Source organism: Schistocerca nitens, chromosome 4, assembly GCF_023898315.1.
Source record: "Schistocerca nitens isolate TAMUIC-IGC-003100 chromosome 4, iqSchNite1.1, whole genome shotgun sequence".
Lineage (NCBI taxonomy): Eukaryota > Metazoa > Arthropoda > Insecta > Orthoptera > Acrididae > Schistocerca > Schistocerca nitens.
In genome coordinates this window covers 658,665,408-658,809,586 of record NC_064617.1, presented here as the reverse complement: position 1 = coordinate 658,809,586, position 144,179 = coordinate 658,665,408, and the positions used below count along the sequence as shown (strand labels likewise).

Here is a 144,179-nt window from a genome sequence, read left to right as displayed (position 1 = left end):
GAAGAAACTGGGGCAGAACTCAAGAATAATAACTAGACTAATACCGCATGAAAACTGGGAGGGTTTTATTCAATAACGCTACCGTGTATATCTCAGGAAATATGCATGAAAAAAATCATCCCTTCCAACGCCATGGTCACCGTTACATAAACCTTTTCACCGCGTCAAAAATCTGGATAGTAAAATCTTTTGTAGTTTATTAATCTTGGCCCATGTTTGAATTTATCTGAAGGACATGTTATCAATGTTAATACCAGCAATGTCTACCAGGTGTTGTGCTTTCGATAAAACCGACAAACTGCAGGGACGTATTCCTGACCTGATATTGAGGGGCAAAAGGAACACACGACACGTGGTCAAAGGAACTTTCATTCGTTTCCACCATCTACCTTGGCGACGATGCATTTCTGGACACTTGGAAACATGTTCATAGGACCTTTTCTCCTCCATTTCCAGCAACACCAATTTTATTCCGTGAACGGTTACACATAACGAAACGCGGTTTTCGGCAAATGTTACAGCGTCGAGGAGTACGTATGTTTCTGTTTGGTTGATGGTTTTAGCGTTGGTATCAAGTGAGATATTAAAGTGAGTATGTTTTTTAAATGGAACCGTATACTTTTTATAACTGCTTTCGATAGCTCTTGAGAAGACAATTACAGTGATATAGCTTCTGTTAATGTTGACGTTGGAACCTATCGTACAAAAATTCGAGAAATGTCCTAGAGTGGAGAGCACTGTAGCAGGAAACGGTATTTGCAGTGCAAAGATTGCCACGCAGAAGTCCCGAACCATGCTGCTTAGTTGCATACTGTAAGGTAGGCTTGCGCTACGAGAATAGAGTTTTATTACCCCTTGAACCAATTTGCGACTCAGATGCAGATTCACCTACGATGTTGTCTAGGGAAATACGACACAGGCTAGAATGTAGCGTATAACAAAGGGCTTAGGAAAACTGTTTTACGTTTGTGTATCCTCCCAGATTTACGTGAACTAAAACAGAGAAATCATCTGTTCATAGTCCAAAAATAATGAAGTCTTACACGTTGCAAAATGCAATTGTTGTATTAAATATCTTAACGTTAGAAGGAAGATTTGGCCTATCTTCTCCAGTACACGAATATGTGCTTCTTAGAAGTAAAATACATCCTGTCGGACAACTGTTTCTACCTACTGGTACATTCGTTGAAATAAACATTTGATTAAAAACACTTTGGAGACCACCTGTACACCGAAAAATAAATATCCTGAACGCAAGCGCATAATGACAGTGTTATCAGCTACGCGTAATACATGACATCGACTTATCTGACTCTGAAATGCAATTTCGTACACACGTAAATGAAGTAAACGATTTACTAACAATGATTTGGTAGCCAACCAAATCACATAAAATATTTTTTGTATTTGAAATAAACAATTTTATCCTTTATTGAAGCATGTATTCAAACTGTTGAGCAAGGACTGAAAGGCACATTTGAAATCCCCGTTCGAAAGAACAATGAACAGATCTGATTACAGTGGATGACATGATAGATCATGGTCTGGCGATTCGCCAGCCCTTATCGTCTGGCGTAGTTGGGGTTTATTTATAGACTGCATCTTTGAGTGCCCACCAAAGAAGTAAATCGAGAGGAATCAAATCGGATGACCTCGCAGGGCGTTTGGCAACAGAATTTAATCCTACCTAACGTGCAGGAAAGATCTCTTCAGTATTTGCGTTGCAACATGTGGCGAGTGTGCTGAACAACCGTCGTGTTGCACCCACACACATCGTCGAATATCCAGAGAAATCACTTCTAGATGAACCGGCAGATGTCCATTTAGAACGTCTGAGATGAAGTTAAGGTCCCGCAATGTAGTTTCCTGCGATGCCGTACCATACGCTTACGCTCCATGACCATTAATGTTGCACCTGACGAAGCTATTGCGGATTTTCGGCTACCCAGTGATACATGTTATGCAAATTTAGATTACTGGGGTTAGTAAATGTTGTTTCATCGTCAGAGAGCACACGATGGAAAAAACCGTGGGGTCGTCTCTAAGTTGCTGAAGGGCAAACTGACATAATTCTGTAAGACGTTCGAAAACATGATCATCCGGTGCCTGGTGTAGTAACATACTCGTATGATGGGAATGGAAACTCTGTGGATGCAGGATGCGAACGACACTCATGTGGCTGATTTCACATTCCTTGGCAATATTTCTCGTACCACTCTGCGGATTCATTAGCGCTGTAGCCAGAACAGCTTCTTCGTGTTCTCTGTCAGTTGTAGTTTTCTTTCTTGTCGTCTTTTCACGTTCAAGCAGTCCCTCGGCACTAACGTTTTAATAATTCTTGCAATTGCCTATCGCGCTGGACACTGGCGATCCAGACAGATAGCCCTATACCGCTGTCCTGTTCTTACAGCATTTCTTTTACATTCACCGTATCAAAGTAGTATTACCAACTTCTCCTCAGTGGTGTTCATGTCTGAACACAACGAATGTTGAAGCAGAAATGAGCGACTTGCAGTGCAGACAAGTAAACAGGCTAATGTGTTTCCGACCATCGTGCTCTCACGTTCTAGGGCATTTCTCGATTTTTTAAGACAATTTTCAACGTCAAACTTAACAAACACTATATCACTATAACTGTCTTCTCAAGGACTATCTAGTGCCATTACAAGAAGTGTAGGGTTCCATTAAAAAATTACTTGCTTCAATATCTCCGTTGATACCAGTGGTAAATATATTAACCAAACAAAACTATAAGCGCTTCTCGACATTTTAACATTTGCCGAAAACCGCGTTTCGGTATGTGTAACTGTGTGTAGGGTGTTCAATATGGTGTTTATTGCAGCTGAAGACGTTGAAGTCTCTCGAAAGCTACATTTCGGATAAAAGAAGTTATTTGTCTGTATCGGAGGGGGCATTCAACGATACTACACTCGACCCGTAACCCCACCCCATCGTGGGTGGCGGAGGGCAAGTTTGAAATCTTTATTGCAGATTACAATTCTACGGTGAAATCTATATCCGTTTCATTTGAAGCATTTTCTTCGTTTCGCCATAGGTGGCGCTGTAATCTGAGGATAAGAATGGGTACAGAATCGTAATTTACGATATGCTACTCAATGGCCCCTGAATATTCAGTGGCACATGGGAACCATCGAACTGGGGACTACTCTACGCATTACCGTGTCCGTGTAGCGAACAACGACGTATCATAACAGGCAGGACTCTGTGACAGGAACTCACGTACCGTGCTGACTCAGAAAAGATAGCGGCTCTAAACATTACAATACTTGCGCAGTGTTTATTAACTGAATGCTTACCAATCATTTGGAGAACAGGCGTGCCAGTGACTGATGAATGTTGCAGCCACAGGAGACAACGTTGAAATGATCCTTATTGATGGAGAATGTAGGAGAAATGTTGAGGCTGCTGTTGCCTTTCGTGCCTAGCGTTTTCCAGAGAAAGTTCGCTCTCGTTCGTTCTTTTACAAGGTTGAGAACGCCTTCATATCAGATGGCAGAGTACAGACCGGCAAAAGGAAACGAAGCACACGTGTTACAGAAGAAGCTCATGAAGTGGCCGTACTAGCAGCAGTGTACCACAGCCCACGGATAAGCGCCCGGCAATTACACCGCGATTCCGGTATATCCGTATGTAGTATTGTCACAATATTGCATCGTCATAAGTATCATCTATACCACGTGTCGCTGCATCAAGAACTTCATGGCTCCGAATTTCATAACCGGGTAGTGTTTAGTGAATGGGCACGTCAACAAATGCAAACAACTCCCACGTTCTTTGCCGAGGTACTATTTTCCGATGACTCTACATTCACAAACCATGTTAGAGTTAACCGGTGTAACACGCATTACTGGAGTGCAGACAATATCCACTGCTTACCACAAGTCCATAAACGTCGTTGGTCGGTTAACGTAAAAATGTAGCATTATGGGGAACAAACTGAACTACAGAACGTTGAATGGACGCAAATATCGAACGTTTTTGGAACAGAAACTACCCGCACTACTGCAGGACGTGGCCCTGGACGTTCGACAACGTATTCGGTTTCACGGTTGCCCAGCGCAGAACGCAGCTAAAGCAAGGGAGGTGTTTAAGATTTGACGTCGCCGTATTTCTTTGTGTGGGGATATTTAAACGATAGGGTTTACCATCAAGTGCCAACAAGCGTGAAGACATGGTCGACCGCATCAGAAACGCCTGTGCTGACATTACCGCAGATACGATTCTGTCTTGTGTACGGTCATTTGAAAAGATGATTACTAAGTGTGTGGAATTTAGCGGTTCTGCTTTTGAACGCTTCCTCTAATTGTGAAATTAGTGTAGCATTCTCTCGAGTCACGGCCACAGTGTCGCATCGAGTAGCCTCCTGTTCGATATGTAGCAGGAATACAAAGTTGCGAATTGGGTATCCAATCAGAAGTTATATCGAATGTTGCAGTATGTGAAGTGAGTAAGTTTTAAATTCTTCCGTACACATTTAGCGGACTCATTAAGCGATGAGCTAATATTACTGCAGACGAAGAATAATGACCCTGTGACATGCCTCAGACCCTGACGGGGATCGCGAGGTCAGGGATACTGTAGGTGAGAAGCTTCCATCTATGTTGTTACAGCTTCGCAAGGAAATCAAAAAGACGTTAAAATCGATTAATATGCTGAGCTCTGCAGTATACCAGGCTATAGGCATTAGTTGGCGAAATATGGAATAACACACACTAAATGACGGACACATATTCAGAAGAATACAAAAACATTTATCCGATTTCACAAGACTTGAATGAAGACATTGAGCTGGGGTCAATGTGTCTTACGCAAATGACTGCAAAGATTTTACTTTTAAAAGATCCATCGGATTTCACTAAAGATATTATTCGTCATGAACAGTAAAAAACTATGCACCGCGAAGCATTTATCCGAATTGGACGAAAATCGACAGATGGGGTGTACAAGCACAGACAAAGAAATGAGTACAGCTTTAGAAAAATTGGATGATATATTCAAGAGAAAGAGTTTCACAAAATGATCAAGTCAATAACGCATTCATCCACCTCGAGGCCATTATTTGAGAAGTTATTCGGCTTGGTATTGATTGATGGAGTTGATAGGCGTCTCCTGACAGATTTGTCACGTTAGATCTCTTCCCGAGCCACTTGGACAGCCCTGCTAATAACGCTGTAACCGATCTCTGTTAGGGAGAGATCCGGCGGCCTAGCTTGCCAAGGTAGGTAGGGCTTATCAAACACGAAGACGCGCTGTAGCAACTCTCGCAGAGTCCGTCCCCGATAGCTGAGTGGTCAGCGCGGCAGAATGTCAATCTTAAGGGTCCGTGTTCGATTCCCGGCTGGGTCGGAGATTTTCTCCGCTCAGGGACTGGGTGCTGTGTTGTCCTAATCATCATCATATCATCCCCATCGACGTGGAAGTCGCCGAAGTGGCGTCAGATCGAAAGACTTGCGCCGGACGAACGGTCTACCCGACGGAAGACCCTAGCCATATGACATTTATAATTCTCGCCGTGTGCGGCCTGACATTATCTTCATCGGGCAGCAATGAGATAATATGAAAATGATAAAGTTGTCTGAATCTGCTCAATAGTATACAGTGTGAAACGCGTATGTATTCAGTACCAGCGATGGCGAGGCATGCCAGAATCTCTGACCAGAGAGTTGATGATTTTTATCTTAATGATGAACAAACGAACTCAATTGTCTCCTCTGTTAATTTGACGACAATTGATGACGCGGGGCGCTCTATTGTAATGAGCGCTGCCCAGCTTAATACACCCGGTTTGGAAAATTCCAGTAACGTACAGACAAATTTTGCTAATGAAAATGGACAGTGTACTGAAAGTACGACGGATTCATTTAATTCCGAAATAGTGACTGACAGTGTACATTTGACTGGCAAACCTTTTTGTAAATCTCAGAATAACGAAATGGTTACAGAAAGCGAGACAATTCCAGATCCACCATTAAACAGCACAGAGAATAGAAATGCTAATTTTGGCTTGGATCAAACGACGGCATTATTGTTACAAATTCTTGAATCAAACAAACACCTTAATGAAAAACAAGACAATCTTAATAAAAAACAAGACAACCTTAATGAAGATAACAAACTATTTAAAGAAAATTTCAAACAACTTAATGAAAAATTAGACAACAGTTCCAGACAGCTTAGCGAGCAGATTACAGCCGTTGCCGCGCAGTGTCATGTCACTAAGGAACAATTACGCGAGGAAATTGAGGCTTTTGCTAGGAAAAGCAGCGAAGAAATTAGATCTGTTGCTCAAGAATTAAGGGATATGCAAACAGCTACAACAGAAGCACTTAGAGAGGAAATTAGTGCAGTCGGTAAACAATGCTCTGAAAAAGCAACACAATTACGCGACGAGTTTAAATTGATGACAGCAGAACTTTCGCGCACAATGGATGCAAAGATAGACGCGAAATTCGACCAACAGAACACTCAAATTGACGAACTTTTTAGTCACCACATACAAAACAGTGATACGCGTTTCCGCAAATTTATACAGGATCAAAATAAAGTAAAACGTCAAGTCATGGAAACAATCACTGCACAGAGACAAGAAGATAAGCGTAAAATGTTTGCGAAGGCAAAAACATACGTAGACAACAATATTGCTACAGTATCGGACAAAATTAATACCATCGAACAGTTGAACACCGAATTACGTGATGAAATTTCTGATCTTAAATCAAAAACAGATACACACACAGTAGATTTTCAAACAGTGACCGACAGACTCGAACAATTAGAACTAACACATGATTCTGATGTCATTAAAGCAAACGTTAAAAAATTGAACGAAACCACACGTAAAATACAAAAACAAATTAATGCTTGTGACACTAAAACCGATGATCAGGTAAAAATACTGACTGAAAAATATGATGAATTGGCCAGTCGTATTGACGTTATCGAAAGTAATAAGGACAGCAAATCAGACGATACTTCACCGATTTTGTTTAACCAAACTCCTGAATTCCAAAATTTACAGCAGACAATCAATGAGATCGATTCGTCTAATAACACATTGCGTAGAAAATTGTCAAGTTTACAGCAAGAAGTAACAGAGATGAAAAATATTTCAGTTAATAACACAGCACAGCATACGCGCCATTCAGAACATTTCTCACGCTCGTACAGCCAGTGTAACTTAAGCAATTTACAGAGACTACGCGACTTAAAATCCGAAAAGCTACGCGACTTAAAATCTGAAAAGCTACGCAACTTGAAATCCGAAATGACAGATTCTCACACAAACCTGAACGTGTTCTCAAATTCAGTGATAAGAACGTTGATTATAAGCAATTTGTATGTGTAAAAAAATCTAAGGAACTTAATAATGACAGAGCACAGGTACACGCTTTGAACTGGATACGTCAATTTATTTTAGTATTTTTAAAAGCATTGCCTGTAATACAGAAACTACAATTAGCATGGATACAGCAATTTATTTTTGAATTTGTACCGCCATTGCATGTAACGCAAAAGCTAAAATTTATTTGCAGCGCGCAATTGACCTCAAGGGATTCATTACGCTTTAATGAATATGTGCCGTAGCCAGCATAGGGCCCCGAGCTGTAGTAGTGCTGTTTCATCTTTAGTTTTCTGCATTGCTGCCTTCTCATCTACTATCCTTTATATCTATCAAAACAGCTCTTTAACTATTGCTCTACCTAGTTTTAAGAAAAATGACTAAAGAAAACCAGATAAGACAAGTTTTACCGAAAAGTGACAATTTTTCATTAGACGCTCAAGAAATAACAACTACCACCGTAATTTTGATATCAGACAAAATTTTAATCATCAGTATGTGTAAAGTTAACAGCAAACGCATTTTTTGTTAACAATAGACGTTTTTCACCACAACAGCATGAAAGTCAGCCGGTTAGCATACTTAACCAACAATGCGGTCTACAAGGTCAACCAAACTTTAATGTTTCGCCGCGTGCACGTATAGTCCCTGGTACAACAAATAGTAACGCACGCCAGCAAAGAAATGAGTACGTACTGAAAACACACTATTTCAACTCGTATCGCAAATGCACCGTATAAAAATGACTATCATGACAGACGTAAAAAATAATGAGCACAATTTTCAGCGTACATTTAATAACAGTCGATCTCATCAGCAGCGAGAACATCAGCAACAACATATAATCATTAATGAACCAGACAGTAGATATCATCTCGAACGTAACACGTCAGCAAGAAATAACAGAACAGTACAAATAGTTTAAATGCCACAGCATCCTCCCGAAAATAATAACACGCCAGATAAAATTTATAAAATTTAATTAAATACAGTACAGGTTGCATATTCCAGTAACGTAAGCAATAATTTTGACACGCAGAATCTTGTTCACGAGAATGTTATTTGAAACACGCCTTGTTGAATGCACCACTTTTATCGCACCCAGATCTTACTAGAAATTTTTTCATTGCCACCGACAGTTCTAACACCGCTTTAGGAGTACATATTTTCCAGGAAATTGAAGAAAATGGCTCTATAGTAATTAAAAACATAGCGTTTGCAAGTCGCATTCTGTCACCTGCTGAACGAAATTATTCTGTTACAGAACTGGAAACATTATGTGTTGTTTGGGATTTTACGAGATTTCGACATTTTCTTTATGGAAGACATACCACCGTCTACACAGACCACAGAGCGATACAATTTTTACTTTCGGCTAAATTTACTCACGACAGATTAAGCAGATGGAAGCTTTATTTACAAGAATTTAATTTTACAATAGTTCACATTCCCGGCACACAAAATGTTATAGCAGACGCACTATCTCGTTCTCTCAGCAACAATCAGCAAGACATCGCAACCAACTTCCGTAAAGCAAATTTCAGAGTGATGTACATTCAACAAGTTGCATTTGAAAATTTTATTTCGTCGTCATTACAGGACATAGCACAAGAGCAAAGTAAAGACAATGTGTGGAAAGAGATTAAACACCTCTGGCGAGATAGGAATAATGTTACGATTAGAAACCATTACACTGTACGCAATGACATTCTATTTCGCCGCTCTCATCCTGACAGCAACAGTTGGTTATTATGCATTCCTGACGAGCTTGTTAACAAATTAATCTGGTATACTCATTTAAGTTATGCACATTACGGAGGTAGAAAATGTTTTCTTATACTGAGACAGAACTGTTATTTTGCCAACATGGAGAAACGTATACGACGAGTTTTAGCGTCATGTAAAATCTGCCAGAAAGCTAAGTCAGACACAACTTCACATATTCCTCCATTATATCCCATTGTACCTGTTAAATTAAGACATATGGCCGCTGTAGACATTTTTTGTCCGATTCCCAGAAGTAATAGAGGTTTTTGCTACATCTTTGTCGCTGTTGAACTCACTTCAAAATTTGTTACCTTCACTCCGTTACGCAAAGCTACTGCTAAAAGTGTTTCGAAAGCATTTGTAAAACATTTTCTATTTCATGTAGGGCATGTGTTGAAAGTAATTTCCGATAATGGATCACAATTTCGTTCTGCTATATGGACACGCATGTTACGAGCTAGAAACATTTCTCCGATCTATATATCGAAGTACCATGCTTCTTCGAACCCTTGTGAACGATTAATGAAAGAAATTGGTAAACTGCCACAAAAGACATATTGATTGGGACACACACATATTCTCATTCCAGGATGTAATTAATTCCTTACCAAATGAATCCACTATGCTATCTCCGTCTGTTATACTGAAAAATGCTGAACCACCTAAAAAAATTAAAGAATTAGTAACATTTCTTACATCTCGTCGACTACGACACCACGAAATAATCGACATTGCTCTGAACAACATCAAACGTGCCGCAGAGCGCCGGAGAAGACAGCAAAAACAGGTTTGTACACGCCGTGACTTTCACATTGGACAGAAAATATGAGTACGTGCACACTATTTATCCAACAAAGGAAAAGGTAGGTGCAGTAAATTTGAACTTCTATACGCAGGTCCACATCGGATTCGCAGCATTCCTCACCCCAATGTTGTACACGTCGAAACTTTGAGAACCAGAAAATCCAAAGGCAACCACCATTGGTCAAACATCAAACCTTTTATTGAATGAAGACACTTTATGATTTAACATGCTATAATGCCATTTTGCTAGTTTTATGATCACTTATGCAATTATATTCACATGACTAATTATTGATGATTATCGTATTTTTTCTTGGCAAGTGCCCGGCAAGGTAAGGTTAGCAGGTCGCTCTTCTTGTCGTTACACATCAGACCATGCATATTTTTCCAGATGAAGTTACACATTTTATGACTATTTCTGCAAGTATATTCACATGACTACTTATTGACGATTATCGTATTTTTTCTTGGCAAGTGCCCGGCAAGGTAAGGTTAGCAGGTCGCTCTTCTTGTCGTTACATATCAGACTGCACATTTTTTCCAGAGAAACTTACGTATCTTATGAATAATTATGCAATGTTATCTAGTGACATATTAATTTTATCAAATTTTTTCTCTATTAAAGTCTTCAATTCTCGCCTCTATTAACTACACAACATACAAGCTGAACACAAAGAAGGTCACATTTGTTGTCATCATTTTTTTTATGTTTGTACGATTGTTTTCATATTTTGTTTGTATGCACTATGAAATAGTTAAGATATAGCAAACACCAGTTGACTTTGACATTTTGCCTTACGATATCTCAACATCAACTGCTGCATTGTGATACACTGGGTACATTTTTGCCTCTGAACACTGTCTATGTTTTTCACATATTACGTTTTCTGTCATGTTATGCTGTATGCTTAATTATGTTACCATAAAGCAGTCATTATTTAGTGAGTATATGATGTAAATGCAAGACATTAATCTTTGTTCATCAATTTCAGAAAGAAATGATGCGTGAAGAAATAAATTAAACAAAATGGGAATTTCATCTTCGGAATGAACGAAAGAGAATGCAATACTTCGTGATGAAGAGTAAATGGATCAGAATTAACAAGCATTAACAAGAATATACTATACACATCGTAGAATAGCAGTCTTAAGTAATTTTTTCTTTCAGAATACGAGGCGATTGATGCAGGCTGTCAGACAGAACTACACATCTTAGTTTTAGTGATGAAATATGCTAGAGATAAAGAATAGTTGTATAATGAGTAATGACGAGATTTTTTTTTTTTTGCAGATGATAATGAATGCTGATGAATAATGATGAAGAATATGCTACTATGGATAATGAAGTTTTTCTTTACAGGTGATGATAATAATGGAGTTATGATAATTTGGATAATGAAGTTTTTTCTTTACAGATGAGGATATTGTTGAAGTTATGTATTTATGCTATGTAGTTATTTAAGTATTTGTTGCAGTTCGTTTTGACAGAAGGTATTATATTGCATAGTATAATGACTGAAGGTTTTGGAAAGGACAGCTATGGAACACATTTTTTATACACATTTCACTACCTGTTAATTCGAAGTTCACAACTTTTCAGCATAAAATGCGTTTCTTCTTTCAGTTTAATTTTCCATTTTTGTATATTTTTTGCAGGAGAAATTATATATGAAATTAATGAGCTATAAGCAGTTGTTCATTAAATCTATGTCATTTATGAATGTGATTACATATACTCTACTTGTTTCATAACCTTGCTACAGCTGACTCATGACGAATGACGTTACACATTTTCATTTACAGCAACAACCCAAAAGCAAATTTTTTTTCTCTCCCCTATAATTACCCAACGCAATGCATTGCTAACAAAAAAAATGTATTACCAGTCCCAAATAATGATACCAGTTTAAGAGAGTTCTGAATAACACTGATCAGCTCTGAATAGTATGTCACTTGAATACATAAATACTATGCGCATAATTTCAGTGAATAATACTTTTATTCTACTCTATAAATGCTATGCCAATGTTCTCTGTAAAATGTTCTCTGTAAAACGGATGACTTCCGATGATTTGTAATTAGGCAATTAATTTCAATGTTCTCTGTAAAACTAATGACTTCTGATGATTTGTAATTAGGTAATGAATTTCAATGTTCTCTGTAAAACGAATGGCTTCTGATGATTTGTAATTACGCAATGAATTTCAATGTTCTCTGTAAAACGAATGACTTCTGATGATTTGTAATTAGGCAACGAATTTCAATGTTCTCTGTAAAACGAATGACTTCTATGATTTGTAATTAGGTAATGAGTGCCAATGTTCTCTGTAAAACAATTTATGAACATTTTTCTGTAATGCTACATACATGGTACAGAAATGTTCAATAACTGGGCACTGAATGCCAGCAACTACTAGTGTAATTCCCAATGAAGAATAGTATGTGACTTAATGTCCTTCACCTTCTGACCTAACTACCCTGAATTACTGCAATATCCATTTGTCCTGTATATCCTCTTGATCATGGAGCACTATATTTGGTTTTGCACTAATTCTTCGTTGGTGTACATTACAAGAGCGTGGTGTTGACACGACATGCTGTCCACCACCGTGAGCGATGGAGACGTTATTATGGTCCCAGTGTTTGGTGTACCTGATGTACTGCCAAAATGATAACATGGAATATTACTACGCCATTTCAGTGTCTTGGGTACGCTGATAAATACTTCTGGGAAAAGAACTTCAGATTGTCTCACTTGGTGTTGTACTTCTGTGGAAAGATATGGACTTCCAGTGCAGCTGCGTGCAACCTAAAGTGCTACAACCATGATGCAATCTTTCCCATTCCTATCCTAATTCTTATAACATAGTGAAAATCATTTTTCGCTAACATCATTTATATTCATGGCCTATACATTTTTTTCGATTTGCTGAACTACAGTGCAAGTGCGCTTTTGTCATTTTCTAACATGATTACTACTCATTGTATGTACATTTCGATTTGCTGATATATTCTGAACTACAGTGCGAGTGCACTTTCGTCATTTTCTAACATGATTACTACTCATTGTATGTTCATTTTGATTTGCTGATATATTCTGAACTACAGTGCATGTGCACTTATGTCACTTGTCAACATGATTTTTTGCCATTACGTTTATTTGTTGTGAAAATGCTAAAGAGTTTTTCAGTGCGTGTGCACTTATGTCATTTGTTAATATGTTTTGTACTCATTGTATATACATTTTGTTATTGCCTAATATGTTTTGTACTCGGTGCATGTGCACCACATTTACTTCATGTTCTACATCTGTATATTCTGTGATTGTAAACTTAATTAGTCAAGAAAAAATTTGATGCTCATGGCAAGTCCAAATGACTCACCATCGCTGCCAAATTTTTGCCCCCCCCAGTGGAGGGTTATGAAACGCGTATGTATTCAGTACCAGCGATGACGAGGCATGACAGAATCTCTGACCAGAGAGTTGTTTATCGTTGCTAGTCTGCGCTTGACCGCGCGAGTGTTCAGTTGCGAGTTGTCAGTTGCGAGTTGGACTCGGTCGGAGTTGTGTGTGAGGAGTCGGCAGGCGTCGACATGGGTCTCTGGTCACGATTCGGGACAAGGTATATTGTTAAATAAGGTAATGAAGCAGCATTTCGCAATCTGATAATGTAATGTATGTTAATTGTAATTAATTTGTTCAAGAAATGCCCCAATAATAATTTTTTTTAAAAGCAATCGTTTTTAAGAAAAGAATCATTACAATTGAAACAATATTTCCTATGCTTTTCCTCCCAAAATCAATTTATCAGATTAATTATTGGACAGGGCCTAAGGTCAGCGATGCTGCCCTATAATTGTGGGTTTAATGATTAATGTTCATTTCTCAATTTTTGTGTCGAGTTTACATTTGGGTCATTATTATTCTATAATTTTTGTGGGGAGCAAACATTTGGCACTTTTTCATTATCATAGACTTTTCTTTTATTTCTGCTGGGAGGTTACGTTTAGCACGATGTCGATTAACATTTAAAAATAAATCTCTTTTATTTCTGCGGGGAGGTTACAAGTGCTTGCCGTCGGAAGGACACATCACAGAAGCTATAACACGACGTATTGGATTTACATCCAACCATGTTAATTATCTCATTGAGTATTAAAGTGAATTCCCGTAAGAAATACGATATTGTTTTCGCTTACTGATTGGTGAGTGTATCAACCCGTGGGTGCTGATGAACGTACAATTGTTCGAGAAGCAGATTGACCATGAAAAGCTTTGCTTTAATTTCTACCGTAAATAGTGCTAGCAAACCTGAATCGGTCTTCGTATCTAAAGATAAAGATTCTATTCGGAGTACAATGCCCAAACACCAAGACGCAGTCCGGATCGGTCTCATTGCTTTTGAACAACGTACGTTGCTCTTCCTGACACACCATCTCTGTAGCAGAAAAAAATAGCCTAGAAACAAATACGAGGACTCTATAGGTGACTACGTTAACGATAGAGACTATAGTTCGTTAACACATGGTAATTTCTTCTATATTAACGTTATCTATTTCCCTTGGAAGTTTCAGCTATGTCATGCTTCCGCCTTAACAGTTCTACAACGATCTCCACCACCAACTTTTAAAATACACACACCACGAGAAAGGTCAATTATACCGTTCTTTTCTCTCAAGTATTCTACCCCAGTTATGCATCTCGCAGTTACGCCATTCACTACTAGGAATGTACAACTTATGGCAGCATTACTAATGATTAGCGTAACTTGCGCCTGTCATTTCACAGTGTGCGATTTAGCTCCAATACCGCCTGAAATCTTGCAGTTCTGCACAGGTAAAGTTGGTATACACTTTTTCTTACTGATGTTATTATAAAACTTCCTAACCATAACTTTCCTCGTAACTCAGGCATCAATTAATATGACAGTGGTAAATCCTTCTACGTTTGCATTCACAGCTGCTTGCACTAGATCTTTCATTTGTTCATTGCATGTGCCTGTGTTATTACACAATTCATCTCGATATCCAAGTCATTGTTACATCGCGGTATTTTTATGTTGTCGTCTTGTGTACTGCCCTCACACCATTTCTCCCCTCGTACTGGAGAGCTAAGCCGTGCCACCTTTGGTTTGTCAATTCTCTTCGGTCCAGTGGAGGCTGCTCGTTTGTCATCTCCACTCTTCTTACTAAATGGTTTTGTTGTGATACCCAATCCGGATTATTTTGCTTTGACCAGTTCGGGTTGCTGTTTTGCTTACTTCTGTCGTTGTTTGTTTGATTCGCGGGGGGCAAAGCATTACCTACTTTTTTGTTCTGCCCATAGTCGCTTCCTCGCTGATTATGCCAGTTTTTTTCACTGTTTCCCCGTGTATTTCCATTACCATTGTCGTTACTAGATGTCGCTATTGCGCCATCACCGCTGGCACAACTGCCATTCGCGTTCTCACGTGTTAGAGCTAACGAATCCAATGTTGACGGGAACTATTCCACGTTATCATACGGTACGTGCATGTTTTGTCCTTAATGTCCACTGGCAACATGTACTTTAACAACTTAATCACATCTTTCTTGCTGTCGGATCGTCCCAGTACAGAGTTTTATTTAAATGGCGCTCAAAATATTTTCTGAGGTGGCCGTGTTTTGGATTGTAGGGCTTCTAATAGGCTTGTTTCCGTAGGCTTGTTTCCGTAAACTTTCCTGAATGACGTGGACCATTACTGATTTAGGAAAGCCTTTTCGACCTCAGCTGATTTTGTGGGTTTCTCGGCTGCGTCGGTTGCCCAAAGTGCTTCCTCACCGTGTATACGTGCCATGACATTATTTTATGTTGGTCTCTCCAGGTTTGTGGTAAGGCACCTCTGAAGCTTATTATAAATGCGCCCGGGTGGAGCCAGTTCTTTTCAGGTAAGAATATCTGGAACTGCCTACGTTTTACTAGGCTTTCTTCTAGTGATATTGAAAATAAGTGATCGAATGAATTACTGTGCGTGGACGAACTGGTACTGCTTCCACCCTATATTGTTTCTCGTTTACGTTGCCATACACGTTACCTACACGTGCTATTGTTGGCTCATATATTACATTTCGTACTGAAGCTATCTTGGTGAAATCGTTGAGCTGTGTTTTGACTTATTCCAATTCATGTGTCACGGGATTATTAGAGGTACTACACTCGCGTACTATTTCCTGAGTTACATTTGGTGCTGTAACACGTTATTCGGTATTAAGGCAATAATTTATATGCTTTTCCTGTGCCTTAATCCATGCGAAAACATCACTTGTCATTTAGTGACGGTGTGTCAAAACATACTTTGATTTTGTTCTCATGTCCCGTGACTAAAGTATGGTTCAAATGGCTCTGAGCACTATGGGACTTAACTTCTGAGATCATCAGTCCCCTAGAACTTAGAACTACTCAAACCTAACTAACCTAAGGACATCACACACATCCATGCCCGAGGCAGGATTCGAACCTGCGACCGTTGCGGTCGCGCGGTTCCAGACTGTAGCGTCTAGAACCGCTTGGCCACCCCGGCCGGCGACTAAAGTATGTATATGGTTCTTAAGGTGCTGTATTGAACTTTGCATACTGGTCTGCTCTGTTTTTATTGGGCCTACTTCATCCAACAGCTCCGTTAATTACTGCAGTACTGAGCGGTATGCGTCTTGCAATGATTTATGTAGGTACTAATTGCTGTGAAATCAGCAGAAATTTGTTCCAGCTGCTCTTTTGCGATGTGATTAAACGTAACTCTCACCTGTTCAGATTGTTCTTTTGTTACTTTCTCGAAATTCTGTTTTATTCGAGCATCTATTTTCTTGTCAAGATTCTGCGCCATAAGCTCGAAATTTTTTTTTTATCTAAATAGATTGTTCCTGTGCCATGTGATCGAAATTATTATTTTTCGTCATATTTTCTAACTTTTGAAATAATTAAGTCAAAAGTTCTGGCACTACAGACAGTTGTTGCGAAACTGTTTCTACAGCACCTGCATGAGCTACTGCCTTTATTTCAGTGGCGGCCCCGCCTACAACTCGGGCGTCGGGATTCTCCCTATGGTCGTTTTCGACATTTTCTAGGGTTCGAAATTTATGTGTAGGTCCCATGAGTCCTCTTTTACCAGTTTTAGTCATACCGCAAAATACATTTTGGGATTAAATTCATAGCTTCGCCTCTATTACCGTACTAAAAAATACTACAGTTGGCAATATTAAATTATCTCACTCAGTGTAAACTCGAGATACCGGCTGGGATAGGAAGAGAATCACATGGAAGGGTGGGTCCGGAATTCTTGCGTTATTTGTGCTTTGAATGATCACATTTATTTACAATACACATGATAGCACAAAATGAAAAACAATAATCACCAAATATCTCTGAACTTTAAGTGCTTGTTAAACGTAAATAAGCCTTCTTAAATTTTAACCAAAGACTGGATTGACTAAACTCTCAATTCTTGCTACCCTAAGGAATCAGTGCCAGCAACAAATATTAAAAAAAAAACCGTAATAAAACATCTTGTGACGTCCGTTGTGTTTCGTGACGTATACAAAAAAAATATTACATAAATATACTTAATATAATTTTATTTTTAATTTATCAGCATGATTCTTTCTCTCAGGGATATTGATAGGTAAATATGAAACGGGTTCTTGAAGAACCTCAGTTATTCATGTACCAACTTTAGATTTTGAACGTGATGACTAAAATATTAACTGAATTGAATTGACTGGAATTGAATTGAATGTAATTTTGTTAATTTCTCTTTACTGATTGCAAAGCAAGGCTTGAGAGAATTTCGATTGTTGCCGTGAAGCGGCCAATACAAAACTGACTGAACTCATGGAATCTGTATAGTTCAAAAACATTAACTTTAACGTAAATTAATTATCTGTAGCGATTTTAAAAGGTTCGTACAACGAAATCTCTCGCATTTACATTTACTGTAAACACTTTGTTAAATAAATTAATATTTCGGCGCGTAATGGTCGCCCAGAGCCTGCATCGGAAGATGAGCTTCTCGCAGCGCAATTACTGAAAAAAAATGCTTATTAAAAATAAGTAGCCACTGCGAGCATTTGAAGTGACAACTATCACAAAGAAATTCATTTTGTAATAATAATAATAACAATTTTATTTTAGCATAAATACGAATAACTTAGATAAAATATGTGTAGCCGCTCAATGGCTGCCTACCGTATAGCGAAACAAAACAGTGCGTGTACCACAAAATACGTCCTTCCTCCTCGGCCGTACAATCGCGTCTCTTTCGATCCTTTTTTTATTTTCATAGACATTAAAAAAAATGCCATCGCTGCATATCAGTTGTTTCAAGAACATTAACTATATCTTTTACACTAATTATATTCATAAAATACGTAAACTACGATTTACAACCGCTAAAAATGTCAATATTTATGTGACATACCGTCACATGTGCCCCCTAGTGAGGGTGTACGTAATAAAGTCCACTGTTTATGTACAGACTCACTACGTTTTTATATTTAGTTCAGTTTTGTGGACGGCCAAAAGTTTGATTGGCCCACCTATTTCAATTCACTGTTCAATACTCTGTTCATTACACGATTATGGTTGTCATACACAATTCACAATTACAGGTGAGTACGTCTATCAGTCCCATCTGTCTTTCTGTTTTATTATGAATAGGTACAATCCGGTATCTTGAAGAGCTGAGGCACTTTGACTTACGCTCCCCCATTCGGGTTACAGGCGTAAGGGAAAAAACGGGCCAAAAAAAAACCGCCCGGAGCCTTCGGATTGTTGTTATTACGGTTAAGTTTGATTTACATTGAATGTGTAGCACCTGCACACAAATTAACAGACAAATATATACATATACATTTACATTACAAAAAATCATCATTAAAATATAAAATTACATAACGTACAACGGTCTCTTTTTTTTTCTTTTGTACAGATTGTTGTATTAGTCTTTGTGTTTTTGACTGTTACAATTTTACATGGTATATCGGTTCATCGTCGACTACAACATTTTTGGATCTGATAGAAGTAAATGTTGCCGACGGCGGTTTGCTGTTGGTCTGTCGGTGTGTCGCTGCTGGCGTAGACGATAGGGTATGTGACCGCTTGTAGCAGCCGGCGGCCGGTTCGTTGGCCCAAGCGGTGACGTAGGCGCGAACAGCTGCCCGTCGGTAGGCTTGGCGCGGCGTCCGCTGCCAGGACAGGACAACCGCCGATCGCTCGCCGCGTCGTGCAACATGTAAACATTTCACCGAGTATCAGTTCATCCGCATAATAAAGTAAATATACCTGCTATAAGTGTTGGAAGAAAATTCATTAGTTTCCCAAACACTCCACAGTCACTCGTGTTCACTGTTTACGGAATGCATTATAAGAATGTACGAACGAACGAGTTCCAGGTCTTTAAATAAGTTCGGGTACGAACTCACACATTTTACACTGATTTAATATAACTGTAGTTTTAAGCTAAGTGTTCACTTGATCGCAGTACGCACTGTCACTATGGTGACTGTTCAGCTGAGTACGTCGCGGTGACACTTTTCGCTTCATATCACTTGGCCTGCGTCGCTTCTAGCGTGCATCTGCCGGTCCGGAAACCACAGTTCGCTGTGCGCTACCTATAGCGTATTTTCAGTCCACTGCTATGGTTCTGTTTATCAGAAGTCTCACTTCTTTGCCGAAACATTTATTCACACTGTGAATGTCTATCATGTTTCGCATCTAAATTGTTTTCTGGGAAAGGCACACCATTTGAGCTATTAATTTTTATTCTTTTGTTCACTATACTTTCAGAACAGTCTTCCACTGTTAAACACAGTCACACATGTTGTGTTCTTGCACAATTAACTGTTCACACTTTTATGTCGTTCCAATTCGTAGTTCAGTTCATCCGTTTTTTCACTATTTGAGCGTTCGGATAGTCACTTTTAAATTGGAACATGGTTTATAGCATTTTACTAGAATTACATAATAAATTTGCTTTCCATTTTACATGTTAATATTATGTATATACGTAGATATGGTACAATTAGAGTTCCTTCTAGGTCCGGTTATCACTTAGTATTCAGTGATTGACCTAGTTGTCACCTCTTATTTAAAGTGTTGACCAGTTGGTATTGTTTATTCATTCAACACTGATTCAGAAACTTTTGTCATTGTTGCATTGGCAACCGCCTTGCTTACGCGCGGGTGTACCTGCAAGCGCCTTCAAGCTGGATCAGTGTGGAAGTTAAGAGATATTATTATGTTTGAAAATTTTTATTACGCGAATTCTCGCTGTTAACTTGCGCGTCCGACGACCATGCACGATGCTTCCTCCCTTTTCAAGGTTTATCCTGTGCAGAGCGTCCTTACGCAGATTCATTTGCAAATCTCATTTCTGTCAAGGCACTTGTTTAATTGCAGAATTCTTCTTCTGTCACAACTCACTCATACATACACTTAGCAACTACTCTATATCAAACAAGCACAAATATAAAATCAAATAAACATTAAATAAATCATACTAACTAGTCATACAACTTACATCTACTTTTACACACTACACATTTTAGGCTTAAACCCTTCAGTATTCATGGATATAACCGGTTTTATTATTTGCCACCGCAGCATTCTTTGAATTTCTCTCCCCGCGGTTTGTCTTTTCGACCAAGGTATTGAATAGGAGGCACGGCAGAAAGTTTGATGAGGTTTTACTTGCATGTCGAACTCATACTCTTTTATTATCCCCGGTTTTTCTGAAAACACTTGTACAAATTGGTTCAGCACTTGACTCAAATCGGATTGCTGTGACAGGCTCAGGTACGAAGATTCGGCTACTTTTGATTCAATACGTTGCTTAATAATAGCATTTTCCCGGTCGCAACTGGCTTCCGGTTCGCTGCTGTCTTCATTTACAACACAGTTGGGGTGATTCAACGCGTCAGGATCCTGTAAAGTTACCCTGACGTTCCGGCAGTAGTTCACATACGCGTCCGGAGTCCTTATTAATGCCAGATCAATTTGTCGGTTTAGATAGGTTAAGATGCATCTGGCTCGGGAGAGGTCAATTTTTGCCTTCAATTCCCTAAGCGCGTCAAGGCCCAGGATGCAAGGTACTGTGAGATTTTTGATCACCAGGAATGAGCACCGTATGGCTTCGTTTTCCAGGGCAATCTCTGCCTCCACCTGATTCTTTATTAACTGCAAAAAAATTGTTCAAATGGCTCTGTGCACTATGGGACTCAACTGCTGTGGTCATTAGTCCCCTAGAACTTAGAACTACTTAAACCTAACTAACCTAAGGACATCACACACATCCATGCCCGAGGCAGGATTCGAACCTGCGACCGTAGCAGTCGCACGGTTCCGGACTGCGCGCCTAGAACCGCGAGACCACCGCGGCCGGCGTATTAACTGCACCCTGCCCCGTAGGGCACATACTATCCTACAATTTTTTACTGGCAGGCGCGGTAAGTTTTTCACTCGATCCACGCACTTGAATAACTGCTCATCAATACAAAAAGCACTCGCCCCTGTATCCGATATTATTATTAGTTCGACCCCATTTATCTTTGCCACAAAGGCAGCCTGCACATGTTCTATTTCTTCTTGGTCCGCAGGTCGCGGATCAACTGTCAGTTCATCTTTCATCTCGCATCCGTCATTGTAGCGGAGCATCTTCACCCCCACATTCTGTCTGCCCCCTCTTTCATCTTGCCGACCGTCTGGGAAGGGCCTACAGAGGTCGGCCAGAGTTTGACGGCCTGTCGCACCCTGCTGACACGTGATCAGACACATCGGTTATTCGAACATTATCAGTCACAATTGGTGACGTGCACTGCGGTGCGTACACGTGTGACTGATTGTTCGGAGGCTGAGGTGGAGGCGGTGGCATCGGGACGACATTGATGTGATTAACAGGGACATGACCTGATGGCATGTTTTGATGTGCCTGCCAGTTTGGTGGCCCTGCCCGTTGCCACTGCTCATTGTTAGTTCTCATATTTTTATTGCCGAAGTGGGAGTTTCCTCCCGCTTCACCTCGTCTCTTTCGATTGTAGTTTTCTGCACCTCTTTTTGGTGAAGACGAGTTTGACTGGCCATGCTGGTACGTTTTGTATCCAGTGCTGTGCCAGTGACCATCCACAGTGGGCACACTATTCATAGTGTTTCCTTTCTTAGTTAAGTTTTCCCATTGCGAATATGCGTCACTCTTTGAATATCTGTTCTTACGAGGGCTATTATTGGATTGGTTTTTACCTTTACCGTTCGCTTGTCCGTTGTTTGTACTCCCCTGATCTCCCTGCCTGGCATCCTCGTGTATTAAATCGAGGGAGTCTATGGTTGCCATAAACAACTCCAAGTCCGTGTCAGGGACGTGTACGAGCTTCTCTCTTATCGTTATAGGCAGTTTACCCTTCAAAATTCTTAGAACGTCCCTGGCAGGCATGGGTTCGTCCCATTATCTGGTTTTGTTCAGGTATCTTGCAAAATATTTTCTCAAGTTACCTGAACGGGGATTGAATGAATCCGGGTTATACACTTGTTTCCGGAGACGCTCCTGAACAGACCTGGACCAGTATCTGGCAAGAAATTTACTTTCGAATTCAGACAACGACGGACACTGCTCCGCGATTTCCATCGCCCACAGTGCCGCGTCGCCTGTGATGAAAGAGATCACAAACTGAACCTTTTGGTGCTCAGCCCATGATGCCGGGAGTACATTCCGGAAACTTTTTATAAATATTACCTGATGGACATTCTTTTTCTCATCATTAAACGTCTGGAACTGCCTGTGTATTAATAGTGATTCCTCGTGCTTTACTTGCGCTACAGTTGGTAGCGCTACCTCTCCGTTTGCGGTGACAACGCCTGAACAATTGACTGGCGAGTACGGTTGCACTTCCTCGCAGTCAGCTTTTTCCACTCGGCGTACATTTATCGGCACATTTCCGTACTATATGTTGTTGTTGAATGGCGCGGGGGTCGATGACTGCTCGGCCCACTCTATGCGAGCTACCGCTTGTGTGACACAGTCATCGATCTTTTGATCTAAATTGTTTGACATATGTTCGACTGTTTCCTGGATATTTTTCACTTCATTTTGTAAGACACACTGTGCCTTGTCTAACTGATCTATGCGTTCATCCAATTGCGTGACCTTTTGTGGAATGTCTTTGTTCTGGTCTACCAAGTCAGCCACTTGCTGTTTTACTACATCGATCTCCTGTGACAAATATGACACTAGCGCCTTGTCACGTTGTTTAAACATTTCATTCACTTTTGCTAGGAACTGGGCATCACGGTCCTGTTCCCTGCGTTCGCGTTCAAGGCGTTCCTGTCTTTCCTTTTCCTCACGTTCGAGGCGTTCTTCCGCTAAAATGTCCTTAACTCAGTTAATTAATGCCTGCTCCCGTTGCTTGTCTCTCATGTCTAATTGTGCCATCAGCACCGTTAGAAGATCGGTCGTTGGTACAGGTACTTGTACAACATTCGCTGTCGATGCAGTAGCATCCTCCTTCCCTGTATCAGTAATCGAGTGGATTTCTTTATTCAATTGAGCTTGATCCTGATCAGTGCCTACTATTTTGCCCGTTTCAGGTTGCTGAGCTTCCGGTTTTGGAAGTTGAGAACCCGTCATTGTGGGTGGGTTCCTCACTGGAAACTCTTGTATATTTTCGTCTGTGTCATAGCCTGACAGATCTTCCCTCTCTAACCGTTTGTCCTTGCGTGTCTTCACCATTTCGACTAGTATTAATCCTGACTGGTAAGACACGAGTACACACAAAATCTATTTTCCCCCAAAAATGACACACACACAAAATATACTAACTACACAAAACACATACAAAACACTGAAATCAAGTAAATCAAAGAAGCTACCTACTACTATTAGTACTGAAACTAACAGTTATACTTTCGTACTCGTTATATTTCCGTTGCACTGTGAAAAATTTTACTTCTGCAAAAATATTACTTTGTCAATTAAGTTCACTAGCATTTATTTGATTCAGACAGCTGATTGTGTGAACTCAAATCCAGAACACTAATCACTGTCTCAGAATTCTGACACTGATTTTTGTTCAGTAGTAGTAAATGAATCTGTTTCACTATCCACTGACGTTAAAACAAATTGCATAAACACTTTTGACAAACTTTAACTCAAGAAATAAACACAGTGCATGGCCCCCGGATCCTTTCTTCCTTTAGTTTCCAGCCCAGAAGCGCATGCACATACACCCTTACCTTTATTAGTTATTGTTGCTCGGTGTTGTCTTTATCTCAGTCGAGACAATGGTACGCATATAGTCAGCTTCATGCCCATTTATCTTCACTGGTTGTATCTCGTACAAGTTTTGTATTTTTGGTACATGGAAAAAGATTACATATATGGCATTAATTTCACATACATATAATTACGTACATAAAAAAATTTTCTTTTAAATATAGTTTTCTATCCGGACAACTATATCTCAGTAATTTTCTGTGTATTTAATATTGGTACATAAAATTTCGAGCCCTCACGTTGCTGGGCGCCACTTGTGACGTCGGTGTCATTAGTTATTCGTTATATGCAAAGGAAATTATATATACATACGAGCGGACCCGACAGACGTTGTCCTGCATTTTTTGTTTGATATTAGATGGTACCCATTTTCTCCTTCTTCCCAAAATATTAATGGATATTGAAAAGCGTCGTAAGAGCGATGACTGTCCTCAATCGTATGCACTGTGTTATCTCTGCATTGGATTCGTATATCTCGACGTTCAAATGCGTCGCCAACCATAGCAACTGCAACTTCATTAATGGTCGGTGCATTATATCGGCCCGCGTGCTGCCCAGATAATACTTTGTCTTCTGTATAGTTGTCGTTTTGCAGTATGTTTGAAACGGTATTGAACAACTAGACCAACTGGTTGTGATTCTGTAAAAACGGTTCTAAAATACCCACAATTTCTCGCTCCTCCATCTACTCGATATGGTTGTACTGGCAGCGTGCGTTTATTTCCTGCTCCTCATCACCCATGAAGTAGATTTGCAGAAATTTTGAATCGGTTTCAGGCATCGGTATTAAAGAACCAGTTTGATGATACACTTGGGCCTGAATCTTAAACTTTGAGTGAAAATTGCGACCATCCTCATTCTGAACTATTTTTGTTGCTCCAAATGATGTCACTTGAACGCATGGATTGAGTGGTACCGACTGCAACGCCATCTGCCGGGCTGATTTGTGAATCTAAATCATCCATGCCCCCACTTGAATGCATTCACAAAAATTCATTCAAATCAATCCAGCCGTTTCGCGGCATAATTTACCATTTTGTAGAACGCTCCGAACATTTATGGTCCAAATTTGGTGGAAATTGACTTAAGATCGTTGCAGTATAAATAAATAACCTAGAATTCGACTGCAGCGCCATCTGGCGGGATCATTTGTGAATCTAAACCATCCAGGGTGCCACCCAAACGCATACAAAAAAAAAATTCATTCAAATCGGTCCGAGTAAGTAAATATGAAACGGGTTCTTGAAGGCCTCAGTTATTCATGTACCAACTTTAGATTTTGAACGTGATGACTAAAATATAGTTGCCGTTAACTGAATTGAATGTAATTTTGTTAATTTCTATTTATTGACTGCGAAGCAAGGCTTGAGAGAATTTCGATTGTTGCCGTGGAGTGGCCAAGATAAAACTTACTGAACTCATGAAATCTGTATAGTTTAAAAACATGAACTTCAACGTTAATTAATTATTTGTTGCAATTTTAAAAGGTTCGTACAACGAAATCTCTCGAATTTACATTTACTGTTAACACTTTGATAAATAAATTAATAGTTCGGAGCGTAATGGCCGCCCAGAGCCTGCATCGGAAGATGAGCTTCTCGCAGCGCAATTACTGAAAAAATGCTTATTAAAAATAAGTAGCCACTGCGAGCATTTGAGGTGACAACTATCACAAAGAAATTCATTTTGTAATAATAATAACAATTTTATTTTAGCATAAATACGAATAAGTTAGATAAAATATGTGTAGCCGCTCAATGGCTGCCTTCCGTATAGCGAAACAGAACAGTGCATGTACCACAAAATACGTCCTTCCTCCTCGGCCGTACAATCGCGTCTCTTTCAATCCTTTTTTATTTTCATAGACATTAAATAAAGATGCTATCGCTGCATATCAGTTGTTTCAAGAACATTAACAATATCTTCTACACTAATTATATTCATAAAATACGTAAACTACGATTTACAACCGCTAAAAATGTCAATATTTATGTGACGTACCGTCACAATCTCTTAAGCAATAAGTAAGTAAAAGATAACTCTTGCGCAATCTGCTTAAGCAGTCACAGTTATTAAGTTACGAACTGATAACTTAGAATAAATAACCAAGCACGGTAGATCTGACACATTTTTCTTGCATCTCTAGAATGGATACTATGACAAATTAAGCCCAAGCCAAGAATAGTGAGTTATAATAAAAATAGAGATGCCAATCAGAACGGAAATTACATTAAAATTTTCCTCAGCACACCAACGACATACGCAAATATTTAAACAGGCAAAGGAACTACGTCAAAATTTAATTACAACATCGCTCACATACAGACCTTTAGGTAGAATATTAAAGCAAGTACATCAGAGCCTTAAGAAGTGAACGGCGAAACTTATAGAAGGAAAGCTGCCAAAGCGAACAGTTTCACTATAGCAGTAGCGGACACGCGTCAAACACAGCCTGGAGGCACGTGCAGGGGAACAACAGCAATAGTCCCTCGCGGCCGGCAGCCGCAGAAAATGTCGGGCTCGCACCTCCCACGGCTAAGAAGGAGCTGCTAACGAACTCCACGTAGGTTAGATGTAGGCCACAGAAATACAAATTACATGAACAACAATTGCCACCTTCTCAAGAGATCGCGGCTATAAGTCCAAACAATCCATAATAAAATAAGATAGCAAATATTACTCCCAAGAAAACTGCCTAAAGGAAGTATACCTTAAGGCAAAGAAGTATTTAAATGTAATAATTAACAATTTAGGTACATCTTCCACAAATATTGCCTTTCCAGGTGCCTACATGAATCAAACCGATAGAACAAATAGATGATTAAGCTTAGCCCTTCAAGTGAAAACTTAGTGGCTAGGCATTGCAAACAGTGTTTCCTTGAATCAGTTCTCAGACTTCACAAGTATCTGGAACCTAATTTCAAAAAACACAGATTAATACAGGGAACTCCTCTTAAAATAATTAAAAAGTAAAACAACAAACCTTTCAAAAAGTAAAAAAATCCCAAGTTAGTGAACAGGAATTATGCTAGACGGCTCATGACCTAGTTAATAAAACTGAGTAAGTAACTTCATTAAACAACTACCTGCCATACACATAAGGCGAACAAAGCTTCATTAGTAAACCACTGAATCTGGAAGTGATGCACAGCTCATGGCCTCGGTAATCCATAGCACGTTAAGGTCTCAGTGGTAGACTTTTTCGTCAACTCAGGAACGGTCATTAATTTACACCCAAAACTTCAACCAATGAAATACATGCAAAGGTACTACACAGTTACGGCCAAGCTTAATCACAAGAAATAAAGGCACCAACAGCAGAGGTACAGAAATACTGACGGCAAAATTTTTCAGTAACGGTCCTTGCGTGCGCGGAAACGTTGAGCGCAAACTTCCAAGTTTCCAGGCCCGCACAACGTGGGTAGAGAGGGAAGTGCAATCCACAAAAGGCCGTTGGAGGACACCGTCGATATACCAACGTGATTGCTGCTAAGCAAAAGAGTGACAAGTCTATGTCGGCACAAACAGATCTAACGGCCGAAGGAAAAGTTGCGCGCGAAAACCCACGCGTGAAACCCATACGCTGCGCCACTGCTGCCCGTTCTGACCTCACAACCCACTGACGGCCTACTTCAGACCCTCTGATCCAGCCATCACCTAAGAAAACTCTAGTTAAACTCGCGCCGTCTATCGAGAAACCAGTGAAAGAAGGCATCGGGAAGACAGACATATAACGAACAGGGGCCGCCACGGTCCACTCATCTCGCAAGAAGAATCGCGACAGAATGTCAAACAAACTAGCGTCGCGTAGAGATGTGAATTACAATACGTGCGCCAGGAGCCATCTTGATGTCTCAAATTCTGAACTCAGCAATGTTTATAATTAAATTTCTTCTAATTAGTGATTGGATATGACAATTTTCCCGCAAACTACAAGTTTCGTGACGTCCGATATTAAGAAGCAAGCCCAAAATGTCCTTACCTGCTAAACTATTGTTTGATGAACTGATATATTTTCCTCTCTGTGTTTTTCATGTAGTAGTGTGTACTGAATCCGTGTATACATAATTTTCTAGTTTCTTCCTTTTCTTTGTTTGAATTTAAGATTGTTTGTCCCTCATCAGCCATCACATCGATGTATTACATATAACAAAGAAATAATTTATCTTATATGTAAATACAATAATGACAATAGATAAAACATGTAAAGCCGGCCGGTGTGGCCGTGCGGTTCTAGGCGCTACAGTCTGGAGCCGAGCGACCGCTACGGTCGCAAGTTCGAATCCTGCCTCGGGCATAGATGTGTGTGGTATCCTTAGGTTAGTTAGGTTTAATTAGTTCTAAGTTCTAGGCGACTGATGATGACCTGAGAAGTTAAGTCGCATAGTGCTCAGAGCCATTTGAACCATTTTTAAAACATGTAAAAATATTTGATCGTTCGTTGCAGTGTAGAAATGGAAGGTTTGCCGTCAGAAGGACGCATCACAGAAGCGATATCTCGACATATTGGATTCTGATCCGATCATATTAATTATCTCGTTGAGTATTAAAGTGAATTCCTGTAACAAAAATTAAATCTCTGTCGCTTACTGTTTGGTGAGTGGATCAGGCCATGTATTCTGATGCACGTTCCATTGTTTGATAAGAAGACTGACCGTGAAATGTCTCACTTTAATTTCTACTGTTAACAGTGGTAGCAAAACTGAACCGGTCTTCGTATCTAAAGATGCAGTTTCTATTCGGAATACAATCCCCAAACAGGAAGACGCGATCCTCGACAGGTCGTATCGCTTTCGAAAAATGTACGTTGCCCTTCTTGACACACTGGCTCTAAAACAGAAAGAAACACTACATTAAAAAAATTATGAAGACTCTATAGGTGATTACATTATCGGTAGACGCTTTTGATAAAAGTGCCGAGTTATTATTGAGAACAATATGAAGTACAACATTTACCAGTTACTCGTACCTACGTCTGCTTTGTAAGGATAGACGAAAGAGAGTGAGTAATGGGAAGGAGATTCTTTCCTCAACAAATTTCTACTGTTTCTAACAACTGATAGCTTTTTTCACATACCGATTCCTTGCCTTTTTGCTATTATTGAATCGTCTATTCTCTGTTTATCTTAGGCTTGGATGCGTGCACATATTATTATGACAGTATGCATAAATGGATGTTTGTGGTTTCTGGTGTGAAAGGATCAGCCATCATTTCTTGACGTCCAGGGTACAGTTAAATAAATGGATAAACAGAAACGAAAGTCACAATACTTTATTTATTACATTTGACCAAGATTGCTTGCCATGAACGGCAGCCAAACGGGGAGTAGAATATCGATGATGTGTCGATGTGCCTTAGGGGTGCCGCAGATGACAGCAAAAGGTGCTGCTGGTCTTCAGGGTTCAGTTCTAAGGTAAACTTATCACTTCCACCTTACCATTTCATTCATTGGGATTGCAGGCCGAAGAAGTATCTGGAGACGCCGCAGACAGCGGTAGGATAACAACGTGACTCTCGCCCGCCTTACAGCCGACAACCAGGAGTGCTGGTCGGACGTGGCATACTTTTCACAGCAGGACGCCTTTGGTTGTCTTCAGCGGCACCCTTACAGCACAACCGTACGTCGACGATATTCTACACCAAGTTTTGTTGTCCTTTATAGCTACACATTTCAAGAAGATAATACTCGGCCACACATGGCGAGTTTCTATTGCTTCTATCGCTTCGTGCTTCCCAAACCCTACTTTGGCATTCAAGGTCGCCATATATCTCAGCTGAGAACATTTGGAGCATAATGGTCGGAGCAATCCAACCTGCTCGGAATTTTGACCATCTAACGAGCAAACTGGACAGAATCTGGCACGATATTGCTTACGAGGATAGACAACGACTCTATCAATCAATGCCGAGGTGACCAAGTAAGGGCCTGAGATGGACCAATCCATTACTGGCTTGCTCAGTTTATGAAGTTCTTTGTCTTGAGTAAAAGATTAATTGCTTTCTGAAAGTGAAATCATTTGTGTGTCTGTAAATGTACATCACATCTACCGATTTCCGTTCCTTTTGGATAATTTTTTCGTGGTGTATATATTTTTTTCTTTTTTATCTTAGAATGTATGTACAGTACGAATATTTCGCTCTATAGTGGAGTGTGCACACGTGTGAACGTTCCTGGTAGATTAAAACTGTGTGCCATACAGAGAAGCAACGTCAGGATCTTACCTACTCACGAGCAAGTGTTCTAGCGACTGAGATACCCCAGCACAACTCGTGACTCGTCTTCACAGCTTTACTTCCGCCAGTACCTCATCTTCTACCTCCAAACTTCACAGAAGTTCTCCTGTGGACAAATACTCATAGAAGAAAGGGTACTGAAGACACATTGCTTAGCCACAGCCTGAGGGATTGTTTCCAGGATGAAGGTAAGAAGGTAGGAGATGAGGTACTGGCGAAAGTAAAGCTGTACTTGTTTAGCACAGTTGGTGGAGCCCGCAAAACGCAGGATCCTGGGAACTCCTGCACGCACAGTTTTAATCTGCCGGGATGGTTCAGAAATATATACGTAGTTTGAACATTTTGTTGGGGGAGGACCAGCAATTTAGATTTGATAATTCTTCATTTAAAGTTTTGTCATTGTTGCTTCTATTTTATACTAGTTTCAAACGTAGCCGCTCATTTTCAGACCAGACCTGCTTAACAAATCAACATTGCACCGACGTATTTGGCTAACGCCCGCACGACACATAGCCATGCAATAGATTTGGATTGATCCTATTACAGACAGTTGAATGTGCTGCGCATATAATAGATTCACTTCGTATCTACTGTATGGCTGTCCGTTGCGTGGACAAATCCCAACTGTATAGGTGGAATTTTGCTTTGCTAAGCATATTTTGTGCAGGTCGGGTGTGCAAATGAACGGCTACGAATGTAATAATGTTTTCATACATGAGTCTTTTATGTGCTTTACCATGAAGTTCGGTTACGTTTGTTCATTTCGGCAGCTGCACTGATAGTGAAAGTTATGTAGTGAGGCTCAGCATCTGAAAATTTGGAACGACAGTGATGTAGCCACGACACATGAAAATATCATGATCTCAGTTATTAGTACACTGTGTAACATGTCTATCTGCTCAGAACTGATATTAGTTGTAAATATTTGTTTAGCCCAGTGATTTGTTTATTAATGAGTAAATATGACAATGAATGTGAGGAAGAAATGCCATCAGGTGTCGTAATATAGACTACTCAGATGGAACAGCACACAAGAGACCACTAACTCGCAAAGACACAGCCGAGGAATGGGTTACCGACAGTTTTTGAAGGAATTTTGAAATTGTGCTGAATTTCGGTCTTAAAGATTTGTAAAGAGCCTTACTCGAGCTGAAAGACAGTGCGTGAAATGGCCTGAATTGGTGCACATCAAGCTCATTAAGAATGGAGAATCTTATGCTTGACAGAATCGTCATACGCAATGGAACCTCATTATGTTGGAGAAGGGGGAATCGGAGAGTGGGGGGATGGGAAGTCGAGAGTCAGATCTACGTTCGGTCGCAATGATTTATGTTTGAGATAATGCTGTTTCTCTCTCTCTTATTAACATCGCCGTTGGTTGCGAAGTCTTAGTCATCACCTCAGCACATTCGTTCTCTCATTTAAACTTGCTCTGCGACTCCTCATCTACGAATTGGTGCGAATTATTTGTGTGAGATTTAGTGTCAATTACTTCGTTTATTGACATATAGACAAAAATTTTGGTTGGTGCATAAGTTGTACACCTTTTGAAGAAGTAAAAGAAACACAACAGATACAAATATTAGAAATTTTAGTCATCAATAATATCTTCTCCTTCACTAATTACAGCATTGTGTCAGCGCTAGGGTAACTTTTCTATTCCGCGACTGTAGAAATCACGTTGTTTTGATGCTAAGAACTCGTCGAGCCGTGTTCGGAGCGCATTTTCATCACGAAAGGAAGACTTTCCTTGAAGGTTGTTTGACGGGAAAGCTGAAAATTTGAGGGCGCCTGATCAGGTGAATAAGGTGGGTGCGGAATGACTCCCCAAACCAACTCCTGTATAGTGTTTTCTGTCGCTTTAGCAGGAAGCGGGTGGGCGTTATCGTGGAGTAGCATCATTTCACTCACTGGTCGTTGTTCTTGGATTGCGCCTGCAAGGCGTCTCAGCTGTTAACAGTAAATGTCAGCAGTGATGGTTACACTTCGGGGAAGCAATTCGCTGTTCACAAAATCGTCGCTGTTCCACCAGATGCTTAACATTGTCTTTTGTGGGTGCGCGCGGCTACGGGGACTTGCTGTTTTGTTTGGGCTCAATCATTCCTTTCTTTTCCTCTGTCAGCGTAAAGACACCATTTCCCGTCACCTGTAACAATACAGGATAGGAATGGTCGGTGTTGTTCACGAGCCAGTTGATGACGAGCAAGCAGAGGTGCACATGTCGCCACCCGCTGATTTTTGAGGTTTTGGCTTAGAGCATGCGGTACCCATCAGCCGATTTTTGAACCTTCCTCTATGCATGCAAACGTCGGACGATGGTTGAATGATCACAGTTGGCAGTACTCGAGTACGCTGACGTGGACTGTTGTGTATTAATGAGTTTAAACGATCTTCATCCAACCCAGAAGATTTTCCTGAACGTGGGTAGTCAGTAATGTCAAAACCACTCTCCTTAAAACAGGAGCCGCGCTGTGTCCAATGGAATTTTCCCCACACACGACGCATATGGTTCTGGCTGCCTCCACTGCTGTCACCCCTCTATTGAACAGGCAGAAGAATATGTCTAAAATGTGCCGATCTCCATTTGGCACTCTATTTTCTAGCATCCACAGCTCCACTCACTATGTCAAAATGACAAAACGACAGTATGCACTAATCTTACATTATAAGGTTTTGTTTGTTACACCGAAGTACGAAAACTGCTTCTTCTACTACAGAATTTATACAATAATTGATACGGTACAACTAAAGAAATACAAAAAAGTGCGAATTTAAAATAATATCAATTTTCCTGGATTCTGATTACTTCTCGATAGTGCTGCAATCTATGACGCAACTACAGAATATCATCAACGGTAAATGGTGCGAATATAGCTTAATGACTGAAAGTCTTCATGTAAGATTCACAAAGGTCCTGTCGTATTTCCTGCAAAATTGAATTTACCCTCTTTCACAAATGATTGACACGGTAGAAGGACAAATACCGTGCAGAAAACTGCAAGACGGAGAAAGTAGGAGGCATTTTAAAAGCACTCGAAGTATTTAGGCAAAGAAACATTTTCGGTGTCTACAGCAAAAAGAAATAAGACGACAGGATTATTTATAGGGTTGCAATGGGGCGAGTGTTCTCTAGGACAAAGTTTACACAACCCTTGTAGATCACTCGCTGTTCGGAGTTGTGCACCATCTGAAAGTCAGAAGAAGACGAACAGCAGCGTTACGCATTTACGGTCATCTCTAGTTAACGGAACGAGTGGTTAGTGAGGCTATGTAATCAGAAGTTCGCTGCTCACTTCTGTGAACGTATTCATGGTTATGTCAGAAAACACATTAGAGGTTTTGATATATTTTTGACTTATAGATGGATTGAATCGCGAGGAAGGCCCTTGATTATAATTTATAAATATTTCTTGAAACTGGCCTAACTATGATAATTTAAAGTCCGTCACCGAAGTGGAAACGATGGTATTGGCATCTTGCGGTACGGCGGCCGCGACACCATACAGTAGTGAAACGTGAGCACAATCCGAGTATGCCCTGGCGGTGTAGAGGTAAAACGCGAGTGTACAGACGAAAAGGTTGTGGCACGGCATGCACCTCTTAATTTTGCGTATATCCGTCAGAAGCGGAATGTGGTTCGGATTCCACGTTAAATTTCATTCCTTATGAACTAACATTAATCGATGAAAGGTTTAAAGGCTATATTACATTCAGATAAAAACTCTTTTCTTATTACAAAATATGAACATAATCAAAACTAATGTCCCAGAACTGATGAAAATGGCATTAAATAACGTCAGGAATAAAATCTTTTTACAACAGTTTCAGCAGCGTATATAATCTATTTCAAGACGTGCTAGTTACTGTAAAAATGGGAATGCTTTAACGTTGCGCCACCACACACGTGGAATGTCAGTGAAACTGGCCTGCGGCATCAGGTAAGAATAATAGGTCAGGTGCTTATCGTGTACGCGTAGCGCACCCTAAACATGTAAAGAGTGTTGTTGTAACGAAACTATTTTTTGAGTCATCAGTGTTGTAGTTGGTTTAGTGCGGCCAGCTAATAATGTCTATCATACACTATCCTCCTAATCTCAGTGTAGCCCTTGCACCCTACGTCTTCAAATATTTCTTCGGTGTAATCCCGTCTCTGTCTTCCCCTGACGTTTTTACTCACTATTGTTCCCTCTAGTACCGTGGATGTTATTCCCTGATGCCTTAACTCATGTCCTATCATCCTGCCCCTTCTCCTTAATAGTATTTTCTATACGCTCCTTCCTTCGTCGATTCTGCGGAGAGCCGCCTCATTCGTTACCTTATCAGTCTATTTGATTTTCAACGTTCTTCTGTAGCACCACATCTCAAACGCTTCGACTCTCTTCCCTTCCCGCTTTCCCACTGTCAAAGATTCACTACCACGCAATTTTGTACTCTAAACGTACATTCTCAAACATTTTTTCATCGACGTAAAACCTATGTTTGATAGTGGCAGACTTCTCTTCCAGGAATGCCCTCTTTGCCTTTGCCTGTTACTTATGTCCTCCTTGCATCGTCTGTCATGGATAATTTTGCTTCCGTGGTAAGAGAATTCCTTAACTTCGTCTACTTTCTAATCCAGAAGTTTGATATAATATTTATCGCTTTTCTAATTCCTGCTATGTCTCATTACCTTTGTGTTACTCCTGTTTATTCTCAAGCAATATACTGTACTCCATCCAACAGACTCTTTAATTCTTCCCACATTCAGTGAGGATGGCAATGTCACCAGCGAATCTCATATCCTTTTACCCTGAGTTTTTCTGAATCTTAAACCTTTATTTTATTTCCATTATTGCTTCTTCGATCTATAGATTAAACAGCAGAGGCAGAAGACTACATCTCTCTCTTACACCGTTTTTAATGCGAGCAATTGTTCCCTTTTGATATTGTATGTACTGGGAATATATTACCCTTTCTCTCTATAGCTTATTCCTATTTCTCTCAGAATTTCGAACATCTTACACCACTTCACATAGTCAAATGCTTTTACTAAGTCGACTATTCCTTTGAGATGCTCAACGTTGCTTTCTGTGTCAAGCACAAAGTCAGAACTGCCACACTGGCGTCTTTACCTTTCCTGAAGCCAAACTGATCGTCATCTAGACGTTACTCAATTTTGCGTTCCGTTCTTCTTTCTATTATTCTTACTAGCAACATAGATGTATGAGCTGTTAAGTTGATTTTGCAATAATTCTCGCACTTTTTGCACTTTCTGTCTTCGGAAATTTGTAGATGATATTTTTCTCCAACGTCTGACGATCCCATAGATTCTACACACCAACTTAAATAGTCGTTTGGTTTTTACTTCCCCAACGATTTCAGAAATTTGATCCAAGTTTTCCAGAGCCCTTTTAAATTGTGACTCTAACATTGGACCTACTATGTCATCCATATCGACTCCTATTTCTACTTCTAACACGTTATCAGACAAGATCTCCCCCTTGCAGAGACCTTAATTGTACTTTATCCTCTTATATACTCTCTCTCCTGTGTTTAAGACTGGAATCCCCATTGCACCCTTAACGTTACCACCCTTGCTTTTAACTTTACCGAACGTTGTTTTGATTAAATGGTGAATCAGTATATCCTACAATTATTATTTTTGGATTTCTTCACGTTTTCCCGCAGCCATTTCACCTTGGCTGCCTATACTTTTTATTTAATTCGTAATGGATTTATATTGCAGTATTTCTGTCTTCTTTCACCACTTTTGTATTTTCTTCGATCAGACGAAGTATTAACTTCTTGTACTTATGTTCGTCTGTCCAGCATCCGTCATTTCCCTTCTTAGACATGTCCACTCCACTTCATCTGAGACCGTGAGGTGGCGCAGTGGTTAGCACACTGGACTCGCATGCGGGAGGACGACGGCTCAAATCCCTCTCCGGCCATCCTGATTCAGGTTTTCCGTGATTTCCCTAAATCGTTCCATGCAATTGCCGGGATGGTTCCTTTGAAAGGGCACGGCCGATTTCCTTCCCCATCCTTCCCTAATCCGAGCTTGTGCTCCGTCTCTAATGACCTCGTTGTCTCCTCCTCCTCATCTGAGCTGCCTACTTTGCTACACAATGTGATCAAAAGTATCCGGACACATCCAAGACATACGTTTTTCATATGAGGTGTATTGTCCTGCTACCTACTGCCAGGTACTCCATATCAGCGACCTCAGTAGTCATTAGACATCGTGAGAGAACAGAATGGGGCGATCCGTGGAACTCGCGGACTTCGAACGTGGTCAGGTGATTGGGTGTCACTTGTGTGATAAGTCTATAAGCGAGATTTCCACACTCCTAAACATCCCTAGGTCAACTGTTCCCGATGTGATAGTGATCGAGACGTGAAGGGACGCGTTTTTTTTTACAGCAGAAAAGGATACAGGACGATCTTGACTGTCAGAGACCACCGACGGTTGAATAGGGCCGTAACGTGTAATTGGCAGAGATCCATCCAGACCATCACACAGGAATTCCAAACTGCATCAGGATCTACTGCAAGTACTACGACAGTTAGGCGGGAGGTGAGAAAACTTAGATTTCATGCTCGAGCGGCTGCTCAAAGCCACACATGAAGCCGGTTAATGCAAACGACGCCTCGCTTGGAGTAAGGAGAGTAAAAATTCGACGACTGAATTGTGAAAAAACGTTGTATGGGTGACGAATCACGGTTCACAATGTGGCGATCCAATGGCAGGGTGTGGGTACGGCGAATTCCCGGAAAATGTTATTTGCCAGCGTGTGCTGTGCCAACAGATTCGGAGGTGGTGGTGTTACGGTGTAGTGATGGGAGCGGCTTGCAACCCTTGTTGTTTCGCGTGGCACTATCACTGCAAAGGCCAACATTGTTGTTTTAAGCACCTTCTTGCTTCCCACAGTTGAAGAGCATTTCGGGGATGGCGGTGGAATCTTTCAATTCGATCGAGCACCTGTCAAAATGCACGTCCTGTGGCGGAATGGTTGCACGGCAATAACATCCCTATAATGGACTGGCCTGCACAGAGTCCTCAATTGAATCCTGTAGAACACCTTTGTGATGTACTGGAACGCTGACTCGCGCCAGGCCTCACCGGCCGACCTCGATATCTCTCCTCAGGGCAGCACTCCGTGAAGAATGGGCTGCCATTCCCCAAGAAACTATCCAGCACCTGATTGAACGTCTGCCTGTAAGAGTGGAAGCTGTCATCAAGTCTAAGGGTGGGCTAACACCATATTGAATTCCAGCATTACAGATGGAGGGCACCACGAACTTGGAAGTCATTTTTAGCCAGGTTTCCGGATGCTTTTGATGACATAGTGTACTTTGTCAATCTCTTCATCTTCTGCTAGCGAGTTGACATGTACACCTGAATTATCGTTGTTGGTGTTTGTTTGGTGTCATATCTGATGAAAAAATTCCTGTTACTGAACTGTTAACAGTAGCTCACTCTCTACCCTGACTTCTTATTCATACCAAATCCTACCACCGTTATACCACGTTCTATTTCTGTTGATATATTTATTCGTTTGCGATACATTCTCATCTTCTTTCCATTTCACTTCATTGACAACCACTAATGTAGACTGACCCTTGCATTTCTGTTTCGAGATTTTCTAGCTTTCCTACTACATTCAAACGACATAATGTCATTGTTAATTTCTCGTCACTGATGTTTCGAGAACATTTAAATACTTTTGGTAATTTTTGTGTCCCTAAAATTTTTCTTCTGGTAAGTATTTTACTTTTTCTGTAAGAAGGGAGTGGTGCATACATTGAAAAACTATGTGGTGTGCCTAGAATTATAGGACAGTCAATAAGTTTTCATTTATATTTCTTTGCAAAATATCTGTAGGCTTTCTGATATACAGGTTTCCATAAATCGATTGACTTGATAACTGGAAGAGTTTCTTTCTAAAGAAAACGACCGATTTCCTATACTGTCTATGTCCTTCCTGGATTTTTGCAAGGGATCACTACTGTAATCATATTTGCTTTGTTATTCCATTATATCAACGTAGCTTTCTTTATTTCATTTTGAATAACAAAGATATTGTCATTGATCATCAAGATATTATTACGTTACAGACTCAAGTGTGTTGCACAACGTCTTATGTTTACTTAAGTGAGGGGAAGAAGAAATAGAGGCTTACAAATTTATACCGATTTGCCAGTATTACTCTTTTAATTACAGACAATGTTTGTATTATATTTCTAGACGTAAAGTTACTCCGAACTTAAGATTATATTTTCAGTTTCTAAAGGTAAAAGGAAAGGAACGTCCACGGCCTTTAAAGAGTAGCTACCTCATGTTCCATGAAACTGATTTAGAAAGTTTCGTTGGAATATGAATACAATGTCTTAATTACTAAGTGTCTAGGTCGTTAGCACGTAGGGGATACCTGGTATCAAATGACACGAAATACTCATTGTGGCATCAACTCAAAGTAGACTGATATTCAAAGATTACATGCGGTTTCTGTCTCTAAAAATGCAAATTAATGACAATAATCTTCTTTAAGTTCTTGATTCAGTTAAACTGTTGATGGGTTTCTAAAGCTAACGAATTTGTTCCCGAGAAACAACTTTGCTTCCTCAGTTTATGGACATTCAAAGATCTACTCATTAGTTTTTCGACCAGTTTATTTTCTGATACTGTTCCTTTGGACATTAGTATGCAGTCTCCATACAAAAAATATTTCACTGATTTCAATCCTTCTGAAACTTTTGCTCTAGGAAATATTACGTGTTTCTGTTGCAGCATCCACAATGGCTTCCACATTTTAAATGATGTTATATGCTTTTGGAGTAATGCTAACTAATTTGTAACATTAAACAAGAGCACGTTTAGTGCTAAAAATATGTACAAACGTTCATCCAGTTTTCAGTTTAGCAGAGCCACCGCTGTTTGAATGTTATTTGTTAAAGTTTTATTACAAAACTGCTGAATAAAACTATTTTTATACATTTAAAGTACATTGGTTATTGTTAATCTTTTGAATTTCCTAAATTTCTGGAATCGATCACCTTTTTGTGATTAATTACATATACATCTTAAGAGAATGACTTCATACGCGATAATGAATAATGAAATCTTCACAATATGAGCGATTAGTTCATCGTCTGTATTAACCACTTTTCCTAAAATTCACTCTCTCACCTCTTCTTAGAGACACATCAAGCGTACTTGTTAGAAAATTAATTTAAAAGTCATGACTAATACCTCGATTGCGAAAATTTCGGCCATGTAAGCTGCCGTAATTTGCAGTAAACGCGTCACACTGAAAGAGCGTTCACAAATTGTATTCAAACGTATCCCAACCTAACAACGCGGTTTAAAATGAACGCCAACAATCCATACCGCAAAAAGCTTTATTTTCTGTGGTTACCGGTTTCGGTTACGGATCCACCTGCTCTGTTCACCGCCACCGCCTACCGTCATTGTAGGAGACCTGAAGATAGTAAAAATCTGACCGAAACCGGTAACCACAAAAATAAAGGTTTTTTGCGGTATAAAGTGTTTGTGTTCATTTTAAAGTACTAAACACCGCTGTTATTGAAAAAAAATGTTCTAATTACTCATAATGCGGTAATTCATTCTGCAGAAAGTTCTCCTAAATGAGAACTGGAACACACTTCTATAAGACCATCTCTAAAATTAGTCGACTTTCGTTCGTAGCCTTAAGACGTCTACACAAACTTTATACTGAAAGTGCATGACTTAATCAATTTGAAGCAGAGGAATCTGCTGACACATCCAGATGTGAAAGTAGTATCATAAAATAAATAATGCTAGTAACCGATTTTCAGGGACGAGATTTTAGTCCTAATTCTGCAGCTGAGTGTTCATTACAGTTTTTATGTGCGACATCGTAAGTATATTCGAATGACTGCAGGTTCGCTTGTAATTCAACCATATTGCAATCAATTGCTTGTCCAGAAGAAAGGCATATTTTTAAAAAATATGAATCTCAAGAAGTTTCTCAGAACCTGATAAAAACCCTTCTACCTACTATAAGCAGTAAGAAATCTACCTACAACATACATCACAAGCAGAAAGAGAATTTTCTTTATGAAACTTATTAATAAATGCTGTATGGTACATAAGGATACAACGTATCATAATAGTCATACAATAGAGTCTGGAATACTACAGATCTCTTGTATAGGAATTCTTGAGCATCGGATCTGTGGATCAATTTTAACAAATTGTGCCGGCGTACAAAATAAAAATTAGACACGTGTTATAACGAATTTTTGAACATGAATTAAGTATAACGTGTTCCTAACCCTTCTGACTTACCCTTCTTTTGTGTCATTGTATTCACAAACTGTGTTGCTTTCATTAATATTTCTAAATGTATAAATCAAAGTTTGCTGACAACGCTTTAGCGTGACGAAATGTACGATCTGGATGACACCACCTGGTTACATCGCAATAAGACGCGGCAGGGATGTGGCACAAACTTCACGGGCCACATGATTAGCCGCTATCTTTCTATTTGCCCGCACAACCAGGCGTAGAGTCAATTATCTTAGCTGCGTGGTACGTACCGCTGAGTCTGTATAAGAGCATGTGAAGTGTGTCACATGAAACCAGTCTCTTAGTAACTTCGCGAGACTGACAACGGATTCAATACGTGATGGCAGTGTTGCAGTACCTCCTGTGTGTGCTTCTCAGTCTGAGATTGTGCGTGTCATCTGTCATAGTGTCGCCCGTCGAAGTACAAAGCGCCAGTAAAGGGCCGCTTGTACGACTGGAGAAAAAGCCGGAAGTCCTACCAGTACAGGATATTAAGTTATACGAAGGGAACTCTTCGTTGATGTCGTTGCTGAAGCCCAGAGAAAATGCTACGTATAAACTATGGGGCAAAGAGTATTTTGGTAGCGGTTTTGACGCGTTTAAGCTAAGAAGAGTGAATTCAAATGCGCTAAAGAAATTACTCAGGGCGGCTAATAAAAGCCCACACCAGAGCACTACAGTCAGTTTCAAGAGTGAAGCAGATGATCCACAGGAGCCTGAAAGTTCTTACGATCTAGGGCAAAACGATTCCAACTCTCTCTTGTTGAAGACGAACCGGGAGAATATAGTAAATATAAATGACAGTGAAACTGGTGTGGATTCTGAGAAGATGGAGTATTTTCAGCTTATAAAAAATTTCACGAAAGCACTGGTTAGCAGTTTGAAGCGCGCTCCAAAGCTGTCAGATGGAAATGATGAAGAAGATGAAATTATCACAACCACTGATACCCAGATGACGGAATTACCGGGAACAGAGGAACCGGAGTATTGGGAGGCCTATCAAGGATCAACAGTACCAATTCATCTACTTCAACAACCAACAGAATCATTGGAAAAGGAAGAGGAGTTGCATTCTTTCGAGTATGACAACACCGAACCTACAACAGAGGAAATTTCGACACTTGCGCAAAATTCAGTTGACCAATATTCTGCTGAATGCCCAGAAAGATCAGAGCAGATCAGCCTACATGAAAAAGTAGTACCTGCTGAGAGCCTGCCCAACTGTGCTAAAGGTCTCGTGGCGTACTTTGAGAAGATTTTTGCACCTTGGTGGAAGGGCGGCTTCTACGGAAAAGGCAGAGGTGAGTGACAAAGGCGTGTGTTTATTGTGTCTTACCACTTCCTGAACTACAGCCTTCAGGAAGGGATGCATCGACCACATTTAATGAATAATCCACTGCAAGCGAAGAACGGCGATATTTCCACTAACGTTCTTACAGCTGAATTTACATGCTTCGCTTTCTTGTAACTTACATGATGTTATTCTTAACAAGTAGGCTTACGAATGCCTCAGTGTTAAGTCTGACACACCTGCCTTGAATTTGTCACCTTTCAGTGCACATTTCAAGATTTTTATTATATTCTCCACTAGCAGAGTGCCCGATAAGCTCGACTATGCGTTTATTTCAATTCGATCAGTCCTCCTCCTCCTTGCCCCTGTCTCTGCACATTTCCTCTTACACCTCTCTCTATGTATCTGCCACTTCTCCCACTCTGGCCGTCTTCTCCCTCTCTCTATCTCCTCTTTCATTTCTCTATCTCGTCTTAGCCCTCTCCGCGTCTGTTCCTCTCCTCCCTAGCTCTGACCATCTCTTCCTCCCCCTCTCCCTTTCCACAAGATAAACCCCACACCAAAATGACCTTTCTGGCTCTTATTCGCACAGTATTTCTTTCCAGATAGTACTTAATGTGTGTACCAAGTTTGGCTGAAATCGGTCCATTAGTTTCGGAGGAGATGTGGAACATACATACATTTCTATAATATGTAAGGATACCTTTTTATCTTTCTTTTCGTTATCCGGTTTTGATAAAATAAATTCCATACGTTGGCTCAAGCTTCACGTCACCTGTGAAAATACTATAACATTTCGACTAAAAGTTTTGGAGACCAGCTTTTTCAAGTAGACAAATAGGCAGACACAGTTTCATTGTTACTAAAGCTTATTTTAATCGGTGCACGCCAAATAGCTATGCAATTTCAGTCTGACCTTATGATGCTAAGTTCGATCTCATCACCTTGGCTACCTACTACTGAGGCGTAGCTAGTAGCCTGTAAATGTTGTGACTGCATACTCGTATTCTGATGTCAACGAACTTCTTAGTAACAGAAATCCAATAGGTAGATGGGCCCATAAACATATTTAATAGAGGTGTAATAGTCGCTCTATAACATATTGCTATATGTTATAGAGCGACTATTTTTTCCATTTTCTTTACTTAATGTGCCTGTGACATTCCGCGTGTCGCTCTGTCATAGTACATACTGACGGTACAGATAAGTAATTTTTACTAATGTAATAACCGTTAACCAGTAAATGGCAACACCATCAAGACAGCCACAAAAAAATGTCAAATTGACATGATATATACTATATGTCTCGATACACAAATGACAATCACTTCAGCACAACCGCACGAATTAGATAGGAGTCCTGCCTTATACTTTCTGTGTATAAAGAAACTTAATACAGTGGGTTCCTCATTTCGTCGACAGAAGTTGTTTGTTAGCCGAAACATACCGCACGTCGGCAAGAAAAGTAGAACAGGTAGAAAAACGGACTCTTCATATCACTGAAAAGTGCATTTGAGGTGCCATAATGTGCACGAAAAATACAACGGAATTTACTGCCACAATACCTACACATCAAAAAATTTTTTGCGTCACCTCGGTTCTGAGAGTTCTGGAACATGTACAGAAAATTGGAATAGAGATCAACAAAAACATCATTTCAGCCCTTTTTATTGCTCATTAAAGCAACGCATTGCATGTTGTGCCACCATACAGCGAGATCTTCAGAGGTGGTGGTCCAGATTGCTGTACACACAGGTACATCTACATCTACATCTATACTCCGCGAGCCACCTTACGGTGTGTGGCGGAGGGTACTTATTGTACCACTATCTGATCCCCCCTTCCCTGTTCCATTCACGAATTGTGCGTGGGAAGAACGACTGCTTGTAAGTCTCCGTATTTGCTCTAATTTCTCGGATCTTTTCGTTGTGATCATTACGCGAGATATATGTGGGCGGTAGTAATATGTTGCCCATCTCTTCCCGGAATGTGCTCTCTCGTAATTTCGATAATAAACCTCTCCGTATTGCGTAACGCCTTTCTTGAAGTGTCCGCCACTGGAGCTTGTTCAGCATCTCCGTAACGCTCTCGCGCTGACTAAATGTCCCCATGACGAATCGCGCTGCTTTTCGCTGGATCATGTCTATCTCTTCTATTAATCCAACCTGGTAAGGGTCCCATACTGATGAGCAATACTCAAGAATCGGACGAACAAGCGTTTTGTAAGCTACTTCTTTCGTCGATGAGTCACATTTTCTTAGAATTCTTCCTATGAATCTCAACCTGGCGCCTGCTTTTCCCACTATTTGTTTTATGTGATCATTCCACTTCAGATCGCTCCGGATAGTAACTCCTAAGTATTTTACGGTCGTTACCGCTTCCAATGATTTACCACCTATGGCATAATCGTACTGGAATGGATTTCTGCCCCTATGTATGCGCATTATATTACATTTATCTACGTTTAGGGAAAGCTGCCAGCTGTCGCACCATTCATTAATCCTCTGCAGGTCTTCCTGGAGTACGTACGAGTCTTCTGATGTTGCTACTTTCTTGTAGACAACCGTGTCATCTGCAAATAGCCTCACGGAGCTACCGATGTTGTCAACTAAGTCATTTATGTATATTGTAAACAATAAAGGTCCTATCACGCTTCCTTGCGGTACTCCCGAAATTACCTCTACATCTGCAGATTTTGAACCGTTAAGAATGACATGTTGTGTTCTTTCTTCTAGGAAATCCTGAATCCAATCACAAACCTGGTCCGATATTCCGTACCTCTAATACCCAGTAGCACGTCCTCTTGCATTGATGCATGCCTGTATTCGTTGTGGCATACTTTCCATAAGTTCATCAAGGTACTGTTGGTCCATATTGTCTCACTCCTCAACGGCGATTCGGCGTAAATTCCTCAGAGTGCTTGGTGGGTCACTTCGTCCGAAACAGCCCTTTTCAATCTATCTCAGGCATGTTCGGTAGGGTTCACATATGGAAAGCGTGCCCATGCTGGCCACTCTAGTCAAGCAATGTCTGTATCCTGAAGGAAGTCATTCACAACATGTGCACGACGGGAGAGCGAATTGTCATTCATGAAGACGAATGCCTCGCCAATATGCTGCCGAAATGGTTGCACTATCGGTCGGGGGATAGCATTCACGTGACATACAGCCGTTACGGCGCCTTCCATGACCACCAGCGGCGTACGCCGGCCCCACATAATGTTATTCCAAAACAGCAGGGAACCTCCACTTTGCTGCTCTCGCTGGAGAGTGTGGCTAAGGCGTTCAGCCTGACACGTCTCATGACGTCAGCCTGCCACCTCTCCGACGATTGTCCGGCTGAAGCATATGAGACACTCATCGGTGAATGGAACGTGATGACAATCATGAGCGGTCCATTCAGCATGTTGTTGGGCCCATCGGTACCACGCTGATGGTGTTGTGGTCGAAAATATGGACCTCGCCATAGAAGTCGGGAGTGAACTTGCGCATCATGCAGCCTATTGCGCACAGTTTGAGTCGTAACACGTCGTCGTGTGGGTGCACGAAAAGCATTATTCAAAATGGTGGCGTTGCTGTCAGGGTTCCTCCAAGCCATAATCCGAAGGTAGCGGTCATCCAGTGCCGCAGAAGCCCTTGGGTGGCCTGAGCGAGGCATGTCATCGACAGTTCCTGTCTCTTTTTATCTCCTCCTTGTCCGAACAACATAGCTTTGGTTCACTCCGAGACGCCTGGACACTTCCCTTCTTCCCCCGTCGGAGGCTCGAGTCCTCCCTCGGCCATGGGTGTGTCTGCTGTCCTTAGCGTAAGTTAGTTTAAGTATCATTCCATGTAGGCTTTCACGGCCGGCGTCTTCATCAATAAACACTTCCGGGCTAAGTTGCCGTGGTCGATCTGTAAAACTTCTTCTCCCTAACGTTTCGTTCTCAACTACGGAGAACATCTTCGGAGGTGAGTCAACGACTGGCTGCTAGGAGCTGGGGCCGCCGCTTATATGGATATCGTAGAGGGCGCCACCGCACGTCACGTGGCGTCGATGTGCAGCTATCTCTGGCTATCGTCTGTTCTCTCGATTGCAGGCAATCGATTGTCACGTGATTGATGCAACGTCGACCGCCATATCCAATTTTAATCCTTCTTCTTTACGATTAAAATTGTATTGATGTTTGTGGATTTCAATTGCCTCTCTACACATACGTGTATAATAATGCGACGTCCTCGCTAGCACGCTGGTTTCACCAAATTTTATTTCGTGATCTCCATCCTTAAAAACATGTTCCGCTACTGCCGATTTGTCAATATGTCCCAAGCGACAGTTTCTTTTGTGCTCCGTCAGCCGTGTATTGATCTTTTTGTAGTTCCTATGTAAACCCTGCCACAACTGCACGGAATTTTATATACCCCTGGGGTGGCTAGGGGGTGACGAGCATCTTTTGTTGATCTTAGGCATTCACTAATTTTCTTAGTAGGTCTGAAAATGGTCTCTACGTGAAACTTGGCTAGTACTTTCCCAATGCGATCCGTGATATTATGGATGAACGGAAGAAATACTTTTCCAGCTGATGGTTGTTGCTCTTTCCTATTTTTAGGCATTTTTCTATTTGGGTGAAGTGCTCGGTTAATCTCGTTTTTCGTATAACCATTTTTTGCAAAAGCTATTCGTAAATGATTTAGTTCTTCTTGTAAGTAGCCTGGTTCACAAATACACTCCTGGAAATTGAAATAAGAACACCGTGAATTCATTGTCCCAGGAAGGGGAAACTTTATTGACTCATTCCTGGGGTCAGATACATCACATGATCACACTGACAGAACCACAGGTACATAGACACAGGCAACAGAGCATGCACAATGTCGGCACTAGTACAGTGTATATCCACCTTTCGCAGCAATGCAGGCTGCTATTCTCCCATGGAGACGATCGTAGAGATGCTGGATGTAGTCCTGTGGAACGGCTTGCCATGCCATTTCCACCTGGCGCCTCAGTTGGACCAGCGTTCGTGCTGGACGTGCAGACCGCGTGAGACGACGCTTCATCCAGTCCCAAACATGCTCAATGGGGGACAGATCTGGAGATCTTGCTGGCCAGGGTAGTTGACTTACACCTTCTAGAGCACGTTGGGTGGCACGGGATACATGCGGACGTGCATTGTCCTGTTGGAACAGCAAGTTCCCTTGCCGGTCTAGGAATGGTAGAACGATGGGTACGATGACGGTTTGGATGTACCGTGCACTATTCAGTGTCCCCTCGACGATCACCAGTGGTGTACGGCCAGTGTAGGAGATCGCTCCCCACACCATGATGCCGGGTGTTGGCCCTGTGTGCCTCGGTCGTATGCAGTCCTGATTGTGGCGCTCACCTGCACGGCGCCAAACACGCATACGACCATCATTGGCACCAAGGCAGAAGCGACTCTCATCGCTGAAGACGACACGTCTCCATTCGTCCCTCCATTCACGCCTGTCGCGACACCACTGGAGGCGGGCTGCACGATGTTGGGGCGTGAGCGGAAGACGGCCTAACGGTGTGCAGGACCGTAGCCCAGCTTCATGGAGACGGTTGCGAATGGTCCTCGCCGATACCCCAGGAGCAACAGTGTCCCTAATTTGCTGGGAAGTGGCGGTGCGGTCCCCTACGGCACCGCGTAGGGTCCTACGGTCTTGGCGTGCATCCGTGCGTCGCTGCGGACCGGTCCCAGGTCGACGGGCACGTGCACCTTCCGCCGACCACTGGCGACAACATCGATGTACTGTGGAGACCTCACGCCCCACGTGTTGAGCAATTCGGCGGTACGTCCACCCGGCCTCCCGCATGCCCACTATACGCCCTCGCTCAAAGTCCGTCAACTGCACATACGGTTCACGTCCACGCTGTCGCGGCATGCTACCAGTGTTAAAGACTGCGATGGAGCTCCGTATGCCACGGCAAACTGGCTGACACTGACGGCGGCGGTGCACAAATGCTGCGCAGCTAGCGCCATTCGACGGCCAACACCGCGGTTCCTGGTGTGTCCGCTGTGCCGTGCGTGTGATCATTGCTTGTACAGCCCTCTCGCAGTGTCCGGAGCAAGTATGGTGGGTCTGACACACCGGTGTCAATGTGTTCTTTTTTCCATTTCCAGGAGTGTATTATTGGCCCTATCCACTAATGTTTTTATAACCCCCCTCTTTTGCCTTCCCATGGCTACCCCATCGATCTGTTCATAAAATTCGCCATTGTACTGAAAATAGGTCGAGGATAGACAGTGTTGGAAGACCCCTAAGTCCCGCAATTGCGAATTTATTCATGGAATATTTTGGACATCAAGCACTGCAGTCGGCCAAAAAACGCCCCTCGAAGTGGTATCGGTATGTGGATGATACCTTTGTAATATGGAATCATGAGGAAGAAGACTTGAATGATTTCCTGGTACCCTTAAATAGCATCAACCCAAAGATTAAATTTACTATGGAGAAGGAGAAGAACGGACAACTTCTTGGATGTATCAGTTATCAAACGGGCGGATGGGACCTTAGGCCATAAGGTCTACAGGAAAGGTACACATACTGATCGCTACCTCCATAAGAACTCAAACCACCACCCTAGGCAAAAGAGGGGGGTTATAAAAACATTAGTGGATAGGGCCAATAATATTTGTGAACCAGGCTACTTACAAGAAGAACTAAATCATTTACGAATAGCCTTTGCAAAAAATGGTTATACGAAAAACGAGATTAACCGAGCACTTCACCCAAATAGAAAAATGCCTAAAAATAGGAGAGAGCAACAACCATCAGCTGGAAAAGTATTTCTTCCGTTCATCCATAATATCACGGATCGCATTGGGAAAGTACTAGCCAAGTTTCACGTAGAGACCATTTTCAGACCTACTAAGAAAATTAGTGAATGCCTAAGATCAACAAAAGATGCTCGTCACCCCCTAGCCACCCCAGGGGTATATAAAATTCCGTGCAGTTGTGGCAGGGTTTACATAGGAACTACAAAAAGAAGCATCAATACACGGTTGACGGAGCACAAAAGAAACTGTCGCTTGGGACATATCGACAAATCGGCAGTAGCGGAACATGTTTTTAAGGATGGAGATCACGAAATAAAATTTGGTGAAACCAGCGTGCTAGCGAGGACGTCGCATTATTATACACGTATGTGTAGAGAGGCAATTGAAATCCACAAACATCAATACAATTTTAATCGTAAAGAAGAAGGATTAAAATTGGATATGGCGGTCGACGTTGCATCAATCACGTGACAATCGATTGCCTGCAATCGAGAGAACAGACGATAGCCAGAGATAGCTGCACATCGACGCCACGTGACGTGCGGTGGCGCCCTCTACGATATCCATATAAGCGGCGGCCCCAGCTCCTAGCAGCCAGTCGTTGACTCACCTCCGAAGATGTACTCCGTAGTTGAGAACGAAACGTTAGGGAGAAGAAGTTTTACAGATCGACCACGGCAACTTAGCCCGGAAGTGTTTATTGGTTAGATTAAGTAGTGCGTAAACTTAGAGACAGCAGTTTGGTCCCATAAGACCTCACCACAAATTTCCAATCATCGGCTTGTTAGGAGCCATTCCTGGCACAAAATAACAATGCCGACGTGATGGAACCGCGGTATTGATCGTCTAGGCATGGGTGAACTACAAACAACACGAGCCGTGTACCTCCTTCCTAGTGGAATGACTGGAACTGATCGGCTGTCGGACCCCTCCGTCTAATAGGCGCTCTTCATGCATGGTTGTTTACACCTTTGGGTGGGTTTAGTGACATCTCTGAACACCGAAAGGGACAGTGTCTGTAACACAATATCCACAGTCAACGTCTATCTTCAGGAGTTCTGGGAACCGTGGTCATGGAAAACATTTTTTATGTGTGTATTTGAAATTTAGAAGAAGTTTATACTATTTCAATATAAGTCATATAGAATGAATATCTCAAGTATTTGCATTTTTGAGTTATGGTTATTCTTGCCGGGGTGCGATGTGTTATGCCTCTTGTAAGGAAGAGAAGTATTTATCAGTAAGTGTACGAAATCGGTAGTGGCATGATTGTAGCCTACAGAGAGTGCAGCTTAACGTTCCGCGATATTGCTGTTCGCCTTGCTCGTAAATCCAAAAATTTCGTGGGAATATGTATTGGATGATGAATTTGCAGTGGAGCATGCGCTGATATGACACTTCCTGGAAGAATAAAACTGTGTGCCATGCCGGGATTCGAAGCTGGGACCGTTTCCATTAACGGAGAAGTGCACAACCAACTGACCTACCCAAGTACGACTGGAGAACCCTCCATACAGCTTTGCTTCAGTCAGTCGCTCATTCCCTACCTTCCAGACTTCACAGAAGTTGTCCGGCGTAGCTTGCAGCAGTTGCAGCACTTGAAGAAAGGATGGTGCGCAGACAAGGCTTGCTAGTCTCGAAAGTTATGCTGGAAAACTTCTGTGTTCAGAAGGTAGGGAGATGAGGTACTGGCGGAAATAAAGCTGTGCTCGGATATCTCAGTTGGTAGAGCACTTGCCCACGACAGGCAAAATTTCAGCGTCCGAATCCCTTTTCGGCACACAGTTGTAACCTGCCAGGAAATTTCATCTACTCTATGAATTCAGGAAGAGAATGTACAATGCTTTACAGGATCTTAACTGTTTCACGTGACTGAGACCCAGGAGGATATATATGTTTTCCCGGCCTTGCAGAAAAGTACAGCCATGTCATTTATCCTGTCTCACGAATGGGCATCTTTGCAGCAAGATATGTATCCATAATGAGAGTGCGGTGACGTTTAGAGCTCCACGAACTGTGTGAAACATTTGCTGCAGTTTGACTCGGCAGAGGGGACGCACGGCGACAATGGCGTGCTCTACAACAGTGGTAACATCAGAACCACCAAGTCGTCTATTAATGTTTACTGTGCACTAAGACCTTGAGTTTGGATTTTACGTGCGATGGAGGTATCCGCGTATGAAGGCTCCAAGGAGAGCTAGCATTGCCATATTGCTGTCGTCCTCGTCATATGGATGCAGGTCTTGACGTGACCCTCCCGCCGGAGGTTAGAGTGCTCCCTAGGGCATGGGTGTGTGTGTTTTTCTTAGCATAAGCTATTTTAAGTTACTTTAAGTAGTGTGTACGTCTACGGGCTGATGACCTAAGCAGTTTGGTCCCTTAGGAATTCACACACATTTGAACATTTGAATATCTTGACGTGATAGGAAGGGTGCCATAGGGTAAACACTCTCAGTAATAGCTTGGAGAGCCGGTAATTTGACCACTTTATTATCATTTTTGTTTGGCTCCCGGCCACAGTGACAATCGGTAACAGCAACGATAACCAAGAACATGTATGGAAGATCGCAGCTTGATTCTCAGTTGGGGCTATGGCCACGCTACTGTCATCTGTGTGAATGCAACTCGGTTGCGCATGTACGGATGCCAGTACGTTCTACTTGCGAAAACTAGCCAGCGGTCATCAAATAACGATGACGACCATATGACTAGAAAAAATATTGTGGGATGTTTTCGAAACGTGATTCAGCGGCAGACCGAGACCCAGATATCGATTCCTGTTTGCGGTACTGTGAATTAGTTGGTCCAAGCCATGCACGGAAATTACTCCCAAAACATGACAGAACTACCTACAACCAGATCTACTCTCTTCACATAAGGCAGTTTAAATATAATAGTTAGTATGTGACTATTGTATCATTTGAGAAGAGATAGAATCGTGACTCATCGCACGCCCATTACTCGCACTCACTCAGCTTAAGTGCAGTTTCTGTGGTGTCTGGCCCACTGAAAAGTGCTGGTTTATGAGCTGCAGTGAGCAATAGCCTGTCTCCTTGTGGTGTACCCGTTTTCAAACGTACGTTGCATGCTGTTCTCTTCTCAGTGTTCACTCGGAAACTAGTTCAGATGCACCTGCTTTCAAAGACAGGAGTAAATCCAGTCGAGTTTGGTACAAGGTGCCCTGGTTCCTCTTATTTAGAATCTTTTTACGACCATGGTCTCTATGACACATTACACGTCTGGATGTGGCGCAGCATTTCATGCAGATGTGTTGGACAATCAGCGTTGATACCCCAACAAGTTGGGCAACCTCATTTACAAAATGTTCAAATGCGATAGGTCCTTTCTGCCTTTTCATCGCATCTCTACGTCGACCCATTTATTGGGCTGATATCATGCGACTTACTGGCACAGCGGCACAACTTCACTGCCAACATTTATATCAGTGGTGACGGGTCACTTGACGACTTTATAGTGTGCCGAGTCCAGGGAGGGGAGCCTATGAGCCACTATGGTGAGCAGGTAATGGAGGCAAGGTGTGAGCCAACAAGGCTCCAGTGAATGGCAACTGCCAGAGTAACAAGTTCTTTATTAAAGCGTCTGCATTCTACAGTTACCACGTCAGAGGGCTGGCTGCCCACTGAATTCTGCTGGACTGGCTGCTTGCAAGCCTTCTGATGCTGACGTTGAGTGACAGCTGCGTGCTGTGGCCTTGTTACATTAGCCAGTAGCGAGGTTTCCAAGTTAGCTCGACGATGCTACAGCCACGAGAGGCACTACGGCCTCGTCACGGTAGGGGATGCCCACCACGACGAGGCACTCATCTGTGGCGGCAGCCGGGGAGTGATCCGCTGCCCCTGGACAGGTGTCGGCCATGCTGCCTGGGATGACCTGCCGCTCTGTGGCAGTAAGTGTGGGTGTGGCTTAGCGCGGCGAGCTGTCACCGTGCCATACCCTCGTAGCGGTAACTTATAGTGGCAAGCCTAGAGGTGACGTCGTCTGGGACAGACCTGACGTCTTGGTAGAGCTTTGAGAGATAACAATTTGTTTATACACTACTGGCCATTAAAATTGCTACACCACGAAGATGACGTGCTACAGTCGCGAAATTTAACCGACAGGAAGAACATGCTGTTATATGCAAATGATTAGCTTTTCAGAGCATTAACACGATTTTGGCGCCAGTGGCGACACCTACACTGCGCTGACATGAGGAAAGTTTCCAATCGATTTCACATACACAAACAGCCATTTGCCGGCGTTGCCTGGTGAAACGTTGTTGTGATGCCTCGTGTAAGGAGGAGAAATGCGTACCATCAAGTATCGGACCTTGATAAAGGTCGGATTGTAGCCTATCACGGTTGCGGTTTATCGTATCGCGACATTGCTGCTCGCGTTGGTCGAGATCCAATGACAGCTAACAGAATATGGAATCAGTGGTTTCAGGAGGGTAATACGGAACGCCGTGCTGGATCCCAAAGGCCTAGCTTCCCTAGCAGTCGAGATGACAGGCATGTTATACGCATGGCTGTAACGGATCGTGCAGCCACGTCTCGATCCTTGAGTCAACAGATGGGCACGTCTGCAAGACAATAACCATCTGCACGAGAAGTTCGACGACGTTTGCAGCAGCATGGACTATCACCTCGGGGACCATGGCTGCGGTTACCCTTGACTCTGCATCACAGACAGGAAGGCCTGTGATAGTGTACTCAACGACGAACCTGGGTGCACGAATGGCAAAACGTCATTTTTTCAGATGAATCCAGGTTCTGTTTACAGCATCATGATGGCCGCAACCGTGTTTGGCGACATGGCTGTTAACGCACATTGGAAGCGTGTATTCGTCACCGCCATACTGGCGTATCACCCGGCCTGATGGTATGGGGTGCCATTGGATACACGTCTCGGTCACCTCTTGTTCGCATTGACGTCACTTTGAACAGTGGACGTTACATTTCAGATGTGTTACGACCCTTGCCTCCACCCCTCGTTCGATCCCTGCGAAACCCTACATTTCAGAAGGATAATGCTTGTATGTTGCAGATCCTGTACGGGCCTTACTGGATACAGAAAATGTTCGACTGCTGCCCTGGCCAGCACATTCTTCAGATCTGTCACCAATTGAAGACGTCTGGTCAATGGTGGCCGAGAAACTGGCTCGTCACAATACGCCAGTCACTACTCTTGATGAACTGTGGTATCGTGTTGAAATGGTTCAAATGGCTCTGAGCACTATGGGACTCAACTTCTGAGGGCATCAGTCCCCTAGAACTTAGAACTACTTAAACCTAAGTGACCTAAGGACATCACACACATCCATGCCCGAGGCAGGATTCGAACCTGCGACCGTAGCGGTCTCGCGGTTCCAGACTGTAGTGCCTAGAACCGCACGGCCACTCCGGCCGGCTTGTATCGTGTTGAACCTGTGTGGGCAGCTGTACCTGTACACGCCATCCAAGCTCTGTTTGACTCAATGCCCAGGCATATCAAGGCCGTTATTACGGCCAGAGGTGGTTGTTCTTGGTACTTATTTCTCAGGATCTATGCACCCAAACTGCGTAAAAATGTCATGATATGTCAGTTCTAGTATAATGTATTTGTCCAATGAATGCCCGTTTATAATCTGCATTTCGTCTTGGTGTAGCAATTTCAATGGCCAGTAGTGTAAAATGTCCAGTATTTATATTCAGCAGTCGCACGCTTGTTGTGTATATGCGTCATTTTAGTCACCTGACCTAAAATGCCACTGTTATTTCAGTCCCGTGTCCTAAAACGCCAGTGCCACTGTCATTGTGGCAAACTGCGCTATCCCTTGATGCACGAGTCTGTTCACTAACTCTGAGTGCCTCGCGACATAGTGCTGGCCTTGTTGCATTATTAAATCCCTGGCTCGCGTGCTTTTAGCGCTGTTGCAATACACCACTCAGGCCCACACTATTATGCCCACACATGGTCAGTACGCTATGGCCTGGTATCAGTTCTCCTTCATCTACAGCCCTCTAGGGTCATCACTGCACAAATGTTGAAGGCGACTTGTGTTTATTTCCCGTGTGCTTAAGTTTCAAATTTCCCCTTCAGCATTGATCATGAAATTGTGCACACTTTAACCTGAGACACAATTCAATAACTGGAAAGTGTGCTCGTACTGAGACAGCGACCCGGTTACAGGTCGCAGGAAGAAGGCGATGAAGCGTCTGTTGATGCCGATGCTGGCCATGGCGCTGGTGGTGAAGACGTTCCTGGTGGTGGCCGTGGGGCTGATCGCCGCTGTGGCGGGCAAGTCGGCGCTGGTGAGCTTCGCGGCGCTGGCGCTGGCCGGCGCGGTCGCGCTGCTGGGCGGCGCCGGGCTGCGCGCCTCCCCGACCACCGCCTACGGTCTGCACCGGCTGGACACCGCGCCTGACGCTTCGGCCGGCTCGCAGCACATCACTCCCGCGCCGCCACTATACGTGCGCTGACACTGAGGGACGTGGGCAGCCTCTCTGCATCATTCAAACTATTTTCCGATGATAATAACGCAACATTTTCCATCGACAATGACGAAACATTTCTGAACTCAACTCGATGCTGTTAGACGTTCTATAAACCAGCTGTATTATTCATACGGCCACCTCCCGGCTGTCTGGGTTCCTACGGCCTTGAGATTGCGCAGATTGCCTAAAATGATGGACTATCCGAAGGACACATGGTTTTTATCGGAAGCTGCTATATGCTGTACAGGGTGCTACTCTTCTGTAGCAGAAATAGGGGGATAAACAGAAACGTTAAAGTAGTATTCTGATATTTAGTCTTTTATGGATAGAACGAATTTCTTGCACTACTGTTTAACTCTGAAGGTGATAATCTTTGTTGAAAACTCCACACATGAAAATAAGTGTGCGGTTGAGATGGCAAAATTAACGATCTATTTTAGAAATCAACATCATGAATATGTTCGCATTAGCCGAAACAGTACAGATATGAAATGGAAGTGTGGTAAAATCTGGGAGGCTACGTTACATACATAGCGACCGTGTTAAAAAGGCGTCGATCCTCCACCTTTCAGTTTTCCTGCGACAGAGCCAGTTTTACGGTATTTCGCGAGAAGCTTCACCAGCGCACTGTGGTTAATTGGTAGTCTATGTAGGTGGCGTTGGTTGGAAGTCTTCGCGATAACACTGTTGCTCTTCTCGCCTGACATCAGGACTATTTCAGTGTATTTGGCTTCCGACAACGCCATCGGCTTCCGCATCATCTATAACGAGGAAACTCCACTCACAGCTCGAAAATAAATGCAGTTACGTTCAAACGAAAGGCACAATCGTTTTTCTCGTTCAGTTCTCAGTATTCGTACGTAACACAAAAACTTCGAGTTTCAGCCGAGATGGCGGCCACCAAAATGGCCGCACTGTCGGTAACGTAGCCTCCTGTCACATACTACATTAATCAAAATTAGTTTCGACATCATCAGCGTTCCAAGAAACTTCGAGCATATCAAGAGAAAAATGCATATTTCATTCCTAAGACATATAAATTGGAAGAAAGAGTATCTTGCAGTTGGTCCTAAAATGTCAAACTATTAATTTTGCATAAGTAACGCAGTTAACTATGGCTGGATGCAGTTTCTTTTTAAAAAAAACTTTCCTGTTTTATTGAGAACAGTGCTAGTCTTGGGGATAAAATTCTCTTGAATGTTGCTGCTTGTTTATATTTCATAATGTCAGACAGAAAATCCAGTTACTACGAACTTTTGATAATAATGTTCAGTAACATACATACAAATCACCAATCAGTTTCACAGGAACAGCATTTAACTGAAGATGAATTATGTTTTAAAATGCTCATGGTTTAATATATTTCTCCTACTTAGATAATTTATCACCATATGAACTTTATTTATTTATTTATTTATTACATTATTGTTAACAGAATCAAATTGTTTAATGAAATTATTAAACAGAACACAAGAACTGATTTATTTCTTTTTTAACGCATTTACAGCTGCAAGTTTGAAATAACATGAACTGTTAATAAAAGAAAGAAGGATATACAAGTAGACAATATTCTGTTACCAGGAAAGGACTTGTGGTACCCTAGAAGTTCACATTTTATAACCTTTATCGACTAATACTTAAAGTATCTTTGTTGATATTTAACAGAAATCGTTAACATCTTTTACAGCTGTTTATTGAGTTTGATATTTTCTTTTTTCGAGTAACGAATTTAAAACAAAATCCTTACGACGCCGTCCAATGTCATGCAACAGTTTCTACCACTCACATACACTTATACAGAAACCATACAAAAATATGAAATTTGGAAAGTAAAATTGTAACTTTTCTAAATTAGACAGCGCTGCTAATAATACATATCACCGATATTTTAAAAACTGATTGACGAATGTTCCGACAGCCAGACAAAACAGCTTACCGTGCATAGGTGCTCCTTTCTCGTTTTATGTACTCGCAACCAGAAATCTCAACTTACAAGAATTTTCAGTGTATCTATCAAACAGCACTGGAAAATCCAAACCATTTTAATTGATGATAGAGAAAAATCTTGCTAAGTTATTTACACTTATCCTTTTCCATATCCATCAGTGAAGTAGTAAATGTAGAGGGTCGGTGATTCTTCAGTGACAGTAGAAAGCACGGAACCAACAAAAATAACGAGAATAATTATGCATTGTGATTACACACTCAGACCCAGTAAAAAAGCATGGTTTGAGATACACTCTACAGAAAAGCAAATCCTCCTAGAATAAAGTTTAATTTTCTTCTCCGATCTCGTTTAAGACAACCCCAAAAACAATTTTTTTGAATTTCTTTCTATTTCTAGTGGAAAATTGTCTCCACGAAGGCCGAACTTCGAAAACTTAATTTATGTTACCCATTTGCCTTAGCTGACGAACGAAAATGATTTCAATATGCGAAAAAAGCCAAGTATCTTTGTTGTTCGAACTCCACATTGAACTATAGGTTTAGAATTGGCTCTATACTTCAAGGATGGGAGGAATGTAAGGACAAACAATCTTCATTAGAACCATGCCTATGAGAGCTCTTTAGTGATCGAATCATATCCCGTGTTGACGACTGCTTTGCCTTTATACCAACGTATTAACTGAAGAAGACAATCAAGGCACACAAGATGTAATTTCTTCAAATAGGTTTGTGTTTCAGAGAGAGCTAACTGTGTGTCCGATGGGGAGTTTTTCTGAAAATTTTTTTATAATCTCTAATGATCAGAAAAATGTTTAAAAATGATTAATAATTTACAAATTATGTACAGACGCTGAGATCTATACCCTCCACACATGCACACACATTGTGAGTCAAAACCATAAAATATTTTAAAAAATTTTCTGTGAATGGGGTCCCACAGCTTGTAGATATTTTTCGGAACTATTATTGTAAAACCATAAGCTAATAAGTCTTTATTATTGCACCCAATTTCGAGTGTCACGTATCATTATCGGTAACTTGTGACAGATAAATGAGTAGCTTTTTGTAAAAGTGTGAGAGGCAAAACTTTACTGTTGTATCAGATCAAATATGTACTCTTACACACCGGTAATCTCTTAAACAGGGGATCTGTGTGCGTGAATACATTATATTCAATCCTACTCTACAGAACAACAATACTGGAAAGTGAACATCAGATGTTAGACGGTTGAGACTTAGGTGCATCATAATATCAACATACAGACAATCATGGAATCTAATGATGGATAGCACTTACACTGATGACCCCAAACAGTATGACCATTTGTTTAATTGTGTGGTAGTCGCCCTTGGGAACACAATGCAGTATCTATTCTGCATATCATGGATTCGACAAGTCCTACCGACGCTTCTGGAGGTTTGTGGTACTACATGTCTATGCATAGTTTACGCAGTTCATGCAAATTATGGGCCGGTGGTTTGTAGTGGAGAAGCTGGTGCCAAACACTGTCCCTAATGTGTATCATCGGGCTGAGATGAGGCGAATTTTTTAGCGAAGGCATCAATGTGAGTTCAGTATCATGCTCCTCAAACCATTGTAACACCATTCCCTCTTTGTGACAAGGACACTTATGGTGCTTGAACATTTCATTAGCGTCGTGGGAGGGCATAAAACATGAAGTGATTCAGGTTGTCCACAAAAATGTTCTCTTGGTTCACAGCCTTCATAGCGCCTGCAGTTACTACCGCAGGTCCCATGGAAGGGCAGCGAAATAGCCCCCATAGCTTCATAATTTCCCCACTGGCCTGAGTCCTAAGCACACTGCATGTTTCAAGCTGCAATTCGACACGGGAAGCGATCTTGTGCAAGAGGAAACAAGTCTCTAGCAACCAGTCCGACACGTCTGCGTCTGTATTCACTCACGATCAAATGTAGGTTGTTTTGCCAATTTCAGTCGAACCATACGATGTTATATGCTCAGCAAGGGATTCCAATGTTCAGAAAAGTGCGCTGAACGGTGTGCTCTGGAAATTGTTTCGCTGGCACCAGTGCTGTGTTCTTCATCAGACATACTACAGATAGCCGTCTGTCCCTCTTTACAAGACAGGCAAGTCTCCAATCTCCACGTTTTATGATGAGGCATGTACGCCCATTACCTGGTCGACTGCTCCTGGTTCCATCTTCCTTGAACTGCATTCCATAGATGTTCACGACAATAGCACGTAAACAACCGCCCATTACCTGGTCGACTGCTCCTGGTTCCATCTTCCTTGAACTGCATCCATAGATGTTCCCGACAATAGCACGTAAACAACCGACCAGCTTTTAACATCTCCGAAAATGTCGTTCCTGACGCCACGCCGTAATGTACCGTTCATCAAAGTGTCTCATGTCAGTGGATTTCCCCTTTTGCGTTCCGCATAGTCGTTAGAAAGATTCATGATTGGTTCAAAATGACTCTAAGCACTATGGGACTTAACATCTAAGGTCATCAGTTCCCTAGACTTAGAATTACTTAAACATAACTAACCTAAGGACATCACACAGACCCCTGCCTGAGGAAGGATTCGAACCTGCGACCGTAGCAGCAGCGCGGTTCCGGACTGAAGTGCCTAGAACCCCTCGGCCACAGCGGCCTGCTTTCTGATTGGCTTTGTTCTGCTTACATACTTTCCTTACCGCGTCACGTACCAGCAACGACACCAGGCGGCATTCAGTCACGCAGTAGGCAGTGGGCACAGTGTTTTGGGTCATCAGAGTATAACGTGGAGTGAATTTTGATGTTTTAATGGACACTATAGCGAAATTTCTGCTACCTACAAGTAACTTTAACCTCTACAGCTGCTAAATTATAACACAGCCTTTCTTCATTGAACTATGTAATTTGTCTCTGTCACTGAAAAGAGCCTTCGAAGAGACCTTAAACACAAACCACTGTCGTACATCAGGAGAAGAGGTCCAACAGATGTCTCTTCCTTTATGTACGAATTGCAAGGAAACACGTTTCGTATTTTCATAGTTATTACTGGCATATCAAGTGGTCAAAATATTGGTACTAAGCAGTGATACAGGCTAAAAAGCCATTCTGGACGAACAATACTGCACGCTGTGTTTCATCGCAGCGCAGACATAGCAGCTCATTTATCTTTGCGCCATCGGTATTTCCTTGTAGATCTCTTGTTTTGATTATTCCCACACATAAATCTCCAGATGTGGTAAGTATGGCGACTGCGTGGACCATTTTTTAAAATTAAATTCCGTCACCTGGCCGTTAACTGTTCATTTATTTTACACAACCATGAGATCGGCCTTTGAAGCTACTCTCATGTACATGTAGAATTGAAAATTAATAAAGCATACACATCATACAAAGCAGGACATAGAAACAAGCGGTTATTATACATTTTCAAATATTACTTACATGTTAATTTTTTTCCTTTATTGTAATTTAGCTCCCCTGCCTCTCATGGGCAGGAGAGAGTTGGCAGCAGCATAGTCCACCACTATTCAGTAGAGTGGCTTTGCAAAAATATAAAAAAGGCGAATTCGTACATAAAAATGACGAAGAAGGGGGATTAAAAACACAGAAAGTGGAGATAATGGAAGTTAAAATATACACTAACACGGAGACATTCACTGGGGGACAGTTAAAAAAGTCGACATAAAGTTAAAAGAGCACGGCTGGCAAGTTGTGTGGAACTCGAAACACACTGGAGTCACACACATGGTAAAACTCGGCCACAGTATAAAAACACAAAGAGCGACAGACACTTAAAAAGCCACACACGAAGAATAAAAACCACTGGTAGGACCTGCCGTGGGACGGGAGCCCTGACAGGACAGAAAAAGAGGGGAGAAAGGTGCAGTGGTGGGGGCTGGGAGGAAGAGGAAAAGGGGAAGCAGGGTGGGCACCAAGAGGCAGGAGACGAGCGGGGCGGGACATGAAGAGAGAAGGCAAGGCAGGAGGGAGCGCAGAGACACAGAAGAGGGGAACGGGAAAGGAAGGAGGGCTGCATGTTAAAATGTATTTCTGGTCTCATAGACCAATTGTCATGTTACAGGATACGAGGACATATGGAAGATATGGCTAACATTGTACACAATGAGAAACAATTAACACAAAGTACGGCGATTTAACAGCTAATATATTGCTGTAACTTGTATTCAAAACTGTGACAGATATCGTAACAAAGCTGCACCAAGGGAGGAGGGTTGCGTGTCAAAGCAGCACCACTGTGTGAGTCACATGATTCTCGTTTCACCAGAGGTATTGCTAACAAATGGATGGTGGATATTATTTAATTAAATGATTAACATATCATTGCAGTACACATTCATAACAGCCTCTTACAGGTATACATTGTAATAATACATACTGAGAGTGTACATAAAAGTGTTTGATCTCACAACGATTCTCATAGCTACTGTCATCACGACTCACGCCAAGCGGCGGAACCAAAAAATAGTTCAGAAAGCAAATGATCTTGGACCAGAATTGCTCAATGACATTCTCTACAAATTCGTAAAACATGAAATTCCTTCAAAAAATTCAGTATGACTGTGGCCCCCCACAAAGGAAAGATAATTAAGTGCAAGGCAGGTTCTCTTCCCCAAAAGACTCGTCTGGTGATTACCTTACGGCGGGAGAGATGTTATCCATTAAATATGGTAAGATGTAAGTTAAGAACAATATATGCTTGTGAGCTTTTTCTCACCTATTGTGGATTTTCACCTTACCTGCAGTGCTTTGTAAATAATGCTTCATCCATAAACAAATTCTTGCATAGAGTCTGTATTTCATGTTTCCTTGTAGATGTAATTCCTTAAGGTTTAGTCGTCACTTACTTCTATAACGTCAGGCTAAACCTCAATTCCATGCCGACATACATTTTTCCAAAGAAGAATATTACAGTAGAAAAACGATATTCACTGACAGAGATAATCTTATGAGATAACTCAAGTAACAGCCAATCACGCTTTCAAACTTCATCAGTTGTTAAACGGTGGAAGTGTTGTAGTACACTGCATATAAACCTTCCGAAATTTCGGATGAATATTTCGTTGGAAAGAAACCACAAATGTATTTTACGCGTTTGAAAGAAACACAATTATATTACTACTTTAAATAGTCTTATTGCCAAAAAGCAGTACAGGACAATTTCTACTTGACTAACAATATTGGGTCAGAAGGACAAATATAAGAACAATTGACGATAAGAAAAATAAACAGCTCTATATGAAAGTGAATTATCTACTGTTTATTTGCGAAACACAAGCGCGCTTTTATGTTTCGAGCTTGTTTCTTCCAACTTTTCATCTTGTTCACACTTATAGTTGTGATGAACTATCAGTCTTATGTCTTACTGATGCATTGGATCGAAAACCGTCATTTCAAGAGGTAACCACTTTGAGTTCACTATGTGCCTCACCCTGTTTGAAACCAAACAGTATGAGATACGTAGTGAGAAATAAAATACAGTGCAGCCAGAGAAGGTGTTTCTTTATTTACAAAACAAATCGTTATTACTCTTTATTGTTTGCCTACGAGTGTACTGATTGTATAATTTTTGGTCTTAGTTTAATCAGTTTTTAGGGCTACTGTGATACTTGCTATATTTAATTATTCAACGAGTTTTTGTAGGTACACATTATCCGTTGGTTCTTAATACATGAGAGCAACATTTATACTGAAAAGTGAAACGCTTTTTCGTAATTTATGAACCCCATCTAAAGTGCTACCTGATAGACGTCACTTCCTTCTGCAACTTCGTTGTCAAACTGATATGTTCCATGAACATATTACAGATATTCCAAGCTAGTTTCTTAATAACATGAAGCTGCCTTATACTGCCATTTTTACTGAATCACAGTAATGAAGATTTAATCATTTACGTCGTCACTACACTTCACCACTACGAAAAACCCGAGTTCATAGTAGAATAATGTATGGAGTTCATGTTCGAGGTCTCTATCGTAAATGGTTTCGCTTCTCTTCCTTTTGCTACAGAAGTTGGAGTCACCTGTTCAGGTGGAACTACGTTCCCAAAGCAGGCCGGATGCTGCAGATAAGAAGCTGGGAGTCGTGCTGCAGTGTAGCTCGTCCGTCATCTCGCAGGAGCGGTGCCATCCCAGAGAAAATGCCGTTAGCTCCGTAGGCCCGGAAGACCGTCCTGATAGCGAGACGACGGCCTCCGTACCGCACCGCTCTGCTCTGCGTTACGCTCTGGAAAGCGACTGTGGCTGCCAAATTGGCTCATTGTATAAAAGGGGTGGCGGTGGCGGCGGCGAGTCGCACAGTGCTGCGACACGCGTCACGCGCCGGTGCCCTCCTCAGAGCCGCGGCTTCGGACCACAAAACTGACAGCGAGCTGCCGGCTGCTGCCATGCCGCCCCCGCACCACGCCTCTGACAAGAGGGCGTTGCGCACTGCCACACTGTGGCTGCTCCTCTTCCTAGTGCTGCAGCCCAGCGCTGCTTTAGCACAGCACGAAGAGGATCCGGAGCAGAATGAAAATAATGTCATCGATTCGTGGTTTGGTCCAGAGCTCAGGCTAATGTACAAGGTATGGTAAAAGCCCTCATGAAAGACTGTTACTTAATAGTTGTTTAACAGCTACCAACGGCAGAAGTCGTGAATTACTTTAAGAACACCTTGTGCATGTAATTTCCAATGGTCTTGCCTCAGTGGCAATACCGATTACCGTCAGATCACTGATGTTAAGCTCTGTTGGGCTTGGCTAACACTTGGATCTGAGTCTACAGGGTTGTTGGCAAGTGGGGTGCACTCAGCCCTAGTGAGGCTAATTGAGGATGTATTTGATTGAGAGCCGGCCAGAGTGGCCGAGCGCTTCTAGGCGCTTCAGTCTGGAACCATGCGACCGTTACTGTCGCAGGTTCGAATCCTGCCTTGGGTATGGATGTGTGTGATATCCTTAGGTTAGCTAGGTTTAAGTAGTTCTAAGTTCTAGGATGACCTCAAATGTTAAGTCCCATAGTGCTCAGAGCCATTTTGAACCATTTGAATGAGAAGTAGCGGCCCCGACAACAAAACTGACAACGGCCGGTAGAGCGGCCATATCTACATCCAGTGACGCCCGTTAGCTCAGCATGAAACGGCGGTCGGTCGGTAATGTTGGACCTACTCAGACCTGTTCGAACAGAGTTTCGTTTCGAGTGTATAATGCAAACATTTACGACCGGTAGTGTGCCACTTGTTATGATATTCCGTTGAATTGCACATTGGTCGAAAAAAATTCGTTGAGAAAACGGTTTCACCCATCTGTGGAGGAAATCTTCAAGGAATTCTAGCTCTTATAAAATTACAATTCACACTCTGGATCGTTATTAATTGGAATAAAATTTGTTTTCCAAGTGCTCCCGTGAAGAAGCGTGTCGCATGTTTTCAAGTACTTTAAATGGCTCTGAGCACTATGGGACTTAGCATCTGAGGTCATCAGTCCCCTAGAACTTAGAACTACTTAACCTAACTAACCTAAGGACATCACACACATCCATGCCCGTGACAGGATTCGAACCTGCGACCGTAGCAGTCGTGCGATTCCGGACTGAAGCGCCTAGAACCGCTCGGCCACCGTGCCCGGCAAGTACTTTACTAATTCTGACATTTCGTTTAGTAGTTTCAAATAATTTGTTTATTGTGTGACGGCCGCATCGCAGTTATCACCTGTAGGTTGTATATTGTACCATGATGTCCAATACTGAACTACTTAACTGAAACATATTTGAAAAGGAAACGATCTGAAAATCGAGAAAAACCTCAATTTTAAAATAAATAAAAGAAAGTTGGCCTGCTACGAGTACGGCTCATGCACTGAGGGTACAGTACAAAATTATTTGTCAACTCCGGAGTCGAGGATATAGACGATCTTTACCCGTTAATACTGGCAAGATACAGGTCCCAGGGACTCCAAAACTTCCGAGAAGTTTTAGTTTCAAGTTTGAAGTCGGATAACAAATGACAAATAAAATATTTTTTCGTATGATATAGTCCCAAATTAATAATTTCGTGGTTTGTTCTTTACTTGCACAGTGAAAAATTATTTCTTGTCAAGTTTCATGATTCTTGGTAACGGCAAGTACCGTATAGTTTTTGATGAGTGAGTTTTAGAGTCTCAAAATATATGATACTCGTATAAATGGCTCTATATTTCGGTTACATTTACTTAGAAGCTTAAAATTACTTCACCGCCAAAAGACCATTGACATTGGTATGTGACAGACATTTGAAATTGATACGCCAAACTCCTCAGAGAAAGAGTGTTAACAGACGGGCAGACAAACATAGACATATAAAAAATATTTTTTCGTTTACATTATTACGAATTATGATTTTTCGGATTTTTTTCCTTCACTTGTGCTATGAAACCTTGTGTTTTGTCAAAGTTCGTGAATCTGCGTTAAAGGGAAGCACACTAGACGTTTTGATGAGTGGGTTTTCGACTATCAAAATATGTGGCATAAATAGTCACATATTTGAATGAATTGACTTAGAACCTTTAACTTTTTAGACCGCCAGGGCACTATAGACGATAATGTCTGACATAAATTGAACTTTATACGTCTACTTGCTATTGATAAAAAGGTTTCTTATCAGTCGGACAGACAGACGGACGGACAATAAAACGATCCTATAAGGATTCCGTTTTTTTTACAGATTGAGGCATGGGACACTAATCAAGTTTGTCCTATGCACTCGCAGCAAAAACATTCCCTACGATTTCCAAAATGTTGCATTTCCCGTGCTGCTCGAAGTGTGACGTTGATGCAACTATTTTTTTTTGTTCACCAACACAGTCACGAACGTTTACTGTGAGCGCGTCACCATAAGTAGTTGCACGCTGTAGAGACTGAAAACAAAAATTAGATTTTGGATACATTTCAATTCAAATTTGTTGCTCACCTTAGGACGTCATGGTGATGAACAATTGTCTGTTGATCATTAAATCGAATGTGGTCATTTGATGATATGCACAATGTGTTTATTTGATGATGTGCACAGTGTTCTAAACCGATAACAGAAAGGAACAACAAAACATTAAAAAAATATGTCATGAGTTGAATGGATGGTAATTCCTTTGAAATATGTTTTACTGTACAACCATGTAATTCGCAAAATATCAACAACAAAACATTTAAAAAAGATGTCATGAGTTGAATGGATGGTAATTCCTTTGAAACGTATTTTACTATACAACCATGTAATTCCCAAAGTATCATCTGTTGATAAAATAACCTTAAATGTCGTTTCATTCTATTGGCGCTGTAAGCATTTCAAATACTGGTGTTCGAAACGGTAATTGGAGTAGTATGATTTGCAAAATCTAGTTAAACTTATTGTACATTATCCATACGACGAGCATTATGTATTCATATGTCCCATTATCAGTGGTGCTTCATCGTTTTTATTTAGTAAGAAATGTTGTTTACTACAGCTATCGCGTGGTAAGTAGACAAAAGGGAATTCGCCTTCCTTGTTACTGTCGTTTTGCGAGATTATCGTTTACAACCTGGTTCGCTCATGATAAAATTTGCAGCTACATAATGTCATTGTCTTGCTGGCCCACAAAACGAATGCATGTAATTGCAGGATTACAGTTAATGACGACGATTTTATTGCATATTTTCCAATTTTTAACGGTTTGGACTCTCCGAAGATGACTGTGGAAAGCAACCGAAATTTGTTATAGTGCTTTAACTAAAAAAATATATATATCGTCTACGAAAAAAAAACTTGGAACAGTTTGCTGCGCGGGATTAGCCGAGTGGTCTCAGGCGCTGCAGTCATGGACTGTGCGGCTGGTCCCGGTGGAGGTTCGAGTCCTCCCTCGGGCATGGGTGTGTGTGTTTGTCCTTAGGATAATTTAGGTTAAGTAGTGTGTAAGCTTAGGGACTCATGACCTTAGCAGTTAAGTCCCATAAGATTTCACACACATTTGAACATTTTGGAACAGTTTTATTTCATAAATTTTATTACAGTTGCCTATCACTAGATACTGTTGAGACATTTGACTTGTTATTATATAGCGGACCTTTTACATTTATGTCGTTTGGTACTAACCAAGAAGTTACTGCATCTATAATTTTCTAAGACGTCTCTTGACGATGTAAATGGTCAAAAATTTAACGTTATTCAATTACTATCGAATACCAGTAATTTTCGGTGATAAGTTACACTTTTCCCCTCATTTTACTCAAAAAAAGTGGGAGTTTGCAATACGTTTTGTTACGTATTCCTTACTATCAAAGTAACTTACGTCGAACAAGCTATTCTAGTGTTGTCCCCGTTTACATAACTTCATAAGGACAGAAACATTACATCAGCAGGAACGTTACTTATCTTGCTATGGCAGTCTTACTGTCTAGGGTGTCGGTTCCTTTTATGCTTTCCACTTGACAGATTTTTCTTTCAATAAAAGTCGCTGGAATAATATCATTTTTTGACGACATCAGTATTTATTAACAAGTTCTAGCTACTTCGTGCAACACCACTTTTCATATAAACGCGTTATGCAACATTTCAACAATACACAAACAACTTGATAGTTATATTGCCCAATCTCGGAAAACAAGTGAAACTACTGCAGCGCGCTTGGCGCCAAAAATTTCTATAAGTGTTACGCACATAGCTCCCTTCTAGAGCAGGATGTGGTTCAGATGAATTTTATTATGACTGTCTTAACTGAAATTACTTTTTCAGTGCGGTTTACATAATTTTTTCTGGAAATAATTATTTATAAAAAGATTTTAGCGCCTGATAATTAATAATGAAGGTTGCAGATATTGACCGTATAAAAAGCTTCCCTTCTTTGTATAGTTGTTGACTGAATTATCGATAGTAAAATTAGAAAAAATTATAAATGAAAACATAAATTTTGTTTACATAAAAATTAAAGCATAATAATATTAGTTTTACTGCAGAGTGGTTTCTGACTAGTTTAAGTTAACAGTTATGATTACTAATTTTCACGGTACAAAATCGATGTTGCTAAGTGGCTCGACATGAAAAATAAAATTACATTATTAGAAAAATAGTAGTTTGGTGATAAACTAAATACAAAATTATCTTTACATGTGGCTTATATAATTTACGTGTCGAAGTTAACTCAAGTCAAGCCGAAATTTATACGCAATCAAACATTTCAGTTGAAGTACTAAAGTTCTGAGGAAGCAACATTCATTTCAAATGCCGAAACGAAAGTACAATGTCTTGGTGTCTCGAAGAAGCTGCACATGGCAAACCTTTACTAATACTGCCATAAGGTGTCGCCGAGTGAGATATTTACAGTCTTATAGAAAGTGACTGCAAACAAAATAAAAGCGTTAATTTTTGAATGATCTGCAACTCAGATAGACGGCGCAGGAAAGGCACCAAGGAAAAGCTATACTTTGAAACTCTTTGGGGTCGAATGTTCCTTTGATTTCTTCCTTGTCTTGTTGGAGTCACCTGTCTTTCAATTTTGCTGAAAGCTCATTTAATTAGTTCATAGCTGAGCGTGAGATGAACTTGTACTTCTTAAACTGTCGGAATTTAGTGCTTCGGAAAAATGTGCTCACGTACATTATTCGTTATCAGATGAGACTTTTAAATATATCAGCATGAAACAGACAACAGGCTGCGCCACCCTCGCATTCAGAAAATATCTGATTCAGTTCACCTTCTTCATCTGAAAACAGGCTTTATTATTGCTCTGACCGCTGGTAACAAAATTTTTACGAATATATAAGCAGCAATGATACATATAGGGTACTACCGTGATGATGTTATAAACTTCAGGGATGATGGAGAAGGGTAAATGTATCAATATGAAGTAAGGTATCGATGGAATCGAAAATTACAAGCGAAAATTGTTGTGATACCTCTGAAAGTTGGCAGCTTGTAATGCAAACTCTTTTCTTTCCATATTTGTACAGGAGGTCGTATGGGCCAAAATAAGAAAAAAATATCAGTTAATCATGGCCTGTACCGAGCGTACCTCAAGAGCTCTAAGCACTTGCTCACATTTTTTACTGCGAAACACTTCTCTTGTGCTGAACACGTGCTTATAGCTCTTAATGTGCGCACTTTAGAGCTCACGTTCAATGAACAGTTTTTCTTATTTTTGTCTATATACCTCGACCCAAAATATGGAAAGTAAAAAGTTTTAGTAGAGGATGACCGCTGTGAAAGGTGTAAGAACGATTTTCGCTTATAATTCCATAATCGGTCGTTTCGAACCAGGGTCTATTACCTCAGACTGGTAAATTTATTCCTCTCCGTCAGTCCTAGAAGTTTGTAACATCGTGACGGAATCATCCTGTAAAGTCACCGAATACTCAATAATATATTAGTATTTCCAGAAACAGAATAACATGTAATTAAAAAAGAATCCATCTTCGTTTGTCAGGACCAGTCAACAGTTACTTGTCTTCTTGGTAGCTTGTTACTATATCTCTCCTTAAAGTGTGATATCTGTATGGGCAGTATCTAGTAACAGCTGACTATTAGCTTCGTCTTGGTGAAATAAAATTAACTTCCTCAATTTAAGGAATGTTATTTATATTTCAGCTGAAGTGTAATGTGAAAAAGAAATAATGTCCATCGCAATTATAGGCTTTGCCGATAACTCTAGTACGGTTTCAAGTGTCTACATCTTATTATTGAAGGAGCTGGTTATGTTATTTCAGTGTCATATAAAGGTACACGTTCGCTTGAGACCACACGTCTTAATAACCTAAATATTGATAACCAAAATTAAAAATTCTGCTAATCAAAAAGCTGGAAAGTTTTATAATTTGTCGCTATTGAAATTAAAAATACCTCACAAATAGGAAGAGCCAGGCAAGAAACGGTGTACTTCTCACAGACACAGGAGGAACTACTTTAATTCAATGCCTTGTGAATAAATTATTCACATTATTATAGCGCATGTTGACTTAACCGAACAGCTGGTATACCCCTTATCTCCTAGAAACTACACTGGTGATTACTGAATTATTTTTTTCAGAGGGCACGTCAAGCATAGCATTGTTAACAGTTTGCTTGTCTATTCTTATGTGAATACGCATTCTTTCTGTTGGAATAATTTGAATTTTACAGATATCAAATAATCCTGGTGACCAGTTAGTGCGCAGCCGTTTTGCAGCTTGGTTTCCTGGGGAGATTCCGTCTCTTTGAATTAAATGTCCCTCAACAACTTGGTTATTACCGTTGCTGCAACATACTAAATCTTTTAAGAGCATTGGTAACAATAAAACAAACTAAATTTAGCCTCGAATTGAATGTATAAGTTGTAGGTAAGTTAAGATCTCGGCTATACCGATTTTCCCGCCGCAAGATTGCCGCGGTTGAACTGGGGAAGAGGAGCGAATGAGAAATTGGGTATTTGTGGACATAGCTGAAGTACATTCGAGCTGCGAAACTAGAAACTACTGCTCGTCAAAAGCAAATAGCCAGATTCGGGGCTGTGTACGGCGTACGGTTATGTCAAATATGCAGCGAAATTCAACTTCACCTGGCTCTTAAACTTGTATCCTAGTGTAATGTCTCAAATACTCATTGAATACATAAACGCACTACATGAAATATCTGTTTGCAATACTGCTCTGAATAATTATATATTCGAAACTGACCTTACGGAAATTGTTAGTAATGTATAGTTACCTGTTAGTATGTGCATTGTACCTTCATCTGAGTATCCGTCAGTCAATTTATTTTCTTTCTTTCTCTGTTCGGAGGCTACTAACAGAACTTAGAATATTTCATGTATGACAAAATCTGAGAGTAATGGCGTTCCATTGACCTATGTATGAAGGGACTGCAAAAGTGTCGCAGGCCAGCTAACGTTTACTGAATGCTACACTACACTTTAAACGGGCAACGATAGATGACATTTACTTTTAATATAGCCACAAGTCGCTGTTCTACTACTAACCGTTCATTTCCTCGACGTTTGAAATCCGCTGATTTGTCATAACGTCATTTGGTAACCGCCATGTGGAAGTCCACATCGATGGAAAATCTTCTTCATTTCCTGGAGATTCTGTTGTCGATGTCGGTGTTCTTCTTCCAGATCAGCATCACCCACCTCTGTGCTGCCTTGGTCAATTTGTTGTCACCATCTCACTACGGATAGACGCAACATTGGATTTGGTCCATACACTGCTGGAATATCGCGGTGAATCAATGAGCAATTCAGATGCTCTGCCCACAAGAATCGTAGTGTCCCATCTGCTTCAACCTTAAAGTAGGTTTCCAGTTGCCACGCCATTTAGCTCCCATACTGTAACGCACACGTCATCCATACGGCAGTAGAACTGTGTCTACAGGAAAGCAGGAACATGTGCTCCCTTCTGATAATGCGCCACTCCTGTATTCTGCACACTGCATATATCAGTGTATAATTAATGTAGAGTAATAAAATTTTGTAAACGCATTTCTTTAGGTAACATGTTTAACAGATTAACACTGCAAGACTACAGATTAATATAAGCGCGAGGTAAACGATTACAAATGAGAAATGCTTGTGCGTTAACAACCAATATAACTTCCAAAATGTTGAATGCAAGTGTGGAAACGTACATGTATTGTATTGTACAGATAACCGGACGTCAATTTCTGGGACGGGGTTCCACGCCTGTTGCACAGGGAGTGTTAATGCTGTTTGTGGTTGACGCTGGAGTTGTCGTCCGATGATGTCCCATATGTGTTCGACTTGTGATCCGGCAGGTCGAGTCAACACGTCGACACTATGTAGAGCGTGTTGAAAAACATCATCTACAATGCTGTTCATGAATGGCAGCCCAACAGTTCGAATCACCAAACCGACGTACAGATTTGCAGTGAGGATGCATGGGATAATAACTACAGTGATCCTGCAGTCACATGAAGTCGCGCCCCAGGCCATAACTCCTGGTGTAGGTCCAGTGTGTCTAGCATGCAGACACATTGGTCGCAGGCCCTCAGCTGGCTCCTTCTAACAGACACACAGCCATCACTGTCATACAGGCAGAACCAGCTTTCATCAGAAAACACAACCGACCTCAACCCTGCACTCCAGTGAGCTCTCGCTGGACACCACTAAAGTCACCAATGACGGTGGTTTGGGTTCAGTGGAATGCACGTTACAAACCGTCTAGCTCGGAGGTATCCTTGAAGTACTCGATTTGTACATTCCTGCTAAGTCTTCCAGTGGTATTGCAAAAAGGAACATTCAGCTGCTCGTAGCCCTTTAACACGACCTCGTTCAGACTCCGTGATGCCTTGATTAAGCCGTCTCTGTCACTTTCAATGCAGTCTAGATTAACATCAACTCACAAAGTCCATTTTCAAAGGTAACTAATGCTCACCACCTTTGCGGAGTGTCTTTAAAGCAAACTACTAAGAAGTTACTACCGCCACTGTTATGAGACTGGCACAAAATTTGAACATCATCTTTCGGATGTAGAAACACGCCTTTCAACTTTCTTTTATGTCGCACAACTCCTTCTTAGTACTGTGATTTTGCCGGCTGCGGTGGTCTAGCGGTTCTAGGCGCTCAGTCCGGAACCGCGCGACTGCTACGGTCGCAGGTTCGAATCCTGCCTCGGGCATGGATGTGCGTGATGTCCTTAGGTTAGTTAGCTTTAAGTAGTTCTAAGTTCTAGGGGACTGATGACCACAGATGTTAAGTCCCATGGTGCTCAGAGCCATTTGAACCATTTGAACTGTGATTTTTTCCGTCAATACATGAGAATGGGAAACTATGAACGAAGTGCTCGGATTAAAAAGGATGTAAGACAGTGTTGCATTTCCTTGCCATCTCTATTCAGTCCAATCGAAGACACAAGGACGGACACAAAAGTTAACATTTGGAACCTAAAATTCAGGGTGAAAGTATCAGTGATTAGATCTGGTGATGACATTGATATTTTGTGTGCAGATGAATTAAAGGATCTGTTGAATAGAATTGTCTAATGAGAACAGAACATGGACAGAGGGTATACAGAAGAAAGACGAAAATAATGAGGAGCAGCAGAAGTGAGATTAATGACAAACTTGAGAGGAATTCGTTGGAACACGAAAGTAACGAGAAGTAGTGGAAATGAAAACAGCGAAAAACGTAACGTCAAAATTGCTAGCCGAGAATCAACGACGTGAAGGGATTCTTCTACTTTGGAAGCGGAATGATAAATGACAGATGAAACAAGGAGAACATGCAAACAGACTAGCACAGGGAAACAGGGAATCCCTAGCCAAGAGAAGTCTGTTAGTTTCAAACATCTAATTTAATTAGAAGAAAAAATTTCTGACAATAGTCAGTGACCAGCTTTTTCACAGAGTCGATGAGGAAACGTACATATGGTGGATACTGACAAGAAAAGGGGACAGGATGATAGGATATTTCTTATGGCATCAGGTGTAGCTTCCATCGTTTTACAGCCGGCCGGAGTGGCCGAGCGGTTCTAGGCGCTAATGTCTGGAACCACGCGACCTCTACGATCGCAGGTTCGAATCCTGCCTCGGGCATGGATGTGTGTGTTGTCCTTAGGTTAGTTAGGTTTAAGTAGTTCTAAGTTCTAGGGGACTGATGACCACTGCAGTTAAGTCCCATAGTGCTCAGACCCATTTGGACCATCGTTCTACAGAGAGCCGTACAGGTGAAAACTGTAGGGAGAGGCAGAGGTTGCAATATACCCAACAACTAATTCAGAACGCATGGTGCAAGTGCTACTCTGAAATGAAAAGATTGGTTCAGTATAGAAAATACTGGCGAATGACATCAAACCACTCAGAGGACTAATGACCATATACAAAACAAAAAGTAAAATTTGTAGGATTATTTGTAGGATTGAGGTGATCAATAAGTCAGAAATACATTATTAATTAGCACTTGATGTCAATTGGCTGGTCAGAGGCATAATCTTACGTTAAAGGTTTAGCACAACTGTACAGTTAGAAATTGTGTAGATGTCTTGATGCAGTGTTCAAGAGAGAACACGAAGCAAAAGTACCTAGACTACACTCAAGTACTACTTGAGAATGAGAGCTCAGAATGACTTGAAACAAACTTTAAACATAATTTCAAATCCCTTCTAACATTTCCTCGCTGACGCACTCCGCAAAACAGTGGAGAGACAAACGTTATTGCTTACGTATTCTCACTCTCCGTACTGTGAAACTTCTATGTCAGGCATAACATTTTAGTTTATTAATTCTTTATTACTACTCAATGCGCGACATATGTTGCAGATGATATTCGCACATTCCACTGCATTAACTGGCAAAATTAAATTATTTTACGACACATAATTCGGGAGATATGACGTCATAAACTTTGACATGCATGGAAAACTAGGTTTTTTCTTGAAGAGGAGGACGAAGTATACCAGCTATAGTCATTCAGTGTTAGATAATGAAAGCAGTTAGTGAATTCCAACAGAATTTAAACATAACTTCAAATCCTCTCTAACTACTTCTCGATTACTTTCATAAAGTAAAATATTTTACACATTAACTTATTTGTGAAGGAACAACTAGTTTCAAGATATTTTATCAATTGGAGATAGATTCTTGAAGGAATCAGGGGTTTACTGTTATTTTGGCTGATTCTCAGTTGAAACTATTTTCTTTGTGGCGATCTGACAGAGGTAGGGGATGCTTAAGAGAGAGACCCATTTCATAAGAAACTTCACCGTGTTACCAAACAAATCTGTAACTTTTTCATACGAATCTATTAGTTTTTAACTGAAAGCAAAACAGTTCATATCATTTACTTCGTTTATTGAGTGCGTAAGTAGGATTCTTGCTAATAATGGCTAGCTCCAAACATGTTCAAAATAACAGTGAAATTCAGTTCTACTTTCACATTGACGTTTACGATTTTATGTTTTTTTTTCTAAATTATGTTGACACGGTATAAAAGTTCTCGGTCTCATTAATAATTGTTCAAGTAATAGTATAATTCTCCAACGGGTGCTACTAATTCTCTACGCTGGTCTGATTTGTTGCTTTTTATCTGTGACAAAATGCTGTCATCGTAGCCAGTGGTTCATGTGAGCAAACAAATGAAAACCAGATGGAGCCAAGCCCTGGCTGTACGGGTTGTGATCAAACACTTCCCATCGAAATCGTTGCAGGTGGGTTTTTATTGACGCTGGAGTGTGCGTTAGAATATTATAATGACAAAAGATAATTCCTGGCCGGCCGAAGTGGCCGTGCGGTTAAAGGCGCTGCAGTCTGGAACCGCAAGACTGCTACGGTCGCAGGTTCGAATCCTGCCTCGGGCATGGATGTTTGTGATGTCCTTAGGTTAGTTAGGTTTAACTAGTTCTAAGTTCTAGGGGACTACTGACCTCAGCAGTTGAGTCCCATAGTGCTCAGAGCCATTTTTGATAATTCCTGATGACGACATTCTTTTTCGCTTCCTTTTAATTATCATTCACAAACTATTTGCGACAATCGCCTGATCCACACGCACACAAATTCATAAGTTGACATTCCTTCACTGACCCCCTGCATCATGAACGCCTGCATATCAACTTCTGTATGTACTACTTTCAATTTCCTGCACAGTTGCTGCACCTTGCTGTCCTGTATGACGGTTATTTTCACTTCCCATCGAAATCGTTGCAGGTGGGTTTTTATTGACGCTGGAGTGTGCGTTAGAATATTATAATGACAAAAGATAATTCCTGATGACGACATTCTTTTTCGCTTCCTTTTAATTATCATTCACAAACTATTTGCGACAATCGCCTGATCCACACGCACACAAATTCATAAGTTGACATTCCTTCACTGACCCCCTGCATCATGAACGCCTGCATATCAACTTCTGTATGTACTACTTTCAATTTCCTGCACAGTTGCTGCACCTTGCTGTCCTGTATGACGGTTATTTTCACTTCCCATCGAAATCGTTGCAGGTGGGTTTTTATTGACGCTGGAGTGTGCGTTAGAATATTATAAAGACAAAAGATAATTCCTGATGACGACATTCTTTTTCGCTTCCTTTTAATTATCCTTCACAAACTATTTGCGACAATCGCCTGATCCACACGCACACAAATTCATAAGTTGACATTCCTTCACTGACCCCCTGCATCATGAACGCCTGCATATCAACTTCTGTATGTACTACTTTCAATTTCCTGCACAGTTGCTGCACCTTGCTGTCCTGTATGACGGTTATTTTCGTGGGTGCATGTAATCAGGCGGAACCACTCAGCATGAAGAAACACACTGAATCGCCAAAAAACTGATATAGGCATACGTATTCAAATACAGAGATATGTAAACAGGCAGAATACGGTGTTACGGTCGGCAAACCCTATATAAGACAACAAGTGTCTGGCGCTGTTGTCAGACCGGTTACTGCTGCTACAAAGGCAGGTTATGGAGATTTAAGTGAGTTTGGACGTCGTGTAATAGCCGGTGCACATGTTATCGGACACAGCATCTCCGAGATAGCGATGAATCGGTGATTTTCCCGAACGATCATTTCATGAGTGTACCGTGAATGTCAGGAATTCAGTAAAATATCAAATCTCCGATATCGGTGCGGCCGGAAAAAGATCGTGCAAAGACAGAACAAACGACGACTGGAGAGAACCGTTCAACGTGACAGAAGTGCAACCCTTCGGCAAATTCCTGCTGGAATTGCCCAAATCTGTCGGAATGAACAATTGACGTTAATGGATGCAGGTGATCAGACAGGAAGCTTACGTACGTGTCCCCTGTATATAGACGTATTAGGTGTCCGCTATCACTCCAGGTGCACACGCCCCACACCAATACAGAGCCTCTATCAGCTATAACCGTCCCCTGCTGACATGTAGGGTCCATCGATTCATACCCGTACACGTCCATCCATTCGATAGAATTTGAAACGCAACTCGTCCGACCGGACAACATGTTTCCAGTCATCAACGGTCCAATGTCGGTGTTGACGGGCTCAGGCGAGGGGTAAGGTTTTGTGTCACGCAGTTATCAAGGGTACACGAGTGGGCCTTCATGTCCGAAAGCCCATATCGATGATGTTTTGTTGAATGATTCGCACACTGACACTTGTTGATAGCGTGCGAATCATTCAACGAAACATCATCGATATGGGCTTTTGCTAACATAAGTGAAAGTGAAGAAGAATTACAGGATGCGCTGAATGGATGCACGGTCTAATTTGTACTGAGTATGGATTGAGAGTAAATCGAAGAAAGACTTAAATAATGAGATGTAGCAGAAATGAGAACAGCGAGAAACTTAACATCAAGATTTATGATCACGGAGTAGATGAATTTAAGGTATTCTGCTACCCAGGCAACAAAATAGTCGAAGATGCGAGCAGCAAGGACTTAAAACACGGCCTAGCACTGACAAAAAGGACATTTATGGCCAAGAGAAAGCTTCTAGTGTCAAACATAGCTCACAGTTTGAGGAAGAAATATCTGAGAATGTACGTTTGGAGCACAGCATTGTATGATAGTGAAACATACAATGCTGTACTCCAGACGTACATCCTCAGAAATTTCTTCCTCAAATTAATGCCGGTATTTGATATTAGTAGACTTCTCTCGGCCAGAAATGCCTTTTTTGACATAGCGAGTCTGCTTTTGATGTCCTCCTTGTTCCGTCCGTCATTGGTTACTTTACTGCCTCGGTAGCAGAATTCCTTAACTTAATTGACTTCGTGACCATCAATCCTGATGTTAAGCTTCTCGCTGTTCTCATTTCTACTACTTCTCATTACCTTCGTCTTTCTCCGATTTACTCTCAAACCATACTGTGTACTCATTAGACTGTTCATTCCGTTCAGCAGATCATTTAATTCTTCTTCACTTTCACTCAGGATAGCAATGTCATCAGCGAATCGTATCATTGATATCCTTTCGCCTTGTATTTTAATTCCATTCCTGAACCTTTCTTTTATTTACATCATTGCTTCCTCGATGTACAGATTGAAGAGTAGGGGCGAAAGGTTGCAGCCTTGTCTTACACCCTTCTTAATACGAGCACTTCGTTCTTGATCGTCCACTCTTATTATTCCCTCTTGGTTGTTGTACAGATTGTATATGACCCGTCTCTCCCTATAGCTTACCCCTACCTTTTTCAGAATCTCGAACAGCTTGCACCATTTTATATTGTCGAACGCTTTTTCCAGGTCGACAAATCCTATGAAAGTGTCTTGATTTTTCTTTAGCCTTGCTTCCATTATTAGCCGTAACGTCAGAATTGCCTCTCTCGTCCCTTTACTTTTCCTAAAGCCAAACTGATCGTCACCTAGCGCATTCTCAATTTTCTTTTCCATTCTTCTGTATATTAGTCTTGTAAGCAGCTTCGATGCATGAGCTGTTAAGCTGATTGTGCGATAATTCTCGCACTTGTCAGCTCTTGCCGCCTTCGGAATTGTGTGGATGATGCTTTTCCGAATGTCAGATGGTATGTCGCCAGACTCATATATTCTATACACCAACGTGAATAGTCGTTTTGTTGCCACTTCCCCCAATGATTTTAGAAATTCTGATGTAATGTTATCTGTCCCTTCTGCCTTATTTGACCGTAACTCCTCCAAAGCTCTTTTAAATTCCGATTCTAATACAGGATCCCCTATCTCTTCTAAATCGACTCCTGTTACTTCTTCTATCACATCAGAGAAATCTTCACCCTCATAGAGGCTTTCAATGTATTCTTTCCACCTATCTGCTCTCTCCTCTGCATTTAACAGTGGAATTCCCGTTGCACTCTTAATGTTACCACCGTTGCTTTTAATGTCACCAAAGGTTGTTTTGACTTTCCTGTATGCTGAGTCTGTCCTTCCGACAATCATATCTTTTTCGATGTCTTCACATTTTTCCTGCAGCCATTTCGTCTTAGCTTCCCTGCACTTCCTATTTATTTCATTCCTCAGCGACTTGTATTTCTGTATTCCTGATTTTCCGGAACATGTTTGTACTTCCTCCTTTCATCAATCAACTGAAGAATTTCTTCTGTAACCCATGGTTTCTTCGCAGCTACCTTCTTTGTACCTATGTTTTCCTTCCCAACTTCTGTGATGGCCCTTTTTAGAGATGTCCATTCCTCTTCAACTGTACTGCCTACTGCGCTATTCCTTATTGCTGTATCTATAGCGTTAGAGAACTTCAAACGTTTCTCGTCATTCCTTAGTACTTCCGTACCCCACTTCTTTGCGTATTGATTCTTCCTGACTAGTGTCTTGAACTTCAGCCTACTCTTCATCACTTCTATATTGTGATCTGAGTCTATATCTGCTACTGGGTACGCCTTACAATCCAGTATCTGATTTCGGAATCTCTGTCTGACCATGATGTAATCTAATTGAAATCTTCCCGTATCTCCCGGCCTTTTCCAAGTATACCTCTTCCTCTTGTGATTCTTGAACAGGGTATTCGCTATTACAAGCTGAAACTTGTTATAGAACTCAGTTAGTCTTTCTCCTCTTTCATTCCTTGTCCCAAGCCCATATTCTCCTTCCCCTACAACTGCATTCCAGTCGCCCATGACTATTAGATTTTCGTCCCCCTTTACATACTGCATTACCCTTCCAATATCCTCATACACTTTCCCTATCTGTTCATCTTCAGCTTGCGACGTCGGCATGTATACCTGAACTATCGTTGTCGGTGTTGGTCAGCTGTCGATTCTGATTAGAACAACCCGGTCACTGACTGTTCACAGTAACACACCCTCTGCCCTACCTTCCTATTCATAACGAATCCTACACCTGTTATACCAATTTCTGCTGCTGTTGATATTACCCGATACTCATCTGACCAGAAATCCATGTCTTCCTTCCACTTCACTTCACTGACCCCTACTATATCTAGATTGAGCCTTTGCATTTCCCTTTTCAGAATTTCTAGTTTCCCTACCACGTTCAAGCTTCTTTCATTCCACGCCCTGACTGGTAGAACGTTATCCTTTCGTTGATTATTCAATCTTTTTCTCATGGTAACCTCCCCCTTGGCAGTCCCCTCCCGGAGATCCGAATCGGGGACTATTCCGGAATCTTTTGCCAATGGAGAGATCTTCATGACACTTCTTCAATTACAGGCCACATGTCCTGTGGATACACGTTACGTGTCTTTGATGCAGTGGTTTCCATTGCCTTCTGCATCCTCATGTCGTTGATCATTGCTGATTCTTCCGCCTTTAGGGGCTCTATTTCCCACCCCTAGGACAAGAGAGTGCCCTGAACCTCTATCCGCTCCTCCGCCCTCTTTGACAAGGCCGTTGGCAGAATGAGGCTGACTTCTTATGCCGGAAGTCTTCGGCCGCCAATGATGATTATTTATCAAAATTTAGTCAGTGGCGGGGATCGAACCCGGGACCGAAGACGTTTTGATTATGAATCAAAGACGCTACCCCCCCCCCCTTTTTTTTTTTAAAAAATCTCATTTTGTTCGTGTTCGTTCGTTGTATCTGCTCGGGGCGGACGTCGTAACACATCCGTTTAAGTTTGTTGTTGATCGATTAGCTCAGTCTTTTTTATTACAGAGGGCTGCTAACCCTCTGACCGAACACGCTGAGCTACCGTGCCGGCGACCCCTAGACCACGGGTCATGCTTATGATATGGTATTACACAGCAATTTTGATAATTAGGTGGACTTATAATGTAAGGAATGAGGTGGTCTCTGGAGAACCGAAAAGGAAAAGAATGTTTAGAAAACAGTGAAAAGGAGAAGGGACTGGATGATAGCACGTCTGCTAAGACATCACGAAATAACTTTAATGGTACGAGAGCGAGATGTAAAGGGTAATAGCTGTAGATGTAGACAGCGATTTGAATACTTCCAGCAAATAACTGACGACGTAGGTTGTAAGTGCTGCTGTGAGATGACACAGGAGCGGAATTCGTGGAGGGCCGCATCAGGCCAGTCATAAGCATATAAAAAGTGGCGCCGTGTTAACACATCCCAAGCGTTTAGTCGTAGCAATCATCGAAGGCACACCAGCCACAGGAATCTTGAGGGAACTGCTGATGGGGGATATTCTAATCTGATGAAATCTCACGAGATTGGTTGACCAACATGTTCTATAGCCCACGCCCGAAACTGCTGGAATTCATTTGTTGACGAGGCTTTGGAAATTAAGAATATGTGGCAACATCTTCAGTAGAGCTACGTAGCGCTATACTTCTGGTTTCTGAGCGCTCATCTTCAGACGAACTGCTGATTCCTGTATTCTAGACAGTTAAATGTTGTGCGGTAACAAGTTTTAGTCATTCTTTACATGTTTAAGAACTATTACAAATAGATATTAGCAGGAAAAGCTTGCTAATGTTCTACAAAATTCTATTTATTTCGTACCGAACGAGCATTCGGCTTGCCCCTGACAAAAACCTAAGTAGCCGAAAGCCAGTTCGTGACCAAACGAATATAGTTTTTCAGAACATAAGCAAGCTTTTGCTATTTAATGTTGCTATCAAGCCTGCCAAGCAGTGACAGAAAATTTAGTTAAGAACAATTTATCTATACCGGTTGTAAATCGTGTGGCGTTTACTGTAATGGTGCCTGAAGTAGAGTACAATTAGAAATATTTTATTAGGACACCTACATAACGAGAATAATGCCCTCCTCAACTGAAATTACGAATTATAAACCTGTCTTGCGATTTTTGTCCCTTAAATGGCAACAGAATATTTCATGATCCACAAATGTTAAGTTTGTTGCGTTTTCTGTACGGAGTTTCCAAGCACATGCAACTTTATTGCCTAAACGGTACCGCTACGGTCGCAGGTTCGAATCCTGCCTCGGGCATGGATGTGTGTGATGTCCTTAGGTTAGTTTGGTTTAAGTAGTTCTAAGTTCTAGGGGATTGATGACCTCAGAAGTTAAGTCCCATAGTGTTCAGAGCCATTTTGAACCTTAAACCGTACTCAGGCTGCTTGTACATGTTTTTGTGAAAGTAGACTATATATGTTATTCAGATTTACAATTAATATTTCTGAAAACAAGGCACTTAATGTCGCATCTCCATTACGCGTATTGATGTCGTTGAATGGCGACATGAATGTTGATAGGCAATGCATCATTTCAGAGGCTAAGTAAATGTACACTCCTGGAAATTGAAATAAGAACACTGTGAATTCATTGTCCCAGGAAGGGGAAACTTTATTGACACATTCCTGGGGTCAGATACATCACATGATCACACTGACAGAACCACAGGCACATAGACACAGGCAACAGAGCATGCACAATGTCGGCACTAGTACAGTGTATATCCACCTTTCGCAGCAATGCAGGCTGCTATTCTCCCATGGAGACGATCGTAGAGATGCTGGATGTAGTCCTGTGGAACGGCTTGCCATGCCATTTCCACCTGGCGCCTCAGTTGGACCAGCGTTCGTGCTGGACGTGCAGACCGCGTGAGACGACGCTTCATCCAGTCCCAAACATGCTCAATGGGGGACAGATCCGGAGATCTTGCTGGCCAGGGTAGTTGACTTACACCTTCTAGAGCACGTTGGGTGGCACGGGATACATGCGGACGTGCATTGTCCTGTTGGAACAGCAAGTTCCCTTGCCGGTCTAGGAATGGTAGAACGATGGGTTCGATGACGGTTTGGATGTACCGTGCACTATTCAGTGTCCCCTCGACGATCACCAGTGGTGTACGGCCAGTGTAGGAGATCGCTCCCCACACCATGATGCCGGGTGTTGGCCCTGTGTGCCTCGGTCGTATGCAGTCCTGATTGTGGCGCTCACCTGCACGGCGCCAAACACGCATACGACCATCATTGGCACCAAGGCAGAAGCGACTCTCATCGCTGAAGACGACACGTCTCCATTCGTCCCTCCATTCACGCCTGTCGCGACACCATTGGAGGCGGGCTGCACGATGTTGGGGCGTGAGCGGAAGACGGCCTGACGGTGTGCGAGACCGTAGCCCAGCTTCATGGAGACGGTTGCGAATGGTCCTCGCCGATACCCCAGGAGCAACAGTGTCCCTAATTTGCTGGGAAGTGGCGGTGCGGTCCCCTACGGCACTGCGTAGGATCCTACGGTCTTGGCGTGCATCCGTGCGTCGCTGCGGTCCGGTCCCAGGTCGACGGGCACGTGCACCTTCCACCGACCACTGGCGACAACATCGATGTACTGTGGAGACCTCACGCCCCACGTGTTGAGCAATTCGGCGGTACGTCCACCCGGCCTCCCGCATGCCCACTATACGCCATCGCTCAAAGTCCGTCAACTGCACATACGGTTCACGTCCACGCTGTCGCGGCATGCTACCAGTGTTAAAGACTGCGATGGAGCTCCGTATGCCACGGCAAACTGGCTGACACTGACGGCGGCGGTGCACAAATGCTGCGCAGCTAGCGCCATTCGACGGCCAACACCGCGGTTCCTGGTGTGTCCGCTGTGCCGTGCGTGTGATCATTGCTTGTACAGCCCTCTCGCAGTGTCCGGAGCAAGTATGGTGGGTCTGACACACCGGTGTCAATGTGTTCTTTTTTCCATTTCCAGGAGTGTATTTAGCGTTACACTGATAAGTAAGGCCCCTGCACACATTAATATCACTTTCTACTTAATTAGTACTTCTATAGAGCAATCAAATTTTTACCATCACTAGAGGCATGACCGGCCTCTGTGGCCGAGCGGTTCTATGCGCTTCAGTCCGGAACACCGCGGCCGCTACGGTTGCAGTTTCGAATCCTGCCTGGGGCGTGGATGTTTGTCATGTCCTTAGGTTAGCTAGGTTTAAGTCGTTCTAAGTCTAGGGAACTGATGACCTGAGATGTTCAGTCTCATAGTGCTCAGAGTCATTTTTTAGTAGTGGCATGTCTGTGCAAAAAACGCCAACTACAAAAAAGTTGAGTCGTCGGTGTTTATGACACTTGATTTTAAGAATTACACATGCTTCAGTAGTATAGTAATGTAGCACAAACAGTGCGTTTAAAATTAGTCGTGACTTTCGACAGTTCAGTGTGGAGCGAGTGGAGGGGAGCGTAGTTGCCAGCGTGTGCTAGGTGCGTCAGCAGGTGGCCACACTATAATGGCAGGCTCGCTTGACTGCGTGCTACGATCTTTCTCAAACGCTCTTGAAAGTAACCAGTCGGTAATAAACTCTCATTCTCGCACATCTTAATGTTTAATAATAGTCAGCTTCCTAATGAAAAGCCTAACATTTCGTTAATGGCCACAGTTATTGTGATATTTCATTAATAGGTAACTACTGCTAGAAATTCTTATTTGCAGTGAAAAATAGGTGTCACTATGAATTCGAGTTTGGCGCGTGTGAGGTTACATGTTTCTGTGTATTAAATGAAGAAAATATACTGAAACATTCTTTAGACTTGGAGCGAGAAAATGGAGTGTATATAAAGTGCTCCGTCACGAACTCGTAATCAGTGAAACAAAGAAAAAGAAATAGAATGAAATATTCATAAATTCTTATCGTATCTCATAAATGGTGTGAAATATCGAAACAAGATTTTGGCAAATGATAGCGTGCAAAGACGAGTGCGTTTTGCTACGTGATTAATATGCAAGACTTCCACATCTACTGCGATATTCAAGCGACTACAGATTTTTGAATGAAATAACGTAATTAATAAGAGCAGTCATTAGCTGGTAAAACCAGAACTTCTGTGGGTTTTGTAACAATATAAGTATAGATGTTACGCGTTTGTTTTTATACCGATAACTATTAAACTGACTCGCACTGAGTTGCAAGTTTAATAATACACTATTTCAGGATTTTGTCGCAATTTCAACTGCATTAGAATGTTAGTTAGATGAATTTTTGTAAACTCTGCTATGTTTCGACAAAAGAAGCCAATTTTAACATGGCGACAACAGAAGCTACGTATTCCTCAAAACTTGTCAAAGTCCCTTATGGATCACTCTCTCCTCAGCCGTGTCCTTGGTATGGCTGACAACTCAAAACCAGTCCTGTCGTGCAAATTTTGCAGTGGCTTCTTTTGCCAGCGTTCCAACCTCAGTGAGCGTAAACGTCTTGCTGTTTTCTGCCTCATTACTTTTCACCTGGGCCGATATATTCTCAGTCCCATTTAAATGAGCACGATACGGAGGAAGCCTGATTAAACTATGCCTTTTGACGTCGACCTGGTAGCGTGAAGTTTTAGCTTGTACAGTAGTACAAGTTTCATTAACTTCACCTTATACATGCTAGGTTCAATTTCACCTCGTAGACCATTTCGTTGTTCCCAGAACAAAATATATGCTTTCCACCACTGCATTGTTGGAGCTTTATGCATCACAACAGAGTGGTATAACGTTTTGTACATTACTATTGTCGAATTCCGAGGAATGTTTTGCAGCAGAACGTTATCCTCCCACCCCGCTAGCATGTTCTCGGATGACAATTTCACTGCAAATCACGTATCCAGATGCACTGCACTGTTGTTATTAATGTAATGCCAACACGAAACACTTGTCACAAACCTGAGGAGTACAGAACACTTTAACACCAGAAAATTCGACTTTTAACGAGAGATGACAGACATTGATTCATATAATGCGTGACATCACGTAGTACTGTTTACTCATGGTGTGGCAACAGGGGCACTTTACCAACAGAACCGCTGGCGCGATGATAGGAGAAGCCTGCCCGCCATTGGTGTTACACGGGCAACGGCGTCACCACGCCCTCCGGTCAGCCAAATGTCAAAACTCGCAAATAATTTTAAACGCGCTTTAAGTTAAACCTTCAGGCAAACTTAAACCATGACTAGAATCTGAAATATTGCCTTTAAAAGACCAAACTGTTACCGATAGAGATATCTAGGCACATCTCACGACCCGTCTTTACAGCTTCACTTCACCAGTAGTTCTAATCTACCTTCTAAACTACGCAGAACTTTTCCTGCCTACCTTGCGAGACCAGGAACAATATAAGAAAGGATATTACTCCCAGAATGTGTATTTCACTCAGTGATGGCACGAGGACTGTTTTAAATCCCCTACGCTGTGACTAAGCCATTTCTCAGTATTGCCCTTTCTAGTCCATCTAAACATACAGGAGGACTGTGAAGAATGGTGGTACGAGAGAAGTACAGGTGGAAGTAAAGTTGTGGTGGCGAGTCGTTAGTCATTCCGGCAAAATCGCTGACTGCGGAAGACTATATTATGGCTTCAAGTCACTGTGTGGCACACAGTTTTTATTTCCGGCCGTTGCAAAACATTGAACACTCCACCGTAGAATGAAAAATTGATTATAATGCCCCATTTATCAAATTTCACTGCGTCTCTTGTCGTTGTTCTGTACGATGGACTTACAGAGTAAAACTCAAGTGTTATGAGGTAGAATCCTCTTTCTGATCAGCTGTCTATTTCGTGTGACGGTATAGTTTTAAAATAATTCAACAGAACTTTCACAGAGTTTACAGATCCGTACCTCACTCGGTAAAAACAAAACCCTTATAGGATAACTCTGTTGTGATTTACAATAAATATCTCGTCACGAAAACATTACTTTTATGCGTCCAGGGTGGCACCAGTGAGGTCAAAGACATTAGCAAGGCTATGTGAGGACAGAAGCAGCAACCACACACACATAGATTTAACTGCATTACGTCCTGCTAGCGATCGACTTTATTCTGTAATCACACAAATACACTTGCGCATGCAGTTGGCTTTGATACTTTTTTGTCCTAGAATTAGTGTAAAAATAGAAGCCATGCCCTGGTTTTGAGGAATGTTTCCCTTGGTTCGAAGGCAAATCCTTTCCAAAATATTCCCAACTTTGGCACCCTTCACCTCATTAACAAAAGAAAATGGTTCAAATGGCTCTGAGCACTATGGGACTGAACTTCTGAGGTCATCAGTCCCCTATAACTTAGAACTACTTAAACCTAACTAACCTAAGGACATCACACACATCCATGCCCGGGGCAGGATTCGAACCTACGACCATAGGGGTCTCGCGGTTCCTGACTGTAGCGCCTAGAGCCGGCCGAAGTGGCCGTGCGGTTAAAGGCGCTGCAGTCTGGAACCGCAAGACAGCTACGGTCGCAGGTTCGAATCCTGCCTCGGGCATGGATGTTTGTGATGTCCTTAGGTTAGTTAGGTTTAACTAGTTCTAAGTTCTAGGGGACTAATGACCTCAGCAGTTGAGTCCCATAGTGCTCAGGGCCATTTGAACCATTTGTAGCGCCTAGAACCGCACGGCCACTCCGGCCGGCACCTCGTTAACAGCCCGACTGGTGTTTCGATGGAAAGTATCAACCACGGGTCATAATACAAACATCCCAAAAAATGGTTCAAATGGGTCTAAGCACTATGGGACTTAACATCTGAGGTCATCAGTCCCCTAGACTTAGAACGACTTACACCTAACTAACCTAAGGACATCACACACATCCATGCCCGAGGCAGGATTCGAACCTGCGACCGCAGCAGCAGCGTGGCTCCGGACTGATGCGCCTAGAACCGCTCGGCCACAGCGGCCGGCACAAACATCCCACTCTACCTAGAGAATAAAATAATTAATAAAAAAATTAAACAGATTACAATGTCCAAGCAGTTGTCATTGTGACGAAGTGGCACCTCGAAAATGTATTGCCCTTTACAAACGGCTGGAACCCGTCGAATCACTGCGGGAAACTGTATCTATAATGTTTCCTAACAAATGGATTGAGGAGAGTGGTGTGTCGGTGTATGCAGGTGGTGTCGGAATGCAGCCGCCACTCCGACCTGTGGTTGTGCCTCAAGCTGAAGGCGCTGTGGACGCTGGAGCGCGCGAGGACGGCGGCCGGCCCGCTGCCGCTCACCAGCTACCTGTCGCTGGCTCCGGACCCGGCGGACGCAGAATCTGAGGCCTCAGACGCGCCGCCGCCTCCAGACACCGAGGCTCAGCTAGAGGAGCAGCTACCGCGGGATCTAGACCAGAAGCAGGCGCGGGTCGACGCCCTGCTGGTGCAGAGCGCTGACCGCCTGTTGCGATCGCGCGCCCTGCAGATCACTCTACCGGCGAGCGTCTTTGAAGGTACGCCCCCGCCTTCACCAGAATCCCTTTTCATACTATCCGTAGCTGCTAAGTACTTTGCATCCTATCCAAATCATGTTTAAACCATGCAGATACTGTGTTTTCAGCTCAGTACTGATATTGGAGGTAAAAGCAGCTTTTTGGGTTTTATGTAAACACCATTTACGTGCAAAGTGTATACTGATATGAAACATCCTAGGGGGTTAAGACTGTATGACGTTCTGAGACTCTAACTCGGGACATTTTCCATTCCCCGGCAATTTCTCTGTCACCTGAGCTACCCAAGCACGACTCATAGTCCGTCCTCACAACGTTACTTCTGCCAGTACTTCATCTACGTGCCAGTCCTCCAAGTTTCGTTAACAGAGCCTCTGTGAAGTTCGGAAGGTAGGAGATGAAGTACTGGCAGAAGTAAAGCTGTGAGCACGGGTTGCGACTCGTGCTTTGGTAGCTCAGACGGTAGGGCATTCTCCCGCAGAAGGCAAACCTCCCGAGTACTACTCTCGATCTGGTACACAGTTTAAATCTGCCACAAAGTTTCATTATTAACCTGCTCTTAATGTGCGTTTAGTACTTTCTTAACAAGGGACAGTGTGTGATTCGATGCTACCACATCAGCGTTCATGAACGCACAAAATTTTGTCATTCTGAAAATTAACTATAGGCTGAACCTTTCATGTACATACTGGTGAGATAAGCAACTTCTATGTGTCGCGTGAGAAGCCTTCATTTAGAGCTTGACAACGACCTAAAGTAGTTGTTTTGAGCTTCAGTGCGAAGACTCCTTTGATGGAGTTCTTCACGCTACACTGTTATGAACATCAAAGCGAGAAACACGAAAAACACATATGCGGGAGGATGGAGTAAAGTGGCCGCCTCTATAAGGGAAATAGAATTTTCAGCAAAGCGTGATTGCTGATGGAAGTTTACCGCTTACATATTTTGAATCTAAATGTTATAACTTATTACACCAAATAATTTTGACTGAAGAATGTAATATACTAGCACTATATGCATTTTTCTGATGGCATACATAGTAGCCACTCTTTTGTTCCTAAAGGGTCAACGCGACTACTGACATCGCAACAGATTACCCATGATGCCTTTTCTGCTTTCCGGGCCTTTCTTCTACAAGTGTCAAGTACCTGAAAACATGCCAAGCGGCTGCGGGAGATGGCGCTCAATTGCATTTTTGTGCAACGTCAAATATAAGGGGTCGTCACACGAAAATGAGACAGATGGAAGAAAACTAAGTTAACTGTTTATTATTTCAAAAGAATCACCATTACTGTTAGAACATTTGAAGGGCTTATTTCAATAGTAGTACAAGCCCATTTTTGTTCATTCTGAGATACAGAGTCCTAAAGATAAATGACCGCTGAATAATCTGCAGTTGAGAAGTATGTATACTTGAATATTTCTGGTATCTCAACTGCAGATTTTTCAGCGCTCATTTAACTTTAGGACTCTGTATCTCAGAATGAATAAAAGTGGACTTGTACCACTGTTGAAATAAGCCCTTCATTTATCCCATTATGGAGCAAGGCGTTACGTTTTGGAATGGTCGTATTTACACGATCCCATACAGCCTTCTTCGTGACTTGACTTAATATTCTCCAGATGAGTATACACGAAACACGTTAAGAAACACGTCACATCCAGCGATTATCAAATATTTATCCAGCATCAGTATCAGCACTGCTCAACGTTTACAAACGCGGCCAAAGCCTTCATGGAATGTTTTCGGTTGTCTATTGAACCATGATGGTACTCAGGCGCACGTCTCCTCCTCCTAAATAAGTCGACGGCCACGAAGGTCTTTCTTCAGAGCTCAAAGAATATGAAGAATGTGAAAGGGTTTTTTCAGTGAAACTTCTGCGGCGTAGTCGAAATAGCCTTGGAAAAATGTGGGCAATATTTAATCATTTTTTACCGCAAAAAATTATTCCTCTACATATAAGTGTGGTGACAAGTACAGATATGCATGCGACAGCACGCACCACTTGTGCGTTCGACAGCACTATTTCAAAAGGCCATGAGTAAAAACGGGATTTTTACGGGTCTCATACTCGGGTTCTGTTGATGGTAGATAGATAGGGTCAAGTGTTTCGGATAGCTCTTTGCCTAGGGACCACTTATATACACAAGAGGAGGATAGTGTTACTGTAGCTACTCTTCGGTACAAGGTATAAATTTGAATATTACACACATCTTCCAGTTTAGAAAACTGAAGCAAGTAGTTTGGTCCTTTTTATATTATTATGTTGTCTATGGTGCGCCTTAAGGGGCTTAAAGAGGCACCAGTTACTTTACAGGCGGTCCCTGAATGTCCTATGGCTTCTAAATCGACTTCCATTTATCCTTCTATCACATGAGCAGAAATTTCCTACTCCTCCTTTCTCTGTCCACCTATACACTGTCTCCGCTACGTTTAAGGATGGAATTCCTCCTTCATTCTTAATGTCGCCGCCTTTAATTACGCGGAAACTTCTTTTGACTTTTTTATGCCGATCTGTCGTTTCGACGACCATATCTTTTTCTATTTTTTTACACATTTGGTGTAGGCATTTCGCCTTGGCTTTCCTAAATTTTCTAATTACTTCATTCACTTTTATTACTGCATTTTCCCCAGAACTTTTATACTTTCTTGTTACGTAGACCTATTGCAATATGTCTTCTGTTACCCAAGGTATCTTCGCAGTTACTTTCCGTATGTCTACGTTTGTCAGTCCAACTTCTGTGGTTGGCCTCTTTCGAGACGACTATTCTTCTTCAACTAAACTGTCTGTTGCCGCTTTATTATAATATTATTATCTCAGTGTACATACTGAGTTACATGTTCAGTCCCCTCATATGCTCTTTGTGTACGTCCATCTGATTTTGACATCGGCATGTATACCTGAATTATTGCTGTTGGAGTTAGATTGCTGTCGATTGATATGAGAACAATCGCATTACTGAATTGTTCGAACTCACTCACTAATCTACCGTCTTCCTCATGACGAGTCCTACCTCCAGTACACCAGTTTCTACTGCTGGTGTCATTACCCCATATTAGTTCTACCAGAAATCATCGGCTTATTTCCTATTCGCTTCTTGGACCACGCTCTATATATGAGAGGCATTCAATAAGAAATGCAACCTATCTTTTTCAGAAAGCAGGGTAGTTTTATTCAGAAGTCTGATACACTATATTATTCCCTATGCTTTGGCTACGAAACCCTTTTTTCAACATAATCTTCGGTCAATGTGACGGCCTTACGCCATTTTATTGTGGGGGTCTGCATGCCCGCATGGTATTTCTCTACTGGTGGACGTCGGAGCTAACGTCTTGCTGCATCAATAACCTCTCCATCAGTCACGCACTGCTTCTCCCGCAGTCTGTCCTTGGTTGGGCCAAACAGTTGTAAGTCGGAAGGTGCGAGATACGGCCTGTAGTGTGGACGACGAAGAACAGTCAAATGAAGTTTTGTGAGCTCCTCTTGAGTGCGCGGACTTGTGTGAGGCCCTGCGTTTTCCTGGAGAAGGAGAAATTCGTTTGCACTTTTGTGGCGACGAACATGTTGAAGTCGTTTCTTCGGTTTCCCGAGCACAGCACTGCAAGAGTCACTGATGATGATGATGATGATGATGATGTTTGGTTTGTGGGGTGCTCAACTGCGCGTCATCAGTGTCCGTACAAAGTCCCAATTTTGCCACTGTCACGAAAAACGACCGAGAATCGAACCCGGGAACCCGTGATCCCGAGGCAGCAACGCTAGCCACTAGACCACGAGCTGCGGACGGAGTCGCAGCTGTGTGCGACTGGCTGGCGTAAGGAAGATCGTACAGGTCTGTGCGACCTTTTTGCGATGGTGACAGACCCTTTGTCCAATGACTCACCGTACTTTCGATCACTGCCAGGTCTCCGTAGACATTCTGCAAGTGCCTATGAATATTTGTGATGCTCTGTTTTTCCGCCAACAGACACTCAATGACAGCTCTCTGCTCGGAATGCACCTCCGCTACAAACGCTATTTTGAAGGGTATGTATAGCGCTGCCACACTTCGGAACTCCTTGAAACTATAGGGGTTGAAGGGGGAATATTCCGCAATGCCCCACATCCAAATTAGTATTGTTTCAACCGAAAATGGCTGAGAAAAATTAGTGTTGCATTACTTATTGAAAGCACCCCGTAGATTTAAAGTTTACATTTCCTTTCGCAGATTTTCTTACTTCTCTACTTCTTTCAGATTTTTAATATTGCACTCTCCGACATGTAGAATGTTACTCTTTCAATTGTTATTCGACACACGGTTATATGCAAAAATCATCTGTCTTTAGTGCAGTGGTTTCTGTTACCTTCTGCATCTTTATGTAATTTTTCATAACAGTCTCCCGTTTGTTAGAGCCTGTTTCTTACCCCAAGGGTGAGAGAGTGCCCTTGTCGCTGTCCACTCGTCCGTCCTCTTTGACAATGCCGTTGGTAGAACAGATCAGTGCCTATCATGTTTATTCCGAATTTCAGTAGTGGCTAACGTGTAATGGGAATTATTCTTCAATTCATCCTTACATGAACAGATCTTGCATTTCACTAATGGTAATAACAAAAGCAATATCCATGATGTATTGCATTCGTTTCGTCAACAGCCACCAGTGTTGATTGTGAAAGTTTGATTTAGACAGTATTTGAGAATCTAAACTGCTTGGAGCGACGACATCGACCTCAGTCGATACCTGCCCTAGTAATGTATGACACTGTTGACAATTCACGACAACAGATTTTGTTGACATTTTATCCAAATATCTCTCCTGCTGTTTGTTATTCATTTTCTCACTCATCCGTTTCTTACATTTTAATTAAAAGATATTAAACTATAAAAAAGAGAAATGGTTCCAGTGCGTCACGTCCTGCATAGCTACAACGAATTAATTTAAATGAAACAGGCATAAATCCTAAATCAGTAAAGTTTACTCTTCCTATTAGTCCTGGTATTATGTGTATTATTATCTTTAAATGGCACATACGTAAGTAATCAATCTCAGTAAATAGATTTCTGAACTGTGACGTCATAATAGTGTAGGATAAATGAAAAATTCTTATAGTTATTACATACTAGCTGACAAACCGGGCATTACCTGGGTATTCATTTCGCCAACTTTATGGACTGTGTTTATAGCGTAATATCCCGGACGGTTTCTGGACGCTGCACGCAGCTGCTTCACTTGTCTACAAAGCGTTTTTGTAGACGTCTGTGTCGCAACGTCTCTTCATCGCTCCACAGATGACGATTGTTTTCTCCTACAGCCGTTTGCGCTTGGCAGTTGTAAGTTGTCAAAGACGATACCAGGTGTCAGGTATTTCCTTAAGTTGTCTCTACAGTTGAAGTATGTTAGCAGTGAAGAATAACTGTATTAAGACTTCATACATGATGCGGCATTTTTTCACAGATCTCAGTTTTATGACACTTTGTCTCTTGAGCTATGAGTTGTACATTGATATACTTGTGTGAGTACATTCAGTGGCATATGTGGATAGTGTCACCAAATCTTGTGGTGAGAGCCGCAGTGGCAAGGAAGAGATAAATTTAAACGTCACGTACAATGCGGCAGTTTGTCACGCATCTCAGTGTCTATGACGTCTTTTCTCCTTAAATATATTTGGTATCCTTATATAAATTTGTAGGAGCATTTACCTGCATATGTGGATACTGTTCGCTTAATTTATTGGAAATAGAGTTAGTGGCACAAAAGTAATAAATTCAAAGGTTATATATTATGCGGCAGTTTTTCACGAATCTAATTGTTTACAACTTCATAACACCTCAAGTATGATAGGTAGGTGAATGTTGCCACACAATAACGGAAGTGTGTACCAAGTTTGGTTGAAATCGGTCCAGAGCATTGGGAGGAGTTGTGGCACACATACACACACAAACATATATATATACTTCCAGGAAAGAAATGGGCCCTAATTAGAATTATTACCAATCGCTAAAGCATGTCGGCGGCCTATGCAGTTCCTTTGTATTTAGTAAGATACAAGATGGAAAAAGAATACGTTTGTGAGTTCATATTCCACCATTCAAATGCAATAAAAGTGGTGTATTGAACAACGCAGTATCGAATGACACAAAGCTCTTTCCATATTTTTTAAGTAGAAGTGAGTGCATGTATAATACACTGAAGCACCAAAGAAACTGGTACAGGCATGCGTATTCAAATACAGAGATATGTAAACACGCAGAATACGGCAGCTACGGTCGGTAACACCTACATAAGACAAAAAGTGTCTGGTGCAGTTGTTAGATCGGTTACTGCTGCTACATGGCAGGTTATCAAGATTTAACTGAGTTTCAACGTGGTGTTACAGTCGGCGCACGAGCGATGGGACACATCATCTCCCAAGTACTGGTGAAGTGGGGGTTTTCCCTTACGACCATTTCCAGAGTCTACCGCGAATATCAGTAATCGAGTAAACCATCAAACCACTGACATCGCTGCGGTAGGTAAAAGATACTTCAAGAACAGTACCAACGACGACTGAAGACAATTGTTCAACGTTACAGAAGTGCAGCCCTTCCGCAAATAGCTGCAGATTTAGATGCTGGGCGATCAACAAGTGTCAGAGCGCAAACCATTCAACGAAACATCATAGATATGGGCTTTCGGAGCCGAAGCTCCACTCACATACCCTTCATGAAGCAAGGCACAAGGACTTCCGCTTCGCCTGGGTATGTTAACACCGACATTGGACTGTTGGTGACTGGAAACATGTTGCCTGGTAGGACGAGTCTTGTTCCAAATTGTATCGAGTGGATGGACGTGAACGGGTTTGGAGGCAACATCATGAATCCATAGGCCACGCATGTCAGCTGGAAGCTGTTCAAGCTGTTGTTAGCTCTGTGTAATTGTGTGGGGCATGTGCAGTTAGAGTGATATGGGACCCCCGATACGTCTAGATACGACTCTGACAGGTGACATGTACGTAAGCATCTTGTCTGATCACCTGCATCCATCCATGTCCATTGTGCATTTTAAGGACGTGGGCAGTTTTAGCAGTACAATGCTACACCCCACACGTCCAGAACTGCCACAGAGTGGTTCCAGAAACACTCTTCTGAGTTTAAAGACTTCCGCTGGCCACCAAACTCCCCAGAGATGAACATTATTGTGCACATCTGGAATGCCTTGCTACGTGCTGTGGAGAAGAGATCTCCAACCCTGATACTCTTGAGGATTTATGTACAGCCCTGCAGGATTCATGGTGTCATTTCCCTCCAGCACTACTTCAGAAATTAGTCAAGTCCAAGCCACGTTGTGTTGCGGCACTACTGCGTGCTCGCGAGGACACTTCACGATATTGGCCAGGTGTACCAGTTTCTTTGGCTTTCAGTGTGTATTTTTACCGCTTACATCTGAGTTCTATTGTGTATAGGAACACAAAAGATGAAAGCGCTTGACCACCAGCTCAATGATTCATTTGGCCAAAAAAGTGGGATCATTTTCTGTGTAGACACCTGTAACCCAAACTATCAATTATACCAATCCAGACATCACAGCCAATACTCCAATACTAGTGACCTAATTCTCCTCTGCACAGTGTTCTGTATCGCTAGTTTGTGTTAGAGCCGAAATACGGTGCTACAGAGGTGACGCTCTGGGCCGCTGTTTGCAGGGAGAGGCAAGAAGAAGGACAAGTACGGCGGCATGCTGCTGGCGGCAGGGGCGGCAATGGCGGGCATGTTCCTGCAGGTGGCCATGGGCAAGATCGCGCTGCTCGCGGGCAAGGCTCTGCTCGTCGCCAAGGTGGCGCTCGTGCTCTCCACCGTCATCGGCCTCAAGAAGCTCGTGGGCGGCGGCGGCGGTGGCGGTGGCGGGGGCGGTGGTGGCGACCACCAGGTAACTCGGCACCTCTTACCTCATTTCAACAAGTAGCCAATCTGTTTGAATAAAATACTCTTGTACTAACGAATTCAGTAATCGCAATTGGTTGATTGTTGTCAGTTAACCGATTTAGATTCTTAATGAATCATCACTAAGACATGTATGTCGTTACGAAATTAACGCATCTAGTCATTGGAGGCCAATGGGCAATGCGAGATCCATATGCTTCTATGCTGTAAGTGGTGCAGTATCACACTCTGAACTGACTCATCGGGAGATTTTATGTGTTACTTTCGGAAGGAGATACTGATCCTGATGATGATTCATTAGAATCGAAACTGGATAATTGTCATAAATCCTACAGATATCATGAAGCCATTCTTGAATAGAAAAGAAAATGCTTTTCACTGTTTCTGCGTGACGATGGATCACGAAAACTACAGGGTACTTGAAACAGATTCGTCCGGTTTCACAAGACTGTGTCGCCTGGTTGAATGAAGTTAGACTCTTGGGGTATATTTTAGCTTACGCATAGAGTTATCAATTTTTTTTAAATTGGTTTTTATATGCGTGCACATGTAATCTTTGGATACATTTTACAATGACGTGCAGTTGGAAGTCCTCATTTACCTTTCGAAAATGTTCAACGTATCCTCCACCAGAAACATAACAAACATACAGATTAAAGTCAAACATGTCTCTTACTTTCCTTATCTACTTCCATTATATTTGCAGCATGATACAACGTAAAGCATGTTTTATCGTCTGCTAAGGCAGGAGACACAATGAGGGCCTATAAAGGCCTTCTTAGTTGATATGCAGTCTGAAGCAGACTCAGCAAACCAAACATGTTCATATAAAACTGCGCAACGCTTATGAACTGAATTAAAAAACCAGCCAATAAGTTCATTAAGACGCCACCACGATTCTCCGGCACTTGGATATGACTCGATAGACACAGAAAAATTTTTTGGACAGTGGCCTAATACCAACCGATCCAACACAAACGAGACTGTAATTATGGCTTGGGAAAGCCAGTGTCATGTGGCACAATTCAGCCAAAGTTGTTGCAAGGGTAGCCATACAAAGGCTTTTACATCCTCCTTCCCCTCCCAAATAAAAAGGGAAAGTCACATATCTTGAGATTGGGTGCCCTTGGAAGCCAATGGCGCAATGAGAAATAAATGCGCCCATTACGCTGTATGAGGTGGAAGCTGTATCCTTGGAGCGAGTCACTGTTCGAAGATGTAACTGAACCGCCTCTTTTGAAACGAAGAATGCAAATCGCCTTCATCGTTGCGTCATCGTCATCTGGACCCGACGCTTTTGGGTAATGAATGAGTCCCTATTGGCAACCACGCTCATCATCTACTTGCATCTATGGCGAGGTAAATTTTTAATTTCGATGCGTCTGTTAATATTCAACCCAAGTATCTGTCTTCATTTATATGTAAGATACAGTCCTTTGGAATCCGATAAATATTTTTTAAGTTCATTGTATGAGCGTGACGTGGGTATTCCTCTAGAACTTCCTCACACGGATTTTCCTCTCCCACGTATGCATCATTTTTCTTTCTTTCGAGATCAGAAACTGTTCCTTCGACACTTCTATCTAACGCAGCTCTACAAGCCATTCACAACTACGTGACAGTTAACTTTCTATAACAACTCTGTATCGCAGCTACATCGCAGCTACATCGCAGCTAAAGAGACAGGAAGGCGACCACTGTAGAGAATCATCCTGGCTTTTGCTGGAGATCATTTATGGATACTATGGGAAACTTAAACACAAATATGAACTCCATTCCGTGTGACATCGGCTGAATGACGTGAGAAATACGTCCAGAAGATGTATTTGCCTTATTTTTATCATATCTCTTTTCCAGTACTCGCTAGTGCCCTGCTCATAAGCTTTAAAGGTACCGCCTAATATCATGTCGGACCTCCTGTTGCCCGGTGTGGTGCTGCTCCTGCAACTGGACGTGTCTTAAGCTCTACAAGTCGTTCGAAGTCTCCTACAAAAATATTGAGCCATACTACCCCGCCGGCGGTTCTAGGCGCTTCAGTCCGGAACCGCGGGACTGCTACGGTCGCAGGTTCAAATCCTGCCTCGGGCATGGATGTCTGTGGTGTCCTAGGTTAGTTAGGTTTAAGTAGTTTTAAGTTCTAGGGGACTGATGACCTAAGATGTTAGGTCCCATAGCGCTCAGAGCCATTTGAACCATACTACCTCTACAGCGGTCCATAATTGTGAAAGTGTTGCCACTACAGGATTTTGTGCACGAACTGACCTCATGATTATGTTCAATAAATGTTCGATGGGATTCACGCCGGGCGATCTGGGTGGCCAAATCATTCGCTCGAATTTTACAGAATGATCTGAAATGGTGCACTGTCACCTATAAAAATTCCATCGCTGTTAGGGAACATAAAATCCGAAACGGCTTAAACTGACTTCCAAGTAGCCGTACATATCCATTTACAGTCAATGATCGGTTCAGTTGGACTAGAAGGCCCAATCAATTCCATGTAAACACAGCCTACACCATTATGGAGCCACCACTAGCTTGCAAAATGCCTTGTTGACCATTTGCGTCTACGGCTTCGTGGGACCTGCGCAACACTCGAAGCCTACCATGTCGGGACTCATCAGATCAGGCCACGGTTTTCCAGTTGTCTATGGTGTAGTTGATATGGTCACGAACTCAGGAGAGTGCTGTGGGCGATACTTTCGACGGTCGTCTGCTGCCAGGGGCCATTAACGCCAGATTTCGCCGCGCTGTCCTAACAGATACGTTCGTCGTATGCACCACATTGATTTTTGCGGTTATTTCACGCAGAGCTGCTTGGCTGTTAACACTGACACCTCATCGATTCTCTCGGTCGTTAAGTGAAGGCCGTCGGCCACTGCGTTGACTGTGGTGAGAGGTGATATCTATAATGTCTCGGTACATTCTTAATATTGTGGATCTCGGGATATTGAATTCCCTAACGATTTTCGAAATGGATTAATTCCAATAGTGAGGCCATAATAAATCGGAAACATTTTTCACACGAATCGCCTTAACAGAAATAAGAGCTCCGCCAATGCACGATTGTCTAGGGTAGAGTCCTATCGTCATGACTGCTGGACGTGACTATTTTTTTTTGCCCCGTGTGCTTAAATTCGCACCGTTCCTCTACTGTTCATTAGTTTGAAACGTGGTTCTGAAACAGTAACTGTAGTGGACTGACAAGGCAGCCAGTCCACAGTGACGGGTAGCCGAAAGGGCACACGTACACACACGCCGACTGGCGCGAAGTCTGGAACAGGATTCGTAATGAATGTGATAAAGAAAAGAACGTAGCTACTAGAACACTTAACTTTTATATCGTCCTTTGGTATACAGCATTCTTGATGATACAAGTGAGACTATCTTGAGATACATGCAATGGTACAAATGGCGCCTTGCTAGGTCGTAGCCATTAACTTAGCTGAAGGCTATTCTAACTGTCTCTCGGCAAGTGAGAGAAAGGCTTCGTACGTGTAGTCGCTAGCAATGTCGTCCGTACAACTGGGGCGAGTGCTAATCAGTCTCTCGAGACCTGCCTTGTGGTGGCGCTCGGTCTGCGATCACACAGTGGCGACACGCGGGTCCGACATGTACTAATGGACCGCGGCCGATTTAAAGCTACCACCTAGCAAGTGTGGTGTCTGGCGGTGACACCACAGTAACCGTACACGAAAATTAAAACTGACATAAAGCTGGTAATCGCCAGAAAAATGATTCAATTGGTTCAAATGTCTCTGAGCACTATGGGACTAAACACCTGAGGTCATGAGACCGCTACAACTTAGAACTACTTAAACCTAACTAACCTAAGGACGTCACACACATCCACCCTCGAGGCAGAATTTGAACCTGCGACCGAGGCAGTCGCGCGGTTCCAGATTGAAGCGCCTAGAACCGCTCGGGCACCGCGGCCGGCAATCGCCAGAAAAATTATAGCTATGTTTCGTAGCAAAGTATACGCCACTAAGGGCTGCAGGAGGAAACGGTCACTGGAGTTGGAGTCAAGACTAAAGAGGCTCACTTGCCGAAGCTGCCACAACGAGGACACGAAACTAGTCAAGCCACCTAGTTACAGTCGATGACGCCAGCCGCTTAATTTACGAAAAGTATTTTAAATAGCTGTAAGTATTTATATAACGTAACGGAAGTCATTATTAAGCAAAGTGATAAATTGTACAAGACAATGCAACGGCAAATAATAGATACATTTTTGTACGAAAACATTATGGCGAACCAAATGGAAATAAGAAAACGATATTTCAGAATCTACACTGAAAAAAAGAGGAATCAGCTTAACGCACTTCTAAGCAACGATTTTATACCATACAAAAATTTTTATTACACAACTGCAACTCTTCATCAAGAATGACACCGTCATTCAAAGGTAAATTTTAACTGTAGAAGACAAAGTCTGAAGCAATTCCTCTCTCTGTGCAGGATAACGGCGTTCTTTGGGGATTATGGTCTTCAGTTAATAAATGATCGGCAAAGGACGAGTTATGTATATTTATACCCTTTTTCCCTAAAATATGTTGTTTGTATCTATATGTATGTTTATTTATAATTGTGAATTTTCTGATGAAGACAGCAATAGTCGGTGTCGACACCTGCTAAAAGTTTTGTTGAAACCAGTTGACTGTTTTATACTTATCACCTAGAGTTTATGTTTTCTTACTAACAAACTGTGTACTTGTCTTTAATTTGTCTACAAGTACATGGGTAATTAAATATGTTTCCCTTCTATTCTTACCGCATTGAATTCCCGAACCAAACCAAAGGTCGTGGTTCTTCTTATGTGTGAAGTTGTCGTTGGATGTATCAAAACATTGCTGATATGTTGAACGCTTGGCTCTCCTGGATTTGTAAGGCGCTCTCTCCACCCGCAGGTGATCTACGCATCCGATGGCCACGGCGGTGGTGGTGGCGGGTGGAGGCGGCGGAGCTTCGGTGAGGACCCCCACGTGCTGGCGTACAGCGCCCACGAGCCAGACGGACCAGGCGGCGACGAGGAGCGACGGGAAGATGGGCTCGCTGATGAGAATGTGGAAGGTGACGTGACTGGCGACGCCGATGGTGGCATGGCTTCTGATGTGGAAGGTGACCATGATCGGAACAACAGCGTGAGCTAAGAACTGTGTGTCTAAATACCTCACGTCGCCGTCCTAGTGCCACTTACAACAGAACTCGTTTACGTCCTCTGCGATAGCTTTCCACACAGTTGGTGAAAAGTTCGTTAGTTTCAGGATACCGTGTTAATAATAACGTGGCAAAAATACAGAAATCAAGGAATATTTAAAACCAGTGAGTTTCAAAGTTAACTCTTGTAACTGCTAGCCACAACATAAAGGTGGAGTACCAGGTGCTTAATTAAATCTTATGCACATAGATTCATTTGTGATTTACACACAACAGAGTATAACAGTTTTAGGAGAGGAAAACTTTGGGTAAAAGAAAACAGCTATTTCATATCTTTGAAGAATCAGAACCTTCCGTCAATATCCTTTATCTATTGCATCTCAAACGGAAATGTATATAGTTGTTCAAAGCCAATACGAAGACTGTACAGATAGAGCAGAGCTCACTTGAAGTCTCAACTTATTTATTTATTTGTTTATGTATGTATTTAATTTATCTATTTATTTAATTATAAAACTGAGACGCTGCCAGGTGTCTAGTTAGACACACACACACACACACACACACACACACACACACACACACACACACACACACTCATCATACTCACTGAACCAAGAACCACAAAAACAGTGGACGTATTTCACTCATATTCATTAAGAATGTCAGTTTTTTTTATTAATGTCTCCATTCTTATACCCTTGCAAATTTGCAATGTGTAATAACATCAAAAAGGTTTTTCTGTTACGATAGCTATTCTGCTGCTCGAATAAATATTGAAATGATAACAAAGATAACAATATTTTCTGTCGTATTTTTAGTTTGTACTTTTGAATAAACATTCTCTAGAGAATTGCTACTTTTGGAAATATGATAGCTCTCAAATTAATTTTTCCTTTCCAAATGTACTGTACTACACAAGAACCATTTACATGTTGTGAGCACTTTTATTAGCTTAAAAATGTGTTCTAAATTATTTTAAAATTTTCAGTTTTGAAGAAAGTTTTATAACATTTTTCGCCCAATCTAGACTGCAATATCCTATATACTCAATTGTAGTACTGTATGAAGACTTCAGTTTTCAGCCCATTTGCCAAGGATTAGTAGCTACTTTAGCCTACACCTGAATGTGTGCTGCAGTGAGGATATTCAGAATGAAAATTTAGGACTGGAAAATGAACGTCTGACTATTATGTTTAGCAGGGTATTTGAATGAGCCTCAACAGGAAAGTCCAGCCTAGAAACTGCCAGTGTCTGCTTTTTTCCCTTCTTTTTTTCCATTTTGCTGAGACCATTCTGAATTCGAAGAAGCACAGTTCATGAACATGATACATATTCTTCAACAGCTACCTTATTCTATGCTATTACACAGGTAAAAGTGTCACAAATCGCAAGGCTGGTTTGAACACCACAGTGCCTTACTAGACACGCGCGAGCTGACATCCCAAAGATGTTATGGCTCACATGCGGTTCCTCTTCGTCGAAATGTCTTGGCTCATACTCATCTAGGGGTTGAACCACACGTGTCGCATTACACACCCTAAATTAGACACTTGTGACCCTTTGGTTTAATTGTCTAGCTGATGGCAAGTTTGTGAAATACAAAGCCAATATAACATATAATAACAGTAATAATAATATTGGGAAGTATTCCTCGTGATCTTTCCTCGGAAGGACCACCACCAAGTTAGTTTTCAACTTGAAAACCAAACATGATGATAACACAAGGAATGAATCCACTACCCCGGGCACCAGTCGCAAGGCTGGCTTTACCTGGTCATCGGATTCCGGGGGATCAGGAGCATCATGTTACGCCTAAGGTTGAGAACCAGACGACGTCCAAATTATTACAAACAAAACAAAGACACTTCATTGGTACACTTAATACTAATACTCTTTTCAAACTGGGCAAGATCAAACAACTTACAGACGTGCTGCAAAAATTCCAGATCAAAATCCTTGCAATCCAGGAAACACGATTTACGAAAACCATTTTTATACAGGCAACTACAGGATCTACAAAGGAAAACCAGCAGTTAAAACTAATGAGAAAGGACTCAAACAGTTTTGCACAGCATCTGCAGTCCACAAATCTATCAGTGACTCTGTCATTGACTTCCAGTTTGCCTCAGAACGTATATCAACGCTCTCCGTCAAATCGGCCAACAAAGCATATACCTTGATCAACGCATATGCACCCACAAATAACTATAACAAGAAGAACCGCCAGAAAGTGGAAGACTCCTGGAATGACCTTGAAGAGACGACAAACAAAATTGCAAAACACCATGTAATAATCTTGTTAGGCGACTTTAACGCACAATTAGGTAAAGAGAAAAAATACAGGAAAATCACCGGAATCCATACAGCTCACAAGAGAACTAACAAGAATGGGGAAAGATTGATAAGCTTTTGCGAAAATTTCGGCCTCGTAATTATGTCAACACAATTAAAAAAAACCAGCAAGAAACTGTATACTTGGAAGTCGCCCAACACAGTGTTGGGTGAATTCCAGATAGACCATGTGGCCATCTCCAAGAGTAACACAGCAGAAATTCTGAATGTGAAAACGAGAAGAGGATTTTTTGACTCAGACCACCATCTTCTACAGATAAAGACCAGATTACAACCCAATAGAAAAAAGCCAAAACTAAACAAAGTGCTGAGATCAGACCCCGAATACATAAAACTCAACAAGGAAAACATCTTACAGGAAATTAGTCAGACAAACACCACAAACTGGACAGAACTTGTGGACATCCTCAAATCCACAATGAAATTTGGTCAACCCCCGAGAAGGAGAAAACACAGGTGGTGGAATATAATATGTGACCAAGCAATAGAAGAAAGGACCAATGCCTGGAAAACTTCAATAGTCACAAAATATCAGAAAAATGGCAACAATTGCTAGTAATCCGAAAACAAACATCGAAAACTATTCGGAGGGAAAAAAGAAATTATGACAAACGGCGACTAGATGAGATAGAACAAGACTTTAACAAGAACAACACCAGAATTTTTATAAGACGTTTAAAGAACGTATTGCAGGATACCAGCCACCCAATCTTTGCTTCAAGAAACCGGATGGTTCACTAGAAACTAACACGAAGAATAACTGCCAAATCCTCGAAGACTATTTCAACAAACTTCTCAACTGCGAAAGACCTACAGAGGAAATTCACTACGAGACGTCTACACCAAATCCTGACGCTAAACCGCCAACCATCAACGAAATAGTAGAAATTATCAAGACACTGAAAAACAATAGAGCCCCAGGAGACGATGGAATTATTGCAGAACTATGGAAAGTAAATGATGAAAGATTAACAGGAAAAATTCACAAAATCATATTAAACATTTGGGAAACCGAACAGATCCCATCTGAATGGAAATGCGCACTCATCCATCCACTCCACAAAAAAGGGGACAAAACTGAACCTAATAATTACAGGGGTATCTCACTCGTACCGGTCACATATAAAATCCTATCAAAAGTTCTCATGAATAGATTAGAAGAACAAGCTGACCCACAAATAGAAGAATACCAGGCTGGTTTTCGCAAGGGACGATCATGCATAGAGCAGATCTGGAATCTGAAAATGATTCTCCAGATGAGAAACACCCGAAACACAGTGGTTACTTTTGTAGATTTTAAAAAGGCCTACGACTCAATAGAAAGAGTAGTGCTCTGCAAGACGATGGAAGAATTCAGCATTGACAGAAAGACAAGAGCAATCATTCAGGAAACATTAACTGACACAGTCGCCAAGGTTAAATTTATGGAGGATATCTCGGAACCATTTGTAATCCAAACTGGAGTGCGACAGGGTGACGGACCTTCACCATTACTCTATAATATCATTCTTGAAAAAATCATCAGGACATGGGAAAAGGAAGTCAAAGGAATCCAAATTGGCATTAGAAAAGATAATAGATTCAATGTGAAGTGTTTAGCTTTTGCAGATGACCTTGCAGTCCTCACAAATAATAGAAAAGAATCCAGTAACGCCATAGAGAAGTTACACGAAATTGCACAAAGAACTGGCCTGCAAATCTCATATGAGAAAACCCAGTACATAGAAAGAGTGCCACAAGAAAAATTGCCTATTGTAACAACCCATGGGAAAATCGTACAAGTACCACATTTTAAGTACCTGGGAGAAATCATCCAGCCATCAGGGATCAACCTAAAGGCCAATGAGGAAAGAATAAAAAAACTACAGAAAGCATATAAACTCACTTGGAACTATTATAACAATAAGTCCATATCCATTAACGCAAAATTGAGGCACTACAACACTGTCGTACTTCCGGAGGCACCGTATGCATCTGAAACAACACAAATAGGTGGGCAAACGAAAATCAAAGAAATAGAGAAACAAGAAAGGAAAATTTTCAGGGAAATTTTTGGCCCGATACAAGAGCAAGGAATCTGGAAGAAGAGACCAACATCAGAATTATATAAATACACAGACAAGATTACGGATACAATAAGGAAAAGAAGAATTCAGTTCAAATGGCTCTGAGCACTATGGGACTCAACTGCTGAGGTCATTAGTCCCCTAGAACTTAGATCTAGTTAAACCTAACTAACCTAAGGACATCACAAACATCCATGCCCGAGGCAGGATTCGAACCTGCGACCGTAGCGGTCTTGCGGTTCCAGACTGCAGCGCCTTTAACCGCACGGCCACTTCGGCCGGCAAGAATTCAGTTCTACGAACATATCCACAGGATGATGAAAACATAATTTCAAAGCGAATTCTTAAAGTCATCAACTCAGGCAGGGGAAAAACAAAATGGATAAAATAAGTTGAAGAGGACCTCAGACATGCACACATAACAGTAAACGATGCAGAAAATAGAACTGAATTCAGGAACATCATCAAAAAACATAAATTTGACACTACAACACAGAAGAGACCAGGATGAAAATGGACAGCGGAGCAAAAGAAACAACACAGTGAACACATGAAGAAAATTTGGGCTCAGAAAAAACATCAACAATCATCATAGAGGAATTCAAGTTCAAACGCTCTCTTGAATGGGAATAATCAAAAATAATAATAATAATAATTGGGAACTAAATTAACGACCCACAAATGATTTATGCCACACAGTTGACATTTGGTTAAAATAATGTTTATTCCGAAAGCAAACTAATAGCGAAAGTGGTCGTATTTAGAGTTACTGTTACACTTGAGTGTGTATCTATTTGATATAGTTCGATCATTCACAATCTCATCGCGAAACACAAGTCCAGTACTCCGTCTCCTTCACTACACGAAAAGTTAGAGTTCACACCAGGTGCGCTGCTGCTCACCGCTCAGAGACTAAGTCCGGCGATACAACAAAACGCGACGTTTTCTAAGTCGCTTCACTTCCTAGCTGGCTAAAGACCGACTGCCCGCTTTCGCGTCTCAATCCGAACTCTGCCCTTTAGTGTCTCGACCAATCTACCCTGTGCCCGTCTCCGACCGCGTTTCCCGCGCGCCGAACACCTTCGCTCAATTGGCTAGCGCAGTCCCCTTTCTTGAATCCGTCCATCTGATTGGCTACAGCTTATTCTACATTACTTTACATTTAACATGTTTAAATAATCAAAGCTTGACCACTTTCATGTTCTAAATAAAGTAACAATGATATCCATTACATAATAAACGTTAAATTCTTTTACACAAGACCAATACAATTTCATTCTCAATTTTGAATGTCACGGCAAGTAGCCTTGCACCAATGTGCTTTCTGATAAATAAATAAAGAACAAAAGTAACTATTAAGCACTAAACTTTATGACAAATTTTCTATTACCTAATGATTCAATAAGGACTCATGCTGTCATCATCGTCCACTGCGTTTTGTTTGGAGGAATTGATGATCTGATTCTTAACTGAAAATACTGATAATTTAAATTTACTATATCTTTCAAACAAATAAAGTTACAGATATGATATTTACAACGTTTGTCATTTTAATGATGCACTTCTACACTCCTGGAAATGGAAAAAAGAACACATTGACACCGGTGTGTCAGACCCACCATACTTGCTCCGGACACTGCGAGAGGGCTGTACAAGCAATGATCACACGCACGGCACAGCGGACACACCAGGAACCGCGGTGTTGGCAGTCGAATGGCGCTAGCTGCGCAGCATTTGTGCACCGCCGCCGTCAGTGTCAGCCAGTTTGCCGTGGCATACGGAGCTCCATCGCAGTCTTTAACATTGGTAGCATGCCGCGACAGCGTGGACGTGAACCGTATGTGCAGTTGACGGACTTTGAGCGAGGGCGTATAGTGGGCATGCGGGAGGCCGGGTGGACGTACCGCCGAATTGCTCAACACGTGGGGCGTGAGGTCTCCACAGTACATCGATGTTGTCGCCAGTGGTCGGCGGAAGGTGCACGTGCCCGTCGACCTGGAACCGGACCGCAGCGACGCACGGATGCACGCCAAGACCGTAGGATCCTACGCAGTGCCGTAGGGGACCGCACCGCCACTTCCCAGCAAATTAGGGACACTGTTGCTCCTGGGGTATCGGCGAGGACCATTCGCAACCGTCTCCATGAAGCTGGGCTACGGTCCCGCACACCGTTAGGCCGTCTTCCGCTCACGCCCCAACATCGTGCAGCCCGCCTCCAGTGGTGTCGCGACAGGCGTGAATGGAGGGACGAATGGAGACGTGTCGTCTTCAGCGATGAGAGTCGCTTCTGTCTTGGTGCCAAAGATGGTCGTATGCGTGTTTGGCGCCGTGCAGGTGAGCGCCACAATCAGGACTGCATACGACCGAGGCACACAGGGCCAACACCCGGCATCATGGTGTGGGGAGCGATCTCCTACACTGGCCGTACACCACTGGTGATCGTCGAGGGGACACTGAATAGTGCACGGTACATCCAAACCGTCATCGAACCCATCGTTCTACCATTCCTAGACCGGCAAGGGAACTTGCTGTTCCAACAGGACAATGCACGTCCGCATGTATCCCGTGCCACCCAACGTGCTCTAGAAGGTGTAAGTCAACTACCCTGGCCAGCAAGATCTCCGGATCTGTCCCCCATTGAGCATGTTTGGGACTGGATGAAGCGTCGTCTCACGCGGTCTGCACGTCCAGCACGAACGCTGGTCCAACTGAGGCGCCAGGTGGACATGGCATGGCAAGCCGTTCCACAGGACTACATCCAGCATCTCTACGATCGTCTCCATGGGAGAATAGCAGCCTGCATTGCTGCGAAAGGTGGATATACACTGTACTAGTGCCGACATTGTGCATGCTCTGTTGCCTGTGTCTATGTGCCTGTGGTTCTGTCAGTGTGATCATGTGATGTATCTGACCCCAGGAATGTGTCAATAAAGTTTCCCCTTCCTGGGACAATGAATTCACGGTGTTCTTATTTCAATTTCCAGGAGTGTATATGAAATATCGATCGTTAAGATCGACCAAATCGTTCAGATTTTAGCATTCAGATATTTGTTACAAAAGTGGTTAATTTCACTTTTGGGATCACCATGAAAATTAATGAAGGATGGTAGATTAAAATTACTGTGGTTTTATTCACTGAATTACTACAGAATTGAATAGTTTTCATAAGTGTTTCCCTTTATGGCCGATCTTAGATCCTCCATATTTAACACTGCTACTTCTCCTTGGACACAAAAGCTTTCTACTAGGTTTCCCTATGACGTAGGTTCACGTCTGTGTCGCTCGCACACTATAGCGCTTAGGCCTCAATAGGGAATAGACGCCCGTGCGTTTCCCCATGTCGTGGTCAATCTGCGCCCTTTGTGGCATCTGGTCCTGGACGACAGGGTAACTTTTGCAATTCCTGAAGGCTGACTCTTTCGGCCGTTTACTTAAATGAGAGCAAAATGCTCGTTGACTCACACAAGGTTCCTTTTGATGATGGCATACCGCTGACTTACTCCGACTTCTGAACTTACTTATTAGTGGGACCAATAGCTCAACGTGTAACAATGAAAGAAATACCTATCTGACCTAGTTACACTATTGACTCTCAATCAGTGAAAACAGTAATAACCAGAAAACCGTTTAAGAGTTGGCGTTTTAGGAGCGCCTACTACCAGAAATAGAAAGAGCATACGCTAGATTAAGAGCGACCGGAATGAGTCACAATGAAATGTAATCACCGCAAAGGACGAAAATAGGACTTTTTCAAGTAGAATTAAGCGTCAGCTTAGCACAGGCGAGAATATCACGGAAATCTAAATCTAATCTAAATCTAGTGTCGAAAACTACACGACACGCATTGTGAATCGCATTCTAAAAATACATTAAAATATCATGACGCATATTCTCAGATTAATCAACTTACATATAAACTTCTTTCATTTGGAGTGTGTTTTGATGTATTAGCAAGAAACATCTACAGGTGATGGATTAAGTCATGGGGAAAACTTTTGTTGTTGGCAAAATATTCGCTGTTTCCGAGCTCTACTAAGCAACATTTAGTATTCGTTGGCCCTCGGATGATGAGGTATCATAGAAATAGCAGGGTCTGCTAACAAGATGTACTCCATACTACCAGTCCCAGTAAACTAGTTGGGTAATTTGCAACAAGAAAACTATATGAATATGAATGAGTGCCTTTAAGCAGAGAAACGTACACTACTGACCATTGAAATAGCTACACCAAGAAGAAATGCAGATGATAAACCGATATTCATTGGACAAAAATATTATACTAGAACTGACATGCGATTACATTTTCACGAAATTTGGGTGCATAGATGCTGAAAAATTAATATCCAGAACAACCATCTCTGGCCGTAATAACGGCCTTGATACGCCTGGGCATTGAGTCAAACACAGCTTGGATGGCGTGTACAGGTACAGCTGCCCATGCTGCTTCAAAACGGTACCACAGTTCATCAAGAGTAGTGACTGGCGTATTGTGACGAGCCAGTTGCTCGGCCACCATTGACCAGACGTTTTCAATTAGTGGGAAATTTGGAGAATGTGCTGGCCAGTGCAGCACTCGAATATTTTCTGTATCCAGAAAGGCTCGTACAGGACCTGCAACATGCGGTCAAGCATTATCCTGCAGAAATGTAGGGTTACGCAGGGATCGAACGAAGGGTAGAGCCACGGGTCGTAACACATCTGAAATGTAACGTCCACTGTTCAAAGTGCCGTCAATGCGAACAAGAGGTGACCGAGACGAGTAACCAATGGCACCCGATACCATCACGCCGGGTGATACGCCAGTATGGCGATGACGAATACACGCTTCCAATGTGCGTTCACCGCGATGTTGCCAAACACGGATGCGACCATCATGATGCTGTAAAGAGAACCTGGATTCATCCGAAAAAATGACGTTTTGCTATTCGTGCACCCAGGTTCGTCGTTGAGTACACCATCGCAGGCGCTCCTGTCTGTGATGCAGCTTCAAGGGTAACCGCAGCCATGATCTACGAGCTGATAGTCCATGCTGCAGCAAACGTCGTCGAACTGTTCGTGCAGATGGTGTCTTGCAAACGTCCTCATGTGTTGACTCAGGGATCGAGACGTGGCTCCACGATCCGCTACAACCATGCGGATAAGATGCCTGTCATCTCGACTGCTAGTGATACGAGGCCGTTGGGATCCAGCACGGCGTTCCGTATTAGCCTCCTGAACCCACCGATTCCATATTCTACTAACAGTTATTGGATCTCGACCAACGCGAGCAGCAATGTCGCGATACGATAAACCGCAATCACGATAGACTACAATCCGACCTTTATCAAAGTCGGAAACTTGATGGTACGCATTTCTTCTCCTTACACGAGGCATCACAACAACGTTTCACTAGGCAAGCCTCTGACTGTGTATGAGAAATCGGTCGGAAACTTTCCTCATGTCAGCACGTTGTAGGTGTCGCCACCGGCGCCAACCTTGTGTGAATTCTCTGAAAAGCTAATCATTTGCATATCACAGCATCTTCTTCCTCTCGGTTAAATTTCGCGTCTGTATCACGTCATCTTTATGGTGTAGCAATCTTAATGGACAGTAGTGTATTTTAGAGGAGAATCAAGAATTTAAATTTTGCACGGCCCACCGCCCTATCTATAGCCAACATACATTGCATACGAACACTGCTGTGTGCCTACATCCTGCCACCTTCAAGGGACATAATCAATCTGCAGACACACAGCGCCGCCAAGAAGCATTTTGTCTCTAACAAAAGTTGTTTCCCATGACATTTGTCGCAAAGTCTTTGAAACACCCCGCATATTTTACCAAGTTACGATAACATTAAATAAAAATTCCTCAGTCAGAGGGAGTTTTATTGGCCATTGGCCTCCACTCTCACTATTGAAGAGAGGGGGAGGAATGAAGGTAAATTATACGGAGTGGGGAAGTGAAAGTGGCCCGGAGATCAGGGCTCCAGGGTACAAAGAAACACAGCAGAGGAAAGGAAATAAACTCTAATCGGACTATAGCAGATGTTGGAAGTGACCATCACTCATCTCTCGGAACTTTTGGGCCCTGATCAGCATCGAATCGAAAGTCGACAGCTCGAATTGCTGCAGTCTCATCCAAAATGTTCTGCCGCAGTTCTTGAAGACTGTGAGCGTTGTTGCAATGCACCTTAGACTTGAGGTCTCCCCACACAAAGTAATCGCACACTGACAGATTAGGTGACCTGGGTGGTCAGCTAGATCCGCGACCAGACTGACCTCTACTAACAACTCTGTCCGGCGTGAACATTGCGTAAATGTATTTCAAGGTGCGGCCAGATGTATGGGCAGTTGCTCCATCCTGTTGGAAGCAACTGTAGGTCTTTTCCTTCCCCGTTAAGACCACCTCAAGTGGTGTCCACTCGTCCGGACCACTTTAATTTGTCCTACGCTTTAGTGTGCCCTATGTAGCCGTCGCCATATATAATGAAAGGCGATTAATGTAACAGATGTGAATGTATCGGTAGACAACAGCTAGGCCAGTATAACACTACGTCATTTTCAAACAAACATTAGTCGAGTATTAACTTTACTGCTTCTATCTCTGCTCTGTTAACATGCCTAGAACAAGGATGCTATGATGAAGTGTCTGCTTTCTTGCGTAAGTGATGTACGAGCGGTTCTAAGAGACTGATAATATCGGTTCTTTTGTGTGTAATGTCATTTTTCTACTGTTACGGTTTTGATGGAAATTAGTCCCTTTCTTCAACAGCATTCGTGGGTTAAGGCGAATATCGAGTGATGACGGAAAAGTGTGGGTCTCCTATAATTCTAGTTTCCCATACACACAATGGCACAAGAAATTTTCAAGGTCAACAGATCGAAATGACGAGTTAGATGCTACAGAGAAATTAACTTTAATTAAAATGCATATCATGATGCCAACAATATAACAATATTATTGTTATTAAAGTAATAAAGCGAAATAGAATAAATGAAATAATTTCTCAAAAAAATTTGAAAATTTTATTTGCGCTTCTTTTTATTGAAATTAAATATGTCACACAGTACGTGGCACACTATAACTGTCAATTAACAATGTTATCCAAGGTAAACGAATAAATATGTAAATATTGACAAACACTGCTCGCTGCGAAATATGAGTTTCTTATAGCGAGTTTTTACAGACATGGACATGACTAAGTAATTAAGAGATCTTTGAGTTTAATCTGTATTTTACCATTAGGCGAAAGTTCATTACTGATATGAAACATAAGAAAGACACAGGAAAAACTTCAGTGCGTTCGTGGCTGATTTGCTGTCGATTTATGTCTTCACAGCGGTGCAACTCCGACCCGTAATTTTTTAGAAATTTTTTCTCAATACGACGCCTCCTTCCCTGCTGTGGCACTAACACCAAGTTGTTTTTCTGTACCCTGTGTTTTCTTGTACTCTTTTAGTTCCTCCAACTCCTGAGCTCGTTCTGGCAGTGCTTTTGCTCTTCTGTCAGGAACACGACAGACAGAGAAAACAGAGTACAGCGCATTTCGTCACAGATTCGTTGAGCAGGCGTGAAAGTACCATGGAGACGCTCATCCAACTCCAGTCGCAGACGATACAAGAGGGGCGTTGTGCATTACTGAGTGATTTATTGTTAAAATTGCGAGAGTGTATGTTGCCAGAAGAGACAACCAATATACTGCTTTCCCCCTACATACGAGGGGCTTTCAATTAGTAAGGCAACACATTTTTTCACGTCCAGTTTCGGTTGGAATGACAGAAAACTTGTTGTGGGACATTCTGGAATATTCCCGTTTCAGTCTCTAGAGTTTCGTGTAGTGCCAAGGGGTGGTGGTGCTATACGTAGCGGTACAAAATGGCTCTGTAACGGTGGTGCGATCCAAGCAGAGAGATATCAATGAGTTCCTTTGGCCGGATTCCAGAACATCGCAGATGGTAATAGGCACCTGCAGAACTCGACCTGGTAGCGAACAAACGCACGGTGAGTCACTGGGCGTGGGATCTGTCATCATCGCAACAAGGTAGCGCAGACGTGTCCGATTTATCGCGTGCCGACCGGCCAAACACGACTGTGTCTCCTGCCATGTTGGAATGTGCAGAGAATCTGATCCGAGGTGGTCGAAGGATCACAATCAAAAACCTCGCTGAATTGGACGTCCCTGCTGGTACTGCTGACACTCTCGTTGGGGTACTCAAAGGTGTGTGTCCTTTGGGTTTCTCGTCTTCTAACACAAGACCGTAAAGAAGAATGGAGGAGCATGTGAGGAATTGCTTGTGCGTTACGAGGCTGATGGCCACATTTGTTTGTCGAACATCGTAAAAGGCAACGAAATATGGGCTCATCACTTGTAACCGAAAACTAAACTGCAATCCATGGTGCCACATCGCCTCTAATCCGAAGAAAAAGTTCAAAGCCGCATTCTCGGCCCCTTAAGTCAAGGTCTTCTGGGTCTCTCAAGGGGTTATTTTGTTTAATGTCCTTCCTCAGGGTACAACAGATAACTCGGAAATGTATTGTACTTCCTTCGGGAAATTGAAGAAACGTCTTTAGAGTGTTCGTCGCCACAAAAATGGAAATGAACTTCTCCATCTCCGTGACAACACAACGCCCCACATAAGTCTGCGCACCAGAGAGGCGCTCACAAAATTTCATTGGACTGTTCTTCTTCATCCACCCTAAAGCCCGGTTCTTGGACCTTTCGACTTTCATCTGTTTGGCCCAATGAAGGATGCACCCCGCGGAAAGCAATACGTTGAAAATGGAGAGTTTATTGATGCAGAAAGCCGTCTTCTCTGACATATACCAGCAGAGTGGTACCTTTCTGGCGTATGGGCCCTCCTAGTAATGTGACGTAATGGTGTCGCACTGAACAGAGATTATGTTGAAAGGTTGGGTTTTGTAACCAAACGAGAGGGGAATTAGACTGATGAGCCAAAATATTAGCCACTACCCACAGCGAGGTTGTAGACTGCCTAGTGGCGCTGAGGACATGCGACGCAGTAAGAGACGTATATGAGCGGAGCAGAGACCATTAAGGAATCATTCTAGGAAAGATAAGTGGCGGAAATCCAAATACCTGGGAGCGAGCGTCTCGGAAAAGGCGAAGTTGGTCGTCTGTTCGCGTGCTACTGTCATCAGCATCTATGCAAAGTGGTTGAAGAATGAAACTTCCTGGCAGATTAAAACTATGTGCCGGACCGAGACTCGGACTCAGTCGGTAGAGCACTTGCCCGCGACAGGCAAAGGTCCTGAGTTAGAGTCTCGGTCCGGCACACAGTTTTAATCTGCCAGGAAGTTTCATATCAGCGCACACTCCACTGCAGAGCGAAAATTTCATTCTGGTCGAAGAATGCTGAAACCACGAATAGGTGACAAGAAGTTGAACGTCCACCACTCAGCATAGAGGATAGGTTCAAATGGCTCCGAGCACTATGGGACTTAACTTCTGAGGTCATCAGTCCCATAGAACTCAGAACTACTTAAACCTGACTAACCTAAGGACATCACACACATCCATGTCCGAGGTAGGATTCGAACCTGCGACTGTAGCGGTCGCGCGGTTCCAGACTGAAGCACCTAGAACCGCTCGGCCACTCCGGCCGGCTAGAGGATAGGGATCGGAGGCTTTCCCGCTCTCTAAAGCTGAATAGGCGGCGATGTGTGGTAGATCTGACGACAAGTACAGTGCTGGCGCAGACAAAAGTGTTTTGCATCACACCGTTCAGCGCACAGTGTTGAGCATGGTGTTACGCAATATAAGACCGCTAGGTGTTCCCACGTTGACCCAACACCGTCGTCAATTATGATTACAGTAAGCACGGAATCAAGGAAATTGTGCCATGGATCAATGGATTCGTGTCGTCTGATGGGATGAACCACGTGTCTTGTTAAAGCAGGTCTATGATCGCGTTCGGATACGACGTCATCCACGCGAAAGGCTACTCGAGAAATTACCCGCTCCACGGACGCAGGCCGTAGGGAACAGTAGTAAGTGCAGAGGGTCATTTAGTTCGGCTTTCGTGGCACCTGCGGTAGTTAACTGGGGTATGATAACATCTGTGGATTACCTGAATATCATTAGGGACCACCTGTAACTCCTTATGCTTGATGTCTTCCACAATATCGGTGGTATCTTAGAAAGGGTTCTGTCTGTGATACAAAGAGTCGCGGTGCAGTGGTTTAAGGAGCATGATAGTGAACTCATGTGATGTCTTGGCCATCAAATTCTGCTTATCTGTATCCGATGAGACACAACTGGGACGATATCGGGCGCCAGCTCCGCGCCCATAAACAAAATCAAAGGAACCGTGTGACCTGTGCGTATGCATCTGGTGCCACAAACCTCTCAAGAGCTATCAAGGACTTGGCGAATCCATGGCACGCAGAATCACTGCTGTACTGCGTTCCAAAGATGGACCAAAGCGCTTTTTAGCAGGCGGTCATAATGTTTTGGCTCGTCAGTGTATATGTAGGAAGGTGAACTGGAAAGACATTAGAGTGAATGAAGTTTAGCGCCTAAAGCAGATGCTGTGCCCGCGCGCTGTAGGCCAGAGGGTGGGCGTCGGAGGCGGGCAGACTGCGCCGCCAGCGCGCGCCGGCCCCGTCCGCAGCGTTGGCCTCGTAGTGCATGACGCCGCCCCCACCGCCGCCGCCCCCGCCGCTGTGGCCGTACTCGTGGGCCACGGGGTGCGCGTACGCGTGGGCCAGCGCAGGGTGTTTGACGTACTCGTACGCCGACTTGTCGTGGTCGCCGCCGCCGCCGCCGCCGCCCCCAAGCAGTTTGCTGAGCCCCACGACGGCGGCCAGCACGAACGCCACCTTGGCCACCAGCAGCGCGGTCCCCGCCAGCAGCGCGATCGCCTTGAACGCGATGGCCAGCACCGCCGCCTTCATCATGGCGCCCAGCAGCAACACGCTGCCGTACTTCTTCAGGCCGCCGCCCTTGCCGCGACCTGCTGGTAGCAGCAAACACAGTTAGCGTTTGTTGTTTTACATCTTAACATTCGCTAAATAAGCTGGTGGAAAAAGTAACAACAACGAGAAGAAGTTGTGTGACACAAACGACAATTTTTAGACGTGTTACTGCGTCTCAGAGACTATATCTACTCAGATTTCAAGGCAGGCGCATAAGAATATCGACAGTCTCGACGCTATGAGGATGTAGATCAGGGTTTCCTTTAAATGCACGCTGTAAGGGTCTTGAGTGTTAGTTACAGTTCAAACTGGACGTGGTGAGTTGGTGTTAAAAATGGTTTTAAGGTGACAAAGACGCCATTATTAAAGACGCCATTATCAACACCTCACTGAGGTTGAACTGGGTCGTGTGGGCCTAAAAGGGCTACAAAAGGGTAGACCAACGTGTTCATCGTATGGCTCTGGATCAACGTACAGTATCTACAGTAGCAATTTGAGCAGCAGTGTACAGCACAGTGACCCAACGGAGTTTTGCAAATTAATCTTCAAGGACATTCAGAGCCACACCCCCTGCAGCGCGCATTCCACTGATCCCAAACAACCGCCATTTGTGACTTCAGTTGTGTCAAGCAAGAGCGCGCTGGAGGGCAGGGTGGAGGTCTCTTGCGTTTCCTGAGGAAAGCTGGTTCTGTCTCGGTGCCAATGATGGCCGTGTGTTGGTTAGAAGGCGTCCACTTGAGGGCCAGCAATCAACCTGTGTGCCTACCAGACACACTGTCATCTGGAGTTATAGTCTCGGGTGCGATTTTGTATGACAGTATGAGCACTGTAGTGGTTATCACACGTTCCCTGACTGCAAGTCTGTACGTCAGTAAGGTGATTCGACCCGATGCGCTGCCATTCCAGGCGGTGTTTTCCAACAGCATAGGCCGTGCGGGATTAGCCGAGCGGTCTCAGGCGCTGCAGTTATGGACTGTGCGGCTGGTCCCGGCGGAGGTTCGAGTCCTCCCTCGGGCATGGGTGTGTGTGTTTGTCCTTAGGATAATTTAGGTTAAGTTGTGTGTAAGATTAGGATCTGATGACCTTAGCAGTTAAGTCCCATAAGCTTTCACACACATTTGAACATTTTTTTGAACCAACAGGATAACGTTCTTCCACACACTCTCCCACATACAGCTATCGTAACCCAACATGTTCTATGGAGTGTCGACATGTTGCCTTGGCTTTCTCGATCTGTATCCAATGGAGCACATATGGGACATCAGAGGACGACAATTCCAGTGTCATCCACAAACAGCATTAACCATCCCTGTACTGATCGATCAAAGACAACATGCATGCATTAATTCAACATTCTGGCGGTTTCATCGGTTATTAAAGAACCATCATTTCATATTTGGAATACCTTACCTCGTGCTTAGATTAAACCTCTGATCTAGTAGTATTACCTAGTCAAATGTATTCTCGAAATTTCATTTTTGCCTTCAGTGTACTTAAAACTAAATGTGTAGTCGAGTGTAGCTTGTGATACCCCGAAGTCAGTCGGGTACGTTACGTAGTTGAAATACATTCTACCTTTCGTATTCTTGAGCTATTAAAAACTGCGAATAAAGCAAAATGTCAATTAATACTACTTTACGTGTGCAGTACTAACATATGGGTCGATGTTTATTGTAGTACGTCACAAGGTATGAAACATTGATTCGGAGAATACCACGTTTAAATCACATTGTCTGCCGGTAGCACGTAAGAGCTAGCTTGTAGCGACTAGCGGGAACAACAGTCGAGTATTAAGACTTAAAATATTCAGAGGAATATAAAATACGTTCATTGTCATATTATATTAAGTCTGGCGTCATAGCGTCTAAGGGAAAGATTTTATTTTATTTTCATTTGTCGTGTATACGCTTCGAAACAATTAAAGTGTCAGTTTGTCGAAACACCTCAACTGTCTCTCATTGCGATGTGGCAGTTTGAAATTTGGCTCAAAGGTGCCTGCAGCCTTCGTCTGTTACGAAGCGAAGGCCTGGTGTCCTGCGAGTGACCCTTGGGCTGTACGACGCTTCAAACACCAAGTTATCGACACATGCAAAAAAAAAAAAAAAATGGCCAGAGCTGAGAAGTTCATTTGACGTGTGAGGTGGGTTAATGATGTCACGCTTGCGACGAATTTCACCACAACTTTGACGAGCGCCACTGTGGACATGTCACACGTTGGGAAGGTCGTTACTCCCCTCTTGCCCACATTCCGTCCGTTTTTTCGACGCCTCTGAGATGGAAGCCATAACAGCGATGCTCAGTTTAGAAAGCATCATGTTTTCTTAAGGGTCAACGAGAAAAATAATTCACCCCACCGCCGCTCGGAATCGACGAAACGAAAGGTTTCAGGGATGGCATAATGATCGTCAAGGAAACCTACACTTTTATTGGGGCGGTGATTCCCACATTCTGAAAGATCGAGCCACAGTACGACTTCCTAGACAACCTCTGACATTGCTGACTCCGCTGACGGTTCAACTCTTGTCTGCGGACAGGGTGGTGCTCCATCACAACCGAATGTGATCGCACATTTTTTAATTGCAGCGTGACCGCAATTTCTTCTCTTGCGTATAGGTTTAAACCACTAGAAACCATTCAAAACGTTTTTAAGAAATTTGAACATGACTCGAAGCAAGAAAGGACGTCAGCAGAGGCATCAAAAGAGGGAATGGATAGTAGATAAGAGGAGGCGTGACGACGTTTTCATCGTGTGACACGTCCACTTTAGTGTTGGGCAGAATTGTGATGAAATTTGGTGCCAATATGAAATCATTAACCCACGTTACAAGACACATGAACTTTTGAGCTCTGTCCTTCATTTCGCTTGTGTCGAGACCTTACTGTTTGAGGCTCGAGATCGAGGGTGGCGTCGCAGGGTGCGACGATTCTGCACCGTACCACAGAATGGTTGTAGGCACCTTTGAGGCCGGCCGTAGTGGCCGAGCGGTTCTAGGCGCTTTAATTTGGAACCGCGCGACCGCTACGTTCGCAGGTTCAAATCCTACCTCGGGCATGGATGTGTGTGAGGTCCTTAGGTTAGTTAGATTTAAGTAGTTCTAAGTCCTAGGAGACTGATGACCTCAGATAGTGCTCAGAGCCATTTGAGCACCTTTGACTCGAATTTCAAACTAATGCGTCGCAATGGGACACAGGAGTTTGAAAAAGTTGTACTTCAGTTCTGTTGTAAAATGTACATTAAGAGATTTTTTATCAAGAGAATAGCAATGCATATGCAAATATTACTAAAACTGTCCATTGACAGTGCAACATAGCTTTCCAGTATAGTACAATACAAATGATAATGGCTGTACAAGAATTTCAACGTCTTTTTTATAGTATATATAACCACTCGTCACTGTCAGAAAATTTTCGAAAGGTCCCTGTCATGTGCTTTTTTAGTCACATGCCGCAAAGCGACAGCATAATAATTAAATGCTGTAGTATTATGTACTACTTTCCAGAGAAAAGCGACAAGGCCCGTTAAGTTTACAACGTGAGAGAAGAATTTCTCCGCTGTCGGTACGACGCGGAAGTATATGGCGACCGGCCTGCGCGTCCTGTTCTCACAAAGCAAGCAGTAGGGGAAACGACAACCGTGTTTTGGTGGCCGAAAGACATGGATGGGATTACTTTAGAGGGATGCGTCCCTAATCAAGAAATACGCTGAATGTTTCCAAAAGGGAAGAGGACTCTCGAGGGGGCCCTGAGGAAACTTAGAAAGGCCCACGGACTCTCCTAGCTGAGCGTGAATATTAGAGGATCCATCAGTTTTCCGTACACAGCGTGGGGAAAAGATGTACCTTCTTGCACAGAAAAATTCTCAGCCGATGCGGCGAGAGCCTTGCACAGTGCCAATCTCTAATAAGTTTACAGATGTATTACAGCCCCCTTTTGAGGAAATTCTATATTATCTTCCAAGTATTTAAAAGGGAATGGGGAAATGCTCGATTGCAAGTGCGACAAAACTTGCAAGTCCTGCTCTTCGCGGTATACTGTTCAGAAACGGGACGGAGAGCTAGAGACACGCCTCTTTTACATCCAACACGTGAGGTGTACGGACTTATGTCTTAGTCTCCCTTCGATACTAAAGTTGGTATTCGTGTCTAAACACTTAGCTTTCGGTATTCGCGACAGCAGGGCGAAGTGTAGAGCGCACACACAGAGATTCAAATCCTTCCAGCTGCCGCTTGGTGTTCTTGTGCGGTTATTTTGAATAAGTGTCGCATTTAATCTTTGCGCTTCTTTATGCTCTACGTAGCTCACAATTTGCGTAATTATTCAGCAATCGGAGTTGTTTTCTTATTTATCGTAAAGAGATTTCACTACAGAAATTGTGAATAATTCAGTCCTTGTTTAGTAGCTTTTGTGAGCAATGTTCCCCATCATCTGTGAGCTTTTCAGACCTAGACCAGTAGCTTGATTTAACCTTCAGCAGCCTTCCATATTAAAATTAAAATGTCTTCGGCACATTAAGGATAATCGGTAGCCCTGAATAATCTCATACCTCTAATGATGTCAATAATTCTTGCGTACTTGTACACCTATTAATGTTGATCTCGTATCCAACAATTTATAATTTCATTGACTGATTACATACTTTGGCTGAATATGATTGGCTTTAATGTCATCTTTTCTTCGTTGCAACTAAGTGATGAGGCGACACAATAGTTTAAGAAAAATACCGTCACTACATTTCTGAGCTGTGATCTTGCTCTGACTGTGTTTTACCTGGTATAATAGATTCCATTATGAGGAACATACCTACGTGCAAGGAGTTTGACACAATTATTTTATTCTGGGTAATCGATCGTCACATACAAGTGCATAGAGCAGCGTGAGCGATCTTTCATGTCAGCGTGTGTTACGATGTAATTTGGCCTACATGACGTAATATTAAAAACAGTGTGATGAGTTGGCGAGTTCGGCAGGCAGCTTCCACTTACCACTGTCGAACCCGAGGCTATGGACTAACATGACGCGTACAAGGCAATAGGCATATGCAGGCATAATGATAGCACAGGAGCAACTGTCTGTTGTTCAGTACCACAGCCAAAAGATGGCAATGAAGGCTTGCTCCACTTATGGAGAGTGTCTGCACATCTCCCATAGCCAGTTGAGATTCATAGTGGTCCAGACTGTTCGAGGATGGTCAAATCCACGAAGATGCTACTAAACGCAGGGCAGTTTCAGGCATTCTGGAGGACAGCTTTGTTTCCAATGACGTTTGCATTCATTGGTGGCATTGAATTAATTTTCAGTATCCTGGCTGTGATAATTGTGGGATGTTTTGATGTTATTCTTTTTCGCTCCACACGAAACCCATCATTCAATATTGGAAGGTCAGGATTATCATCAATCTCCTGGTACTTAGTCGCTTAGACTTCCGTCTGATATTAGTAGGTGGACTGCAACTCAAGAGAGGCAACCAATGTGTGGGTGTGCATCGTATTTACCCTCTGTCAAGGCGCACGAAATCGTTAAGATTTGTGTCTATAGTTTCCACGTATAACGGACTAATAAGTACGACAGACGCGCAGTACTCTGCTGGTGGTTATATCAATACAAGTGCTCATACTCGAGGGATATCTGCTAGTGCCACAGACCTTAGGCAGCATGTTGTTTATGTTTTGAGCTTAGCAGATGTTCATGTCAAATGCTGCTTAAAATAAAATGTTCAGTACAGCGTGAGAACAGTGTATTTTAGATGCATGTTATGACAAAGTATGTCTCCCTGGAGATAGATAAAAGGGCTCTGTGTGCCAATGTATGGGACTTCTCCAATTTCAGTATCACTATTGTAGGACTCTCATTGCGTTCGAGGAACTGACAAGTATTTGTCAGCATTAGTACTGTATCTGTGGAGAGTCAGTCAGTATCGGATTAGAATTGTTGCAGATACGATGGAGTATGACTTTTATCTGAATTTAGTGTAGGTTATCTATCGTACAGTAAGACTTAAAGGGTATGAAAGGACACAATCATGTTTTCGAAACATTATTATGCAAAATAGTTTTGCAGTGACAAGGCAGTGACAAGAATAGTGAATCCCTTTACTGTTTTATTTCTCGAGTATCAATGGAAATTTCATCATTACACCTGAAGTTGGATTAGTGTTTCAGTTTCTTTAATGACCAAGTGGTAGTAGGCTAAGAGCATATAGGCTAAGAGCATATTGGTTGTGTTACTATCTGAAAGTAGCATATGCAAGCAAATGATCATGTAAACTAAGAGGTTCTGGAACAGAAAGGAATGATTATAAATCACATTGATCGCGGACATTTTTCAAATTTCAATAATAAGTGTATCAAAGGTTTAAAATGTGAAAATGTATTTCAATCTGTGATACAGAAAAAGGCGTGGCATATTTTTAATAAATGAATGAGAGGTTTGATTTCAGTATGATAATCCTCTTTATTTCATGCCATGACAATAACTGAGAAGACTCTATAAAGAAATTCCAGTGGGAATAACGTGGAAAAAATAAGTGAGTATTTGTGTGCGTTAATAATTTCAGTTATTGTGGTTCATACATTTTTAACATTACGAGTATTTTACGTCTGAAAAGATGATCACTGATTGCGTACCGGACATATAGTAAACAATCAACATTCGCATCCAAGTAGCTAGCCGAATAGAAATTTTATTAATTTCTTGCAAGCGTTTTCATTACGCCCAAGACCCCTTCAGTTACAGTTGCAATTGAATAAGGCGAGCGAGAAAGCAAAACCAATAATCAGAATGTTTGCTACTAACGTTAGTTTATAGTTTTGGGATATAATGTTGACAATATAATAAATAATCCCCGACAGCGCTCTGAAATGCCGTAGGAAACTAAAGCAATAAATAAAGAAATTAGTCTAGAGATGACAGACGATGGGAACGAGAATGTGAATCCATTGCAATAATTATGTCGATTTCGATCATGTCAATGTAACTTTAATATCTTTAATAAACTTTCTTTGTTGGGCGGACTAATGCAGCTTTTCTTGTAGTATGTATTAACCGTTCGGGGCTACTATTCTTAGAGCATGTATTCTACCCATTGCACACGTATTATGAAACTGCTGCTGGAAATGATGGTTCCAGATTCCCTCGACCTCAGATAGGACAATTGAACCAAATTCCGATCTTGACGGTCATTCCGTATGGACCGCCAAACGTGTCATGCTCTTGTGATTGATATCATTCTCCTCTCTAGTACTCCCCCTTGCCTTTTCTTTGTATGTAGTTAACTCGTATTCTGTGCTCAGTACGCTGTAGACTACATTAAGGAGGTCTGATAAGTCTTGCCGACATTCTGACAAGAAGGACCACGACGTCTGCTAGCTTTATCATTGGTGTCTGCTCCCATTGAACTTTTATTCTTCTTCTGAAATTTTCTTTTCTTTCTTTCACTGCAACATCACCGTACAATTTGGGTAACAATGAAGATAAGCCGCAAAACTTTCACGTTCTCTTCTTAACACAGATTTATGTTTTTTGACCTTTACTCGATTACCCGCAGGTGTTTTCCGCTAAGTGACGGCCGCACGAAGCACCACCGTCACTATGCCTGACAGACCACGAGAGACAGGCTGACGCTGGTGGGTCTTCTCCAAACCAGTCACTGTGTGTACCAGGAGGATGCGTTAATTTTTACCCGGGTTATCATTTACGTGTACGTGTTTTCACAGAAACGTGGGACATATTTAGCACCTATGAGTTGCATCGATTGGATGAATAGGTCACCAGTCACTTCCTTTATAGATTCTAGGTATGTTCAGTTAATCCACTTCTTCGATGATATTCACAGCCTGATAAAAAAGTGCGGCATTCAAAATACATATCGGATGTCAATGTCAATGCGTACACACACACAACATCGGGAGATATATAAATGATTAAGGCTGCAGTTCTCTGTGAGAGGTAGAACGACCACTAGGGTGCCTTAATGTTGTTCGTGTTTAGTGTTTGTATCAGGCCTGGTATGAAGTTATCATTGGATAGGAGACAGAGGTGCCGCTTTACTCGTGTGAAACATCGTTTTCTGCACCTGGTAGAGTTTGAAAGCGGCCTCATTGTGGGTCTCCATATGGTCGACTGGCCAGATCATGCAACATCCAGATTTCTGGTGCATTCAGATGTGATATTGTCTCGATATTGGACTGTATGGGAACATGAGAGCAGGTATACTCGTCGTTGAGTTTCCGGCAGACGACGTCAGACCAACAAAAGAGAGGATCATTGTCCTGTGGACGAAGCACTTTCACCCCTTCACATCTACGCCCATCATCCGGTGACAATTAATGGACTACCGGCAACATTGTGTTTCATTTCGCACCATTGGTCAGAGACTAGAAGCAGCCGGACTAAAGGAGTAGCATTTGAAATGATGCCGTGACTGTGAAGCATGGACGCCTACAGAAAGACGTGGCATTCTGTACAGCGATGAATCCCTGCTCTGCAATAACCTGGATAAGCTCTGCAGTTCCCTGGATAATCATCGTCGGTGAGTATGGCGGCGACCTGAGGGCATTACTCCAATCTTTTGGAGAGGCGCAGTGGCCCTATTACAGCGGTAACCGTGTCTGGAGCTATCAAGTATAACATCAGATCACGGCTGGCACTGACTGAGGGAATTCTGGGGGATAGCACTGGGGAGAAAACATCCTGCATCCTCATGCGTTATCACTCATGCGGCAGTATTTTCGTGCCATTTTTCAACAGGACAATCGTTTTTCGCACATGGTAGGTGACTCTTGAATTTTGCTATTTTAGAGTCACGATACTAGCCGCAGAAATTAAAATAGTTCTGTTTTAAACATCGGAGATAATATTGTGTTTGTAAGGAACGTATCTATTATAACAGGCTACAGATCGTTTAATGACGACTTTCTCAGAATTCAACATGTGCTGAGTCACGCGCACTACCTCTACGTGTGCGTAAGGCAGTAGAGACACTTACTTCTCAAGAGGGATTAGCACGAAAACTTGTGTAAGTGTAAAGACGTGACAGAGCTGCAAAATTGGGAAATAATGTTTGGCCGTGCCTACGGCCATATGGTGTGTAAAGTTGCTGGATTTGTTAGCATTCCATGGAGGAATGTTCTGTGTGTCTGAAAGCAGTGGTGTAACACATGTGGCCACGAAACACAAAGTCAGAATTGTGGTCGGCAAAAGGCCCTGATTTAGAGAGACCAGAGTTGTGTTTAGGCTTCTGAATCAAAATCGATTTCAAACCAGCCACGAATTATTGCAGGCAGTGAATGAAGTTCGATCCCAACCAGTTATCGAGAGAACATTCCTGCGGGAACTACATGCAATGAACATTTGGAGTCGGTCATCGCACAAATGGTGACAGCAGCAAAGTTCAGCGATGTGATTTGTTTTCGAAATACTCCGTATTACACCGTATTACATCTCGATTAGCCTGCAAAATCCAGGGAATTAAACACTACAGAAAGTCTGTGGGAAATGTTGGGTAAGCGGGTAAAACACAGACGTCAGCATCCCTGGAATTTACCACCAAATCCTCAGCGAGTGGCTTAATATGAAGAATACGCACCTGCACAGTAAAATGGACTCAATTTCCAGCGGACGTCAGGCGGTTAAGGAGTGTAAGTTCGGAGTTACATGGTATTAAATTATGTTTCTAATGATTTCATAATGGGTGACTATTTTTTGTCTGGTGAGCTTATATAAGCAGTGTATCTGTCGTTCAGCTGTGACAGCTTTCTGAATGAACATTTAGCCTCCAGAGGTAATATGTGTGAATTCCTAAGGGACCAAAAGACTGAGGTCATCGGTCCCTAGACTTACACGCTACTGAAATTAACTTTCGCTAAGAACAACACACACACCAATGCCCGAGGGAGGACTCGAACCTCGAGCGGGAAATCCGTGACATGGCGCCTCTAACCGAGCGGCCAGAGGAAATGTAAGCATAGTCACAGTGACACAGAGCCTGCAGCATTTGGCTGAATAGCTTATGCGGTTGCACTCACCCTCTGGGAGCAGAGAGGTGATGAATGTGCCTGGCAGCTGCAGCTGTAGGGAGTGTGTAGTGAAGAGCGTGGCGAGGCGGCGCAGCAGGCCGTCCGCTGGCACCTGCCATTCCCCAGACCCAGCCGCAGCTGTAGGAACCTCGGTGGCGTCGCCTGGGCTGACGTCCGCAGCCGCTTGGCGCACCAGGGTGACGCCGTCCACCAGCGACAGGCGGTCCGTGAGCAGAGCGCGGTCCAAGGCCCGCAGCAGGAGCGCTCGCAGGCAGAGCAGCGGCGACTCATGGACCGCGCAATCCGTCAGCGTCCGCTGCAGCACTGACGCCCCTGCAACAACAGCAGCCTGCGTTGAAAACTCTTCAGTGGAAAGGATTCCACATCGGCATGTGTGGCGCTGTAGTTTATGTGTGTATGTCAGGGATCCCCTCCAAAACCACAAAACTGATTTCAGCCAAACACGGTAAATAAACAGCAGGCCACACGAGTATCAGAACTGTGAGGTTTATAATCTTCTAGATCCCAAGATCCCAAAGATCGGAGATTTGGACAAAAACGTGTTTTTTTCCAGCGTCTGGCGGATGGGCTGCTCTTTACATCAAGCGTTTTTTTAAGGAACTGTATTGGTCTGCCAGATCAACACACTTTACAAGCACCCGTCATGTCAGGGGCACCAACATATTGGTTAGCTCCCAAGATGGGCGTGTTGGGTTTTAGTAGTATTGGCATAGTTTCTCGACCTGCTTAGCAAGGTAGCCAGTATTTCAGGGCAAAATAAATGATTTTAAAGCCCCTGATGTGTAGCCTACCCTGCCTGACATGCATAATGTGAGAATGGTATCCACTTGCCTTATTGAATTGAAGTGCAGAGGCTACATGTGCTGGCAAACATGGCTAGGGGCAGTTTGAGGTGGAAAGAGGATGGGATTGATAAAGTGGTGGTGGCGGGGAGGGGGAATGAATTAGACAGAGAGAGAGATGGGGAAGATGCATGAGACAGAGACAGAGACAGAGAGAGAGAGAGAGAGAGAGAGAGAGAGAGAGAGAGAAAGAGAATGGGGAGGAGGATAAGGCCAAATAAAAGTAGGAGAAAGATATGGTCAGAGAGAGGGGCTGAAGGAAATGGAGAAAAAGGGGGAGAAGAACAGACTGAAAGAGGAGGAGTTAGATATAGGTGGAGAGATAGACCAAGAGAGGAAGGAAGACACACAGAGGGGATGGAGGAGCTGTGTTCACTATACATGATGAATACATACACAGGTGAAGAATGTGTGTGTGTTTGTGTTTATGTGTGTGTGTGTGTGTGTGTGTGTGTGTGTATGTGTGTGCATATTTAAAAAAAAATCCTTCAAGTGCCTTGAATTAATTGCATCATAAACATCCAGATCCATCTTTCTGCTGGTCTTCCACATCTTCATTCGGCTGATGTCTATTCATACATTCTTTCTACCCATCAGTTATCACCCATTCACTGGTGGTGACTGTACCACGTAAATATTTTGCAGTTTATGACATCAAGAACATTGAATTTTTCCGACATAATTTCATGTATTGTTTCATTTCTGATGAGCAACAGTCTGGGGATGTGACAACTTCTTCAACAAAACGTCATCTCAGTGCATATCAATTTTTCTTTCCTTTCCGTCAGCTCCTGTATTTCAGAACCAATTGTGGAAGTAGAATCTACGTCTGATTTTTACAGTAAAACCTTCGATTTCTTTGCGTTTTTATATCAAGGAATTAACTTGGTCAATTACTCTTTTTCCTTGCACATTTTTATTTGTTTTGACCTGTGTGCTTCTTCCATTTATTGTAAAAATGACGCCCAAGTATTTAAATGTACAGATATTTTTAATTCTTCATTGTCCTACATCCAAGTCTTCTCATTAATCTTCACCCACTGTCACGTATTCCATCTTTTTTTTGTTGTTGTCAGGCACTATTTTGAGTATTCTTCGTGCAGTTTCCTGAAGATATTACTGGAGTCGTCTGTGTCTCCTGGTATCATGACCTGGGCATCGGAGCAGAGTGTATAAATTTCTTTTCCACCATGGGTTCACATTCCACGACACGTCCCCTCCCGACGTCCTCCAACTTCTTCAAAATTTACTTTAAATAAAATCGTTGTTAATGAGCGGCCTTATCTTAGATCCTTATTTATGGTGAGATGTTGAGAAATTTTGTTAGTTACTTTAACCCTACTACTGTCACCCTCTTAAAAGTTTCTTACTGCCTGGACAAACCAGTCACCAACACTAAAATATTGCATTATGCCTACGTCTTATTTAATGAGACTATATCTTATGCCTTCCACAGATCAATAAATGTTACGTGAAGCGTCATTCCCCTTTATAGCCTCTTTTCAATGTGTTTCAGAGCGAATATGCCATCTGTACAGGAATGTCCCGCTGTACACCTAGTTTGCTCGTCTAACTCAGTTATTTGTACTTCTGTTTTAGGCGTTATTACTTAGCAATATATTACAGAATTGCGTCGGCTTAATCTTTCTAAGTATGGAGGAAATAATTGTATTTCCATTCATTTGGCAGTTCCTCATCAATTAAACATCTGTCAACGTATCTGCCAGAATTTCTAAACCTGCTGGGAGGATTACCTTAGGAGTTCCATGTGTACATTTCCCAAGCCTGTAGCTTTCCAAGTTTTCGTTTCCTGGAAAGCTGCTTTATCTACTAGTGTTTCATTTAATGCGATTGCTTGCATAGGCCGCAGTGTATTATGTCCTATTTTATTTTATCAGATTTTAGGAACAGATTATCCGCTCCTATAAACAGATAAGACTCATTTCTGACATATCTTCATGTTACGTACCACGCTTTACTCAATTCTGTGTTGTCTACTTTTATGTTGCTATCTTGGCATGTCTCTGTCTAGTACATGTTCTTACCTTTTATTATTTCTTTTTGTAATATTCTCCTTTATTTTGTGGAATTAACCTTTCCTCATGAACACCTCTCTTGTCATCTACAATCTTTTCTGTATCTTCACTTCACCATGGTGTACCTTTCATATACCTTTCATGGACTATTTTCCCCCAAGGGCTTCATTTACAGCTTCATGTGTCCACGTTTTCATATTTCTGTACTTTTAATTTACCAAGCCTTCTGTTATTTTTTCTAGCTTCGCAGCTAGACTCTTGTGTAAAATAACTTATCTGAGTCATTTCCCAAAAAATGGATAGAATTATTTTGAATTTTTTTTACCATTTTGTGCCACCTGTCATCACTTGGTCACAGAATCATTAACCTAAGTTTTTAGTGTCTTCACTGGCGCTAGAGACTCAGGCATTTATCTGTGCATCGTGGTTCGTAATCTTTCAGGTAGCGTAAGAACTTGGATATATATGTTGGAAAAGATGGATTTTAACTGGCCACGGGTGAAGCAATGCGTTAGATATTTCACGACTTTGTTTTCGTTTTACAGGATCTTGCTTTATACTTATAAAAATTATAATAGTAACGCTACGGCTATCGTGGGAACTTTCATTAATTCTATTTCGAGTAATTCTCTATCTTTAGATCAAGCGTATCTGTTACGTATGCTTAAGCAACTGTGACATTTTGGTCAATATAAATACAGAAAAGTGCAACTACACACTTTTTTTAAATACTTGTTTATTTTATAAACCGGTTTTCTAACCTTTTTACTTTCATCTTCAGATGGTGCACGGGAAGTTACATGACTGGTTCATTGCAGAATGGTGGTTGCCGCATTGCCCAACAGTCATTCTGCACCAGCATAGAACAGAACCTCCATGACCTACAGCTTGCTGTCAAAGGCACGAAACTTGAACCCCAAGAAACTGAAATCTTTATCAACACAAATACAGCATCGGACTGCCTACTCAGTGACCAGATTGGACTGAGAAATTTTTACTTCGGAATTTCGAAGCCTTATTACTGAAAATAAACCAACCCCCACCCCCGCGCCTTAGTTAAATCAAAAAATATGCTTAGCCTTCGCAACCTCTGTTTTGACACATCAAGTACTTCATAGACAAAGAGAATACACCAAACTGTACATTTGTCTGGCGTGAGGTCAGTCGCTTGACGGCGCGTTACGGCGCGGGCCCGCCCGTTGCTGGCGCGCCGTAAGGCACGGAAGCTCGCACTGGGGCGTATCGCTTTCCAGTCGGGTGTGCTGCGGCAGTCCTCACAGGGGGAGTGATGCGTCTCTTATAGCCTCTCCTTCCCAAGTGGCTCTTTCCGCCTTCCCGTGGTGCCAGACGTCAAGCTCGGCATTTTGCCTTGCGTCAAAAGGGAGAGCTGCGACCCAACCCGATGCGAAAGCGAAGGGTGCGTGGCACAGGGGGAGCTGTGTCGAGGGACCGAACACCAGTCCCTTTCTGTTCGCAGGGCACAGACCAGCAGGTGCTCTGCATGCCGGCGACCTCGTTTGTCGGCGTAGGATCACGGCGCGAGTCGGCAAGGGTGCTTCGCCGCGCCCCTGGGTAACCGGGGCGTGTTCTGCCAAACCCAGGAGGTGGTGACATCGCCTGGGCTAGTTTAGATGGGCCCAGACCACTGAACGACTGGGGGACCGACCCACCACCTGAGTAGGAGTGGGTCCTTGGCCTTCTGGTGGAAGCTCGGGCAAGTAGGCGGCGAAGGGCGAGTGGTGCATCCGCCTCTCCGGAGTGCGGGTTGCAGTTGCCGAGGAGCGTCGTGTGAAATCGTCGACGACGGGGCCATCGATGGGGACCAGTGCGCTGGCGACGGCGCGCTGAACCCGGCAGTTCTGGAGTGCCCTTGACCTAGGGGCGAGGTTGGTGGGCGAGCTGCACGAGTCCCCCCCCCCCCCCCCCCCCATGCCAGAGGAGCCGGTCCGGGGCAAGTCCCACCTTTTTTCATCACTCGTTCTAACTATGGCTTCAAACGATACGAGTGATTCGTGTGCGCATTCACGGGCTTCTGCTGCGCCTGATCCCTCTCCCCAGGACGAGCAGGGACAGGCAGAGAATGAAACAGTCATGGAAAGGTATACGAGAATCACGTCGCTCATGGAGCAGCAAATCAAAAACGGAAAGATAAGCCAAGCAGGTCTTGCCATTATCAAGAACGAGCTGGCAGCTTGGGCTATTGCCCACTCTAAACTAGAAGGTAGGGTAGAGGAACTCGAAAAGGAGAACGATAGATTAAGGAGGCAACCGACAAAGACGTGGGCGGCTGTGGCCGCGCAAGCGCCCACTAAGCGCCCACAAAACACGACAAAAGACACTATTGAAAAAATGACAAAGAGAACAGACACAGCAGTTTTCCTCAGGACACTGCCTGGGCAAGACACAAGTGTGAAAAAAATTCAAGAATTATTTACAAAAGGCGTAGACCCAGTAAAAGACAAAATAAGAATCAAAAAAGTAAAACCGAGCAGAAGCTCTGTTATCGTAGAAGTAGCCTCTGAGGAAGATAAAAATAAATTGTTGAACAACCAAAAACTGAACTCGGTGGTCAAATGCGAACCACCGAGGAAAAGAAATCCTCTCGTCATACTATATGACGTTCCAACAATAACGACTAATGACGAACTCCTAGATACAATTAGAAAGCAAAACTTTGACGAAATAGACGAAGAAGAATTTAAGAACTGTTTCAAATTAAAATTCAAGACTGGGCCAAGGGGTCGTGATGTTGTACATCACGTCGCCGAGGTGTCAGCGCAAATGTGGAGAAAAATAATAACAATGGGCAGAATATATGTTGGCTTTCACGCCATAAACACAAGAGATTATGTCGTGGTACCTCGTTGCCACAACTGTGGTGACTTGGATCACGTCCTAAGGCTGTGCACCAGGGAGCCGGCGTGCACCAGGTGTGGGGAGCACGGTCACGGTCGCAAAGACTGCAAGGCGGCGGCAGTCTGTATACCATGTAAGAATCGCGGGAAGAAGTCTTGCGGAGCCACAGGCAGGAATTGCCCGACATACAAAATGTTGGAGCAAAGGTTAATTTCTAGAACCGACTATGGCTGAGCCCGGCATACCGAACAGGATGCCAAAGCGAAAGTCCCCGAGCAAAAGGAGGAGGGACGCCATGAGGGCAAACAGATTCAAGGATTTCTTGAGGTCGCTCTCGGGCGCCACTAAAACTGAAACAATAGATAAAGCCATACAAACCGAATTTACAACTATGGACATTGGCATACAAACTGATCTCCCCCTCATGGCCGAAACTCTCTCCTCTGAAAGCCGGGGAACAAAGCCGGAATTACACCAGCAACGGCAAGGGCATCCTGTGGCTGTGGCAACGCTTAAAGACAGTCATATCAACCAAACAAATCAACAACCCATACAAGAAAACACAGTAACAAGCTCAAGTACGAGCCCCACGATACAAAGTTCACCAATAGTAAGACTGCCACCAGTTGATCCAGTCAGGGTGTACCCCAACTTGGAGTACACCATGCAACTATCCAGATTGGAGCAGCCGGCTACCCTGACCACTGCCTTACGACATGTGGTCCCCGTAGGACATGAAGAAGGCAGAAAGATAACCTTCTCGGTTATGGAGGCTGTTGACAGGATCCAGCTAAAATCAGTGAATCTTCCCACCGACTTCGGAGCCTTGCGAGACCTGCTCAAGAAAGTTTTTGAAAGACGAGGTGAGAAATTTGATCTTAACGACATTTACGAACAATCAGTAGTAGCACACGGACGGATTGCATTCGACTGGAGTAAGACTTGGCCACATGACCGAATACATACTTACTTCCCCTAATGACTAAAATAACTATTGGACAGCTTAACACTCACAACAGCAGACTCGTTATGCAAGAGCTCCGAAGGGAGGTGGAGGAGAGGAGACTAGATGTACTCTGTCTACAGGAGCCATACTCCCTGGCCGGAAAAATAGCTTTTGCTGCCGCGAGCTGGCAAATAGTCAGCAGAGGGGACGACCCGAAGGCAGTAATTATAATTGCAAATAGACTCCTGAGAGTCACCACGCTCTCGCAATTCACAACGAGCCACTGTAACGTCGTGGAGCTTCAAACCCCTATGGGGACCATAACTCTCATAAACATGTACTTCCAGTACGGGGAAAGCATGGAACATCACATAGACCACCTAGCGAGAGTTACCACGGCGTTACAGGGAAGAAAGATCGTGATAACAGCTGATATCAATGCCAAATCCCCCCCTGTGGTACAGTGGCACAAGGGACGCTAACGGCGAAAAAGCTGAAGAATTCATAATGGCATCACAACTTGTGGTGGCAAATAGGGCCGGCAATCCTCCTACCTACGCTGCAGGGGGAGGACAGGGCACAAATATTGACGTCACCCTTGCAACTCCAAACATGGCAAACATTATCCAAAACTGGAAAGTCATAGAGAACGCCACCACAAGTGACCACAATCTAATATGTTTCACCTTGGGAGAAAGAGAGTGCCGCTGGGCCACGGGGTGGGAGGTGCAACTGAACTACAGGAGAGCAAACTGGGAACGTCTAGCGAGGGAGTGTGACATTCCTCCATTACCAGAAGGTGACATGCAACTGGACATAGACGTAGACCAGAGAGCAGAGGAACTGGTGAATGCAGTGACAAGAGCGGTGAAGGCAGCCGTACCGACGAGGAGGAGGGCCATAGCGGCCTCTCCGTCACCATGGACTGCTGAACTGGGAGAACTGCGTCAGTCTGTCAGAAGGCTGAGGAAGCACTACCAGCGCAGTGTCGTCTGGCAGGAACGACAAAGGTGGCAGATGCTATATAGAGAGGAAAAGCGGAAGTTCCAAAAGGAACTGCGCGAAGTCAGGATGAGAAGCTGGGAAAACTTCGTGCTTAACCAGCTAGTCACTGACCCATGGGGGCTTCCGTACAAATTGGTAAGGGAAAAAATCCGCTCTCCTCTGGAACTATCAACAGTCAGGCACGGGGACGGGATGACGGAGTCCTGGCAGGAGACTGCGGGGGTCCTCCTCCGGTCCCTGTTGCCTGACGATAATGCGGATGGGGAGACAGAGGGGCAGATGCGACTTAGAGACGAAGATCAAGAAGAATATGTTAATGAAACGGCTGTCTACCCCTTCTCAGAGGAGGAGGTGGCAACCCATATAAGATCACTGAAAAAAGGGAAAGCACCTGGGCCAGACGGCATTGTGGCGGAGGTAGTGCAGTTTTTGGCGCCTCAGCTAATTGCGCCACTAACACATCTATATAACGAATGCCTCAGACAGAGAAGATTCCCGAAGAAATGGAAAATGGCGAACGTAGTTATTATAAAGAAAGGATTAGACAAGGACCCTGCAGAAGTAAAATCCTACAGGCCGATTTGCCTGTTGGACGTATTTGGCAAAATATTAGAGAAATTACTAGCTGACAGATTGACAGCACACCGAGTGTTGTGTGGGATGAGTGACAGGCAGTTCGGGTTCAGGCCGGGGCGATCGGCATCTGATGCAATTGCCCTGGCGGCCGAGGTCTGTGACTCGACCCCGCACAAATACGTGGTTGGCATCATGGTGGATATCAGTGGCGCCTTTGACAACCTGTGGTGGCCTTCGCTCTTCTCCTGCTTGCGAGAGAAAGACTGTCCAGGGCCGCTATATGGTTGCCTGAGGAGCTATTGTAAGGATCGAGAGGTCTGGTTATCATCGTCTAGCGAAAGAGTTGGGAAGGTAATTACGAAAGGATGTCCCCAAGGTTCTGTCTTAGGACCCCTTTTTTGGGACATCCATATGGAGCCTTTACTAGATAGATTGCAACAAAGTAATGAGGTGCTAGATGTGATAGCCTACGCGGATGACCTCCTTCTGTTGGTCGGTGGCCGTAGCCGCGAAGACATTGAACCGAAAATAGAGACAGCATTAGACAAACTCCAACAGTGGTGCCACACGACTAAAATGACGATTTCACCCAGTAAATCCACTTACTTACTACTAAAAGGACAACTTATCAGAAACCCGACAGTAAGAATAGACGGTTCACCAGTTCTCCGACGACGAGAGACACGCTACCTGGGAGTTATCATTGATGAGAGGTGGAACTTCGGAAAACACATTGATACTGTCACCCAAAGAGCCCTTCAGATATTAAATAATCTCATTTCAATAGGTCACAAAAGATTTCATCTTCCTCCACACTTAATCAGACTCTATCACAATAGTATTTTAACCTCAGTTGTGGGCTATGGCTCGGGAGTCTGGGCGCACAGGCTCACGAGGGTTGTGCCCGCCATGGCCGTGAGAAGGGTCCAGAGAAGCATGGTACTAAGAGCAGTAGGTGCCTATAGAACATCTCCGGGGGGGGGGGGGGGGGCTATTAGCCATAATGGGGCTCTGCCCCCTGGACGTAAAGATAAGGGAGCGGGCGGCGTGGTATTGGGCCAAGAAGGGAAATCATGAAAAGATTGCTGATATTATGGGTATTAGAGTGGGGGATAAAAGAGAGATAAGGAAAAGAGGGGAGGAGCTCTGGCAGGAGACTTGGGAAGCAGAAGAGACGGGACGAAGAACCTTCCAGTTCCTACCTGATGTCAGGGAACGACTTGGACTGAAGTACTTCGAGCCTACGCGAGGGTTGATCCACTTTCTCACTGGCCATGGACCCTACCCGACTTATTTATGTCGATTTGGGAAGAGGGCAACACCAGCGTGTGACTGTGGTGATCCGGAGGGTACACCCGAGCATGTAGTTTACGAATGTCCCCTCTTCAATGATGTTGCCAACACACTATGGGGCCGGCCGAAGTGGCCGTGCGGTTAAAGGCGCTGCAGCCTGGAACCGCAAGACCGCTACGGTCGCAGGTTCGAATCCTGCCTCGGGCATGGATGTTTGTGATGTCCTTAGGTTAGTTAGGTTTAACTAGTTCTAAGTTCTAGGGGACTAATGACCTCAGCAGCTGAGTCCCATAGTGCTCAGAGCCATTTGAACCATTTGAACACACTACGAGACAGACCACCCAACCGCGACACATACCAACTACTCAGACAAGAGGGAACATTTCAGACCTTAAACACCTTGGCTAACGAGGTATCTCGAAAAGTTCTCATTGACTATTTAGGCGAGATACAATAACCACCAATTGCGGTTAGGAGCCCTATTCCCATACCGCCTGTGCGTGGACTGGCTGACTACATCTAAGTTGGAATCCGCCACGTGCAGGACTAGGGGGAGTGGGGAACAACCACTGATCGTGACACACACCGGATTTGACGTAGAATAAGTTAGTTTGTAGGACTTAGTTATAGGAAATTAAGATAGGGACTGCAGCGAATTAACATCGAGGCCTGCCCAGTGCCAGGGGCATGCTCTTCGGGGTTAGCTCGAAGAGCAAGGCAATTGCAAATAGGTTTATATCTTTACTGGCACATATGTGACGCTGCAGTATACATATACAAATTAAATTAGTCATAGGAATAGGAAATAAATAGATGCCCATTGTTATTAATATTAATATTAACTGTAGCTCACCAACAAATACTGAACTAGCTGCAACATTTCAATACAAATGTATAAATATTAGGACCCACTAATGTAGTAAGGTAGTGGGTTAGTTTGTATAATTATAATGGTTTTTGATAATAAAGAATTATTTTTAAAAATAAAAAATAAAAAATAATAATAAAAAAACTGTACATTTGAAAGCAAATTATGTGAAATGAAATGATCAACTATCCTTACATACGCAGCGTATTCCACAATTTAGCAAACACTGATGGCATAGAAATAGGTCTAAATTTGCCTACCTTATTTCTTTTATAAAGTGGCTTTACTACTGAGTACTTTAATCGTTCAGGAAAGTGATCATTCCTAAAGGAAAAATTACAAATATGGCTCAGCACTGCGCTAACATGTGCAGTACAGTACTTTAGTATACTGCCAGATATTTCATCTTAGCCATACGAGTCCTTAATCTTCAGTACTATGGAAGTGTATTTCAGATGTCATTCTCATAATGCAATTTTCACAAAGAGTTATACGATTCTCATTAGAAACTAAGCTTTTATATAATTCACCAACTATAAATACTGTACATATTCTGTACATATATCTGACTTATCAGTAACAGGAATATTTTTATTTCGCATCTATTTTATCTTCTCGACCTTGTGCTGCTGACCAGACACTGCCTTTACAACTGACCATTTGTTTATAATTTTATCCTGTGAATTAGTTATCCTGTTTGCGTACTACAAGCTCTTTGCTTTTCTAATAACATTTTAAGCACCTTAAATTGTTGTATGTAATGGGCTACTGTAGCTCGATTACGTCTACTTCTAACTTTTGATATAGTTGCCAATTTCATCTACAAGGTATCCTTATCCCTCTAGTCAGTAGTCAGGCTGCCTTCTACTGGAAGTACCCTGTTTTGAACGCTCTAATGGAAAGCAACTTTCAAAGATGATGAGAAATGTGTCAAAGAAAGCATTATATTTGTCATCTATGTTATCAGCACCATAAACATTCTCCACTCTTGTTACTTAACGAGGTTTAAAAAACTCGCTATTGCCACTGTGTTATCTTTCCTAGATAGCTTGTAATTGTAACATAGTTTGTAACTTGTGACATAACGTTTTTTAGTCCTTTAGTGCCAAAATTTGTGCTTCATGGTCTAAAAGGCCATTCACCATTTTACTAACAGAATGACCATCAATTAATGACGAATCAATAAAAATATTATCTATGTTGGTACTCCTGTTCCCATACATCCTGGCAGAAAAAATACAGTTTACATCAGATCATATGAATTTAGGTGATCGTCCAATGTCCTTTCCTTCCACAATCACGTAAAAAATTAATACTGAAGCCACCATATACAATAAGGTTTGGTAATTCCTATAAAGTGAATCAATAATCCTTACTACCTTGAGGAGAAATGTTCTGAAGTCAGAGTTATGGGACCTATAAATAACAGCAATTAGAAGTTTAATTTCACTAAATTCAACCAAACCTGCACAGCTTTCAAATACCTGTTCAGTGGAGTGCTTTGAAACATCTGCAGACTCAAACTGAATACTTTTTTTTTACATACAGACCACTCTTCCCACTCCACAAAGAACTCCTTAACTCCTTGAAGAACAGACAACTAATGTTTATCCTGGTTAAGGAAGCCTTTGAATTGTCAAGTTATTTAAGTGGTGCTCTCATATACTGATACTGTCGGAATCAACATCTATAAGCAGTTCACTAACTTTATTTGTAATGCTTCTTACATTTTGGTGACATAAGTTAATTTCCTTCACTTCTTGGATACCTGATCTTCTATGAAGGTGGTTCTTTTGTTAGAGAGATTTTCTTTAAGCAGGGATAATTATCAACTGACTTCAATCCAGAAAAAGGTGTAGCTCTGATGGAATTTTCATATGAGTGATCCCACGAGAGCCTACTACGCTGTCATCTATAAGCTTTGTTAACGTTCTCTTTCCATTCCTATTGAGGTGCATGTCATGCCCAGTGAAACCCGATCTATTGACAGGCATACCTTTCCCACTGAAATGTGTGCCTTGCTCTCCGCCATCAGTACCTTCTCAAGCCCCATATTAACACTCCTAACAATAGCATAAAGACGAGGCAGATGATGACACTGAAACAGTTGCACGAAGTGCACATCTGTGCCACCAGGTTGAGTAGCTATCTTTTCCAGGTCACCACCAGCATCATACTCCCCATCCCTACCAGGACTATTCCCAGGTCCACCCACAATCACTACCTGATCCTCTTTCATAAAGTTCCTACGTAACTCCTCTAAGTTAACATTCAGCTGAGCCAACCCTGCACTAGGCTTCACAATAATGATGACTTGGTACTCATTCTCCGGCATTTCCTGCAACTTCTGGCCGACACCTCTTCCGTGTGATCTACCTAGTAGCAGAACCTTCTTCTTTCTGCTTGAAACTGCAGGTGTCTTAAGAAAATTAACTACCGAGCTCTGCTGCATGTTTCCTACACCTACAGCTACAAGAGGCTCCTCTTCAATAGATTCTGACAGCTGGTCAAATCTATTAGTGGTACTGAAAGCACTATTGTATGAATATGTCCTCCTCCTAGCTGCCTTCTTGCCAACTTCCAGTTCCCAATCCTCAACGCCCTTCACCATCCTCATCCTATCTAGTGCATCCTTTGAGTTTTGTAACTTTACGTGAAGAGCACAATTTTTACGCTCCTGCTTCTCTGCTAACTTGTACCTGCCACAAATTCTGCATTTCCAGGGGGGATTCCTCTAGAATACCCACTGGTTTCCCCACTGCATTCTCCTCAATTATATTACTCTGAACAAATCTCACGCCGTAACCCTATTCTCACAAATCTCGACAAAGCCCACACTTCTCATTCAAGGTAAAATGTCAACAATTACTGAAAAATCTAAAAATATACGTTACCTATGTTCAGTTAATACAGTAAAACAATTTAAAGAAACAAAAATAATGATCTCGAATTTCGTTCTCTACTAATAAAGCAAACACGTTTATAAATACTACAAAACACCAACTAGCACCAATAGGGGAACTCGGGGCAGAACGGGATAGCGGGGCACAATGGAAAATTGCTCTTTTCTAGACTGGACATTGTTGCAGCCTGTTGTATGAGCATGTAACTATTTCTCCGAATGGAAGGGAAGTGAGGGCAGCCATTCTGATTTAATTTGAAGTGCGAGATCTAAGTGAATTGTTCTCCGTCACGTTACCGCTTGCGTTGTTCTAACGTTTGGTGAATTTCAACGCCAGGTAAGCTGTTAATTGTTAATTGTATACCCTAAAATGACACATTCCCTTAAAGTGCATGACATTTGTTATACTTTAGTTATTTAATGCGTTTAAATATGTCAGTTATTACACTCCATACAAGTTGTTAACCTCTTGGGGCGGAACGGGACGGGGCAGAATGGGATAGTGTCCCGTTCTGCCCCGTCATATTTTGATGCAAGTAGAAAGCAAACCCAGCCTGGATGTTCATGGATGCCAGACTCTCCCAATCAACTACGTTCGCCGAACAACTCAGCTTTCCAGATACCGCCAGAGGCTGTCAATCGAATCACACTAACCTATCAAAATACTCGGCGGACTACAAAACGAAAAGGAAAAACCGTCGTATTAACAGATTCTCCTTATAAGAAGGAACAGCAGAATGCTGTCGCACGTAAAGTAGGCCTACAGAAAGGAGGAGGGTGCAGAAATCTAAACAATGTCGGGACAGAGACGTCAGACGCAATGCAACTTAAGGCAAAAATATAAAACTGTACACCCTAAAAAACCAAAACAGAGGACATCAGAGACCTTAAGAAAAATAAAAGTAAGACGATGATGGAGAAGAGAGAATCAGAGAGAGAGGATGCTGAGTGTCTCTACTGTGGGGACTTCTACTTCGTTTCTAATGAGGGCTGGGTCGCATCGCAGAGTGGGCACACAATTCATGTGCTGGCATAGACAGTGAAGATGAAGAGGAAATATTGATTTGTGACTATTGTCGAAAGGGCTAGTAGTTAGTGGTTTGGTGGTTATTAAGCAGTATACATTTTTTAGAATGGCATTAAAATATTTTCTTATTTTGAAGAATGACTTTTTAATTGTTTAAATTACACATTCCTTAGTCTGAATTGCCTGTTATACAGCATTTTGTCATAATTTAATACGATATTCGTAATTCAAACTCAACGTTTATGTAATAATTTAACAAAAAATACCCTTATCCCATTCTGCCCCGTGGGTGGGGCGGAATGGGAAATATGCAAGACTTTCTTTGAAACATTGTAAAAAATGCAAAATGTACTGTTTTAAGTGATTTTAAAATAAGGTACATTACGTTACACTACAAGGTGTTTTTTTTTATCACTTTAAGAAGTGTTTCCTTGTGTTCACTTATTTTATAGAAATTGTTAAACATTAAGTATCCCGTTCCGCCCCGAGTTCCCCTACCACAAAAATTTCAGATAATTTACTATCTAAAACCAAGAAGGCAAGCGGTCACTGGAACAATCAAAGAAACTAAACACAGTGACCGAAAGTTTTTATTGAAATATTTCACCAGAAACAGCAGGAAATACCGGTTGTAAACTAAAGTACTAAATTTAATAAATGACCACAACAGACAAACAACTGTTTGAAACACAGTGAGTGAAAGTTTCCGAAATCTTATTAAACTGTTACATTACATAAAACAGCACGAGATGCCGTTGAAAACAACCAAATTTAATAACCGAATAACAGTGCACAAACATTTTTGTCAGTACGTAGCTTTAGAACCGCTACAGCTGCAACTGTACGCCTCGAAATGTAAACACATTGATAAGAGTTCGATGAATGATGTAAGCACACTCGCGAATAACAGACCACTCGACAAAATGATACAATGAGGAAGACTGATATGAAAGAAAATCTACTAATAAATCACTTTTACAGCAAAGGTTATCACCAATAAGCGTCAAAATAAATATCTGAAACCTAAGACGTTATAAAATATTGGCGAACGATTTTAATAGCAGTACAGCACTTGTGACGTCACACCAAAGATCTCTGTAACATCCAACGTCATTAATTAATAATTAATGTTGCAGTTACGTTCCTAGAATCAAAGAAAAATAGCAACTGCTGCATCCTTTACACGGAAGGATAATCAACAAAATGATGAAGTCTTGGCACACTAAATAAGTAATATATATGATGCTGTCACTAGTTTGCAATAATATTCTTCTTCTCCTAGTCTCTATTTACAATAATTTCTGCAGAATACCGATATCTACGACCAATAGGTATGAGGTACGACGTATTTGTATTTAAACTGTATTTCGTGTGGTTTGACAGATCAACGTCTTCTTTGTCAGCAGAAACCATTAAAATGGATATGAATGGGAATTTGTGTAGGAGAAACTCATGAACTTGTTTCCTATACGGAATGTTTATAACAGAAAACTACAAAGGTACACTTCACATATCTAGCAAGTCATCGACCTCATTCTGTACACAAATAAACAAACACGCTTCCACACACATCGGGCTTTTCAGTATTTTGTGTGGCATATATTGTCCCAGAATTGTGTTAAACATTTTCCCCTTCATCGATTTCTGATCAAGTTTTTCTAGACGTTTCTCTTGGTTCTAGGAGAATTGCGGAACTGGAAGTTCCCTCTCGAATATTCCCAGTTAGGGCCCCCCAGTGCTCCACTATTAGTTCGCCTTGTATTTAGCTGAAAAATTCCTGACTCGGCTGCTGGTTATTACGGGAACAAGACGGTCTACGTATAGAATGAAAATTATACAAGAAAATTAAAAGGGCTCAGCGAAGTGGTTTGTTATTTTGCTTTCTCTGGTGTCTAAAGAGATGCGTCCATGAGTTTTGGAAGTTAGTATACGCCAAAGAACATCTGAACTACATTTTCTCACATATTCGTGGTGTTGGACAGGAGGTTCACGTACCTGCCAGTATACTGTCGGCGGTGTCGTCTTCCTGTCGGCAAGTAGCACTAGGGGTTAGCAGTAAGAATGACGCGACGAGTATCTTTCGCAAGGAGGGCTGAGAAGGTACTCTCCGTGCTGTAGTCCAGGTGGACATCGTGCAGATTGCACGTAGAGGACGCCAACGGCCAGCTTTTATGCAGCAGCTGAGAGCTGCTGGCGGAGCGGTAATGGTGTGCCGCGGTTCTCCGCCCCGAGCACCGTCCGCGCCAGATAGGACGGTCAGCAGACGCCACGCGGCGGTTGTTATCCGCTACGCAACATTACACGGCGGCCAAGCATGTCCAATGCGCCACAGCACCCTAAGGGGTTCCGAAATCTAGGGCCGAGTCCGACTGAATCGTAGGAGGTGGCGAATGGTTTCTGTCGATGTTTCGTTCAGCTGCATCTGCGACCGAAAGATCGCTAACGTGACACAGTGCTGTGGCGCTCGACGAGGAGGTAACTTTTTCGAATCCTGATGGTAGAAGAAATTTTAATTGCCCGTGTATGAATTTCGAGAGAATGAAAGCTACTTATGTGACGTCCCTGACCGCCAGACCTGGAAAATATGTTATGTCTCATGAAGTCGGTTTGTTGAGATCGGCGCCCACTTTTCATTGTTAGAGAGAAGTAAATTATGTGTCTCATAGACTCCTCTGCCTCATCATCTTAGAATACAAACACGTAATACACCCACTACAGTCACTTGCACTCGACACAACTGCTACGATATAGCCCTCACACAGCGTGACTGAAAGAGCCACTGTTGGAGGAAGCAGAAAATAATGGTAGAAAAGTCGATCATCTAGAACAATTGGAAATGCTGTGACACACAGATTTTTTTCAAAACATGTTAAGTGAACAAACAAAGTTTAACAACTACCACATTTTCAACTATTTCAAAAATATATTTTTACCTAAAGAAACAACATTTTACTAGAGTCAACTGCTTCATAACGTAAGTTAAAATCTGATATATGCACAAATACTTGTTTTACAAAAGACATCTGTGCTTAATAACGTAACGAATCTCAGAAAAAGCAACACTTGAAGTACAGTGTGGCAGTTATTGAACCATATGAAACAAAACGTAAATTAGTTACAAATTATGGCGTACACATACTTTATTCAGCATGTAAACGTCATTATAGATATTTGGATTTAGCTTACGACATTTCCGATACGCCTACCAT

The 144,179-nt window shown here is 42.5% G+C and overlaps 2 protein-coding genes across 2 annotated transcripts; one reads left to right on the top strand and one right to left on the bottom strand.

The window, feature by feature from the left end:
• Positions 1-63,627: 63,627 nt before the first annotated feature.
• Positions 63,628-101,240, top strand: LOC126252491 (uncharacterized). Its single transcript, XM_049953387.1, has 4 exons — positions 63,628-63,807; positions 87,870-88,191; positions 95,856-96,073; positions 100,998-101,240. Exons 1-4 carry the CDS (start codon positions 63,628-63,630, stop codon positions 101,238-101,240), a joined length of 963 nt encoding a protein of 320 aa, XP_049809344.1.
• A 1,244-nt stretch (positions 101,241-102,484) lies between these two features.
• On the bottom strand, positions 102,485-143,101 carry LOC126252490 (uncharacterized). The gene is made up of 4 exons (XM_049953385.1): positions 142,966-143,101; positions 126,608-126,931; positions 116,315-116,623; positions 102,485-102,543 (listed from the first exon to the last, which is right to left on the bottom strand). The coding sequence occupies exons 1-4, from the start codon at positions 143,099-143,101 to the stop codon at positions 102,485-102,487; spliced, it is 828 nt and encodes a 275-aa protein (XP_049809342.1).
• Between the last annotated feature and the right edge of the window lie 1,078 nt (positions 143,102-144,179).

What these genes read in the sequence shown, in the direction of transcription:
- LOC126252491 (XM_049953387.1), top strand. Translation starts at nt 63,628, where the DNA reads ATGCCGCCCCCGCACCACGCCTCTGACAAGAGGGCGTTGCGCACTGCC. An exon ending in AGCTCAGGCTAATGTACAAG is followed by an intron (nt 63,808 to 87,869) that starts GTATGGTAAAAG and finishes CGGTGTATGCAG; the next exon opens with GTGGTGTCGGAATGCAGCCG. An exon ending in ACCGGCGAGCGTCTTTGAAG is followed by an intron (nt 88,192 to 95,855) that starts GTACGCCCCCGC and finishes TTGCAGGGAGAG; the next exon opens with GCAAGAAGAAGGACAAGTAC.
- LOC126252490 (XM_049953385.1), bottom strand. Translation starts at nt 143,101, where the DNA reads ATGTCCACCTGGACTACAGCACGGAGAGTACCTTCTCAGCCCTCCTTG. An exon ending in CGCCGACAGTATACTGGCAG is followed by an intron (nt 126,932 to 142,965) that starts GTACGTGAACCT and finishes CTGTTGTTGCAG; the next exon opens with GGGCGTCAGTGCTGCAGCGG. An exon ending in CACCTCTCTGCTCCCAGAGG is followed by an intron (nt 116,624 to 126,607) that starts GTGAGTGCAACC and finishes TGCTACCAGCAG; the next exon opens with GTCGCGGCAAGGGCGGCGGC.